The 144,179-nt window shown below is 41.4% G+C and overlaps 1 protein-coding gene across 1 annotated transcript; it reads left to right on the top strand.

Annotated features, from left to right (window-relative positions):
• Nucleotides 1-11,628: 11,628 nt before the first annotated feature.
• DHX15 (DEAH-box helicase 15) lies at nucleotides 11,629-94,595 on the top strand. The gene is made up of 14 exons (XM_067562567.1): nucleotides 11,629-11,806; nucleotides 17,197-17,545; nucleotides 31,838-32,031; nucleotides 34,221-34,380; nucleotides 34,839-35,057; nucleotides 64,100-64,267; nucleotides 71,208-71,294; nucleotides 73,674-73,823; nucleotides 74,109-74,217; nucleotides 75,667-75,858; nucleotides 79,380-79,502; nucleotides 89,054-89,244; nucleotides 92,377-92,546; nucleotides 94,027-94,595. The coding sequence occupies exons 1-14, from the start codon at nucleotides 11,736-11,738 to the stop codon at nucleotides 94,142-94,144; spliced, it is 2,301 nt and encodes a 766-aa protein (XP_067418668.1). The 5' UTR covers nucleotides 11,629-11,735; the 3' UTR covers nucleotides 94,145-94,595.
• Nucleotides 94,596-144,179: the final 49,584 nt, after the last annotated feature.

The following is a 144,179-nucleotide window of genomic DNA, read 5'->3' on the forward strand; positions in this document are numbered from 1 at the left end:
GAGAGCCCAGGCTGAGGCCCACAGGAAGTAGAGTATGCTTCAACCTCTATCTGGTGAGCGAATCTGTAGCCACTGTGGTAAGATTTGCCACTCATGCATCAGGCTCTTTTCCAATACCATTGCTAAGCACCACTGACGGACTGACTTTGTTGCGTCTCATTTCATCTGTCAAGATGTTGGATGACCAATATTATACTCATACTTCTACACAAAAATTTACGTTTAAAAGAACATTGGTAAAGCTGCAGAGTCAATCAGTCAAAAGTTACAAAATGCTCATGCAACCTTCATTTAGTCCCCTTCAACAGACGCATTATGATATGGTCTTTAATTACATGCTCATAAGCAACAAAAAGGTACTTTTATTGTGAGATTCATAATGTGAGATTCACAAGGGTGATTTAGGTGCCTGACTGCCACTGTAGGTGACTAAGTCAAAAGTAAATCCTCAGAACCCCCAACTCAGTTGCCACCAAATCCTGTGGGGAGTTTGAGCACCTAAGTTTCCTCTGGTAAAGTCCCCAATTTTTGGTGATTGGCATGTACACAGCCACCTCTGTCCTCACACCACCAAGCAGCAAGGAGTCTAACTTATGCCTAAACTCCAGAAGCATTCATAAACTAAGCATTCTGCTGTCCTTGCCTGCACAGCCCAATCTAGTAGACATGCTTCAAGGCAGCCTCTGAGCATATCTACCAGATCAGGCCCTGTACAAAGCACAGTCCAGGGAGAAGCTGCTGCCTCCCCTTTATGCTCAATAGACCAATGGTTAGAGCACTGACCCAGAATGTGGGAGACAGTGGAGTAGGGACATGGGTCTCCCACATCCCAGTTGAGCGCCCTAACCACTAAGCTAGATTCTTTCTCTCTCTCTCTGTTTCAATTCTATTTAATTACTTATACAAGTGGAACAATTTCAACAGCAGAGAAAGACAGAGACCCACCCCAGAATAGCCCATAGCAGGGCACTCTCTTGGGAGACCTGCGATCAAGTCCTTGCTCCACATCAGGTAGGGTTAAGATTTAAAGCCAGCTCTCCCATATCTTGGGTGAGTGCTCTAACTACTGGGCTATTGGGTAACAGAGGCCCACTACCATGTTTCTTGAAAAAGGGCTAACCTGGCTTAGACACCTAATTCCAGGAGAGGATTCATGGCTGTGAATTGCGAGTGGAGGGAGGTGCCTCCCTCTCACCCAGAGTTAGGCACCTAACTCTTTTAGAAGGGCAAGGCATAGGCTACACTCCACTGATGCATCCCTAGAATACAGGACACCATCCACTCAATTGTCTCTGCCCCCACCTGTGTGACCCTGACCTTGCCGGTGTGACCTCACATGCACTGTTGCACAGAGCACACCATTTTGCAGACTGCACCGTCCTGCCTGGCGACCACGGACTCACTGTGTGCACGAGGTCACGCTAGCAGGAGCAGACGGCACACTCTGTAAAATGGCATCCTCCATGCATGTCCAGCTTTATAAAGCACCAGACAGGACAAACAATGCAAAAACAGAATTGTCCATCTTAAAACCGGATGAATGGCCTGCCTATACACCCCTTTTATCAGCATTGCCTACTGCCTACTCAGCTATTTGGCTCCTCCAAATCTATTTACCAGCTAACTCTTCCTATTCATTGCATAGGGAGCCTGCACGCCTAACTTGGGGTTGTGAATTCTACCTGGTGGCAGGCAGCCTAAAAGTTAGGCACAGCAATGCTCAACTTCAGCCCCCCTGTGAATCCCAGTCCTATGCAGGATCCTAAAGTATGTGAAACCATACACACAGCATTATGTGTTAGTCTAGATATTAATGGTTTGATTTTTTGTTTAAATGTGCTGTGCACTTGGCATTCCCATTTTCTTCAGTGGGAGCTTGAGTTGCTCAGCTCCTCTACAAATTAGGTCTTGTGACTTGAATTAGATCCTGTACTTTTGGAAGGGAATTGGCTTATGCAACGCACTGCTTTCACCTCAGGATACAGTCCCTCCAAAGTGAGGAAAAAGATGTCAGTACGTGATGATCTGTAACGTAATCAAATAGTGAAGAAAACATCGCTTAGCCTGAGTCTTCTCCTAAATCCATTATGGCTCTTACAGCAGTGTTCAGATTAAACTAAAAATAATATTCCCAGCTGTCAAAAGAAAAAAAAAAACGTGCTGGGGTTTTATGCAAATCACACATCAAGAGAAGGAGGTGCCAATCCATTTTGGCACAGCTGTGGAAATTTAAGACCCCTTGTCAAGCACTTTCATTGACTGCTAAAGGGGCTTTTAATACAGTTGCAGAATATCTTCCATAATCAACCTGGAAGTGGGAAGAGAACATGGAAGCTCTTTTGTTATAATAAACCGGGTTCAGGAGCAGCAGTTAGCCAAGGTCTGGAAGTTATTGTGTGCACACTATTCCAGCCTGCTTCTAGCACTGACTGAGTTTCTCTGCATGGTACTGCTGCAATCAGCTTATTATTCACTCTGCTTTCCTAACAAATAAAAAAGGACCAGCCTCCATCACTTTTGGTTTTATTAACCCAGCAGGTGTATTTAATTAGGTCACCTATTTCACACCATGGTAACTAGCTTTTGTTTGGCAGCTCTTAGCAACTCACACACCCATGATAGAATTTGAACAACTAAGGTCCCAGTCTGTGAACATGTGTGCACTTCAAGTATATGAGAAGACCCACTGACTTTATTAGTTGTTTAAAGTTAAGCACCTGTTGTTTACAGAACTGTGTTGAAAGAAAGGACTTTTAATAAAGTATTGAAGAACTTATGAACAATACTGAATAAAAAGGTTTGCACTAAATATGAAAGAAAGGAAAAATACATACCAGTAAAATGCAAAACACATTTTCTCCTGTACTAATTTAACGCACTTGCTAAGAAAGAGCAAAAAAGAATTAGACCCCTGGAAAAAAAGTCTTAACTGCAGAAACTGTATTTGGTTTAACCCCAATTCTTTGAGATCTGTGATGTCGTGCTCAGGACATCCAGCATTGTGAGCCCCTGTGTTACCCCTCTCGGCCTCAGCACGTGAGAGTTTTGCTATTGCTAAGCTGTATATCGCTCCCTGTCACACCAGACTGTTTGTCTTTCTAGAAAACTCTTAAGGACTCTTCTAGTCCAAACCTTGCATTGCAGGTAACAGTCAGTGCACTCCAATTTCTGAGCTCCCCAGAAACGTATCTCTACAGCATCCAGTCCTCTCACGGTGACGTTCACTGAAATGATCAAGTTCATTGTCTCCGAAGAGACAGAACACACACTAGGCTGTTGGTTTAGCTGAGGACTCATGCTCCGCTTTAATACACAGCACTGAAATGCTTTTGTAATAAATCAAGAATCAATCTATTAAAAAGAGTAGGGATTTAAGTGATATTAAGCAAGAACAAAAGAGATGGGTACAGTTACAAGCAAAACCAACCCAAGCACACTTTTAGTGATTAAAACTTAGTTTCATCAAGTTATAATCTTCGTCTAAGCAGGTTTTTCACTTACATCAAGTTTCTTGTAGCTCTTGGTTTTCAGGCCAAGAAGATGCAGCTTTCATTGGCTCAAAGGGTGCTGGACTCTATCATCCCTTCAGTGATAGATAACTGTCTTTTTGCCCTCCTTACTTTATCAAAGTCTGTTGTCTCTTTTCCAGAGGCAGAAAACTTCCTGGGGTGCAAATTCTGTTAAACAGTTTTCTCCCATGCTTGTTTATCCTGATGTTGTTTACCTTCTATAAATATGTACTTCCATTGTTCTCTGCCTGTAACCAAGCAAGCCAGACAGGTAAATACAACTAGGGCCAACTGGGTTCATGCTTTGCCTCCCAAACACATCTTAAGAACATATTTCCAACACACATCAATAACTTTTTGCATACAGCCCTACATGTGGCACACAATGATTTTTGGGACCAGCATGTCACCAGTTTACATGACGCCTTTGAAATATACATTATGACAACAATGCCGGCAATGAGTGTGGCAGGCCTGTTGTGAGATATGGGGGCCTCTGTCAGTTGGCAGTGAGGAAGTCATAAGATCCACAGCACAAGACTTCCGATCCAGGTGTTCCCCTGGATTCAGCAGTTCCCCATGGAATATTTACCATTCTCATGTATAGGATGCCACTTGGAAGATTCCAGACTTGGCCTAGAAATCAGCAAGGAGGTAAGGAACTTAAAGGATAGGCTACCTTCGTATAGAACTTTTGGTCTCAGAAGTCCCCACACTCCCAAGATGTAGCAAGCATTCAGCTAGCCTCACTCTACCTTAGACTCCTACAAAAATTACCAATAACATAATGTAAAAGTTCAGTTTCACTGCAATAATACAATGAATTTGTATGCTGTCTCCCCACCAAGCAGTTCAAAGCACTTTACAAATACTTATCTTCACAAGATCTCTGTCAGGTAGGTTTTCAGATATAGATAGTTTTTAAGACATTGGGTAAGTAATTGATAAGGAATACTGCTCAACACCCAATTTGTTTGTTCCATTATAGCTATATGGAAAATAGCTGGGTTTTTTAAAATCTCATCTCTAATTTTACCTTTCTAAAACTTTTCTGCTTTTGGGTCACTTCTTTGTTAAAATTAATTCAGACTATGACAAGGTATAGGGTTAGACCAGAGCTTACTCTGAAGTCTTCTGCTTCTTTCTGTAAGACTCACCTCATGCAGTGTCCCTAGAATTCCCAAGAGTCTGGCTACTTAGAGGAGTATCTGATGTTTAAAACTTAACCCAGCTCAGATAGAGGTGATGTTGGTTGGCTGGTGAGTGGCATCTGTCCCCCATATTGAGGGGTGTGTGCCTATACTTTGTCAGTGAAGTACGCTATTTAGGAGTCCTCCTTGTCCTGTATTTGCTTATATAGTTCCCGGTGGATTTGATAGCTAAAAGTTCATTTTCCTATCAGTAATTGATATGACTGCAATATTTTTCTCAGATTCAAATGTTACCAAAATCATTCCGGCCTTTCTGACCTCCAGCCTGGATTATAGTGATGTGATGTGCTCTACATGGGGCTATGTTTGAAGACCACTCACAAGTTCCAGTTGGTGCCTGAATGGCTGGTAAAGTTGACTGTATGGAGCAAATTACATCACTACTTTAAAAACCACACTGGCTTCCTATTTGCTTCCTGGTGCAATTCAAAGTGTTGATTTTGATTGGTAAAGCCTTACATGATTTAGTTCGTATAATTACATGACAGAAGGTGCCTTTCTTCCTCTCCCTCACTGCAGCAGTTGAGATCAACTGACGCTGTCTTGCTAACATTTCTAGATTTGATCAACCTTGTCATTGGTTCTTGTCTCTGAAATTTGCTTCATCTGTTGAGCTGACAGTACTTGAGTTTACCTTCTCAGATGTGGTGTGTCCACATATTCTCTGAGACAGATTAGCTATGATAGAAGTTGTGTTTAGGACTGCTCATGTAAACATCTAAAGATGTGACCCGGGTGCCTATGGTTTTATCCTGGCAAATGATAGTGATAAACACAAGGAATGTTCTTTTTGCAGCCAATTTTAGATGGCCCGACATTTAAAAAAAACAAACCAGGGGCTTTATTAATGCAAATGTACACTTAAGCTTTTTATTGTTTTTAAAAAGCAAATTGTAAATAAAAATACATTTGTATCCACATGTATATGGATACATGGATGTAGCAGAACAGGGATGGCTAAAGCAATGGGGTTCTACAGTGGAGACTGGAGCTCTCTTCTATCTTAATTCAGCCAGCCATAATATATCTTTGTACTGCAGTTGTTGTAGTTTCTGCAGGCTGCACCTCTGAATTAAAGTAACAGATAGTTTAGGCCCAATGTCTAGGGATTTTTAGAGGAGTGTGTCTCACAGGCAGTTATAAACCTAATACAATTATAAACATTTAGTAAATTTAAAGAAAAATAATTTAAATTAAATCAATTTTTGGTTTGCATTTAAACACTCCTTTGCAATGTTTGCAACCCAAACAACACAGCATTAGGTTAATATAAAAAGAGAAAAAAGTAAAAATGAAATTGGGTAAAAATTGACTAAAGGGAATATGAAATTGACTAGTAAATCTTTGTTAGCTACCATGAGAAGTGGAGAGTATGAAGAATAAATAGCGAAACAAATTATAAATATTCCTTCAATTTCATTAACCTCAAGTTTTTATTCATACAGATACAAATGGAAGAAATTGGAAAAAAAAAAAAACTTCCTCAACCAACAATTTATTTCTGAAAGATGAGTATGACTACTCTGTGCTCTATTTTGTGCATATGTGTTGCATCCCTCAGGCTTGTGACAAGATGCTTATCACGTTGATCAGTTTTGTCTCATTGTTACCTTGCGCTCCCCCACCTGCTTCCTCTAGCTATCCGTTGTCTCTCACCTTATATTTAGGCATTGGTCCTGGAAACTCTATGCATGTGCTCAGCTTTTCCGCTCTGAGTAGTCCATATGAAGTCAAAGGGATTACTCACAGATGCATAAGTGTTTACAGAATCAAGGAGTTAGATGGTAAACTCTTTGGGCTGGGACTGTGTCTTTATCTGTTTATATAGGGCATAGCACAGTGGGGACAGAGTCTCAAAGTGCTACCCCAATATAAATAAATAAATAATGCCAAAATGGCCTTTAGCAGGTCAAAATTTGGAATAGAGCCATACCCATACAAGGCTACACTGCCATCACCCCTGAAATAGATACTCCAGAGTTGTCTATACATTTGAAGTAATGCCTGGATGGTAACTCCTGACTGGCCACTGCAAAGCTCAAAATCCAGTCTCTACATTAAAGCCTAACAGACAGTTGGTAGCTCCAAATCAGCATGACCGAGAAGCTTTTTTCAAGTAACAAAAGCCATCTATACAACAACAAATGCAAGCATCTAGCTTTATTTACAATCATACTCCTGGCATTCCTTGTCATAAGAGAAATACTACTTCCTTCCTTCTTGGTCAAATACTTCTGATTCAGCTTAGGGTCCTTCTGCCTTGCCTGCCTGCCGCTGCTAATGTTGCTGTCTTCAGCTGTTTCAGTCGCCCACACCCAACCGTGTCCGCTCTCTGCCATATATGTAATTTCTGAACCTGTCTGGTTGCTTGCTTGCTTAATATCAGTCATTAGCATCATCCTGCCGACATAACTACTGCCCCTCGTTTAGCCCATGTCTACACTGCCGAGGGAAGTCGACTTACTTTAAGTTGACTTTCAGCAGCCGATTTGTAGAAGACGCAGCAGCATGTATACACTACACTGTTTATGCAGGTCTCCTGCGTTTACACTGAGCACTCTTAATTCTAATTGCAAAGCAGTGCAGTGTGGGTAGCTATCCCACAGTGCAACTAGCCACGGTGACTGTTGGGACGAGTGTCATCATCCCAGGATGCAACACTGCTTCCCTCTCCTTTCTTCCCACCTCCCCCCTGCAAATAAACAGGAAAAGTATTTTAGCGCTGTGTTTTTACTCCCTGTGATTGCCATTGCTGCAGAGACATAGAGCCAGCTCAACTCTGCACTATAATTGTGAGCGTGACAAATACATCGCAGCTTATCATCAAGTATTTTTGAAGTAGAACAAGAAGCCGAAGCACACACAACAGCAATGCCACCGAGGCTGCCCTGCTACAAGCCATCGAGTAGCACAATTCCCTGTAACGAGTCATCTGCAGTCTGTGGAGTGCTGGTTCTGGTGCAGGGAAACAAGCACAGACTGGTGGGACTGCATTGTTATGCAGCTGTGGAATGATGCTCAGTGGCTGCAAAACTTCTGTATGCGAAAGGCAACTTTCTTGGAACTGTGCTTGGAGCTGGCCCTGTCCCTGAAGCATGTGAATACTTGCTTGAGACAAGCTATGACGGTGGAGAAGAGAGTCACTATCGCTCTGTGAAAGCTGGCAACCCCTGACTGTTACCACTCAGCTGGGAATCAATTAGAAGTCAGTAAATCTACAGTGGGCACTGCTGTGAATCAAGCATGCAGTGCCATCAATAGACTTCTGCTATGAAGGATAGTGACTTTGGGAAATGTGCAGGATATAGTGGAGGGGCTTGCCACCATGGGGTTCCCAAACTGCGAGGGGTCCATTGATGAGATGCACATCCCTATCTTAGCACCTGCCCACTTAGCAACCGAGTACATAAACCATAAGGAGTATTTTTCCATGGTCCTGCAGGGGCTTGTGGATCACAGGGGTTGTTTCACCGACATCTATGTGGGGTGGTCTGGGAACGTGCATGAAGTGTGTATTTCATAATTCAGGGCTGTTCTCTAAGATGCAGGCGGGTACTTTTTTCCCTGACCAAAAAACTCACATTGGGGGTGTGGAAATGCCAATAGTGATCCTGGGGGATCCTGCTTACCCCTTGCTCCCTTGGCTAATGAAGCTGTACACTGGTCACCTTGACAGTGACAAGGAGTGTTTTAATAAGAGGTTAAGCAGTTACAGAATGGTTGTAGAATGTGCCTTTGGGCATTTAAAGGGTAGATGGAGGTGTCTCCTCACTAGGCTGGACATGAGTGAGAAGTACCTCCCTTCTGTGATATTTGTGTGCTATGTTCTTCATAATGTGTGTGAAGTGAAGGGTGAGAGGTTCCCCCAGGGTTGGGCTGTGGAGGCAGAAAGACTGGTCGCCAGTTATGAGCAGCCTGATGCCAGCACTACGCTGAGAGCTAACTGTGGAGCGCTTTGCATTAGGGAAGCTTTGAAAACCAGGTTCTGCAATGAGATGCAGGACTGATTTCTGTTCCTGTATGTTGTTTGCCTTTGCTAAACATCCCCCCCCCAATTGATATCTTTACCCTCCAAATCCCTCCAGGACAACATGTGATATAATAAAGAAACTTGGTGAAATGATGCAAACTTTTATTTATGAACATTCAAGTCATGGGTGAGGGGGGAAAGTGTTCATTCACAGTCTCAAGAGGTAGTGTGGTTGCTTGCAGGCCAGCTGTCAGTGGGGCTGCCGCAGTTTTGGAGGCAAGCACGTACTGCAGCCTGGCCATTCTCCTCCGAGACCTCTTGGGGGCAGGGGAGGGGCAGGGCAGCGCAGCCATAGGTGGAGGAGCATTATGGAGGGGTTGCAGTGGGACTCTGTCCTGCCTCTGCTCCTCCTGAAGCTCCACAAGACACTGGAGCATGTCTGCCTGGCCGCTCATGATTTGCAGCATCTCCTGAGTGGTACTGCGATCATGCTCCTGCATTTCTCTGCGACTCTGCCTGTCCATGTCCATATTCTGGGACAAGGTCAGCCACCATGCTCTGAGCTCTGTCTCTGCAGCCGCAGAGGGGTTCATGAGCTCACCAAACAAGTCATCTCTTGGTTTTTTTTTTTTCCTCTTTCTAATCTGCGATAGTCTTTCCGCAGCATTTCTTGAGAGTGGGGCTAAGGCCAACTTCTACAGAATGGGAAAAAAAACCAAGGTAGCCATTATTAGCATAGTGAAGAAAATGATACGACTGCAACAATGTAGACAATAATCCCCATGCAGTTCACAGGGCAAACACAGAGCCTCATTCCATTCCTGATGCCCTTGCAGAGAGGATCTGAGGAGGATGCCCTTGCAGAGAAGATCAGCGTGGTGGTGGTGGGCGGAGACTCTGTTGGTATTTTAAACCTTTACAGAGAGGAACTGCGGAGAGCATGGGGTGGGGGAGGGGGGGGGGTCTCTGCAGGTACTTTAAACATGTGCGGTGTGCCCTTACGGAGAGGCACTGTGGACAGTTGGTGGGGGGAGTCTCTGCTGGTATTTTAAACCCTTACGGAGAGGAGCTGCGGAGAGTGGGGGGTTTGAGGGAGGTCTCTGCTTAAAATAAAGATTTGCTGGATGCAGCGGGGTACCAGCAGTGTTCCGCCATGGTGCAGGCTCCCTTGATTGCAGTGAAGTATCCTACCGTGGAGGGAGGAACAAGGCAGCCCTCCCCTGAAAACTTTTGTGAAGGATAACAGATTACATACATGAAAGTTTCCGTGAGATATCAACTGATGATGAACGTAGCATTTCCCATCACATAAATAAACTGTTCCCTGGTAACCCCCCAGTACAGTCACCGAAACGCCTGAAATCCCCTTCGTGCTCCCCCCACCCAATGTAAAAGGACAGAAATGCTAAGAAGAAAAAAAACTCACCGGATGTGCCTTTCACAGGATCATTAGTGCTGTCCTCTGTGCTGCTGGACTGCTCAGGAGTCAGGAATATGTCCTGACTTTCAGAGAGAACGGACAGCATGCTCAGCCTCCTCCTCGTCCCCGGAGCCCTCATCATTGAGCATGGACTGTGATCTTGCAGAGGTATCAATGCTGCGGGGCGGCACCGTGGTGGGATCGCCACGGAGAATTGCATGCACCTCATCATAGAAGCGGCATGTTTTGGGCGAGGAGCCAGAACGGCTGTTTGCTTCCTTGGATTTCTGATATGACTGATGCAGCTCCTTGATCTTCACGCAGCACTGCTGAGCATCCCTCTTGTATCCCTTCTCCATCATGCCCTGGGATATCTTCCCATAAATGTCCAGATTCCTTTTGCTGTCTCTGAGCTGAGCCAGAACGGACTCCTCACCCCACAGACCAACTCCATGCTGGAGTGCGTTGGGGCTTTGCAGTACCCATGCAGAGAACAGTGACAAAGCTCTCTCCCCGCTGGCAGCACAGGAAATGAAAATTCAGATCTTCCCGGGGCTTGAGGGGAGGGGACATTTCCTGGTAGCGTGACCACAGAGCAGCACAGTGTGACTGTCCAGAGCAGTCAAAACTGGTCATTGGGAGGCCAATAAATTAGATTTAAGTGAAGTTGTGTCTACAGTGACACTAAATCGAATTAACAAATTTGATTTAGGTGCTACGCCACTTGCAGAGGTGGTCTTATTTAGTCAATTTTTGAGGTGACTTAATTTGAATTAACAGTGGTGCCAGTGTAGACGCAGGTGTACGTAGGTTGACGTAAGTGACTTTACGTCAATCTATATCGCCAGTGTGGACCAGGCCTTAGGTGGTTTTATTATGGGATGGGAGAGCTCTCTCTTGATGACACAGCATCTACACAAGCACTCTTAAGCTGCACCGCTGTAAGTTTTAAGTGTAAACGAGCCTGCACTCTGAGTCTGGTCCATCGGCAGGGCACTGTGTCCCTGGGGTCCTGAGGAATTGTTCCTGCTGCAGGAGATGGGGCTGGGCCCAATGTCCTACTGGCCAGGCTGCCCATGCATAGCACCCCTGCCAGCAGTGCCCCAACATGTGTGGGGAAAAGGAGACACTTTAGGGGGCCTTGCCCAGGCTGCAACCCCCATGGGGATGTGTGTGGGAGGGGGGCCGGGTTACAAGTTTATACTGGGTCTGAAAAAATTATGCTTGGGCCCTGCCTGCTAGGAACATGTGGCAGTCGGCACCGGCTCTGTCTGCCCACCAGCGCCATGGTGGAGCGCTCTGTCCCCACCGTCACCGCCTCAGGCCCGCGCCCCGCGGGTGGCAATGGGAAATGGGATTCCCGGGGGGCGATCGTGGGCCGGAACCGGCGCGCTGGGGGCAGGTTCCCAGCCGGACCCGAGTGATTACTCCCCCCCTCCCCCCCTTCCACGCCGTTCGCTCAGTGTCTCGCCCGAGCGCGGGGCTTCCTTCCGGCCGCCATTTTAGTTGCTCGCTGTGCTTGGCCTCGCGGCGCTGCCGCCGCTGCTGCTTCTCTAGGAGCGGAGAGCGCGGACGGAGCCGCCGGACCCATCCCCGGCTGGAGCCCCCCCGTTGCCGCCGACACCATGTCTAAGCGCCACCGCCTAGACCTGGGGGACGACTACACCTCCAGCAAGAAGCGCGTCACCGCCGACGGGTGAGGACGCCGGGGCCCGGGCCCGGGCCTGGTCGCGCGGCCTGCGGGCGGGGGCCGGGTGCTCGCGCTCTTGGAGCGGCTGCCGCCTAATCCGCTTTGTACCCTCGGCGCCAGACTCGCTCCGCGCCAGTTTGGGCCTGGACGGGGAACCCGGCGGGGCTCGGAGCCGCCTGGGCGCGGCACGCACAGGCCGCATGGCGATTCCCTGGGGCGGGCACGTCTCCTCGTCCCGCTTGGGGGGGGGCGGCCCAAGAGCTCGGCGGCTTCCCAGTACCCAGGGAGGCTTCTCTGTCTTCTGTAAGAGGCGGGAGCCCCGGTGCAAGGCAGGGGACACGGCGGAGGGTGCGGGGCGCCGGGCGAGCTGGGTGGGAGCGGCGGGGAACCGGCCCCTCCGCCTTCCGCTGCAGGGAGCCGAAATTCTGGCCAAGGTGGGCTCCGATTTACAGCAGAGAGGTGCGTGTATCGGTGCAAACGGTGACCCCATCCGTCCTCCGGTTACCCGCTCTTCGGCTCCTCGTCGCTAGGCCAGATAGTCCCGTGAACCTGGGTCCCAGGGTAGCGCTGAGCAGAAGGATCAGTATTTCTAAACTCGGGTCCTTAAGGCTCCAACATGACCTGAACCAGAGCATAGTGATGGGCCCTAGGCCGGTTATCTTCCCTGGGTAATTTTAGAGTGATCTCGGCAACTTCTGTCTGCAGCTTTGCAAACTGCTGTTTACAAGTAACAGCTATGATTAGTGAAACTGAAGTGGGGGGGAGTGGACGACAAAATATTGTTTTGTTTGTGTTCTTTGCATTTTTCAGTATTTTGTGCCCCGTCAGTTTCACTTTTCTCTGTGTAATCAATCCCTTTTTCTTGTTTGTGGGAGGTTTTGTGAACAACAAAGGGGAAAGCATTAAAAAATAACTGTAAATTCACTTGAAGAGATGATGGGAGACTGAAGGGTGAATTTCATTACATAGAATTTATTTGTAACTTAGACTGGAAATTGGTGGGATGGATGTTTTAAAAAAAATCCCAAAATTTATCTTTTGGTTGAAGCATTTGAATTCTGAAATTTAAAATAACATTCTGCAGATTTTCTTAGTTGTATGTGGACAACAGTGTAGAAGTCCATTTAATCCAGTATCTCTTCTGTGAAAGTGGTTAGTGCTGGAAGCTTCAGAGAAAGATGCAAGAAATGCCAAAGAAGACACTTATGCAATAGTTCTCCCATTAGGGTGAATTTCTTCCTAATCCATGTCAGTTGGCGATTGGTGTATGCTCTGAAGCATGAGGGTTCGTAGTCCTTAATTTTTTAAAAAAGTGATTACCCTATCAAATGCGACTGTGGGTGGTCTCATTCATAAAAGTCTGATCCTAGTGGTAGGCTTATATTTTCAAAGAAAAGGTGTGAAAGCTGCTCACTGTCATATGACCTCCTTCTGCTTCTAGACTTTTCCTCCAAGTAAGTGTCTTTTTTTTGCCAGGTGTAGTTTGCATAGAAAATAAATGTCAATTTAGAAAAATGCAATTTCTCAACTTCTCTGTCCCTTTGTATTGGTTCTGACCTCACTACTAATAGAAACATTTTCAGAGTTTAGTATATGCACATCTCATTAAACATGCTGTTCTAGATAGATCATTACCTGTTTTTAAAACTCCAAAACTACTTCTGCAGCATTCCAATAGACTTGTCCCTCACAACTGAATAAATACATTGCTGGGAAGCCTGAAAACAAAGCTTTTTCCAGTTATAACTAAGGATACTTTTCCTGGCTAGTGTGGGGGCGTAAGAAGACATCAGTTTCAGCAAAATGTAAGCTTTCATTTAAAAATTAAGTTTTAAGCTCTTATTATAATTATATTTATTAGTGGTATTACATTAATGCAGAAGGGCTTCAGTCACATCAGAGCCTCATTGTGATGATGGTGTTTAGATAACATGAGAAAGGTGATGGTTTACAATCCAAGGCCCTGATGCATCTTCTCAAAGCACATTTCAGAATTAGTGCCTGAATTAAGATAAAATGGAACAAGTTTTTGAAACAAGCAACCAGAGGCACTGCAGAGAGAGAATGAGGGTAATAGTGACACAAAATATGCTATATTGACATATTATAGATTTGAGGTCTCTCTCTAAAAGATAAACAACATTTTAATGGTGTCAGTAATTCTTATTGGTCACCTCTAAAGCCAGACAATGAAGGATTTAGAGATCGTAAATTGGAGCTCTTATGGGCCCTTTCTCATAAGAACATGGAGTATTGGCCTTTCCTCATTCATTCAGCCACTTCTTTTAACAATCTTGGGCTTAGAGTTTGTAAAATAGCACACATTTATTTTGTATCTTTAGTTGGTTGCAACTTCGGTTTTTTGTAGGTAGAAAAGTTCCCTTGCCTATTCATCTACTTCATGTGTTAAAAGGAGGCATGGCCAGCAGCAGCCTGAGATGCATATGAGATATTGTGAGGGAAAGTAATTGGCCATCAACTCTCTTCAGGAACTCTGCCTATTCTGAGGCCTGGCCTATACTTACCGGGAAATTTGGTGGCAGTCAACAGGAGTTACCCAAGCTATGTGGAGTAGCTCATATAACTCCCGTTGACTTGGTAACGTCTGTTTAGCGTGCCATCTCCACTATGCTGCACCGACAAAACATGTGTACTCGTCAACACAGCACTGTGGATTTTTGAAGGTGGTTTTACTAGATCAACTTCTGGATCAATTGAGTGGGTCTTCACTTCTGCTCAATCGATCCGACAGCGGTGAATTTGCCTCCATCAGTGTAGCTATACCCTGAATAATATGGGGCAGCCTGGTGGCCAGTAGAGGAGTTTGTTTCCCCCAAAATAGAAAGGGAAAATAAGAAGTGTTCTAAAGAGCTTAGTTGGCCATTTACTTTTAGTTGATATTATTAGGATTATTTTTGTTGTGCCATTTGAAGTTTGTGGATTGAAAGTCAAAGGATATGGAGTTGGGGGAATCCTCAGCTTGCAAGTCAAAAGGTCACCAATCATTCTTTGGTTTTTACATATGTAAGTATAACAGTTGTTTATCTGTAGTTGCAGTATCTGACCATTGAACCGTTTTGAGGCAGTTTGATTTGTATCAACAGCATGCTGTAGAAATTCTGTAGAAAAAGTTGGGCTACTTGTAAATATTTTTTAAAAGATTTGTAAAGGACACAGTTCCTATTTAAAATGTATTAATTTTATAAATATCTTATTTACAACTCTTACGACGATGTGGATAAGATAAATTATCTCTTTTGCAGCAAGAGAGAATGCTGTTATTTTGAGGTACTAAACTTTGTTTAGTTTACTGGTAAATCTTTTCCAGGAACAAAAGTATCCACATATAATACATCCAACTACAGCTGACTTGTTTCAGAGGGCTGGATTTTCAAAGGTATCCTCTGGTTTTCTAGGTGCGTGGCTTTAGACAACTAGATTTTAAGAAGCGTTGAACACTTACAACTTCAACTTAAATTAATCGAATCAGTGCCCTCTGTAACTTTGAGGTCATGTCTACACTACAGAACCGATGTCAGCATAGCTTTGTCAGCACAGCCACGTAGTGTAGATACAGTGTATGCAGGCATATGGAATTGTTTTGCTGGCATAGTATAATACAGTCTCACCAAACAGAGGTTAGCTAAACCAGCAGAAGGACTGCTGTTGACAGAGATGCATCTAAATTGTGGGTTTTGTTGTCAAAGCTATGTTGGCAAGGGGGGGGGGGTCTGATTTGTCTTCCCCCGTTCCTAACTACCACAGCTGTGCCAACATAACCTTGTAGAGTAGTCCAGGCCTGGGAATCAGGCCTCAAGTCTTCTAAAAGATCAGTACCCAGATCTAGTGGTTGCTATTGAAAATGTGGGTCAGAAACTTTTAAAGGGAAGGGGCACTTAGGTGGAAAATCACTAAATTTCTTAACTTGTATTGCTAATGACTTATTGGTATTTCAGAATTATTTTTTTCCAGAATGATTAGATTGTAAATTGACTATTTTCCTCCCACAAAAATTATTTCTGGTGTTTTGGGGAGGGGAAATAGAGGAAATATTTTTATTGGTCTGCGGTCCTTGTTCTTATGAAACCTAAAGCTGAGGCCAAATTAAATTTGATAGCCACTTGAGGCGATTTATAAAACTAAAATGCAAATTGAGTTTACTCCAGATACCTGAGCTGAATATTCCCTCCAGTCTGATTGGGATTAATCTATTTCATTTTAACTTGGCAGTTCTCTCTTAATTTAAAGGGAATTTATCATATAGTTTAGGCCCCAAATTTGAAATGCCATAGTTTGTTTTGTATCCCAGTTTCTCTGCTTTTTTTTTTTTTTTTTTTTTTTAAATCTTTTACCCTGGTTTCTCTATCATTATTATTAGGAACCTTAAGTATATCTATTTATAAAATTTGTTTTGTGTGTGTGTCAATAGTTATCTGTATATGTGCATTCTCTCTCTCTCTCTATCTCTATCCATCTATCCATCCATCCATCTATCTATCCCTCCCAACAGCTACTAGTCCCATGTTCCGTAACTGAGAACACAAAACGATGTATTATACATTTCAGGTTCCTTTGGAGAGTTATATTCTTAAAACTCATGGGATTTGTGTTTGAGTCTCAGTGACTTACATATCAAATTTGCTCAGTTTATATGTGTAAAGGTAACTTTTCTAACTGTTAGAGTTACAAACTCTTCATGGAATGTGAGAATCAAGTATTTTCTTTCTGGGTCATGCATCATCTTTGATAACAGATTTGACACTTGGTCCAGTTCTGCTACTGCATGAGCAAGAATAGAATGCAGCTTCCTCCCATAACTATAAGTGGCTCTGTGGTGGTAACAAGTAAAGGATCAAGAAAGCTGTCAGGAAAGTAAGGAGATATATAAAAAAGCCCTGGCTCTCGATATTTATTATATATATAGGGTTAAGAAGATGCTATTTTTGTATACTCACTTTTCTAATCTCATCTGTACTTAAAGGCACATGACAGCACTCATGAACAGTGAATATTATTGTAATTTTTGCATAACTAATACAGCATATGCATCAAACATAAAATTTGGTCTTTGTAACGACACAAGCAAGTAAACTGATATTTTTCCTTCTCTGAAGTACACTGAAGTGAAGCTGTTTGCAAAACTGTTGAAAATATTTACTGTGCATTCATTTTGCATGATATGCATAATATATTTCACAGTGAAACATTAGCTCAATACTTTGGTTCTTTTGTTTTAGATTGGCTCTTATTTCTAAAACTGCCGAATGTAAGGAAAAGAACCTAAACTCTTCATTTTTATCTAGATGTCTTGACATTTCCTGCATTCATAGGCAATATCTTGTCTTTAAGTATTTACTTCAACATTCTGTATTTTTGCTGTATTCTGTAAATTTTAGGAAGGATCGAGATCGTGACCGTGATCGTGATGATCGTTCTAAAGACCGTGACAGGGATCGTGACAGAGAAAGAGATCGTGACAGAGAAAGAGACAAGGAAAAAGATTTGCGTCCTTCATCTAATTCTATGTTGCTTGTTGGTGGTGGATTACCACCTTTAAAACCAGCAGTACTTCCACAGAGTATTAATCCATTTACAAACCTACCGCATACACCTCGATATTATGAAATCCTAAAGAAGCGGCTTCAGCTCCCTGTCTGGGAGTATAAAGAAAGATTTACAGATATCCTGATTAGGAACCAGTCTTTTGTACTGGTTGGTGAGACGGGGTCTGGTAAAACGACACAGGTGAGTTCTTGTTCATTCGATGCTTCATGCTTAAAGTTTAAGATTTTGTTATAGGCCGGAGTGTTTAAATCCTTGTTTTTTTGGGATTACTATGATAAATTGTTTAGTATTGTGTTAACAATTTTATTTCAGTGTCTTAGTGACACATCACAAATCTTACCTTCTTGAGCAAGACTTATTTAATTAACTTTTCAGTTGCTTAATGACTACAAAATGATGTAATGAAATTTCTCTTTCCACTCCCAACTCCTGTTAGTCTGCCTCTTAAGGGCAGGTTGTCTTTTCATGAAAGATTCAGTGAAATTTAAACTACTGAAGGCAAGTGTACTAATCTACTAAGTGTACTAATCTACAGACTTCACAGATGGTCTGTATTAGAGCCAGAATTAGAACTCATTTCCCGCCTGCTGTCCCTGGGCTATGCTCATCAAAGAAACTGAAGCTCAAATCTTCCATACTCAGGCTCCAAAGCTGATCCCAGCAATTACAGACCAGTCAGCTTAGCTTCAATACCAGGCAAATTGGTTGAAACTATAATAAAGAACAGAATTATCAGACACATAGATGACTATGATTTGTTGGGGAAGAGTCAACATGGCTTTTTAAAGGGAAATCATGCCTCACCAATCTACCAGAATTCTTTGAGGGAGTCAACAAGCATGTGGACAAGTGTAATCCAGTGGATATAGTGTACTTAGATTTTCAGAAAGTCTTTGACAAGGTCCCTCACCAAAGGCTCTTAAGCAAAGTAAACTGTCATAGGATAGGAGGGAAGGTCCTCTCCTGGATCAGTAACTGGTTAAAAGATAGCAGGCAAAGGGTAGGAATAAAAGGTCCGTTTTCAGAATGGAAAGAGGTAAATAGTGGTGTTCCCCAGGGGTCTGTACTGGGACCAGTACTGTTCTACATACTCATAAATGATCTTGAAACGGGTGAACAGCGAGCTGGCAAAATTTGCAGATACAAAACTACTCAAGAGAGTTAAATCCAAAGCAGACTGTGAAGAGTTACAAAGGGATCTCAAAACAGAATGACTGGGCAAGAAAATGGCAAATGAAATTCAATGTTGATAAATGCAAAATAATGCACATTGGAAAACATCGTCTCAACTATACATATAAAATGATGGGATCTAAATTAGCTGTTACCGCTCAGGAAAGAGATCGTGGAGTCATTGTGGCTAGTTCTCTGAAAACATCCACTCAGTGTGCAGCGGCAGTAAAAAAAGCTAACAATGCCCACATCTTGAATACTGCATGCAGATCTTGTCAACCCATCTCAAAAAAGATGTATTGGAATTGGAAAAGGTACAGAAAAGGGCAACAAAAATTATTGGTGTATGGAACAGCTTCCCTATGGGGAGAGTTTAATAAGGTTGGGGCTTCTCAGCTTGGAAAAGAGATGACTAAGGGGAGTATGATAGAGGTCTATAAAATCATGACTGGTGTGGAGAAAGTAAATAAGGAAGTGCAGTTTACCCCTTCTCATAACACAAGAACTAGGGGTCACCAAATGAAGTTAATAAGCAGCAGGTTTAAAATGAACAAAAAGAAGCATTTCTTCACACAATGCACATTCAATCTGTGGAACTCTTTGCCTTAGGATGTTGTGAAGGGCAAGACTGTATCAGGATTCAAAAAAGAACTAGGTAAGTTAATGGAGGATAGGTCCCTCAATGGATGATCCTCTGGTATTTGCTGAACCACAATAGGAACTGAATCAGCAGGAAACATTTTTTGGAGGATAGATTGCTTTTGTACGTAAGAACCAATTCAAGGTTGGCAGTGGTGTTTACAGAGCAGCTGCAGATGGTGGTGTGCTGTGTCTAGGCCTGAGAAATGAGCACTGACTGATGGGATTGCATAGTAATACAGGCTTGGGATAACAAGCAGTGGCTGTAGAACTCTATGATGTGCAAGGCCACATTCCTGGATCTGTAATTTGAGTAAGCCGCAGCTCTCCAGTGCCAAGACACCAGAGTGAGAGTGGTATTGACAGTGGAGAAGACTGGGCAGTCGCACTGTGGAAACTTGCAACGTTGGGTTGTTATTGGTCAGTGGGAGATCATTCTGGAGTTGGAAAATGCACTGGGGGGGGCCTTTGTCATGCAAGTGAGTAGGGCTGTTAATTGTCTCCTGCTATGTTGGATTGTGATTCCTGGCAATGTGCAGGACACGGGTGGATTTGCAGCATTGGGGTTTCCTGAACTGTGGTGGAGCAACAGATGGTATGCATATCCCTATTTTGGCACCAGACCACTGTGCCACAGAATACATTAACAAAAGGTCTATGGTTATGCAAGTACTGATGGATCACTGTGGCTGCATCTTTGTTGGTTGGTCCAAGAAAGTGCATGAGGCTCAGAGCTTTAAAAATACAGAAGGCTACAAACAGGGACTTTCTTTCTTGACTGGTGGACTATGATCAGAAATGTTGAAATCCCAATAAGGATCCTGGGAGACCTAACCTACTCCTGGCTCTCTGGCTCATGAAGCTGTAACCAGCCACTGCAACAGCACCTAGGAAAGATTCAGCTACCAGTTCAGCAGGTGCAGAATGACAATTGAATGTGCTTTTGGTAGATTGAAGGGATGCTGGCATTCTTTATCACAAGACTGGATCTCAGTGAAACAACATCTCAGTGGTTATAGCTGGCTGCTCTTTCCTCCATAGTATCTATGAAGCAAACGGAGAAAATTTGCTGCCACGGTGGAGGTTGAGCAGCTGTCTGCTGAATTTGAACAGCCAGACACAAGGGCTATTAGAAGAGTTCAATGTGGAGTTGTCCAGAGGGGACTTTGAAAGAGTTCTTCAACAGTGAGCTGCAATAATGTGTTGTGTACTGTGCTTTACCTGGCCCGGTTGTTTTGGGGCCTGTTAGAAATTTTGTGGTGCTTGGTGTACACCTATGAATACAACACTGTCAATGCACCTATTAATTTTGCAGTGCTTGCTGTACATTTGATTAGTGTTTTACACTAATCCTGTGAGTTGTGTCACTGTACAGTAACAAGTTGGCACTTTCAGAACTACTAAGCATGCTGCAGCATGTTTTGTGAAATAATAAAGATGAATTATTTTTCAAATAATAGTTTTATTCAGTAGCAAAAGAAAAATCTGTGCAATTTAAAAGCAACTACATTTAACTTTAATGGGACAGAACTTAACAAGGGGAAAGAACATTTATGTCCATTTTACTTATCCATGGACTGCAAAGGGAGGCAAGACCATGATATTTGAACCTGTAGGTCCACAAGAGTCTATAGCATGGGTGGGCAAAATACGGCCCATCTAACATTTCAGTTCGGTCCACCATGCACGAGCGTAGCTACGGGTGGGCCTCGGTGGGCCATGGCCCACCCACTTTGAAAGCAGTCCCATCCAATCTGTTGCTTCTGCTGCCGATGCTCTGCTTAAGCTACCCTGGACCGTCAGGCAGCTTTTGGCTGGTTGCTACCCGAACTTCCAGCTTTCGGTCACGTGCCGGTAAGCCGGACATGGCCCAGGCCTGCAGTGACTTACCAAAATTCGTGAAGTGGCCCCTCTGCGAAGTTATCGCTGATGCATGGGAAAGTGTTTTACCACTCAGAAAGAAATAAGGCTGCCACCCTAGAAAGCTATGGGAGAGTATTACAGAGTACCTCTATCAAATTTTCATCAAGCTCTCTCTGGAGAATTCAAGGGACCTTGTGTATATAACTGCTCTGCTTCGTCCCCCTTACCTAACTAGCGAGAAATGACAAGCAGATTACAACGAAAAGAGGGAGAATTGTTCTGAAATCTTTTCCAGTACAAGTAAATTAGTGAAACATTTCTAGCTGTGTCCTGTCGGGTGGTGCCCCCAGTTTTACATCAATTGGAAATACAGTTACACACTTACCCAACGTTCCTTCCCTGTGCTTGACCACCAAGACACTGGTCTGCGGTGGAGCTTCAAACAGGTCCAGTCTTGCGGCATAGCTGACCTCCTGGTCGCATCCTCTTCCTTCTCCACCTCTTCATCCATGCTGTTCATGATAGGGGCCTGTGTCTTGGGCTCCTCTGTAGTATCCACAGTGTGCGTGGCATGGTGGTGAGTCTCCGTCAAGTATGGCAATGCAGCTCTTTGTAAAAGCGGCAGGTCTGCGGCTCAGCGCCGGCTTGACTGTTGGTCTTCCTGCAGTCAAAATCGGCCTAATGCAGTTCCTTTGCTTTTACTCAGCACTGCTGCTTATCCCTGTCGTATCCCTTCTTCTTTCCCCTGTGCAATGTGCTTATAGATGTCCATGTTTCTGTGGCTTGTCCGTAGCTGTGCCTGCACAGCCTCTTATCTCCAGAGGCCCAGGAGATCAATATCTCCTATCTACTCCAAAGCCAGTGTGTGTAACTAGCATGGTCAGTTGGGCATAGATGTTCTTGCTAAGTTGGACAATCAGGAAAAGGCATTTAAAAAATTTGTGGGACTTAAAAAGGGGAGGAGGCCTTCTGATCTCCATGATCCCTGGGCAGTGGATTTCACAATTATGACCAGAGCAGTCAGTGCCAGGCATTGTGGGACAGCTGCTGGAGGACTGTTAGGGTCAACATAAGTAATGCAATGTCTATGCTCGTGCTGCGTTGACCTCAGTGCATTGACCATGACTCAATGACACTGGGGAAGGTGGTGTTATTGTATTGATGTAACAGGATGCTTATGTTGGTGGGAGAGAAATTTAAGTATAAAAACACGCACAACTAGGTTGATGCAAGGCAACTTGCCTTTGTAATGTAGACAGTCCTTATTTTCAAAAGTGGGGATTTAGGCTCCTACATCATTTGAAAATGAGACAGGTTCATAAGTCACTTCAGGCAAATGGAAAATATTCCAAATCAAGTCCTGTAATACTTAATGATTGTTCTTCAGTTTACATGTATGAGGAGCCCTGTTTGCTTCAGAGTGACTGCTTATATGCATAAGTATTCATGGGACTGGGGATCAAAGTATAAATTCTGATTTTTAAAATGAAACTCTCCCATCAATTGCTATTTAATACATATTGGATACTTTGAAAAAAAATGAAGCAGTGTCACCCATAGTTTAAGCAATAAAAGTTGGGTCTCTCTGTCGCCAGATGAAAATACCCACATTAGCTTTAGCCGAAAGTTAAGTAAATACTTCATAAAGATGCACCTGGCAGCGTCTTGTTTTTCTGAAAGGTTGGACTATGGCAGGATGTACTGGAAAAAAGTTCTTCAGCCTGCGGGAAGTGAGTCTTTCCCCAGACGTATCTGTCTTACTCTGTTGGTTTTATAAAGTCCTTTAGAAAATCAGCTCGTGTGAGCCGTTTGATTCTGCTGACCTGAAAATAGATATTTAAATTCACTTGCTATAGAAAATTAGACACAATAGAACCTTTCTAGTTGAGATGAAACACTAAGGTTTACCTACTGCAAATTTGTAAGTGAATAAGCAATAAAAAGTGTACTGTATTTTTTGCTAATTTTAGTTGTTTTAATTTATCATCCTAATGAAATACGTCTTGAAAAGGTTTGGAGTTTTCATAATACCTAACTAATCCTTGCCTCCAGAATCCCTTCTGACTTCCTACTAACACTTCACTGAGTCTGGTCATGAGTCAGCTCAAGGTACATCGAAACTAAGACTACGTGGAGTCTTAGGCTATGTCTACACTGCCAAGGGAAGTCGACTTACTTTAAGTGGACTTTCACAGCCGATTTTTAGAAATCGCAGCAGCGTGTATACCCTACGCTGTTTGCGCAGGTCTCCTGCGTTTACACTGACCAGCCTTAATTCTAATTGCAAAGCAGTGCAGTGTGGGTAGCTATCCCACAGTGCAACTAGCCACAGTGGCTGTTGGGACAAGTGTCATCGTCCAATGATGCAACGCTGCTTCCCCCACCCTTCTTCCCCCTCAAACAAACAAGAAAAGTATTTTTGCACCGTTTTTTTACTCCCCACGATTGCCATTGCTGCAGAGACATGGAGCCAGCTCAACTCTGCATTATTACTGTGAGTGCGACAAATACATCGCGGCTTATCATAGATTATTTTCAAAATAGAGCAAAACTTGAAGCACAGACAACAGCGATGACACCGAGGCTGCGCTGCTACAAGCCATCGAGTAGCACAATTCCCGATTGCTGCAGGCTGTAATGAGTCATCGGCAGTCCGTGGAGCGCCAGTTTTAGTGCAGGGAAACAAGCACAGACTGGTGGGACCACATTGTTATGCAGCTGTGGGATGATGATCAGTGGCTGCAAAATTTTTCTTTGTGAAAGGCAACTTCCCTGGACCTATGCTCAGAGCTGGCCCTGTCCCTGAAGCGCATGAATACTTATTTGAGACAAGCTATGACGGTGGAGAAGAGAGTCGCCATCGCTTTGTGGAAGCTGGCAACCCCCGACTGTTACTGCTCGGTTGGGAATCAGTTCGGAGTCGGTAAATCTACAGTGGGCACTGCTGTGAATCAAGCATGCAGTGCCATCAATAGACTTCTGCTATGAAGGATAGTGACTTTGGGAAATGTGCAGGATATAGTGAAGGTGTTTGCCATGATGGGGTTCCCAAACTGTGGGAGGGCCATTGATGGGATGACATCCCTATCTTAGCACCTGCCCACTTAGCAACTGAGTACATAAACCACAAGGGGTACTTTTCCATGGTCCTATAGGGGCTTGTGGATCACAGGGTTTGTTTCACCGACATCTATGTTGGGTGGTCTGGGAAGGTGCAAGATGCATGCGTAATTCGGGGCTGTTCTCTAAGATGCAGGCGGGTACTTTTTTCCCAGACCAAAAAACTCACATTGTGGGTGTGGAAATGCCCATAGTGATCCTGGAGGATCCTACTTACCCCTTGCTCCCTTGGCTAATGAAGCCGTACACCGGTCACCTTGACAGTGACAAGGAGTATTTTAATAAGAGGTTAAGCAGTTGCAGAATGGTTGTAGAATGTGCCTTTGGGTAGATGGAGGAGTCTCCTCACTAGGCTGGACATGAGTGAGAAGTACCTCCCTTCTGTGATATCTCTGTGCTATGTTCATAATGTGTGTGAAGCGAAGGGTGAGAGGTTCCCCCAGGGTTGGGCTGTGGAGGCAGAAAGACTGGCTGCCAGTTTTGAGCAGCCAGATGCCAGCAGTACGCTGAGAGCTAACTGTGGAGCGCTTTGCATTAGGGAAGCTTTGAAAACTAGGTTCTGCAATGAGATGCAGGACTGATTTCTGTTCCTGTATGTTGTTTGCCTTTGGTGAACATCCCCTCCCTCCCCCCCTCCCATTGATATCTGTGACCACCAAATCCCTCCTGAACAAGATATGATTTAATAAAGAAACACGTTGAAATGATGTAAAACTTTATTTCTTAACATTCAAGTCATGGGGGAAAAGGGGGAGTGTTCATTCACTGTCTCAAGGGGTAGGGTGGTAGCTTGCTGGCCAGCTGTTAGCGTGGCCGCCGCTGCTTTCTGCTCGCTTCCACCGGGGAGGAGGCGAGCACGTATTGCAGTCTGGACAATCTCCGCGACCTCTTGAGGGCAGGGGAGGGGCAGGGCAGTAAAGCCCTCGGTTGAGGAGCATTATGGAGGGGCTGCAGTGGGACTCTGTCCTGCCTCCGCTCCTCCTGAAGCTCCGCCGGAGCATCTTTGCCTGGTCCCGCATGATTGGCTGCATATCCTGCGTGGTACTGTGATCATGCTCCATCATTTCTCGGCGTCTATCCATGTCCATATTCTGGGACAAGGTCAGCCTCCACTCTCTTTGCTCTGTCTCTGCAGCAGCTGAGGCGTTCATGAGCTCACCAAACATGTCATCTCTTGTTTTTTTCCCTCTTTCTAATCTAAGCTAGTCTCTCTGCAGCATTTCTTAAGGGTTGGTCCAGTGCCGAGGTATCTACAGAATAAAAGAAAAATAACAAGGTAGCCATAGTTATCATAGTGAAGACAACGATCCCCATGATACAATGTAGACAACGATCCCCATGCAGTGCACAGGGCAAACACAGAGCCTCATTCCATTCCTGATGTCCCAGAAGGGTCTGCTCGCTGTGCCATTACAGAGAGGAACTGCAGAGAGCATGGGCGCGGGGAAGTCTATGCTTAAAACACAGCTGGATGCAGCGGGGTACCAGCAGTGTTCCGCCATGGTGCAGGCTCCCTTGATTGCAGTGAAGTATCCTACCGTGGAGGGAGGAACAAGGCAGCCCTCCCCTGAAAAGTTTTGTGAAGGATAACAGATTACATACATGAAAGTTTCCGTGAGATATCAACTGATGATGAACGTAGCATTTCCCATCACATAAATAAACTGTTCCCTGGTAACCCCCCAGTACAGTCACCGAAACGCCTGAAATCCACTTCGTGCTCCCCCCCCCCCCCCCCCCCCAAAATCCAATGTAAAAGGACAGAAATGCTAAGAAGAAAAAAAACTCACCAGATGTGCCTTCCCCAGGATCATTAGTGCTGTCCTCTGTGCTGCTAGACTGCTCGGGCGGGGGGGGCAGGAATATGTCCGGACTTTCAGAGAGAACGGATACCCAGCTTTCCTGCAGCCTGCTCTCCTCGTCCCCAGAGTCCTCATCATTGATCATAGACTGTGATCTTGCAGAGGTATCGATGCTGCGGGGCAGCACTGTGGTGGGATTGCCACCAAGAATTGCATGCACCGCATCATAGAAGCGGCATGTTTTGGGCAAGGAGCCAGAACGACTGTTTGCTTCCTTGGCTTTCTGGTACGACTGACGCAGCTCCTTGATCTTCACGCGGCACTGCTGAGCGTCCCTCTTGTATTCCTTCTCCGTCATGCCCTGGGATATCTTCTCATAAATGTCCAGATTCCTTTTGCTGTCTCTGAGCTGAGCCAGAACAGACTTCTTGCCCCACAGTTCGATGAGATATAAGACCTCTGGCTGACTCCATGCTGGAGCGCGTTGGGGCTTTGCAGTAGCCATGCAGAGAACAGTGACAAAGCTCTCTCCACGCTGGCAGCACAGAAAATGAAAATTCAAATCTTCCCAGGGCTTGAGGGGAGGGGACTTTTCCTGGTAGTGTGACCACTGAGCAGCACAGTGCAACTGTCCAGAGCGGTCAAAACATGGCATTGTGGGATACATTCCAGAGGTCAGTAAATTCAATTTTAGTGACGTTGTGTCTACACTGGCACTAAATTGATTTAACAAATTCGATTTAGGCACTACGTGACTTGCAGAGGTGGTCTTAAGTCAATTTTCCAGGCACCTTAATTTGAATTAACAGTGGTGCCAGTGTAAATGCAGGTGTAAGTAGGTTGACGTTAGTGACTTTACATCGCCAGTGTAGACCAGGGCTTAATTACCTGCAGTGCAGGCAGTTTTAGTAGCACATCAGCTAACATGGAAAAAAGATCTTCACTACTCCATTATCCTAGGGACCACTTGTATGACTCCTCCACCAATCAGTGTGGCCAATCTGTTTGCGTTCATTTCTTGCTGTGTACATGGTGATTCAGCTGTGTGTGTGCTACACACCTACTAAATTTCCAAACAAAACCTAAAAATATGATTAAAGTTGAGAGTGCATATCTGTAATTTAGGATAAAATACGTTGTAGAAATGTTTGTTTTCCCAAAAGCAAGCATGTTAAAGTCAAGAAATTCAGAGTTTAGTTTACACTCAGGTTTTTTTAAAGTGTGATAGAACGTATTTATGGAAATGTAGTTAAGGCACTTAAACAACCTTAACCATACTCTGTAGTCACATCATGTAGTAACCAAATGATTGATGACTGCATTTTAGTGTTTGAGGTCATAGATTAAATTGATTTTTAAATACACACATTTTTTTTCTTCCTCAGTATGTTATCATAGGGAAGAGTTAGTGTTTTTTGTGTGTCCTAAACATAACATGTTTGGGTTTCTTTAAATTTAATCTTAAATTCTGAATTTCCTGAGTTTATAATGCTTGGTTTTTTAGAATTAAAACCACCTTACATATTTAACCCTAAATTACTGGTATGTTATGATGGAGTTAAAGTTGAAAATAAATATTTTTGTCTGGGAATTTCCTGGTTTTATTTTTTTCAATTTAAAATTTCATACATGAGCGGTAACCAAAAAAGCTGAAGAGAATGCTGACATGATATTTAGAATGATTTCAGGATATGGAATATGAACCATAAATCACTTTTATGGCCATATTCACTAGTATGCTCTGTCTGTTTTATGCCACTCTGTAGCAGCAGTAAGCTTCTAGCGTGTACTGAATAGTTAACTGCATTTACAGCTGTCTTGCTTCACCAAAATGACTGGAATGTACACCCTGCTTTCTCCCTGTCTTTTGGACTTACTTGTATTGCCCTGCATGCACTCACATGCAGTTTCCTCCTCTCTTTTGTAATCCCTATAATTCCCCTGTTCATATGCATGCATGCCCGTTTCTCTTCTCTCTTGTACCCCACATTCCTTTGCATGCAAACACACCAGTTTCCTCTGAGTAGATCTTGTGCAATGGTAATATTTTAAAAAGAAATATTTAGATTTAATGGTTTTACTAAGTGTATCAGCAGAGAGATCCACAAAGAGTTGTCCTTTTCAAAAAGGACAATTTCCCATTCGTAATGGGAATGAGGCCATAGATACCCTCTTTCAAAATCGTTGTCACTATAGACAAGGAAGTTAGCAGTGTCTTTGAGAGCAGCTTGTGGCCTCAGTCTTATTGAGAATAGGACAGATGCCTTTCTCAAAATGGCCCCCAAGGGTAAGTTGTCTTTGGTGGCATTGAGAACATGGGAGATGAAAGCCATTTTCTAAGACAGTTCTATGTGGAATTGCAGAAGAACATTTCAGCCCCTGTGGAAGAAATTGATATGAAGAATAATGGAGGGTAGGGAAATGACTATTAATCCAAAATAAAGGCTTCATATGTCTGCACAAGATTTCAGTGAGTTTCAACTGTAAGGGAAGCTTGAAAAATTTGTGTTACTTAGGTCATTTGGGAGAGAGAAACTGGGTGCTAATTTTTGTAAGGACCCATTTAAATATCTAGTTAACTGTTTTACTGGTAAATTCTCAGAAAATATACTCTTTGCTCAGTGTCTGCTGTAATTCTGGGGAGATGACATACTTTTCGTACATAACGAAGTGATTGACCCCTTTCTGAAAGTGCAAAACTCAAGTCCACCTTTATTGTGGAACTGTAAGTGTAACTGTCTTAAATTTTCATATTGTAGATTAACCCATAGAGATAATAGCTGCTCTCATTGAGTCTCACCATTCGGAAGAGAGTACTGTTCAACATACCCCTAATGATGTCACTGTCCTGCACATGGTTCATGAGTTGAGGCCGAACGAATGGGGTTTCTGAGCATGTATGTCAACAGTCCACAAGAAAAGAATTGCGGATGAAAGCCTGGCTCCATTGACTTTAATGGGAGTTTTACCACTGACTTCAGGAGTGCAAGGATTTCACCCTGTAAACTTTTAAGCAATGTAGTTTTTAATAGTTCAAAAGTCTCATTTGCCTATGCCCTATCTCTTCAAGCAAAAAAAACCAACCCCCCCCCCCCCAAAAAACAAACAAACAAAAAAAACTCTGCTTGATTGCATTATTCATTTGACTTAATCTATTTTTTTAAGAACTCTACTGAATGTTCATTTTGTTATTTAATTTGGCCTGTCACAAATGTATCCAAGGTAGACTATTATCTCTGCAGACCGTTACTAGGTTCATGTGGTGGTTTTTGTGTTTGAAAATCTCTGCCCTCCATTAGAAAGCCCCTCTGTGTCAAGGGACTGACCAAGCTAGAGAAAGCTCTTCCTGATCCATTTGATATCTGTGTGAAATAGCTTTCTTACCAGGAAAGTCCATTTTCCTGGTGGCAGTAATTTTGGCTCCCACAGTGGCTTCAGGCTTTTACTGATCCACATGATGCTAAGTTTTATAAGGACTGTGTGATGCTATAGATTTACTCTAAATTCCTACCAGTGATGATGACTAAGTTTTGCTTTACTGTGAAACAGTCATCTTTCTTTGTGCTTGCATGCCAATCCTGATGAGGCCTTTGTAAATGTGATGTGAAAAGATCTTTTAGTTTTTATCTGAATCAGATTAAAGCCCTTAAAGTCCACCCAGCTTTTTTCATTTGACACCGTCATAGTGGATTCTGCTGCTACCAAGAAAACCACTTCTAAATGGCTGTCTAATTATATTTTTCACTGCTGTAGCCTGGCAGGCCTGCTGCTTTAAGGTCATGTTGAGACTTATTCTATTTGTAGAGGTGATGCTTCAGCAACTAGCCGCAGACTTGCATTTTTACTGGTGTCTTGCAAAGCAGCCTCATTTCTCCTCACACATGTGTGAAGCACCTGTGTGCATGTTTCTACCCATGAATCCAAGTGCAGATTATCAGTGTTACAGAACCCATTTTTCATAATTATGTCCAAACCTTTCTGCTCCTTAGGGTTCTTTGCTGTTCAGGTGTCTGTTACCCCTCTTCTGACAAATTTTATTAGGTACTCTAGACCGCTTGTGTTTTTCATATTTATAAGATGGGTACCTTAATCCTAAAAGCAATGTTGCCGTTTGTGTTTGCCTCTTGTTGCAGCTAGTGAATTTTTCTGTTGCATTTGGGATCTCCTTTGGCTTTTCAGTTTCTAAGAATAGCAATCTGTAGAATATCTTAATAAAAGAAATTATTTTTCTTCAAAAATGCTAAACTTATATGGATTGTCATTCATCCTCCATGTTCAGTGGAATTCTGTAGTTTTGTTTGTATCTTTGTCTTCGCACTTTGTTTTAGCTCTTAGTCTGGGAATATTTTGAAAGGCAATTACAGGGGGCATGGTTACAAGGACATTAATGCTATGGGAGTTCTGGTTGATCTCTAGACCCATGATTGTGGTTATCCCTGAAGATATCTTCAGAGAATGTGATTTACAGAACTTCTCATCACATTAAGAGTGTAATCCAGGTATATTCCATTCACTATCTTCTGCCTGGCACGTTGTTAGAGGTTCAGATTTTTCTTTATGTATTGAGAATTAAGTTTCTTAACACAGACTAAATGATTAAAAAAATCCCAAAACTAACTCTTACATCATTGGATCAGTAAATTGCTTGTTAGGCAAACTAACATGTTCTGATTCCTTCGGTAATATCAGAAATTCATACTGTTTGGTAAAAGTTAGGTTCTTTAAGAACTCTAACCAAATGAGATTCCAGCCTTTTTGTCCTTTTTACTTGTCACTATGATATTTTAAGGTATTTTCTGGTTCAACCAAATTTTTAATGTTTGGGTATTTTTTCAAGAAACTGCATCTGTAATACTGTTTAATTTAAAAATACGTTTTATAACGTATTTTAACAGTTTTGTAGCAATTTTCAAGGGTATGTCTACAGTGTGGTATTAGAACATGCTCCTCCTACATGTGTGTTTGCCCAAACCATTTTCCCATTCACATACACAGCACTTAGCAGGTGCTTATTTGTAGTTTGAATCCATGCTTGCTTGCAATTCCGGGGGTTTGCTTTAGGGCCTGAGCTGTGCTTTTATCTCTTGCTGAACCCACCCTCTTTTCAGTGAGGAGACAGGCAAGAGTCAGTCCACCAGTCTGACAAGTTCGTTCATAATTGACTGGGGAAGAATCTTAGTGTCTCAGCACACAGAACCATGCATGGGTTATGCCCCCAAACACACATGGGTGAGTTTGGGTAGAAATAGCGAGGACATAGTAATGTTAGTAGAGCTTTACTCTGGGAGCTCTAATTCTCTGGCCAGGGTAGGCTAATACGAATGCTCAGATCCAGCTAACAGCAGTATAGACGTACTATAAAATGGATACATTAAGGTTTCATGAAACTTCGAGTTTACTTTTCTCAGATGCGATTGGAGCATCCGCACTTCTACTAAACTGAAGTCATCTGACAGTTGATTTAATGTACTGCCAACCAATATATTTTCTTACTAATTTGAAAAATGGCAGGTCTTGTGAAAATTAGTACTGCTTAATTGTGAAATATTTTTCCTGCATTTTGAATTAACAAAAGCGTACTTCTCATTCATTTGACAGCCTTACATCTGTGTTTGATCCAAGTTATTGGTAAATGGATTCAGGAAATAAAAACTGCACTTACCCTTCTCATCATTTGCATTTTTTATACCAGTAAGCCAGCTGGCTTCTTGCTTTCTTACAAAAGCAAAAAATCTTGCCTTCAGTTTCTAATTGAAGTTATAGTACTGTAAAATAGGACTTTAGCTATCACCTGCTGCAACAACTACTGAATAAATTGTGTTATATCTGAGTGGCCATTTAAAGTGCATTTAAATTGCAAATTTGTTTTTGACAGATCCCTCAGTGGTGTGTTGACTACATGCGGTCATTACCTGGACCTAAGAGAGGTGTAGCTTGTACCCAGCCTAGAAGAGTAGCTGCAATGAGTGTGGCACAACGAGTTGCTGATGAAATGGATGTGATGTTGGGCCAAGAAGTAGGTTACTCTATTCGATTTGAAGACTGCAGTAGTGCAAAGACAATTCTGAAGTAAGTATTGTAACACTCAACTAAAAGTGGTATAGCAGGCTTGTACAGGGGCAAAGGTTCTGGCGGGGAATCTGGAGGTAGGTTGTGAGAAAGGAGAATGAGAAAATCTGTGCGGACAAAGGGCTGTGCCCACAAAGAGTAGGGGGAAAGTGGGGCTTAGGCTCAGGGGGACCTGCAGATCTGGTGGGGGGTGAAGTGAAATGTGGAAGTATTTTGTCTTACTATCGTATACTGGAGATGAACTGTATACTGATGAATTGTTTGTGGTTCATTAGAACAGCTGCTGTCTGGAGCTACTCTCCCACTCCAGGCCCTCCTAGCACAAGCACTGTGTTTTCTTCTCTTTGTGGGTCACAGGGACAGTCCAAGTCCCTCCTTAGGTTCCCAGTCAAGACACTGCATTCATAAAACCCTCTTCTACATTCCCACTAACTCCTCTCTTCTCTCCTTGGTTTCTGTATGCACAGCTTGTAGAGAACCTTTGGAGTTGAGGAAATGAGTGATCATATAAAGGGGAGCAGGGTGATAAAGTGGGGTGCCAGTACTGAGACATTAGTGCATCCAGTGTTTCTGCTACACTGCTACATCGCCTCCTTGGTGCACTGAGGTTGCAGTAGTGGGGCCCTGGAAGTGCCAGTGTCCTTACACAGACACACACTGGGTTTTCCCTCATGTAGGCCTCCTGTGCAGATTTGGAGTCTCTCCCCTTGAACATATGAATATGCTTGCTAACCTGCCATCTCTTCCAAGCCCCTCTTCAGTTATGTTCCCTGGCTCACTGCAGGCATGTGCAGAGAACGGTTGATCAGTCAAGGAAGTAGGCTGGAGTTGTAAGGAAATAAAAGCTGACCATCTGAGCGGTTGTTCGTTAATTGCAGTGAGACTCTGGTTACTTGAATAAGTGGAAACAAATCTATATATTTCAAAATTCACCTGTAACTATGACATGATGAGAAAATATATGAAATCCAGAAGTATTGGGGGCTGTAGTTGTTAGCTTGAGCAGGGGTATAAAGCATTGGATGAGGCCCACATATTATATTTATGTAAATTGCATGGCATGTTCAGGTTGTTCATTACTAAAACAGCCCAGAATATTTCCAGGTATGAATAGTATGATTCCAGTGTATACCAAAGCAAATGTCAACATTTTTCCACAAGAGCCCTTTTCCACCCAAAAATTGCCAATACCCCAGAGAGTGTGGGAGACCAGGCAGAGAGGGCTTGAACCTGGGTCTCCCACATTCCAGGTGTGTGCTTTAATCATCAGGCTATAGACCCAAGCATGCCCATGCCCATGCCCATGCCCATGCCCTCTCTCCCTCTTCTTTCCCCCTCCCCTCTCCTCCCTGTTGGACCTGTTCCATTTTGTATAAAAGCTCATTGAGCCAGATAGACTATACTAGCGTGGTGGTTAGTGCCCTCATTTAAGCTGAGACGCACAGGTTCAAGTCGTTGTTACAAACTTCATTAAAAGCTATAGTGTGGAGAGAGCCTAAAGGTAACTTCTGTGTTGAATTTGAAGAAGAAAATGTTTTTTTAGTTGAATTTCAAGTACTTCTGTTAAAGTCTAAATATATTTACACTACAGGTGCTGCATATGCTAAAACCTGTGATAGTAAAATGAAGCACGAATTTGTTTTTAGACTCTGTTAGTTATGCTGCTGTTAACATTTATACTTGAGTAACATTTAAAGTTCTAAATATTATAAGAGTTCTCGTGAACCTTTTGCTTTAGGAAGATAGTCTTTGCCCCAAATAATTTATAATCTAAGATTACATACTAGTGAGTTGCAAACAGTAGGAGGGAATGGGGTGTGGAAAATGAGGGTAAAAGTAATAAAATCAAGTAGGTACCTAGGATAAGTGTGCATAATGTGATTCAGGAAGTATCACTTAATCCTTTTCTAAAAATTGTTCTTTTAAAAATATAGAAATCCTTATCAAACTACAATGCCTTGATTTTTAGCTTTTGCTCTACTCAATTCTCTTTATTAAAAATGTGAGACTGGACCTCACTGTCTTTTTTAAAATCACACCTTTCTTTAAGCACTTACCCATCCATCCCCCAAACACCAACCTCCAGGCTAAGAGAGAGACAGTAGTGAGTGAGAAGGACTTATAGAAGTTTCTACACAGATGATACTTCAGTATTAATTTGGAAAATTTAAAATTTTGCTTGTGTGCAGGTATATGACTGATGGTATGTTACTTCGTGAAGCTATGAATGACCCTTTGCTGGAACGTTATGGTGTTATCATTCTTGACGAGGCCCATGAAAGAACATTGGCTACTGATATTTTGATGGGAGTTCTGAAAGAGGTTGTAAGGCAAAGATCTGACTTGAAGGTCAGTAACGATTATGCTTTATAAGAAGTCAGTATGTGCTCAGAATTTCCTTTATGCTTCTGTGTTTCCTAAATATGGATTACACTATGCTTACTAGCCATGGATTTCAGTATGCTAACTAGATAGCAGTAAGGGTCATATTTGCTTTCTAATACATATATTCTATTCTTTTCAGTGGAATCCATGTAAATCTAAAAGCTGTTTTGTTATAAAACTGTTTCCTGATATTTATTTCAACATATTAAACAAGAGGACCTTTCCCACAAATACTTGAGTTGACTAGACCACTAAAGCAAGGAAATTTAGAATGAAATCTTAAATTTGATCTTTCAATCATATATTTTAACTTTTTAGTTTCTCACTATCTTATGTATTATGTATAAAATTCTGTATGTTCTTGATGTTAACTTTGGAGTAATTTTTGGAGTAATTTTCCCTGTTTTCCCCCTAATTTACAGGTTATAGTTATGAGTGCTACTCTAGATGCTGGCAAGTTCCAGATTTATTTTGATAATTGTCCTCTACTAACTATCCCTGGTCGTACCCATCCTGTGGAGATTTTCTACACTCCAGAGCCAGAGAGGGATTACCTTGAGGCAGCCATTCGTACAGTAATCCAGATTCACATGTGTGAAGAAGAAGAAGGAGATCTTCTACTTTTTCTTACTGGACAAGAGGTATCTTTCATATTCTTCATTGTAGGAGCTAGATTCAGAAGCTTATACATGTTAAGGGTTTTAGCTGTGCATTCAAGTTTATTCCTTGACTTTCAAATTTGGTTTGATTAAGGAAACAGATTTTGGAGTGTGAGGCAGGAGATAAATGTTGGGCTGACCCTGTATGATATTAAAGATTTTTGTTAAAAGGTAATGGCTATGATTATTTCAGGGCCAAGCCTTTCCATATAGAAACATTAAATTAGCTTCCTAGGCTCATATTTAGAACCTAAGTAACATGAAATTGACAAGTGCTGAGCGCACAGTAACTCTCATTGACTTGAATGGGAGCCTCTGGGTACTCTGCACTTGTGAAAATAAGGTTGACTATTTATATTCCTAGATCCATTTTTAGGAACTTGAATTTTATAGTCATATTTAAAAAATTTGGCTCTGATATTTACAGCAATACGTGTGTGTGAGTGCATGTGTGCATGCTGTCCCACCTTGTAGTTAAGAAATTGGAAAAAAAAAATTCAAAGCTATGTTCTGAAAGTGGCTGTCCAGATGAATATACTCAAAAATCTTATGTTCTGTAGGGGGGAAATAGTTCAACCAGCATGAATGTTGCGTCTTTCTGATTTTGGGGTTTCTTTTGTACATATTGTGACATTACCCAGGGCACAATCTGGACTGTTGAATAGCTGTGTCCCCTCAATTCTCCATTGTGGGATGCCTTTTACTTTGCTTCTCTGTGAAAGTAGCCATTCCTGGTGTGCTCACACACAGCTCCAGCATGTAAATTATTATACAGTATGAGTGTTACAACCAGCCACTCTTGAATTACATCAGAAAGCAACCCCAGCAAATTCCCAGTCCTAGACTTCCTCCAGAAATGTGCATGTTGTATTGTCCAGCACCCTCCCAGAGAATACAAGCTCATATAAAGTCCATCATTTCATTAATTGAAAATGATATGCCCAAATCCTGTTCTCTCAAATTAAGTTTCCCCAAGACTTAATCCAAACACACAGTGGTTTAGATAGAACAATAAAACAAGTTGATTAACTATAGAAAGATAGATTTTAAGTGACTACAAGTAATGAGGCATAAAAGTCAGAAATGGTTACAAAAATAAAAGGTAAAATGCAGCTAAGTGATTTCAAAAGGTTTCTCTGACCACGTTTCAGCTGGCTGGCTAGATTCCTTTCAGCCAGGACCCCTCCCCTAGGTCAGGGTTACTTTCCTTCTCGTACAGGTGTTGTTAATGCCATGGGCAGAGAGAAAAGGAAGAGTATTTTGGGGAGTGTCTATTCTCCTTTTTTATAGTTGTCTTTTTCTTCAAAAATCATCTCCAGCTGAGGTTCGGGAGACAGAATGTCTGTGGAGATGGGAACCCTCAGCTGTCTCTTTGCCAATATGTAAATTTATCACTTGCAACTTTTTTCTGCCAGAGAATTGCTGCTTGACCAGGTGATGGTCCATTTGATCTTGTTGACACCTGAATGAGGTGTTGGTTTGCCTTTTGTTTCCGAGGAACTTGTTTGTGGCTGTTTTTGCAGACTTGGAATATGTCTCAGTAATATCATACAGTGGAATCTTATAACTGTACATACAGTGTTACCCCACACATTTTACCAGGACAATAATGATCAGCAAATTGAGTTTTCAAATGATACCTCACAAGGCATACTTGGTACAAAATTTATCATAGTCTTGTAAAAGGGGTGAATATAAGGGTACACATATCATCTTTGCAAACTTCTTCAGCCTTTTCCGATGAGCTTAGTTTAGTGTCAGGGACATATTAGTGAAGCTAACAGCTGGCGTTCACACAGGTGGCCCCTTACCTTGCTTAGCATCCTTTTACCTACACCTGATTTTCCGTGGCCCTCTTCCTTCCCCAAACCCTACTGCTTGTCTGTTTTTGTCCTGCAGGTATGCCCTTTGAAGTAAGTGCTTTTAAGGGACACAAAGCAATTCAGTTTCTTGAAGTAGCCTAATGTGTTGCTCACAATATGAAAAAACTAAAAAACCTGATGGAAATCATTTGCTTGGATGCTCAACATTTGCAGGCTTCTCCTCGGATAATCTTGCAAGTCATACAGATTTAGTGGCACTTCTTTAGAAGATTCAAAAGACTTACATGATGTAATGGTTTCTAGCAGCTGGTACTTCTCTTAAGGGACCAAGATAGTGACTGCCAGCGCAGAAGCAGATTCTCTAATGGCCCTTCCCTGCCTAGATTCTCCCTCTGAGAGCCTGCTTCTGGATTGGTGGAAGTGAATAGTGCAGTTCAAGGCATAATCTGTCAGCATTTGACTCAGATAAACGTGCTTTTCCTCAATCACACAAAGATGTGGATGATGTAGAGTGTGAACTGGAGATGGGGAGATTTATTCTGAGGGATGATTGTCATATCTTGATTTAAATGAGTGGCTTGAACTGTTTACCTGACAAACCTTTTCAGGGAAAGTCCATACTATCATTCAGTATATTAGAAGCAGAGTAGACTGCAGTGCTAAAAAAAAGCCTCTCACTTCCTCAAGGCTCTTTAATTGTAAATTTAGTGAGTTCAGATCCTTGTCCCCACTCAAATTCCAGTATCTGAGTTAGCCAGGAAAACAGGCCTTCTCCTGCTCATTGACTTTTGACCCATAAGTACTTGATGAAATGAAAGACAGAAGCTGTTCCAAAAGGGTGACCTCAAAAAAAACCAAACCAAAAAAACTTTTGAAGTAGAAATTTAGATTCTGATGGATCTGGAAGACTCTGGTGGAGAACTAGTGAAATGGTGACATCATAAGAGTGAAGACCGTGAAAGTCAATTGAGAGGGAAAGGAATTCTTAGTCAGATTAATTTATTCAACATCTTTGATAAAGAAGCCTTTGTTATAGGTTGAGTGCATTTGCCCCATTAATGTGTTAGTACCCTTGAAACCATCCAGAGTCCTTCAGCAATATCAGGGAAGAGTAAACTTTATGTTCCTGATATCAGGTAAAACCAAGCAGAAAAAAGTAAAGATACAAAAATTGAAGGTTGCTTTATATATAATAAAGAAACCAAAAAAGGGCTAAAGCTCAGTTTTAGAATTGAATTGTAGGTTGCCACTAAGGGGGCGTTCTGAATGTTCCAGGGCCTCTGTTTAGACAGCTGTCAAATCAGTCTATGTGGCCGAGGCCTGGTGAGATGGTTGTGGAAGCTGAAGTCTGAGGATGCTGTAGATCAGTGGTTCTCAACCTGTGGTCCACAGACGTGGTCCAAGGGTTCTACAAAAGACTTGGACTGAAAATTTACTGAACAGAATTCAACTATATATACAGACAGTAGATTTCCAAAGGGGTCTGCACCTCCATTTGAAATTTCCGAAGGGGTCTGCAAATGAAGAAAGGTTGAAAACCACTGTTGTAGATCACTTGATAAACATGGGAGTTATAGCAAACTTTATAGCAAATATGGGAGTTATACCTGTCATCAGACAGGATTTGGGTGTAATCTGGAATAATTTGAAGTGTCCAAGGTTGTTTTGGTTTTTTGTTTTTAATTTCATGCTAATCTCTGCCTTGGGTATTGACTCCCTTCTCTGGGTGCCACCTTCTAAAGAGGCTCTGGGTCTCATGATTTGGACAGTATGGTTGTGGTTGAGGTTATCTGTATTACTGACCTACAGGATATTAACCTTCTTACATTCATTCACGGGGTCCACGATAACTCCCTTTGGTGGTTGAGCCACCACCATATCTGTTATCAGTGTGGTTCTTGTTGTGGTGTTCTCGGATTGGGAACTCGTAGTGACAGCTGTTGTATCAGTTGTAGAAATCTGCTTCTAGCTGATGACCGTGGGAACCTGAAGTGTTTTCCTCAAGGCTTAAAGCTAACAAAGTCTATGTAATTGACTGAAGTTCTGTTGGATTTCTTAAAAAAGAAGAGTAATTTTTTGCTGTGAGGGGGAGATGTGATGCGCCCGTCAGACTTTAGTTATTTTTCCTGATCTGTAACTTCCTTGTTCACATGTATTATTTTCCCTTCTCATGTCTCTCCTCCCTTCCTAGAAACAGTATTTTCTTTTTATAGGATGATTAATCAGTGAAAATTGTACTTCAGCTCTCATTTTATTGAGTGGGTTCTGGTACCTTACCACAAAAACATTTAAATGAGTTTCTTGTGATACATCTGACTGCATACTTCCATAACTGGAAGTTTCCTGTCCCTGGACTGCATGTGTCTGGTACTACTTCACTTGCTTACTCAAGGTAGTGAGATATTTTAGGCATATAAAACATTAGAGGGACTGGTCAGCAGGGTGCAGAAATATTCATTGCATAAAGTGACACACACGGAGGGGGAAGCTGATATAGAGCTGAGCAGAAGAATCTCCATCTTCCTTGGACAGCCAGCACTTGGGAAATTGATATGCCCACAGAAAGCAGGTGCCTAAAAGAGCCTGAGACTGATTACTTAGCAAATCCCCCTTAGGTGCAGTGGCTATTGTCTAGTTGGTCTGGCAGCCCTGCTTTTCTCACAGACTCTATTCTCAAATTAATGAAAGAAAGTAATCTCTTCATGCCAATTTAGGCTCGCCATCCCAGCAGTCAGTTCGCTTTGCTTTGCAGCATAGGTGGAAAACTAGACCTGCCAATCATGGAATAAATAGTATCCAGTTCAGAAGTGACTTTGCCCACTTGGAAAAGTCCCACTTCCATTTAGTCCTTTGGCAATTTCACAGGCATTCAGACCTCGTCTTATTTTTACCTTTTGGTACATATTCCAGTTATTCTCAGTTGCTCTTAGTCTTCCCATTATTGGTTAGTTTGTTAGAAGAGCTGATTTCCCAAAATCAGGGAAAAATGAGGAAAATTGAGTGGGAGGAAGAATTTAGACAGAAAAATGTAATGAGAGCTGAGAGTTCTTTTAGATGTCCAAAATGCTAAGATTCCCCAATCAAGAAAGAGGACAACTTTAGGTAACAGCCGGTCTTTGTTCAGATGGAAAAAAAGGGATGTAGTTAGCAAGCAATATAAACTAGAAGCTGTAAAATGTAGAAAATTGATAAGGGCAGCTAAAGACATCAAGGAAAAATCCATGGCTAGCAGGATTAAGGACAATGAGTTTAAGAACAAACAAAACCCCCTTAGAAGTGGTATAGGTCCATACCTAAATAGAGATGGTAAAACTGTTAATACAGATGCAAAAAAAAGGATGCATCATCCATTAGGGATCAGCCTAAATCAACATGCCCACATTACTTACGTCCAAGAGTCCTAAAAGACTTGGCTAAGGAAATCTCTAGTCTGCTGCTGTTCATTTTTAGTAAATCATGCAATACCAGAGAAATTCCGGAAGGCTAGAAGAATCTTAATATTGTGCCAATATTAAAAAAGGGCAAATAAGATTACTTGGTTAAGTATAGGGTGGTTGGCCTGATGTCAGTCCTGCACAAAATAATGGAAAAAATTATAATGGAATTCCATTAATGAAGAACTAAAGGATAGAATTATATATAATGCCAGTCAGCATGATTTTATGGCAAATGGGTCTTGTATCTTATCAAAGAATAAAATCATTTTTGACAAGTTTGGTACGGTTAACTGTATAGATGTAACATACTTAGACTTTTGCAAGGCATTTGACTTAGTACTGCATGACATTCTGATTTAAAAAATTAGCGCTATGGCACATTTTAAATGGATTATGAACGAGCTAATGGATAGATCTCAAAAGTTGTCATTGAGGGAGAATCATTGAATGGGAATACTTTTAGTTTCACAGGAATCATTCCTAAGCCAAGTCCTATTCATTGTTTTCATTAATAATCTGGAGGTAAATATAAAATCACTGTTGATAAAATGTGTGGCTGACCCAGAGAGGGGCAGAATGGTAAATAATAATGAGGACAGGACAGTCATACAGAGCAATCTGGATCACTTGGTAACCTGGACCCCATGAAATAAATGTGTATAACTTTGAATTTGGCTCTATTAAAATGTCTCGAACAAGTAATGCAGGCCATGCCTACAGAATAAGGCACTGTATCCTAAAAAGCAGTGACTCTGAGAAGGATTTACGGGTCATAGTGGACAAGCGACTGAACATGAGCTTCCAGTGCAATGCTGGGTTAATAGAGTCCTTCCTTGTATAAATGGAAGTAGTGACTAGGGGAGGGAGATGATTTTTACCTCTGTATATGGTATTGGTGAGACAGATACTGGAATACTACATACAGTTCTGGTGTCAATATTTTTAAAAGGATGGTGAAAAGAGTCTCAAAAATGCTTCAAAGATTAGATAAAATGGCTTCCATTGAGGGACTAAGAGAACATATTATTTTTATTTTATCAACAGATTGAGAGGAGACTTGATTAGTGAATAGGAACCTTCATGGGGAAAAATTCTGGATGCTGATGGGCTCTTTAATTTAGCAGAGAAAGGCATAATAAGAACCAGTGACTGAAAACTGAAGCCAGACAAAATCAGATTGGAAATCACTCTGTTATTTAAGAGTGAAGGTGATTAACTTAGAACAAACTACCAAGGGAAGTAGTGGATTCTCCATCTCTTGGTATGTTCAAGATTGGATATCTTTCTGGAAGGTATGTTTAGTCAGATGCAAGTTATTGGGCTCAATATAGGGAGGGATAACTGGGTAAAATAATCCGGTATAGAAGAGATCAGACTAGATAATTTGATTGTCCTTTATGATCTTAAAATCTATGTATCTATTATAGTTGTCTCAGTATGAGCGGATTGTTAGGAAGGAATTGAATAAGGTTAAGGAAGTCTGGCACACTAACTCAGCTAGGGTATTCCCTGTCTGAGCTTGGTGAAAGATAGTAGGGAGAAAAAGGCGTAAGTTGAGGTGGAGATAGCATTAGTCAGTGTGTTCAAGTGTGAAAGGGGAATCTTGTCAGGGCAAGAGTCTTCTCTATTGATGCATTGAGTGTTCCAACATCGACATCCAATCATTGGCGTTTAGGTCAAGGAAAAATTCCTGAATGCCTAAACATATTGGGGTAAGTTATTCCTGATTCATGACACAGCAACCCTTCATTGCATTCAAGTGCTGAGTCTTGCTCCCATGGTTGCCATGATAGTCTTACCCTCCCACATGCATCTTTCCACAGTGGAGAGTTTTTTTTTCCTGAACCAGTATTCAAGAAACTTCTTTTCTCTCTTGCATTAATAGATCTTAGAGGCTCGATATACTATTACTTGTTTCCACTTGGCCACTAAGAATGGTATTGCTTGGCTCCGCAAATATGTCAAACATAATAAATTAATTTGATTCCTTCATCCCACCTTGCCTTTTTATTGGGGCAAAACAAAAGAGATTGTTTCTATCATTCTGCAAGAGACACGTGCATGCACGCGTGCACAATTTTGAGGACAGAAGGAGTTGCAGTGCGGAAGTACTTGTGGCCTAGTGACGTGAATTCTCTATCAGTGGATAGCTGTGCCTTTCACCCTTATAGTTAGAGGGTTGTTTTTGATGCTAACACAAATCCCCTTCTACCCCCCCCCATTCAGAGAGGCCAAGTCTACACTTCATGCCTGTATTGGTATAACCACATTGCTTAGGGATGTGAAAAATCCACACCCCTGAACGATGTATTTATACTGACTTAACATCCCCTCTCTCCTCCCGCTAGTACTCCCATCGGTGTAGGAGCATCTTCACTAAAGTGCTACACGCCACTGTAGCACTGTACATGAAGATAAGCCCTGACTGTTACACTTCAGTGTATAAACACCAGTCCCTTCCAACCCTCTTTAATATGGAGTACCTCTTAGTCAGTCAGCTCTGATGTATTTCTCTTCTCTCCCCCCAGGATATAGATCCTTCCTTGTGTCTTGGGCTGACCAGTTGGCTATTGGTTCCCTTCAGTATTTAACAATAGTGTTTGCTTTATTATATTGGATAAATACTACTCTTCTGTTACAAAGAGGAGAAAAGCTAATTATTCTTGTCTAGGCAAAGACCATACCATCATGCTTCAATATGATAGATATCTTGGTTACAAAGGACAAAAATTAGTTGGAGTGTTACTTACCAGTCCATGTCTATTCCTTCTTTTTTGCTTTTAGCGCTCTCTCTCTCTCTCTCTCTCTCTCTCTGCTTCATGACATGTTGCCAAGGAGACGCTCTCTGTAACTTCTGTCTCTCTCCTCCATCTCTAGCCCCCTCCTTCTAGAAGAGAACTCTTTTACATAAAAAGTAATAGTCCATTCTGTGGAGAAGAACTGAGTAACATTTTTAAGGTTCATGTTAAGGTAAACCCATATTCTAGCAGTGTAATAGATCTGCTCTGTAATTGAGCGTCCCTGTTTAAAAGATAACTATCCTAAGTGTTCTAAAATACATACATTTACTCAGATATTCTTGAAATTTGCTGTGCTTCACGGGGATGTGGGATAGGATTAGAGCTCCAGATATGGGGTCATTTGAGCCAGGGATTCCTGATATAGTCCCCCTAAAAATGAACTGTTTCCTTCAGTGTTGTTTTGCATACATTGGGGCTCAGGCTATGGCTGTAATACTGCCCAAACTAATCTCACCTGTTCAGAATTTCTCATCTAGTCCATGGCACTCACTGCCCTTTTACACAGAATACTTTTGAAAATAGTACTACCCTAAAGTTAAGAACTCAAGGTTAGGTTGAGGCTCACTGATGAGCCAGAATGAAATGTGCCTATGCAGCAAAACTAGGTAGCAGTTTGAGCCAGAGCATTTGCCATCAGTCTGCTATCAAGTAGCTAGGTGACTCCAGATGCTGAATGGTGGCCATTGAACCTGAGTACCACTTATGTACTGTGGGTTCAAGTCTACCTATGGCAACTTTCAGAAAATGTGTACTGGACAGTAGCTGTTCACTGTTTCTTCAGGAAGTTTTGCCCTAATTTGAGTTGATATTTTAAAGTGCTCTAAAATCACACAAGGCTGATTTTACTTGTCAAGGAAATTAACATTAGAGAGAGAAGACGAAAGATTCTAATAAGAAGTTAGGTGAATGTAATCATGACTCATGATCCTCAGCTGTTTCCTGAACAATGGGACTGAGTATGATCGAAAGAAAGCAAATTGCTGGGTCATTTGGTAGAGGGATAACAGTGCCCTTAACATGAACTGATCATATTTTCAGATTCTTAATTTTTTTTGGTGCTGTTAAAGGATATTGGGTTTGGATTAGTGAGGAGGAAGGGGGTGGGGAGAGTGTATTGGAGCAGGGCAGGAGTTGTGAGGGTTGGGAGGATGCAGAGTAGAGAGTCTCCACCTTTGTCCCTTAGTATAAGGGATCATACAAACACTGTTTTTGAAAACCTAGTTTAGCGACCTAGTGCTTTGATGAAGAACTGGGTTTCCAAAAAATAATTTTTCTTCCTCGAGTGCTTGCTCATGTCAATTCCAAGTAAGAGTATGCGCGCTGCAGTTTGCCGGAAAGTTTTCTCTCAGAAGTACCTGCAGCTCTGGCGCCCTCTGGAGTTGTGCTGCTATGGTGCTGTATATAGGGGCCTTCGGCCCTCCGCCTTTTCAGTTCCTTCTTACTGCCCGTGATGGTCGCTGGAACTGCTGCTCTTGCTTAGCAAGTGCTTCCCTCATATCTCTGTTCTTTCCAAATACCTGTAAATAGTTCTATAGTTCATTTAGTTAGCTGTAGGTAATTAGTGTAGTAGAGTAAGTGCCCACTTATCGGGTTGTTACCCCATGCCCGGAGGGAAGGGGAGGTTATGCCTGGCTTTAAGCCCTGTGGGCCCTGCTTGAAACCTGTGCCAAGGGACAACCTGCACTCAGCCTGTCTCAGCTGCCTTGGGGAGTCTCATTTAAAAGATAAGTGTAAGATCAACTTAGGACCGAAAAGGAGCCCAGTCAACGCTTGAAGTTCCTGCTTATGGAGGCCACTCTTTGACCTGCAGACCAGACAGCTGGCTCATTGTCATCGGTGAGGAGTGCTCTGGCCTCGACGAAGGAGCTGTCTCTGAGAAAGGAGATGGCACCGAAGGAACCCTGGCACCGGCAGACATCTCCGGCACAGAAAGAGCCTTGGCACCGGTCCCCTACACCAAGAGGCTTGGCACGGGATGAAAAGTGGCACCCCTCCCATTCCCTGGTGCCGTGAAGGAGGAGCGGAGACAAAGGGCGCACTCAAACGCCCAAGTCCAAGCCTGGAGAGGCTAAGGTGCGTCCCGCGCTGGGACACCTGAGCCCTCAGTCTTCGACCTTGCTGCCATTAACTCTGGGCCAGAAGAGGACCTTGTCGAGTCTGGCGGCGGTGGTATCGTCGTGGGGGAGAGGGAGGAGGAGGATATTCAACTTTCCTCCACCCCAGAGACATTTGAGGTGGCCAGAGACCTTATCAAAGAGACGGCTCCACCGCCTGCACCTACCCGCACTCAAGATTGTAATCTGGTATTGAGGAGATGGACGGTACCGTCCTGGGGCAAGCTGGCCATGGTGGCGCGCTCGAGGTCCCCACAGCACCGGTCACCGTCACCATGTGGTACTGACCCCCCATGGTCACTTAGGAGTGAACATCTCTCATCTGACTCCGAGGCAGAGTCATATGCCTCACACAGAGGATCTGGCACCAATGCAATGTGCGCATACTCCAGCGCCACGAGAGACGCAGCCGTTTGCGGTTCTGTGGCCCCCATGGTGGCAGATGCCATCTCAGTGGCTGTTTTGGACTCCTTGGGCATACCACCAGGCCCAAGGGGCCCTCTTGGCGAGGTCCCACTCATTGGCTTTGGGCACAGAGATTGGCCCTCCCTCTCAGCAGTAAGTGCCTTGCGTGGTGCTGTAGAGAGCCCAAACCCTGACACCGGGGCTGACACTGCACACGATCCCGGTACTGAGGACGAAGAGCCAGCCCAGGACTCATCAGGTGTACAAGACCCAGGGATCAGAGCATCATCATCCTCATCACCGGATGAGGTGGTCGCAGAGGCCTAGCCTGCGCCAGTTCCAGACAACATCAGGGTGCACGAGGAGCTGTTCTGCAGGGTTGCTAGAAACATAGGCCTTCAGGCAGAGGAGATTGCTGAGAGAGGTGACCCCATGGTGGATATTCTAACATCTGAAGGTCCTTCTGCGGTGACTCTCCTTCTCATAAAAGCCATCAAGTATAACATTGTGGCTCTGTGGCAGACTCCGTCTTCTCTGGTCCCAACAGCCAAACGGATGGAGAGGAAACATTTCCTCCTCTCAAAAGGGCATGAGCATTTTTATAAACACCCACTTCCTGCATCGCTTGTAGTGGCAGTGGCTATGAAAGGGAGCGTCAGGGGCAGCAGGGTCCCACCTGTAAAGCAAAAGAAGCCAAGAAGCTGGTTCTCTTTGGGAGGAAAGTTTGGGGCTCCCAGCTTAGGATAGCGAACCAACAGGCTATCCTTAGTAGATATGCTTTCAGTTCTTGGCTCTCTGTGGAGAAGTTTGGAGATGCACTGCCTTCCGATGCCAAGATGGAGTTTGATGGGCATATTAAGGAGGGAAAGGCAGTCTGAAAGACTTTACTCCAGGCAGCGTTGGACAATGCGGACATGGCTGCCAGAACAGTGTCGTCAGGGGTGACAATGAGACGGAGCTGTTGGCTCCAGGCTTCAGAACTGCCTCAGGAGGTGCAAACCATCATCCAAGACCTCCCATTTGAGGATCCTGCCCTTTTTCCTTCTCAGATAGATGATAAAATGCATAGTCTGAAGGACTTGCGAGCCACCCTGAAGTCCTTAGGGCTCCATACACCAGCACCGCAAAGGACACCTTTTAGGCCACAACCCTTGGCCCTCTTCTACCAGGGCTTGTCCAGGCAGGACACAAACCGCCAAGGGGGCAGAAACAATAACAGACATAAGCCCCAAAATCCCCCCTCCGACAGGAGCTCTGGCCACACGAGACAGTCCTTGAGGAAACAAGAACTTTTGAGGGCATACCCGAGGATGGCGTAGCATTCAGTTCCACGGATCCAACCCTTTTTATTTTTGCGCTGTCTATCCCATTTTCACATGCATGGTCCTGAATGACCTCTGATCAGTGGGTCCTTCGCACTGTGAAACTGGGATATTTTCCTCCAGTTTATCTCATGCCTGCCTGCCCTCCCCTTCCCTGAACCTCTTCAGGGACCCCTCTCATGAGCAACTCCTGCAAAAGGAGGTGCAGGCTCTCCTAAAAGTCAGAGCGGTGGAAGAGGTCCCTTGGGATCCCAATTCCTAATCCCAAAGACCAGAGGAGGGCTCTGCCTTATCCTCGACCTCCAGAACCTCAACAACATGAAGTTGAGATCCCTGGCCTTGATTATCCCTTCTCTGGATCCGGGCAATTCGTACACCGCTCTCGACTTGAAGGACTTGTATTTCCACATTGCCATCTTTCCAGGCCACAGGAAATTCCTTCGTTTTATTGTGGGTCAAATGCATTACCAATTCACTGTCCTACCGTTCGGACTCTCAGCAGCTCCCCTCATTTTCACCAAGTGTATGGCAGTGGTAGTGGCATTCCTGAGGAAGAGGTGTACGGGTGTTTCCCTATCTTCACGACTGGTTAATAAAAGGATGAACCAGGGCTCAGGTAGAGGCGGATGTACAGTTCATCAGGACCAGGGTTCGACAGATTGGGTCTTATTCTCAAGTCGACTTTGATTCCGATCAGGAGAACAGAGTTTATAGGAGCGGTGCTGGATGCTTCCGCAATCTCGCTTCTGTGCACTGCAGGCCCTCATGGAGAATCTGAGGCAGTACCTTCATACGGCAGCCCGGAACTGCCTGAGGCTGTTAGGTCATATGGCAGCATGAACATATGTGGTACTGCACATAAGGCTGCACCTCAGACCTTTATAGAGCTGGTTAGCCATGGTGTACCAGCTGGTTTGCCACAGCATAGACAGTGTGATCTGACCCTCTCCCTCAGTGTTGGAATCCTTGACCTGATGATGCAACCCAAGCAGTGTATGCGCGGGAGTCCCCTTTTCAGCACCGCAGCCATCAGTTTGCCTAGTGATGGACGCTTCAGCGATGGACTGGGGAGCCCACATGGGACAGCTAAGAACACAAGGCCTTTGGTCCCAGTCAGAGCTCCTTCTTCACATCAACATGAGAGAGTTGAGGGCAGTACATCTAGCATGTCAGGCATTCCAAGATCATCTGGAGGGCAAAGTGGTATTGGTCCTTACAGACAACATGACAGCCATGTTTTATATAAACAAACAGGGTGGAGCTCGCTCCTCTCCCCCATGTCAGGAAACCCTCAGACTCTGGGACTTCTGCATCACACGGTCGATACACCTGGAGGCCTCATACCTGCCAGGAGTTCAGAACACCTCAGCAAGTGCTTTCTTGAGTACAAATGATCCATTTGTCTGGACGTGTTGAACACCATCTTCCAGAGATGGGGACCTCCCCAAATAGGCTTGTTTGCCACAAAGTCCAAAAGGAAGTGCCTCCAATTTTGCTCCTTTCAGAAGCACAGTCTGGGATCAATAGCAGATATCTTCCTCATCCCGTGGACCGGCCAGCTGCTCTACGCTTTTCCACCTATCCCACTCATTCTGAGGGTCCTGCGAAAGATCAAGCAGGACAGGGCATCCTGATAGCCCCAGCCTGGCCTTGGTAGCACTGGTACACCTTGCTGCTCGACCTTTCTGCAGACAGTCCTGTCACCTTTCCACTGTTACCGGATCTTGTCACACAGGATCACGGGTCGCTTCTCCACCCCAACCTCGGATCCCTTCACCTCATGGCCTGGAGGCTTCATGGTTAAATTCCCTGGAACTTGAATGCTCAGAGCCCCAGTAAGGTGGTATGTGCTCTTAAGCAGTAGGAAGCCCTCCACAAGGGCTACATATCTGGCTAAATGGAAAAAGTTCTCAGCATGGGTCACCCAGATGAGTATTCCACCCCAATCAGCCTCAGTCCCCGTGATCCTGGACTATTCGTTGCACCTGAGACAGCTGGACCTAGCCCAGTCATCAATTAAGATGCGCCTGGTGGCGATCTAAGCCTTCCATCCAGAGGTGGCAGGCCGCTTGTTTTTTGCTAATGCAATGGTATCGTAGTTCCTGAAGGGCCTAGACAGCCTGTATCCCCCTACTCATCAAACGATCCCTTGATGGGATCTCAACCTTGTTTTATCACGTTTGACAGGACCCCCATTTGAGCCTCTGGCATTGTGCTCCCTTTTATATTTGTCCTGGAAAGTAGTGTTTTTAGTAGCCATAACTTCGGCCAGAAGAGTCTCCGAGCTCAGGGCACTTATGTCGGAGCCACCGTACACCGTGTTTTTTAAGGATAAAGTTCAACTCTGTTCCCACCCTGTGTTTCTGCCGAAGGTGGTATCCTGGTTTCACGTAAACCAAGATATCTTCCTCCCAATCTTCTACCCTAAGCTGCATGCTAACAGTCGGGAGCGTAGACAGCGGTCCCTGGCTGTCAGAAGGGCATTAGCCTCTTCCGGTCTCTTCTCAGAGAATTTCTTCATGGACACCTTGTGTATCAGGACATGCTATAACTTGGCGAACATGCCGACTCCCAAGCTTACGGCTCATTCGATGAGAGCCCAGGCCTCAACAGGAGCCTATTTTGCCTTAGTGCCAATTCAGGACATTTGCAGGGCAGCCATGTGGTCCATTATCTACACTTTTGCTACTCATTACGCGATCACTTGAGAAGCCAGAGACAACATTTGGCAGAACTGTGCTCCAATCTGTGGTTCCCTGAGCTCCGAACCCTCCTCCTTGGTCTAGCTGGGGAATCACCTACTTGGAATTGACAAGAGCAAGCACTCGAAGAAGAAAAGATGGTTACTTGCACGTAACTGGTGTTCTTTGAGATGTGTTGCTCATGTCTATTCCAAGACCCACCCGCCTACCCCTCTGTTGGAGGCAACCAGCAAAAAAGAACTGAGGATGCGGAGGGTGGCAGGCCCCTATATACAGCACCATAGCGGCGCGACTCCAGGGGGCACCAGAGCTGACCCTGTGGATACTTCTGAGGGAAAACTTTCCGGCAAACTGTGCACGCAGTGCGCACACACCTACTTGGAATGGACATGAACAGCGCATCTTGCCTGTAACTGGTGTTTTTCAAGTAACCGTCTTTTGTATGATCCCTCAGTGAATAAGGAATTGTCCTTTTAAAGGATCTTTGCTCTTTGAGAGCTCAGAAATACTGACATAGCAGAATCAAAAGGGGGAAAGTGAAGCCCTCTGTGCCTGGTGTGACAAATAGCCCGCTTTGCTATGGTGGGTCCCATGCTTGCTCTCGTATGGTGGGTCGGCACCACCTGTTGCCCCTGTCTCTGAACGTCTGTGCCTCTGTAGTGCACAGTGAGGGGGAGGGAGAGGGGACTCGGGCCCGCCCTCTACTCCGGGCCTCAGCCCAGGGGCCCTATGAATAGCAGCTATGTGCTGCTGACACTGCTCGCAGCTGAACTTCTTTCCCCTTGGCTATTTCCCCCTTTGTTCTCTTGTACCTTTTTTGTGGCTCTTGGTCTGGTTCCTCTGGTTGATCGCAACACTCCTCCCACACTACTGCCAGTTCTCCTTCCTTCCTCCCCTATCTGGCTCAAGCAGGGGTTTTTATCAGGACTCTAGCTGGACCTTAATTGGCCTCAGGTGCTCCTAATTAACTTGCTCACTCTGCAGGGAACAAGGCCCAGAACATTCTGGGGCTTACATATCTCCCTTCTATGACCCTCCTGCTGCTGTCTGGCCCTGCTGTCTCACACAGGGGAAAGAACCCAGAACTCACTCCTTTTTGCATGCTGCCTTGAGCAGTGGCAAAGGAATGCCAGCCTCATCCTTTCCTGTGTTGCTGCTGCTGCTTCTAGCAGAAAAGATGAGGTCAGAGCAATGCAAGGATGTGATGAGGAAAGGATGGATTAGAGCTGTGCAATGGGGAATGTGTGTGGGGGGAAGGAGGGCCTCAGTTGTGCCTCCCAAACTCTCCATTTCTCTTTCCTCTTAAGAACACATTCCTACTGACTCCCTGTCAGCCCCTGAACTCGTCCTGAATTCTCTGCTCTGCTCCTCCATTGTTGGGGCCCTTGCTGATGCCTGCCCCTCTGTGGGGAGTTGTGCTGGGAAGTGCTGGACAGGCAGAGAGATGAGATGATACAGGGCCTTTAAATGAACTAACATGAAGCCAGTGCCCTTTGTAGTTGGTTCGATCATTGGTAAGGAGCCAGAGACAGTGGAATGGGAAAGTTGGACTGTGGAATACGAGTACTAAGAAGTGGTTTAAAAAAAAAAAAATTAATGATGCCCAGTGGTGCCTCATTGCCTTTCCAGGACTTCAAATTCCTCTACTCTCCAAAAACTAGGAAATGAACAGTAAAAGTACATGCAATCTTAACTCTGCCGTTTCAGCGATGCCCCAACATCCCAATGAAACCACTCTACCCTTGCAGCTTCTGTGGAACACTCTGAGAATGGAGCACCTGAGCACATAGGACAAAGTAAAACACCCTCTGTGTGCTAAGGCAGAACTTGGGTTTAGGTCATGTGTAGCAATCAGGAGCTGCCTACCTCACACACACAGGCCCAGACTTGGGAATATTATTACCCTTCACCCTTGCCCTGAAAATTTTTTCAGAGCTATTGCTTTCACTTATCCCTCATTAAGCTGTGGAGAGTCCTCTCATTTAAGCCACCACAGTGCTGATAATCCTATGGCAAGAAGACACCCTTGTGTGCCTCTGAGATAACCTACAGAACTTAGTGTTGAAATGAAGCATATTTCATCCATCATGGTACATGGGCACCTCTCCTTATATCATAGTGACAACTCTGTAGTGTGCTCAAATTAATCCTTTCACCATTCATCACAGCTACTATGCCCAACACTAGACTCAGCAGGAATATATATATGCTGGAATGTGAATTTGTGAAACAACACAAGCAGGGGTGCCTTCTCATAGTCCTTCATGTCTGCTTATCCTGGCATTCCCTTACTAAGCCATTCCCAATGGCTTTTGTCAAAGCCAGAAAGCAGAGTCAGTTGCATTATGGGTGTGGTGGGTGCCCTAACTTTTCATTTCCTGCTTTTCAGAGGTTCGAGCATAGCTGAACTAGACAATCTGGAAAGGCATGAGGCACCACTGGGCTACCTTAACTCTGTTTTTGGGCAGCTAAACTACAGTCTTTGTTCAATGATTATGTATTCCTTTGTGCTTGGAAAGTGTCCATTGCTTGTGTGTGTGTGTTCCACTGTCTAATACTACCTTCAATCCATGCAGATCTTCCAGTAAAAGTGAGTGGTTTGTACAAAGATCTAAAGTAGACAATGGCCTTTATACAGGCTTAGTACACACCGGAAAATTCGATAGTGGTCAACGGGAGTTACGCAAGCTACTCTATGTAGCTTGCATAACTCACGTCGATTTACTAAATCCTTTTCTGTGCGCTGTCTCCACTATGCTGCGCTGACGGGAAATGCGTTCCCGTCGATGCACTGCTACGCCTTTTGAGGAGGTGGTTTAATTGAATCGACTTCCGGATCGATTGAGCGGGTCTTCACTGCTGCTCAGTCGATTCAGATAGATTGATCTGACGGCAGCGAATTTGCCGCTGTCAGTGTGTACATGTCCACAGTAACTAAACTCTTAGATAAAGTTACTGTAGCATTCATCATCACTCATTGGGGAGGAATAATGATGCAGTGCTGCTGCCATTTTTGCCTCGTCTACTTGCACGTGCAGTTGTGCCAATTAGGTTTACATGAAGATTCCTACATGTGTTTCTATGAAGCATAACTCTTTATAGTTAGCCTCACAGTATGAATCCATGCCACAAATCAGTTCTTGGGTTAACTTAAAACTTAACCTTTTACCTCCCAGATATCTTCCTTTTATCTTAGATTCTGTAGTAAGCTCTGTGATCAGGTTTTCATGATATTGGCATAGAGAGTAGCTATAGAGAAGGCAATTGTCTTCATCTTTATGAGGGGAAGATTACATACTCACATATTGTATTACCAGCACAGTTGAGTATATAGCTTTGCATTCTTCAGTTATGCTTTTTCGGAGTATTGTCAATGCTTACTCTTGAGAAGCACCTCCATACTGCATAAGCCCAGGGCCCTGAGGAAGGCTTACATTATCAGTAGATATGCAGACTTCATTTTGAGCTATGGAATGCTCTAGGTATTTCTGGAAAATAAAATGTGGGCTTTGGAAGATCTCACAAAACTACCATAAATTACCGAGATTCCAGGAAAATTGATCTTTTAGGCTGGAATTCTTGATCATCACCTGCTTTATAAACTATCAAGCTGTGGTAGTTCAATATGACTTGAGTCTAGGTCAATATTGCTTCCTTGTTAGGGCATGTTCCTGAAGCGCTTAAGAGGTAAAGGATGCAATGGCCAAATTATTTTCTTAAAGTCCCTTTATACGACAGCCCTGATATCCCATAATTGTTAGCATATCCATAGAATATCTAACTTTTTTAGTTCTATATTGTTTACTGCTTGTGAAGGTTTGTACTGAGTACCCAGATTTCTTTGAAAGGAAATAACACCTGCTAATAAGTATATTAAGGCGATGGTTCAAGGGTACACAGAGGTCTTCTAGGGGATACGTCAGCTCAAGCCTGAGTCCCACTGCCCGGGGCTGAAATATATAACTTAGCTTTGCAGAACCCCCTGTGGCGTGTGGCTCCAGGCAACTGCCTTCCTTACCACCCCTTAGTGCAACTCTGTACTTAGAACCCCTCTAAACCTGTCCTGTGACTCCTCCCGGTGTTCGCAACCCCCAGGTTGGGAAACATTGGCACAGAGAACACTTGATCATTGTCCTCTTTATGTGTATTTGAAGAATGTTATCAGACATCCCCCCCTCGGTTCTCTTTCCTCAAGACTAAGCATACCTGGTTTTTTAACCTTTTCTCATAGATCATGTTTTCTAAACTTTTTGTTGCTTTCTGGACTGTCTCCAATTTGTCGTCAACTTTCTTAAAATGTGGTACACTGAATGGACACATTGTTTCAGCTGAGGCCTCTCTAGTGCCAAGGTAGAGTGGAACAAATACCTCCTGTGTCTTAATACGACAATCCTGTTAAATATACCCCAGTATGTTAGCTTCTTTCACTGCTGCATTACATTGTTAGACCGTATTAAGTTTGTATTCCCTTTAACTCCCAGGTCTTCGAATGCTGGTCCCCATGTGGATTCCAAACATGGGGTGTGCATGCATGCCATGTGCCGGAGCTGGAACTGTTTATAGCAGTGTTTGTCGACCTGCCTGTGTGTTGTGCATCAGCCATGTTGTGTGTCAGAGGTGTTATGAGGCTATGCGGATTGATCCCCTCCAGCTCCCTCTTACCGCTGCATGGTCAGAGTCAGAACCCTCTTCCTATCTCCATATTAGTATCCTTCTTATCATTATTGTGTATAGTTTTTTTTTTCTTTACACAGTTAAGCATGGTTTTAAGTGCTTAGCAATTAGGAATTTAGTAGTAGTTGTCTATTAGTCCAGTAGTAGTGTCCCACCCACTTATGAGGATTATGCCACAGCAAGTCGGCTTTAAAGGCTGTGTGTCGTGTCTGCGCTCCTTCTCTTTGAGCAATGAACACCAGCATTGTCTTTATTGCTTGATGAAGCCCATGTTATCTGTGCTGCTTCCCACCATAAGGCTCGGAAGCTCTGACTCCACAAACATCTCCTGCAGGAAGGAATGCGCACGCGTGTGCACTCAGATGGCACGCTGGCCGATCCACTGGAGCGGTCGGCCTCACCGCAGGTGAGTGCTTCGCTGGCTCTGGCACCACCAGTAGTACCGGTTGCACTGTTGAAACAGCACCATGCTCATAAGAAGCACGTGCATAGGCACAAGGGTGGCTTCCCGAGAGGGACCGCCTCAAAGTACAGTGTTGCCTCCCTGAGACGCCTGGTTAGGTGAGAAGTTGTTGGAGGACTCGGCTTCCCCTCCACTCAAAAAGTCTCGGAAGGAGCACAAGTCTAAACACCGTAGAGATTAACTAGTGTCATCCTCGACTTCTATTGCAGAACCACTGCCCCCACCCCCAGTTCCATCCATGCTGCCAGAACCTCCCATGCCAGGTACCATGCATACCTGGCCGCTTATCTCCACTTATACCTATGGCCAAGCTTCCTCTTCTGTATGCCGGTTTCACACCGCATCCCGGATCTCCAGGAACCATATGTTCTCTATCACTGGCAGATGAACCAGTCCTGTTAAGCCACTGCTCTGAGCTGCTTGTCTTTGCACCGTCAGAGCAGCAAGTGAGCGAATCTTTGCAGAGCTGCTCCGAGCTGGCTCCAGCTGTCCCAACGGCACCACCATTTCTGGACCAACCTTCAGATTCAGATTGGTCTTTGGAACAGGAGCCCACCTTTTCCACTGGCTTGATCCTACAATCCAGAACAGCGACGCTTGCCCTACGCACCCACGTATGGATCTCCTACAAATGCATGGTTCCAGTACCATCTTGCTCCACTGGCCTTGGCGGATCCATATGCTTGGACTGTTGCTGCCTCACCACCGCCCTTCCCCAGTTTTTATACAGCTCCTCCCTCGATTTATGAGGAACCCCGAGATGCCACACCGTTGGCACCGCCAGAACTGATGGAACCACCAATCCCCACAGGAGCGTATTCCTCTCCGGACGAGGCACTTATCCAGCCATTTCTTTTTTCCCTGGTCAATGCCAAGACCTGCTCCAGTTCATGGCAAGGGACCTTAACCTACTGGCAGAGGACGTAAAGGATTCCCAGGATGAGTTCCTGGGCATCCTACAGCTGATGGGACTCTTGCGCACCGCTCTTCCAATATACAGTACATTTCTCCAACCAGCTTGGGCAGTCTGGCATGCCCTGCATCATATGTGCCTACACCTAAAAGGGCAGAATGCAGATACTTTGTCCCTGGAAAAGATACAGATTTTCTGTTTACACACCCAGCACCGGATTCGTTAGTAGTCTATGCCACGGTAGATGCAGCTGACACAGCATCCTGTTCGTTGGCCTCCGGGATGATACTATGCAGGGACTCTTGGGTACAGATGTTGGGATTTCCAAAGGACGCCCAGGCCATGCTTGAGGACTTCCCTTTTGATAACCAAAAACTCTTTACTGATAAAACTGATGAAAGCCTACACTCGCTTAAGGACTTTTGTGCCACTCTGCAGTCCATGGGCCTTTACACACTATCCCCAACTTGCCGCCAGTATGGGTCTTCTTTCTGCCCCATGTACCCTTCTTACCAATCTTACCCTCAATGCCAGCGGGACCAACCACGTTAACTTCAACACTCTCAATGGCCGTGATACCATGCTGCCACTACCTCGTCCACTTCTTCTTTCCTGCAGTGCCTGTCCAAACATCCATTTTGCTTCCTTCCCTCGAGGCCTGCAAACCACCCTCCCCTTCTCATGTGGTCCATCCAGTTATCTTCAGGGGCTATTTAGCTCAGTTCGCCCTCAACTCGAGCAAGATTACCACCGATCACTGGGTGTTGGACATCATACACTGGGGTGCCTCAGAGTTTGTTTCCTTTCCCCCTCGCCACCTCCACATGGGGCAGCGGGACACCCATCACAACAAAATCTCCTCCAAGAGGAAGCAAACACCTTCCTCCGGAAGGGCGCAATAGAATGTGTTCCACATCAGTATCATGGCCATGGTTTTTAGTCCCTCCTATTTCCTCATATTGAAGAAAGGGGGCAGCCTTCACCTCATTTTAGACCTCCGGACCCTAAACTGTTTCATTCGCAAGTTCCGATTCTGCATGGTCACCCTTCCCCAGATTGTCCTCTGCCTCGCCCCCTGTAACCTGGTTTGCGGTTCTCCGTATGAAAGATGCCTATTTTCATGTAGATATACATCCCGCCCATCGCAAATTCTTTCGCTTCATGGTAGGCTACTCACACTATCAGTTCCGAGTTCTGCCATTCAGAATAGCCACTGCTCTACAGGTCTTTGTAGCAGTGATGACCTAGATGTGATGTCTTGGCCACTTGTTCCCGTATCTGGATGACTAGCTACTAATTGCATCATGCTGGGAATGTCTCCTGACCACCATTCATGCCCTATGAACCCTCCTTGCGAGCTTGGGGATCTGCATCAACGAGGACAAGTTGACCCTTGTACCTACCCGCAAGCTCACTTTCATAGGAGCTTGGCTAAACACCCTTGCAGCACGAGCCTTTCTGCTGTAGGACCACTGTGTAGCCCTCACTTCCCTCATTGCACATCTCTGACCGTGCTTCTCCCTCCTGGGCCATATGACTGCCTGCACCTTGGTCACCCCTCATGCACACCTAAACATGCGATGTCTCCAACTGTCGATCACCTCCACAAAAGGGTACTTCTCCCTCCCTCAGTCTTGACTTCTCTCTTGTGGTGCGACCTCACCAAGGTCATGGCGGGCACCCCCTTCAACCTTCCCACATCCAGTACTACCCTCACAATGGATGCTTCGCTTGTAGGCTGGGACACGCATCTGGAGGGCCATACTGCCCAAGGACCCCAGAGAGGCCAGGATGCACATCAACATCCTGGAATTATGAGCAGTCCACCTCGCTTGTCAGGCGTTCCAGCCCTTTCTCCGATCCAGTCATTTGTTCCTCTTGGACAACATGATGGCTGACATCCATATAAACAAACAGGACTTGTCCTTTTTTGCATGGATGCCATTCATCTGTAGACCTGGTGCCTCAGGCATGACTAATGCTTCATGTGGTCCATCTTCCGGGCACCAATAATACCCTTGCAGATGCTCTGTCATTCCTTCCACAACAACCACAAGTGGGAGCTATGCGACTACACTCTCTGGTCTACCTTCTGCAAGTGGGGCATGCAAAGCTGGGATCTCATTGTGACTCCTACCAACCGTAAGCTCCCTCTTTTCTGCTCCAGGGACACTCTTGGATGAGGCTGTGAGGGGGACACGCTTCCCTTCCCTTGATCCGTCCGTCTGGTACGCCTTCCCACTCATAACACTGCTTCCACAGATACTCTGCAAAATACAATGAGACCGTGCTGTCCTCATCCTCATCACTCCCTTCTGGCCTCGTCAGTACTGTTTCACCAATCTTTTCTCTCTTGGTTTACCTGCTGATTCACCTTCCTCCACTCCCAGATCTCCTCACACAGCAACATGGTCAGCTCTGACACCCCCAAACTAGAACTGCTTCACCTCCCAGCCTGGTATTTGTATGCAGTTCACGAGTAGACAACGTGTTCAACACCAGTATGTGACCTCCTTTCACTTAGTAGGTATCTATCAACTAGGAATATAAGTGGCTAAACATTTAAACAGTGAGCAGCAGTCTTACCACTTAATTAGTTTAAACATTGCTTTTGGGAGACCCTCCTGGCTGAGTGAGAGCTGCCCAGTTGCAGCTCTGCAAGCACGTGCCTGGGGGGAGCTGCGCTGGACTCAGTGCCTCCTTGCCGAGTGAGAGCTGCCCAGTTGTGGCCCTGCAACCGCGCAGGTGTGGCCTTCATGGACAGGCTGCCTCCGTCTCCTCCCTCCGCCAGCAACCTCAGGCAGAGCGAGACTGTAGACTCTGAGGGGTCTGTGCGGCTGCTTCCCCAAGCTCTGCCTGCACTCAGCTGGCAGAGCCAGTAACTGCGGCAGTTCAGCAGGGCCGAGCCAGCCAGAGGAGAAGCTTGTCACTGTCTGATGGGCCCCCCTCCCCCCACCTACTTCTGCAACTGTAGGGTAAGTTAATGTTTAACCATTTAAATGTTCAATTTTTAGAAGTTTAAACAGACAGTTAATTAAATGAATTTTTCCATCCCTATCATCCACTAAAACATGTTATCAAGCAGAGTGGAAACACTTCATGGTGTGGGTGGCCCGTCACTGTCACTCCTTCAACCCAGTCTCTGTCCCCACTATCCTTGACTCCCTTCTCTATCTTTGACAGTCGGGTCATGCCACTCCTCCATCTGGGTCCACCTAGAGGTGCTTAGTGCCTTCCTCCCGACAGTGGATGGGTACTCTGACTTTAGCCACCCTACCTCAATCCATTTCCTCTGTTGTCTTCTCAACACCTTCCCGTTGGTTTGAAACCCCTGTTTCCCCCTGGAATCTGAACCTTGTCCTCTCAACACTCAGCAAGCCGCCCTTCGAACCACAGGCTAGTTGCTCCCTTACCCATCTCTCCATGAAGGTAATTTCTTGGTAGCAATCTGCCCCATGGGTTAGCGAGTTGGCGGCTATGATGACCTGCCCGTCACGGTCTTCCATAAGGACAAAATGTCCTTACACTCCATCCCAAATTCCTACTTAAGGTAATCTCTCCGTTTCATCTAACCACTCCATTCACCTCCCATCCTGCAATCCAAAACTGCACGCCTCACAGAGAGAGCGCACTCTGCCTGTCATGTGTTGGCTTTCTACCTCCAATGCATGCACAATTTTCATTTCTCACCCAAGTCACCATCGCAGAACGTTGTAGGGGCTGCACCCTTTCCTCTCACTGTCTCTACAAGTGGATCTCTCATTGTATCAAGCAGTGTTTACTCCCTTTCTCAAGTCTCTCCGCTGCCTGGCATCACTACTCATTCCACATGGGTGCAAGCGACCACGTCTGCCCTCTTTGTGGATGTTCCGTGGCCAGACATTTGTAAAGTAGCCACATGGTCCTCTGTCCACACCTTCACCACTAATTACACCATAGCCCTCCCGGTAGCAGCAGACGGGGCAGTTGGCCACACGCAGTCCTGCAGACCCTCACTTCTGGCAAGCCCTCACTCCCACTTCCATGCTGAGTACTGCTCACTGTGCTACCTACATTTGGGATCCACATAGGGACCAGCACTCGAAGAAGAAATGGAGGTTACTTACAGTAACTGGTGGTTCTTGGAGATGTGTGGTCCCTATCTGGATTCCAATCCCATCCTCCTTCCCCTCTGGTATGGGCTCTGTGCCTGTTAGTAAGAGGGACTGGTGAGGCATCAATCTGTGCAGCCTCATAAGACCTCAGATGAATCATGTGGCTGACGCATGATGCACACACTGGTCATTGAACACTGCTACAAACAGTTCCGGCGCATGCGCACCCCACATTTGGAATCCAGATAGGGGCAGGGCAGTATTATCCATTAGGCACAGTGCCTAGGGCCTACGAAACTTTCAGGGCCTACGAAAAAATTTTCTATATATAATTTTTATTTTTATTTAAAAAACTATTTTATTAATAGCTTAAAATCAAACTAGTTATTTTGGTCGGGAGGCCTACGAAGGCAAGTGTGCTTTGGGCCTACAGAGGTCTTAAAACGGCCCTGGATAGGGGCCATACATCTTGAAGAACCTCCAGTTATAGGGAGTAACCTTCATATCTTTTCAGCCATTACTACTGACTTGCCAGTTATTCCCCACTTCGTATTTGAATGTTTGGGTTTTTTTTGTTCCTAAGTGTAGTGCTTTTCATTTGTTTTTACTGAATTTTTTCATGTTGATTTCAGACCAATTCTCCAATTTGTCAAGATCTTTTTGAACTCTAATCCTGTCCTCCAAAGTGCATACAACCCCTTCCAGCTTGGTGTCATCTGCATATTTTTATAAGTATACTCTCCGTTCCATTATCCAAATCATTATTGAAAACATTGAATAGCACATGGTCCAGGACAGACCTTCATGGGACCTCACTAGATATATATCCTTCCAATTCGACAGCAAATCATTGATAACTACTCTTTGAGTAAGGTTTTTCAACCAGTTGTGTACCCACTTTATAGTAATTTCATCTAGACCATATTTTCCTAGTTTGATTAAATGTTCTTTCCGTAAAATATTACAGTAGTTCACCTTCATTGTAACTCTTGCTCTTTCTTGACTGTTTTGATGAAAATTGGTTTTGATTTTGCCAAGCTACAAGTCTAAAAGTTGCTCTCCACTCATGTACAGTACACTCAGCTGCACCAGGGATAATTCTACTGAAACTAGTATTGAGTGTAATTGGCGTGCACTGTGTATTTATAGATGGTGACTTAGCTATAAACGTACATAGTGTTTACTGGAAACCTGTATTGAATGAACATGTTGTATGATGTGTAATGATAGGGGACCCAGCCTCCTTCAAAGCTTAGTTTAATGTGCACCTTTAGGAGATGTTTCTTCATGTGAATACATTATGGTGGTGTTTCATTGATCGCATGCTATTTCTCCAATCATACATCATACCCTGTGATTTTTTTATCTACAGTGTTGAAAGGATCCCTTGCCAAATTTTCTCTGAATAATGAATAGTGAATGAAGCAAGGGCTCCAGAGAAGCGTAGCTTCATCTAATGTGTCTTGTGTTTATGTAATCATTTTGTAGATTTTGTCTAGCAAATGTAGAGTAGTACAAGATGCTGCAGTGGTGTCTGACGTTATAAGAAAAAATTGTTTTTGGTACTTGAATTACACAACCACATTATATTTCAAGACATTCTAATGTGTCCATGGAGAAGGCTAACATTGCGCATGCAGCCTTAATTCTGGCATTTCTTGATTCTTGAATGCTTAGCTGTGAATCCTTAATGCCCTCATAGCACATTTTTGTTAGTTTACATTTTGAAATCACCATACCACAGGACAACTTTTCAGAAAGGAGCTTTTATCTGAAAAGTCTCAGTTCTGCTCAGAGTTGGAAGTGAATGTTTTAAATGCTTTTATATGCTGCAGACCCCTAGTATTTGAGACGTAATGATTTGCAGGAAAGCGAGCTGGTTATAGATAAGGCAAAAGTAGTACTTGTTGGCTGGTTGGAATCATTTAGAGAAATATGCTATCTACTGAGGGTGGAGATATGCTATATCTTTCCATCAAAATGGTTTATAGCCACAGGATCCTTCTGAGTTTATTGTTGCTCTAAGACTAGCAGAAGTAGTCATTGTTGCCCATCACTATGTGCAGCTGGGAAGGAGATTGTAAGTTCCACAAGGAGACAACAGCAATGGTCATCTTTGCATTTGTCATTTCTATGTTGGACTATTTTAATGAGTTCTGATGAGAGTTACTCTTGAAATTATATTTGGAAGCTCCAGCTGGTACAGAATATGGCTTCCCCTCTTTTGAAGGGAGATGGGTGGCTTTGTACACACCTGGCTTTTTTCTTTGCTGCTCATCAACAGACTGCTTGCTTGTCCTAAGCCCAGTTTAACTTGAAGCATAATGTTGGCTATGACAACAGCAGAGCTTTATCATTTGAGGAGCCCAGTCTTTGGCATTTGTTAGTGGCATTCCATCAGAACTAGTCTTCTGGCTTTTAGGGCGTGATGGAAGGTACATTAATTTTGTTTAGCATTTGACTGTTATTTTTGCCAACGACATCTAATTTGTGTTAATATTTGTACTGGAAGTGCCAAGATAACATAAGTACCATAGAAATTGGCAAGTGTGCATTCCAACTTCAGGGAGTGAAGTGTGCCTAACAACTTCACACTTGTATGAAGCTAGCTACTCCTTTCTGAATATTCATCTATTTCCTAAGCTACAATATAGGTGCCTTGAATCTATTGAAGCAGTTTGACTTAAGACTTGAAGTTCCTCCTTTATTGTTTTAACAAACCAGTAGGGGGCATTTGAGCACAGATTCTTGAAGATATTTTATGAAAAACATAGAATTTGTTTGCAAGGCTTACCTATGTCTAGAAGAGGATTATCTTAAGTACCTAGTGTATTTAAATTTACAAGAAGTAAGGGTCTGAAACTCAGGGTCTGTGTAACCAAGTATCACTTCAACTAATGTCAGAGAAAAGTAGGCAAACTACATGTTGTTTCTGCTTTGTTGGACCTACATAGGGTGTATGTACATCTGTCAACATTGTAAAATGATGAGTGTAGTGTTGTAAATTTTAAACTTTGAATTGATATTTGAATAATATGCAGAAACCTGAAAACAAGTAATGTTTTTCTTTATTTCCTATGCTTTTATAGGTTCCATCTAATAGATGTTTCAGCAATATGTTGCTGCTTTCTCTAATCTGAGAAATAACTTTGACTTTCTTAAATTTGTTCAGAGGAAGAATTCCAGAGACTTAATTCACTTTAAAAAAAATTCTTCTTAGCTAAACAGACAACTTAACAGCATAACCCTCAAAGGGAGCCTAGTTATATAATGTGAGGGATATCTGGCCTTATTGTTTAGATAAACATTGTAGTAATTTTTGACTTTTGTTAAATGTATTTCTCTTTTGAACAAAACTTTTCATTTCCCCCTTTAGTAGGAAGGCTGTTTGCAGATCTCTCATTAGTTATTACCTATATCTTTCAATTATTCCAGCAGGGGTTGCTGTAGTTTCTTATTCTGAGACTATTTTATTCCATCACTGACCTAAAATTCTGCTGTTATATTTTCCTTTTTTAATTAAACCTTCCTATAATTAGGTGTCATTTGACATATTTTAAATGCAATTTATCTTAAAATAAAATTAAGTTGTAAATGAATGGGCAGAGTTAAATGTTTTCTGTAGTTCAGAAACTAGATACTGTGGTACTATAGAAATGCACAAAATATATCCTTCCAGCATTAATTCAGATTGATTGAGAATAGTTCAATGTTTAGTCTAGGTGGAATTTTAACAAATTTTAAAATAAGCTCTAAAATGTTGGACTAAGTTCTGTCTGGTTCTTGAACATCCTTGTTTATACTGTAAAGGTGTTTGTTCTCATTAGGTACAATGAAGCAAATCTTCCATATAATTGCATTAGTGATACGTGACATTAAAGCTTAATTGGCTTATTTAAAATATCTTGCACATCAATTTCTTTTAGATTGTGAAAATTGAAAAGGTCATGAGTGCAGTTTAATATTCCTGGGTGAGAGATTTCAATTTTAGTACAATTTGTAGAGAATTAATTAGGAAACATGACTAAAAGAAAAAGGGTGTTGAATGCAAATAAGGTTGTTACATGTTCATTAAAGTATAGAAGCTGAGGTATCATGGACTGTTGTGGAAATCCCTTTGGAAATTCTGAAAGCACCCAGATTGGTTTTAAAAGTAAAAATAACTGCTGTTTTGTAGCTGGAAATAGTTTAGTTGCTATGCCGAGTTTTAAAATAAAATGAGTGTTTTCATGAGGTGTGGTTTTTTTGTGTGTGTGTGCCAACTTTCGTTTTGTAGGAGATTGATGAAGCCTGTAAGAGGATAAAGCGTGAAATTGATGATTTGGGTCCTGAAGTTGGTGACATCAAAATCATTCCACTATATTCAACGCTTCCCCCACAGCAACAACAGAGGATTTTTGAACCTCCCCCTCCTAAAAAGCCAACCGGAGCAATAGGAAGAAAGGTAATAGTATCAGAAAATGTTTGTACCTTAGTATATTTACTATCAAACTGCTTATAGTAGTTGGGGGAGGGGGGAATTAAATGTAGTGAGTTTCAGCTGTTAATCTTAAATGTATTTGGACAGCAACAAATATAAATATTGGTCTCAAACTCTTATTTTGAAGCAGTCTTGAGCAATGTAACCAAATATTGCTTAGGGTAAGGACTTACAGGGATGCTGTCAAATTAAATGTTACATCTGCTTTAATATGCACTGGCTTCCAGTTTATTTCCGGGTTCAGTTCAAGGCACAGATTTCCTCCTATAAAGCCCTGAATTGTTGAATGTTAAAGCTCTAAATCAAATGGGACCTGGCTTTCAGAAAATTCTCTGCTCCTGTAATACCATGATAGTTCAAATCAGCTGAAACTGGATTTGACAAAATCCCTTATTTTAAATGCTGTGGGCCATCTGAATTTGATCTCATCAGAATCCTATCTGTTGATCTTCAAAGGATGCTTTAAGGCAAGGTCTCTTTTGAGAATTGGATGGGTTAAGATAAGCAACCAAATAATAATCATAATGGAAGTCAGAAACCCTTTTTTCCTTCTCTGGGAAATACCCTGTATTTAGGTCCCCTTTCCTTCAATGTATCAACCCCTTTGGCCTATTGGGGTTACCATAAAACTCAGAAATTATGTATTATGGCTTGAGATTGGTAGTTTTGCTGCATATGGGTATAAAGAACAATAGAAGTTACTTAGTTTTTTTAATCTATATGAAACTTGAGGTCACCTAAAATTGAGTCTGAATATTGGACCCTACACTGGCTAAACTGTAACATTCATGAAGTTGAACAGAAGATTTTGAAGTTCAAAGCTGAAACGTATGTGCTTTAGGCAGGGTTTGTTCCTTGATTATTGCCTTTTCAGTTCAGTACAGTGCATGCAAAATACTAGTGACAACTTCTTGTGCTCTGGATGAATAAGTCACTTATTAAATCTAGTGAAATGATCCTTTTTTCCTATTGAAGTTGATTGCAGAAAGCATACAGTCTGAAATCATGAAACTAATGCTGCAATAAGATTTCATTAGTAAATGACTTAAATGAATGAAATTGCTTCTCAGTGATGAACAAGTGATAGCATTGTATTTCATTACATTTTCATTTATGTTTAAAATGTAACATGCTTCAAAATAGGCAATGTCTGGCTTTCTTGATAAGTGGTTTGCAGATGCACAGCTTTCAGCATGCCTTCCTGACAAAACCTGTGCTGGTGTTGAACAAGAAGGCACTCTAACCTTAGCAAGTATTGTGTTACAAGGATTGATAGACTGGAAAAGTATAAATTATGGGCAAAAGTAGGTATATAATGGCTTCTGACCTAAAGTGTTTATGTAAAAATGGTGCCTTGCTCAACAGATCTGTTCTCTGTGTATTCTGAATTGTTTGGTTGCTTTAGTGACAGAAATGTTTACTATTTTTCTTCTCCAAAGTCACTGTAGTAATGAAAGAGGAAGCTGTAGTCTCTTCTGGCTTACACATTATTAATAGACTTGTTAAATAAATTGTGATTTCAGGATCTTTATTTGTCGCCAAGATACTCAACCCAGAATGCAGCTTGACTTTCAGATCTCAGGTTGTTGACAATTAGAAAATCGTCTTTCATATGGACATTTTGGGTTTTAGCTGTGTGGATGGAACAAGGGCTAGATCTTGTATTATAGCATTGCATCTTGTGCGAAAGCTGTTGTTACAGCCAGTATTGGTGTTTCCTGATGCATTATTGAAGCTCCAGGCCTTCTTTGTTCTCCAAATCTTTTGGACAAGACCAGCAACCTTATGCAAGGTAGCTTCAGACTTGGGAGGAAGGTGGCGTCTTATTTAGATACAGGTGATCTCGAGGTCACCATCCCCCATGTAAAGGAATATCAGCAGGGCTATCATGCAACAAAGAAGGATTTATCTTTTCCCTAATTCTGACATAAGATGTCTGAGACAGCTGAGTTTTTTGACTTGGTCTGGGAATCTATAAAGGCGCAGTTGCTGTACTTGGGCCAGAAACACTCATCTAATAGGCTTGTATCTTTGCACCTGGTAAAAGTCACGATCCCATACACAACTACTCTAGCTTCTAAAGTGATTGAGAACGTTACCCTTTTCTCAGGCCGTACCTTTTTAAGTTGGTAATATTCTACATAACAGTAACATTACTGGTGCGGGAAAAAAAGAACATGGCACATTTAGGAACACCACTGTTTCCTCCCCTTTTGCTTATTTGACCATTCACCTATGATGTCCAGGTATCCTGTTTTCCTATACGGTTATAATTGTGCAAACTTAGGCACAGATTTATGCAGCCATATGTGAAAACGTTCAACAGTGTCTACCAATTAGATGAATCAGGTTATCTTTCATCTCCTGCAGGCTGTGTGCAAGACTTTTTAATCTAACTTTCCAACAGTTTACAATTGGTTCACATTTTGAAGATTTTCTTTCCAGCTGTAAGGGCTATAAACTTCTTTAAAGGAAAACCTAGATTTGCTGCATCTGAATCTATTATGGATGGTGTTTGCTTAATCAGGCTTTTAAATCACTTGTAGACTTGTCCTCCAGCATCCGTACCCTGTGTTCTTATAGCTTTTTTAAAAATTCTTCATACTTTTTTAACAATATTTTTTAAAAAACAAACCATCTATGCCAAGTTTTCTACTGTTTAACTCACGATTAGAGAAACAATTTATCTGAAAATGATCCCACTTACAGAAGCTATGCTGCTTTGACGCCATCATGTTATACTTTTCCAAGTGTTGTACTGATGTATAATTACTCTGTTTAAAATCCTTTAAATTAGAATCAAGTTTTTAAGATGGGGTACAATTTTTTAAAAGGCCAAGTGATTTAGGAGCCCCATCACTTTTCAAACTGAATGTGGGTTCCTAAGTCACTTGTGTGCTTAAAATTTTTTTTTTTAAATCTCTACTGGTCGCAAAGCAAATAAAACACAATTTAATTGTTATAACTGTTTCCTTTAAAATTATTAGATTTTTGCAGACACATTTTTAAAAATGTTGTATTAATATTTAAGAATTTCAGTATAGAAAGAGGGAATCTCACTATATTACACAAGCATAATATGTTAAATTCAGATATGTTTAATATATTTTAAATTCAGATCTGAAAGTTGTGGGGCTTACTCCTGTGTCAACGAGCCTAACATTTAGCAAAGTTATAGTCAAACTGGAGAGAGCTAAACTGTTGTTTGTATTCCCTGGTGTAACCCCAGGGAAAATCAGTAAATACCTGTGTTGTACCCTGGGTGCTGGCATAAACACAGAGTTACAATCCCTTTACTTGTTTTTATATTTTTAATAAAGGGCAATTAGATCTATTCCCTTGCAATTACCGACTTTACCCTTACCTGGAGTATGGGCAAGGATGAGCATGTTTTCCTTCAGGTCAGTATGACAGTGATCTGCTGCCATATTTGGTATTCATACTTTATCACAGAAGGATACTTTGCTAACTTTCCTATTACTTTCCTATTAGTTGATTGATTTTTCACTGATTAAGTTATTCATCTCTCAAATATATATTAAAAACTGAATGTTTGTTTAACATATTTGGCACAAATGAGAAGAGAACTCCAGTCATATATTGTGAAATTCTACTCTTATCAATTAACCTGTATAAATAGAGCACAGCAGAATTGAAATCCCAGGTTGTTCTATTGTCATGAACAGTTTCAAATTCATTGGAGGCACTGGGTAAAGCCATTGTATATAGACATACAATTTTTAATCTAATAGTCAAATAATTTGTTTAATTTAGTCTCTAAAAGAAAATGCAGTGAAGCAAGTTGTTAAATAGGTATTTAAATATCAAGTTAATAGAAGCACTTTATAATTACAAATCAGCTAAGCTTGTAGTCATAACTTACATTTTGTGTAATTTAAAACTGATTTATTCTTTTAATTTCAAAACAGTTTTTCATGCTTTAACTTCCATTTTGGTTTTCTGGGTGGGATTTTTTTTCAAAGGCTTTTACATACGTAAAACAGCACTAAGCACCTATGCTTATCATTTAGTTACATGTGACATTTACAGTGGAAAAGTTATGATGGGTTTGGGCTATGGAAGGTTTGGGCAGTGCATATTTTTTTCACCTGATGTGCTGAGTGGCATCTTTGGAGATTGTGAAGTGCATAAACTATTACTGGATCTATATGGATTGAGCACACAGCAGCAAGGTGAACTCATAGAATTTTCAGCAGCACAAGTGCCTTAATTGTCAACGGGCTCTTCAGGGCAATATTTAAGTGTTATGGCTGGGGCCAAGGGCTTCCATTCCCATTTGGGAATTTCAGAATGTGGGCATGGAAGCCCAGCACATCTGCAGAGCCAAATGTTAGGCATGTTAGGCTCATATAAAAATATATTTGTAATAAATAAGTATCTCATAGCAAGCTGAATCAGTGTACATTTCATGGAGGTGGGTTAACTTAACCCTTTAAAATAGACACTACTTTAATTTACGTTATAAATGATTTATAGAATTAATGTGAAAATGCATCTAGCTATTCTGTCAGCATTTATTTTAATTGTCTTTAAAGTGTTTATGGCTTTTATCTATGTAGCTAGTTTGTACCGATTACCTCTGGATGAATGTGTTCATTTTTGTTTGATGTGTTCTACATCAGTGTTTCTCAACCTTTTAAGTAGCAAGTACCCCCTAACTTCTGAAAACTTAAAGTACCCCAACACTCCCACTCTGAGAAATACAATCTTTTCCCCCTTTACTGCTGAACGATGGTATTTCCCATAAAGCAGGAGAGTTCTGAGGGCTGCAGTGCTGTGTGGCTGTGGCAGATCACAAAACCCCCTGCTGTTCCTCCCCTCCTTCCTCCTTGTTTTCCTCCATATAGGAGCAAAGGTCAACGCCAGCCAATCATTATGGCCTGATGGCTGGGTCAGGTGGTGTTCTCCTCACACAGGCGGGAACTTGTGAGGTATGAGCAGGCACAAGTGGCGCATCAGAGCGGATAGCAGCACTCCCCATGGCCGTCCCTAGGGGGGTGCGGGCCTGGGGCAAATTACACTGTGTGGGCCCCTCTTAAGATTTTTATACTGGTAAAATCTGGGGCTGTCCATTTCACTGCTCAGCTAGAGCAGTGAAATTGACAAGTAAACCTTTGGTTAGAACCTGGCTCCAGGACTGGGAAAGCCACTGGGCTCTCCACCTGGCTTTCTGGGCACCAGGCTTTGAGCTGGGGAGGGGAGCTGCCACCTGGGCAAGTTGCAGATGGCTGCTGTCTGGCTGTCAGCTGCCCCCCAGTCTGAGCTGGGGTAGAGGAGGCTTCCATGCAGGCTGGGACCCCGGGATGTGGGCAGGCGGCAGACAGCTGCTGCTCATCTTCAAGCCAGGTCACAGGAGGCTGGAGGTTCCTGCTGGGCTCCCACTTTGTTCGCCCCCAAGCCAGTGACTGTTGCCTAGCATCCCAAGAAGCCAGCAGCTGATGCCCAACTTCCCCGGCTGGGCGGGAAGCTGGCAGCTGCCTCCCTTCACTGGGTTTTTTGCCGCGTACCCCCTGCCTGTGTCTCACGTACCACAGGTTGAGAAACTGTTCTACATATAACATTGTTTCTTGCTTGAGTGTGGTACAACTCCAGTTCACTACAGAATTAGTTTTCAACCTCTATATCATTTTGACTATATAGTGACATTTAAATTGTAGACTTGCATAGAAATCTTCTTGTGGGGGAGAGATAGCTGGGGTAATGAGTAGCAAAGTGGTTAGGAGAAGTAAGCTGGGATCAGACCCGGGCTATACTGAGCTCTGTCCCTGATTTTGTCCTTATCTTGGACAAATCATTGTTTGCCTCAAATTCTTAATCCATAAAATGGAGATATTTACTATTATAAAATGCTTTGCAGTTCACAGGTGAAAGGCCTATTTAAATTTAAATTCCCTTGGTGTTATGCTAGAGAAGTTCTAGATCTGTTACTTTTGTAGTTAAGCAAGTAAAAAAAAAAACTCTCAAAAAACTAACTTTTAACTTGGTTTATTTAAAGTCACTGTAGTTGGATGACAACTTAATGTTTGGAGTGTGTTCCACTTAAATTATGTGTGTGTACAAGAATTAACTGAATATTGGAATCTTAGAATGAAAATAAGTTTGACTTTTAACACACATTCAACTTTAAATGTCCGTTTTTGCAGTAATTTAAAAAATGTGACCAACAAAGGTGATATTTAGACACTTGTTAATTCAGTTATTTTAAAATAGAGTAATTAACCATGGACCTTTTTGGATTTTATGTACCAAGATCTTAATTCACGGTTCTGTGATTGCTAATAGATTACTTCATTAGCACTTATAGGAAGGAAAGAAATGCAGGAAATATTCAGAACCCTGAATTCATGTCTTGTCTGAACCATCTTTGTAGTGTGTGTGTAACATATGATTGCAATTCTAGTTAACTGGCTTTTACTGACTTTATACATTTTTTTAATTCTTTAGGTAAAATTAATAGTAATAGATTTGTACCTGCATTGTATGAAACGTGTAAAACCATGATTAACATCAGTGCAAAGTACTGGCTCTTGGAACTTTATTTGTAAACTAGCATGATTTGTAATGATACTGAGTTTTTAATGGAGAAAACAAGGGAGAGAGGAGAGTGCTTAGTGGACAAAAGCAGGGCTTTCTCTTCAGTAGAATAACAGTTTATAGGTTTCCAGTGAGATTTATTCTGATTTGTGACTTGTCCTAGGTTACAGCTCTAAAGGTGGTGGTAATGTAGTGTAACTGAGAATTTGCTCACAAGACTTCAAAAAGTTAGTGTTGATACTGAATTACTGCTCTCCTAGCTGTGTGCATTATTGCATGTTTAAGTTCTTTAAATTTACTATAGTATCTGTTATCTTGATGTGTACATTTTTGTTTTGTTTTTCAACAGGTTGTTGTATCCACAAATATTGCTGAAACGTCATTAACAATAGATGGCGTTGTGTTTGTGATTGATCCTGGATTTGCTAAGCAAAAGGTAAATATGTGATCTCTTAACTTAAATTGCTTCTTGCTTAAATAGGGCAGAAAATGCTTTGGACTCTGCTTGCAAGTAACTCTTCTACTATTCCTACAAATATTGTTTAGTGTCTTTTGTAAAAGAGAAATCTCGACTTTTGAGGGGAAGACTAGGCTTTCGGTGTTCTGGCTATAAACTTCACTTTTGCCTGACCAACTGAAAACAGGAACAAACTTCCATGTTTTCTCTTCCCTCACCACCGTTCCCTGTTCTGTAATGTCAGTAGGAGCAATGCAGGATTTTGCTTCTGCTACTCTTATATAGAATATTTTTCTTTACTATATGGCTCAGCAGGAGCCGAGTGAAACTGATCAAGGCCTGGTCTACACTACAGAGTTAGGTCAATGTAAGGCAGCTTTGTCACCCTGATTGTCAGTGTACACCCAAAGCCTTGCTTCCGCTGATGTAAGTACCCTACTACACTGACATCATAAATCCATCTCCACGAGAGGTGTATGGCTTATGTCAGTGTAGTTGGGGCAACAGTGTCTGTGTAGATACTGCATGTTACGTGCATCAGCTGTTGACTATCACTTTTGTCAATTTCATGGCTGAATTCAATATTGCTCCTCTTAAGTTAGTGGAAGTGCTCCTGGTGAGGACACACAACCACTGATAGAGGGAGGGCAGTGTGAACAAGTTTGTAATGTAGACATGCTCTTACTTTGTTTCCCTGTGCTTCTATTTTGGGGGTTTTTTTTGGGTGGGGCAGCAAGGTGTTGGTTAGATTTGTGGGGGGTTTTTTGGTTTTTTTTGGTTTTTTGCACTGGTGCCCAGGACAGGTATGGGCTGAAGGAACAGCAGCACAGATTCAGTCTCTGTAGAGAGATGGGGCTGATCAACTGGAAAAATCACAGTGCATCAGAGTTCAGGACCCATGTTTGTAGGGGCTGAGTGTGCTGCTGTGATAGCACATTCACCTACCAAAGAAAGGCTTTGCCTTGTTGCTTTCTGAAGGAAACTCAGGCCATTTAAAGGAGCAATCATTAAACTGTGGAAATTAGTGTCCCGTCCTCCTCAGTCGAAAGGAGAATTACTGTTGTGTGCTGACTTCAGTGATGAGGGATAATAATAGAGGTCTAACTTGCATTACAGACCTGCTCCAATCCTCTCCTTTTTAGTTATTTATAATTTTCTGAAATTCTTGGGCTAGAATGGTCATCTTGGTCTCAAGTCCAGAAATGATTTTTTGGTGTTCCATAGACTATTAAGGTTGGAAAGGACCTCAGGAGGTCATCTAGTCCAACCTACTGTTCAAAGCAGGGCCAACCCCAACTAAATCTTCCCATCCAGGGCTTTGTCAAGTTGGGCCATAAACTTCTAAGGATGGAGATTTCACCACCTCCCTAGGTAACCCATTCCACTGCTTCACCACTCTGAGCAAAGTCAGTTCATCCATTACTGAGATTTGCACGTTTTAAGATAAATCATGAAAATCCTATATGTGCAGTCAAGTATTGTACATGCATAACTCAGAAATGGATAGACTGATTATTTAACTTCTGTCTGTTTTGCATACTTTGAGATTTAAGCAAAAAGCTGTGTTTGAAAAAATTGGACAGGTTTTAAGTTGCATGTTCAAAGATTTTCACTTTCATATAATAGGACTGTGCCTGTGGTTGATTAATCTTAAGTTAGAGCAATTCAAAACTTTGGAATGTGGTGAAATGCTTCATTTTTTTTTTAAATCGATCTAATTCATGGGGGTGTCTGTAAATCTAGCCCTCAGTTTGAGTCTGCTCAGCTTTTTTTTGAGAGAGTGTAGCTTTGGCCATGTCTGACCGTCTGCAGAAGACATCAGCCCATACAGAACTAGATAATAATATTTAAGCTCCATTGGCATGTTTTCTAATTTAAAAAATAATTCCACGCAAAAACAAGTCTTGTTTTGATGCAACATTAATGATTAATTCCTCTTCCTTAAAGTCAGCAAATTCAGCATTAAAGTGGAAAAGTAAAATTCTACTACTAATAAAAAATACCTAGTGCTTCATCAGTAGATCTCAAAGCACTTTACAAAGGTCTATCTTACAAATGGATAACGAGGTAAAGTTAAAAGAGGGCAGGAAGCTTGTCAGGAAAAGATGTTAACAAATTAGTTGAAAAGTAAACATTTCTTAGTTTAGAGGGGCAATTGTATTAGAAGCTTTCCATTACCAGTCCAGTTGTTCTCTGTAGCCAGAAAGTCACTCAGACATTAACACACAATCCTCCAGTTAGAAGAAGTGTTTGAAAATTAAAATTAAAACCTTTTTATTTCCTGCATGGCATTTTTACCTACTCATGAGTGTTACTCGGTCTCTTTTTTTCTCTGCTTCGGACTCCACTATCAAATAGGTATACAATCCTCGTATTAGAGTGGAATCTCTCTTGGTGACTGCGATCAGTAAAGCATCTGCTCAGCAGAGAGCTGGTCGTGCTGGTCGTACAAGACCAGGCAAGTGCTTCAGGCTTTATACAGAGAAGGCATACAAAACTGAAATGCAGGTAAGATTATTTAGTTGAATGTAGAATCTCAAAAATTGCTTTACCAGGCAGGAAACCCAAAACAACTGTCAAAAGAAATCTAACTCCATCCAACAGAAAAACAAAAAGTGGAACCAACTATATCTCCATAACCCACAGAATTTAAAAAGAAGGTGCTCTCACCCTTCTTGTCTTCCTTTTACCAAACATAGTCAAATATCGCAAGGGTGTTTTCCTAATTTAAGGTTGATGGGGAGGAGGGAGAATTAAAAGCAAAGTGGAAAACATACTGTATTTTTTTGCCAGGACAACACCTACCCTGAAATTCTGAGGTCCAACTTGGGGTCTGTGGTATTACAGCTGAAGAAACTTGGTATAGATGATTTGGTGCACTTTGATTTTATGGACCCACCAGGTATGAACTTTTTATCAAGTTTTGTTTAAAATTATATTTTGTGGATGTACTTTTGTAAGTAGTTTAGTTTCTGTGACCTCAAAAAATTTTAATTTCAGTGGATATTGTGTAAGTAGTGACTAAGAATGCTATTTCATCTTATATCTGCTAGTTGTATTTTAACTAATTTGTGATCATCTATTAGGAGCTTTCTCAGGTTTATCCTGATTTTTAGTGCACACCCTTTTGTCGTCCGTCCCCACCCCCCCACCCCCCCCAAAAAAAAACCAAACAAAAAACCAGTAACAAAGCACAACTTATCTTTCTGTCATTGCTTGCATGAGTGCTTTTTATTGAAGCAAGGAGTTCCACAACATGCCCCCTGCTTGGAGGGGATAAGGCAAAATGAAATCATTTGTGTTAGAAAATCTATTAGTTTAGTTAATGAGTTTTTTTTACTTAACACCTCTTTACACAATCTAATTGCACATCAATTAACAATCCCATGTAAATAAAAGTGGCCGGCACTTTTTAAAGTTTAATTCATGCTTTGGCATACTGAAGCATAAAATGAAAGTGCCAGCCCAATTGTAAATTTAATTTTCATAAACCTTTAAAAATTTAAAAGAAACCAGTTCATTTTGCTACTTAAAAAAAATATCAGTCTGGGCTCTGCTTTTTAATGTATGTATATGATACTATTTTTAAGTCCTTGTTAAGCACTGGAATACAGTCGTACAAATAAACTAGAATCCTTGTCCCGATGCAAAAGATACACATAATGGTAAAATATAAAGTCATGGGGCTTCCATACTATTTATCCATACGTCTGGAGAAACAGAGGAGACAGCACTTTTGCAGAACCAGAGGTTGTTTGTGGAGACTGCAGGCCTCTAAAGCACATGTTTTATTTTAAAAGTCTGGCCTAAAATAGTTTGGTATTCACTTTGGACTTATTTTGTACAAAACTAAAGGAAGGGGAAGATATGTCAATGCACTTTGTATAATAAGATACTTCACTAAATATTTGATACTCTCCATACCACTTGTGTTTGGTAAACAAAAACTCATTATTTTCAAATGCACCAAACAGAGAATAGTAAGAATTAAGTAGTAAGTTTAATTAAGTAAGAATTAAGTAAGTAAGAATTAAGTTTACTTTCAAGTAGTAAAATTTTTGAAATTCATTGCAGCTGAAACCCAGATGTCATGATAAACTTGTAGCCATCTTTATTGGGTAAATTAGCTCATTTAAAGAAGGCTTTGAATCTTGTGTAGAACTATCCTATATCAGACTGAGTTTTATGTGATTCATTGGTTGCTAGATCTCTATAATTGAATTTGATGACAGCTTGTGTTCTGAATTTGGTCCACTACAGAATGAAAAACGATATTGCGTATAATAATTTGTACTTTGTCACATTGTTGCTTACTAAAGGCAGCTTGACTAATAGAGTGTTTTTCTTTCAGCCCCTGAAACTTTGATGAGAGCCCTAGAGCTTTTGAATTATCTAGCTGCTTTAAATGATGACGGAGACCTGACTGAATTGGGATCCATGATGGCTGAATTTCCACTGGATCCACAGCTGGCTAAAATGGTTATTGCAAGTTGTGACTACAACTGTTCTAATGAGATCCTATCTATTACTGCCATGTTGTCAGGTAATAGCAGGGGCAGGGAAAGAGATGCCAAACAAAGCCCAGATCTCCAGTTTGGGAAAATATTTCTTATTCCACCAGCAGTATATATAAATGATTACAAATGCACCTTTAATAAAGCTAGAATTATGCCTTTCAAAGCTTACTGTTTAGAATTATTCATAGTGGGTTAAAGTTTATAAATGAAAGTAACACTTGCTAAAGCATGCAATATGCATGAAATGGTGAAACAAGAATTTGACTTCCTGGATTGCAGTTAAAATATCTTGATTTTTTTTTTTTTTAATATGGAAGAATTCCAGGCCATTGGAACAGAAATGTCTGTTGCTTGCTTACTATGGAAGAATTCCAGGCCATTGGAACAGAAATGTCTATGAGGATTGTTGTCCATTTCTGTTGAGGACTAGGAGTATCAGTTCCACCACTTTATCCCCAATCTAATTTTTGGTATTCCTTTACATAATTTGTAAACTTGGCTCTTCCCAAAGAGATCTGACTTTTAGCAATTAATTTTTTAAACTTAAACTCAGTTAAATGAAATACTACATACATTTCCCGAGTTTTCAAAGTAAAAGGGAAAGCTAAAAAGAGTAGTGACGTATTACTCCAAAAATGCAAAAGGAAATTTCATTCTATAACAAATATAAAGAATATGTCTCCGCAGCTATATTGTGCTGCTGCAATAGATGAATGTTAGTATACCATGGCAGAGCTGCTTGTCAAAAAGAGACGTGTCTTCTGAGGAAAAACCAAGAAGTCAAGCAGGTTCCATGTTTAAATCCCCAATTATATAGAATGATTGACTTTATGCTGAGTCTTAAGAAGATGGCAGCAAGTTTTAGTCCACTGTGATGATGAGGATATTAATATTGGTTCTTACCATTTGCAGACTTGTTTACAGTACAATTATACTTCTGATCCTTCCTGGAATGGTTCAAGCTTAATGTAGATGATTAGAAAAATGTTTTGGCTAAGTATAAAATCTTGCTTCAGTTTAGTCTTGCAGCATATTAATGATGTGAAAGTTTTGTAAGAACAAGCTAAAATGTTTGCAGAGTTTTTGACTGTTCAGACTCAGAGCAGATGGGCAGGGCAGAATCTAATAATTTTTAACTAAATTGTAGTCTTATTTGCGGAGGTGGTGGTAGGTTGGTGCCTGCCTTTTCTGTCACTTAATCCTTTCCCCTTCCTACCCACTCCAAAAGCTATATTAAAGAGAAAGAGTAAGGCAAATAAATCTTGCCTTTTGTTTTCAGCTGAGTATGTGTTAGGGTTTATCTAGATGAACAGTGCATGGCAACCTGGATTGTACCTCTACATGGTACTAGGATGTTGCACACTTACCTGTGTGGTCCCTGCTACCATTCAGTCGAAGTTCCCTAGGGCACACTGACCTGCTGCTCTTTCAAAGCTGAGTGCACCCATTAGGAAGCTTCTAGTGGGAGGTAGTAGGGTCAACACAGACAGTTAGTGCGTGGCATGTAGCATGCAGTAGATTTACACCCCAGCTTGCTATGCACTGTTTGTCTAGACAAGACAATACTCTTTTTTTCTATTTAGCTTTTTCTCTTCCAAGCCTACATTTAAAAAAATCACCACCATCTATTAGGATAAATAATAATATATAAAAAACTGGCTGCTTAGGATGGTACTTTCTTGGATGTAGTTAAACTACTGTTAGTTAAAATAAAAAATCCAATAAATGTTTTACACAGCAAACAGCTGTGCTGGTGACATAATGTGTTGCAGAAAGCACTGGTATGAGCTGTCCAGAATCAAGTAAGAGATTAGCTCTTTGGATTAAATGGAAGACCTAAATACCAAAAAGGAGGCAGGGATAGCATTGACCACAACAGCACATAAGTTAAACTTTTATACAATAAGTTCTTTTACAAAAAGCTGTTTTGAGGAGCATGAAGGCTCTTATTTAAATTAAGTAAAGCCATATTATTCATTTCTTAACTCACTGTTTTGAATACTTGGTAGCACTTGCTGTATGTAAAAGTTGCAGGCTTATGGAGATCTCTGCCACATCTAGGAAAAGCAGTGAGTCAATGGAGTGACGGCATAATTAAAATTTTGTTTTTATTAGCTCAAGTTAGACTTTTAAATATTTTTATTTCCTTTGTTTTCAAATATAAGACTTTAAAGATGGGGCTTGTGGAAGAAACATCTTCATTTACATTGTATTTGATCCATTGGTCTTTCAGATTTGTTACCATGTGAATTGAAGAGTACTGTTCTTCCACTAACATTGCTGTTACAATGTCCACCTTTTATTGGAATTTCATGCAATATTCAACTTGTGTAGTACAGCTGGTCTTTAAATGTAGTGTTTACTAGCTTTTGTGAGAGATAAAAATCAAAAGGTCCTTGTCTGTTACAGACAAATGATACATAGATTAGTGCTTTTAATTAGGTTTGTGGGCTTTCATTGTGGAAAAAGTGCAAAAAGTCCCAAGTGACTGGAAAAATAAAGGACGTAGACCTTTAGGGCTCTCCTTTCAGCATGTTTCATAGTGTTAAATTAACTTAAACACACACACAACCTTATGATGCTGTCTACTTAGAGAAAAACCAAACTGAGGTTTTTTTTTAATGAGGTAAAGACTTTGTATAACAACTTTCAACCTCATGAATTAAGAACGGTGTTGTAAACCTATCAGAATGGGGTCACTGCTTATAAAATGTTGATAGACTAAGTGAATTAAGTGATGTTGCAGTAAATATTTGTGCACTTAAATTGTCCAGACTTCTGTTAGATTTTTGGGACTTAATTTCTGGTTTTGAATGAAAACTCAGAGTATGCTATAAAATCACATGTATAATAGAAATTGAGGAAAGGCAGGATTCATCAACCTCAGATTGGGGATTTTAGTTCAAATAGTGCCAAAGGGCGGTTTAACCTTCCACCACTACCGCTACCATCATGACCTTGGACTTCTTGATACTTTCTCATTCACATAAGTTTCTGTGCACCAGTGCTGATAGCAATACCTTCTGGAAGTGACAGAACACATGTAAGGTTGAAGTTATCTAGCAGCAGACTAGTAGTAAAGTTTCACCAGCTGCACTAGTGCAGTATAGTTTGAAAGCTCTCTTCTGCACTTCTGTCCACAGAGAGCCTCTCTGAAAAAGACTTCCTCTTAATTAGACGTTCGTTGTCACTATGATAATGGTATGTGGTACAGCTATCAGCACTGGGTCTTGAACAAAGATCTGTTGAGCCTTCTAGTATATTTAGGCAATCTTGATGGCCTTCAGAATAGAGATTTTGATGCCTACGTATAGTTCTAGTCAAAATAATCAGGTACTCTGTAGCTTTGAAACCCTCTTGTCTTACAGATGTGGTTAGGTGTTGATGTACCAAATCAAGGTAGTAAACTGTCCAAGATGCAGTTGGAGGCCATCCTGCCCTGCCCTATGCTCTGTGAACTGACCTAGCTAGGCCTTGTTCCTCTATCTCTGAATTCGTGACTCATCGATATGGGCGTTTGTGTTGGGCCCATACCAACCTTGTTTAGTCCCACAGTGTTTTGTTCGCCCCACGGAAGCCAAGAAAGCAGCAGATGAAGCCAAGATGAGGTTTGCCCACATAGATGGAGATCATTTGACGTTGCTGAATGTCTACCATGCTTTCAAACAAAGTAAGTATAAATTTAGAAATTAATACGATATGCAATAGCACTTAGTGTTAGCCTAAATGTCTGGTGTTAATTTGGTGTTAAATGCAAATTAAGAGATCCTATTTCAAAGTAGCAGTTTATTTTTAAAATAAATAAATGTTACCACATGAGGAAAGATTGGCATCTTTTTAACAATACTATCTCCCTTACCTCTGCACCAGGAAGTAATCTCTTTTATCTGGAAGACTGACTTATTAAGACCTGAACTTCAGGTCTGCTGCCCAGCTGTATTTTCTGATTACCAGTTCCCTGGCTGCTTCTGTTAGATCTGATCTCTGGGCTGCCTCTCTGTGCCATAGTTTTTCTTCAAGTGCTTGCTCATGTCCATTCCATGTCAGGTGTGCGTGCACCACATGCACTGGTGCCAAAGACTTTTCCGTCAGTGGTATCCGTAAGGGTGTTGCCGCACCCCCGTGTCCTCCCACGGTCCTTCTCACTGCAGTGACAGTGCTGGAATGTCCTTGCCTTGGTAAGCCTTCTGTCATTGGTTTCATCTGTAGATTTAGTGTACATCGATTTTTAGATAAGTTAATTAGTTAGTTAGTAACTAGATAATCCCTCAGGGACATAGCCCCAGGGACAGGGCATATCCCAGTCCCTAGGCTTCAAACCATGTGCTTCATGTAAGAAGCCCATGCCCATAAAAGCCCATCAATGATCCTCACCAGAGCTGCTTAAAGTGCCTGGGGGAGATTCACGTTTGAGATAAATGCAGGATCTGCAGAAACTATAGACCCTGCACTAAAAAGGACAGGAATATCAAGTTAAGAACACTCCTGATGGAATCTGTTCTCAAGCCAGACTCTGAACCTGGTGGCTCAGACTCCACACCCAGCACGTCAGTATCTAGTCGAAGCGCTCCGCCAGCACCAAGTTCATCCCGGCACCAGTCACTATCCCTGGCACCAAAGAAGTGACACAAGAAGCTGCATGCTAGAAGAAGGCACTGATTGGCCCCTAAGAAGGACAAATAGAGCAGGGGACGAGCCAAGACCCACGCCAGGCCACTTGTATTCCCCGGAGCTCGGGTCAGCTATGGCCTCACCCATCAGAGCTCCTAGTCCTCCCTGGGACCTGCCTCTGACTCCTTGCCGTGATAGAGGTACCTGGCACCTCGCAGTGCCGTCCATGCCTGAGGTTTTTCAAGCAGCCAAGGACTTGGTCTTGCTTCCGGTGCTTCCCACTCCTCGATAGGCAATACCTCCACGCTGAGATCCTGTGCTGGGTCAGCCAGCCAAGAATGGGTCCAGGGGCAAGCCCACGATGGGGACCCACACAGATCCTCAACACCGATCTTTGACCCCTCATCAGTCATTGACGCCCTGGCAGTGGTCACCAGGACTTAGTCCCCAGAGCACTGCTACTGACAGCCAGACTCTGGTACCGATCCCCGGAGCTGTGGCACTGGTCTCCGGAGTGCAACTACAGGTCACCGTAGTACCATCATTGATCCCCAGATGCTCAACACCGATCAAAGTCCCGGCACCGCTCCCTGATACCAAGACACTGTACCTACCAGTGCACTAAAGAGGTGGAAATAAGATTGGCACCGCCTGGTCCCCAGAAGAGGACCCCTCGGATTCAGTGTGGGAGGAGATCACTTTACCTAGAGACCAAGTAAACCAAGCCACGGATGCAGGTTTCCTCCTGGGCTTACCATTGGGCTTCTGTGGACCATGGCAGTTCTGGAACCCGTGAGGATTCCCTCTTGCCCCAGGGTTACAGGTGCAACAGTTTATCTCAGGAACATCTGAGAGATGCTTGGCGACAGTGTCGTGCCTGCCCCCAAACTTGAATGATGAACCAGACCGAGCTCCGGGGGCTGTCCCAGCTGCAGAAGAACAGATGCCTACTCCACCTTTACCTGCCTCCTCCTCATCCTCACCTGATGAAGTGGTAGCGAGTCCTTCTTCCATGGTCCTGGAGGATGACTTTAGAGCTACTTAAGAGGGTAGCTGCAAATTTGGGCTTGGAGGTGGAAGAGTTGAAGGAGCCCATGTGCTCTTTGACATTTTGGCAGAGCAGCCTCTTCTAGAGTGGCCCTTCCTGTCCAAGAAAGATTTGTTTAACTTGTCAATGTCTTATGGCAACCCCCTACATTTAAAAGGGCTGAGAAAATATATTATGTGCCTGCCAAGGGGTTTGAATATCTGTACTATCACCCGTCGCTGGAGTCATTGGTGGTGTCAGCTGCCAACAAAAGCGACAGGTAGGGGCAGTCAGGCTCAACCCCCAAGAACAAAGGCGCGAAGAACTGTTACTATTTTGGTAGAAAGATTTATTCGACTGCTAGCCTCCAGCTCCGCATATCGAACCAGCAGGCCCTGCTGGAGAGATATGACTATAATATATGCCATTCCATGGCCAAACTTGCCGAGTCCTTGCTCCAGGTGTCTATGCAGGAGTTTATGGCTAATTTGGAGGAGGGCGAATCAGTTGCCTGAGCTTCCCTCCAGGCAACTTCTGACATGGGCAGCTCAGCAGCCAGAATAATGGTGTCAGTTGTTTCCCTCTGTGTGGAGGACCTCATGGCTACAGACATCTGGTCTATCCGCGGAGGTCCAACAGTTCATCCAGGTTCTCCCCTTCAATGGTGCAGTGCTGTTCTCTGACCAAACGGACACCAGGCTGCATGGCCTAAAGGATTCCAGGGCCACACTCCGTTCCTTTGGCCTGTACATTCTATCTACTTCTAGGAAGCAATTCAGGCCCAGCAACTGCAGTGGTTCACAGGCCAGACAAGGAGTGAGCCCTACAAGGTGGTGATCGGGACCATAAGCGCCATCAAGGTCAACCCCTTACTGACACTTCCCAGTCGGGCTCAAGCTGCCACCCACCAGGCAGCAGACAGGCCTTTTGAGGATGGCCTAGCAGACTTAACCCAGCATCCAAACCTCCTCTTCTTCTCAGACTGTCTTTCATCCTACCTCCCTGCGTGGGTAGCTATAATGTTGGACCTAAGCACCTTTGCAGTGGGATAGGCCCTTCAGTTTATTTTAATTCCTCCTTCCCACCCCTATCTGCATCCCCCTTCAGGGACTCTTCTCACAAGCAACTTCTCATTTGGATGTACAAGCTCTTCTGTGGGTAGCAGCTGTAGAGGAAGTTCTACAACAACTGAGAGGGTAAGGGTTCTACTCCCATTAGTTTCTGATTCCAAAGACCGACATTGGACTTATGTTGCCTCAACAAATATCTCATGAAGCTGAGGTTCCATATGGTCTCCCTGGCTTCCATCATCCCCTCCCTGATACGTCACCCTTGACCTAAATGATGTATATGTCCATATTTCCGTTTTCCATGGCCACAGATGGTTCTTATGGTTCGAGGTGGGAGACAACCACTCCCAAGTCATGGCTCTCCAATTTGGCCTATCAACAGCGCCAACAGTGTTCACAAAATATATGGCGGTAGTCATGGCCTACCTCAGACGTCAGGAAATACAAATTTATCCTTACTTCAATGACTGGCTCATCATGGGTTGCTCAGAAGCTCAGATGCAGCACGGTATCAGGGTACTATGAGCCACCTGCCAAGAACTGGGCCTGTTGATAAACAAACAGAAATCTACATTAGTACCAATGCAAAGGATAGAATTCATTGAGGCATTCCTCTACTCTGCCGCAGGCCGGACTTCAAACCATGTCAAAAGCTGATCAGCCAGGTCACAGCTCACCCTTTCACCACAGCGAGAGTTTGTCTCAGAATGCTGGGTCACATGGCAACATGTACCTACATGGCACAATATGCAAGACTGCACCTCAGACCCCTTCAAATGTGGCTAGCGTCAGTTTAATTCCCAGCAAGACATAGCCTGGACATGATCCTTACGATCCTGCCTCGAGTACTTGCCTCATTGGCATGGTGGACAAACCCTGCCCACGTAGCAAGAGGGGTTCCCTTTGCATCCCTGCCCAATGCTCTGCTTGGTATTGCGTACTTCAGACCTCTGCTGAGGAACCCACCTCAGTTCCCTCAGGACCCAAGGCCTCTGGCCCGCAGAGGATCTGACATTACACATAAAAACGTCGCAGAGCTCAGCGCAATCAGTCTAGCCTGTGAAGTTTGTTCCTTCCCCAGATGTCGGGAAAGATAGTATGTGTTTTGATGCCCTATTGTCTGTCAATGTATTATGTCAACAAGCAAGGCCAGGAGTGAGATCCTCAGCCCTCTGCCAAGAGGCACTCTGTGGGATTTCTGCATGGAGCATGCGCTCTAACTTGAAGCCTCACACCTCCTGGCGGGTCAAGAACACATTGGCAGATCACCTCAGCAGGTCCTTCTCTTATTGTCATGAGTGGTCCCTGCACCCAGAGATAGGGATCTCCCCAGGTGGATGTATTCACAACCAAACAGAACAGGAAATTTCAACATTTATGTTCCCTGTAACGACCCGAAAGCGGCTCACTTCCCAACGCATTCCTCCTGCAGTAGTCAGGAGGCCTTGATGTACGCCTTTCCACCAATTCCACAAAGTTCACATAAAGATCAAGAGGGACAAAGCGCAAGTCATAACAGTTGCTCTGGCATGGCCCTGTCAACACTAGTTCGGCATGGTGCTGAACCTGGCAGAGGCAGCCCCTTCAACACTCCCGGACCTTCTGGACTTGATTTCAAAGGATCACAATCAGCTGTTACATATGAACCTCGCCTCCTTACATCTGATGGCATGGGTGCAGCATGGTTAAGCCTCGAGGAGCAGGCTTGCTCCACTCAAGTTTAGAAAGAACTGCTGGAAAGCTGAAAACCCTCTATTAAAGCTACTTATCTGGCGAAGTGGAATGAAACCTCTTCACGACCAGGTACTGGTGCACTCCATTCTGGGGTAGTCACTCCACTTGATCAAGGCCTGGTGGTATCGTCAATCAGGGTACATCTAGAAGTCATCTCGGCCTTTCACCCGCGTATCCAGGGCAGATCAGTTTTCTCTCATGAGATGACCGCCAGATTCCTGAAAGGCTCTTTCCACAGGTCAGAGACCTGGTTCCCCATGGGACCTCAACCTAGTTTTGTCCAGACTCACTGGGCCTCCCTTTGAGCCCATGGCGTCCTGTTCACTTCTTCACTTGTGCTGGAAAGTTGCCTTTGTGGTGGCAATTACATCGGCAAGGCAAGTCTCCAAAATCAAAGCTCTAACATTGGAACCTTCCTATACTGTGTTTTACAAAGATCAAGTTTAGCTGCATCCTCACCCCGCATTTCTATCAAAGGTGGTATCGCAGTCTCATGTCAACCAGGATATCTTTCTGCCAGTCTTTTTTCCAAAGCTTCACGGCTCTAGTGAAGAGAGACGTCTTGCATACCTTTGACGTCAGGCAAGCACTGGCTTTCTACATCGAAAGAACTAAGCCCTTCTGAAAATCCATGCAGTTCTTCATCATGATCGTCAAGCAAATGAAGGGTTTGCCAGCCTCCTCACAGAGGATTTTCTCCTGGATCACCACCTACATCCGAACTTGTTACGAGCAGGCAAATGTTGCGCCTCCTGCCACTCTGAGAGCTCATTCAACAAGAGCACAGGCTTTGTCAGTGGCTTTCTTAGCTCAGGTTCCAATACAGGACATTTGCAGGGCCATGGCTTGGTCTTCTGTTCATATCTTCGCGTCCACTATGCCGTTACGCAACAGGCCAGGGATGACGCAGGCTTTGGCAGAGCAGTATTGCAATCGGCACCTATGTGAACTCCTTGCCCACCCTCAGAAGTACTGCTTGTGAGTTACCTGACCTGGGAATGGACATGAGCAAGCGCTCGAAGAAGAAAAAACAGTTGCTAATTTTCTGTAACTGTTGCTCTTCAAGATATGTTGCTCATGTCCATTCCATAACTCACCCTCTTTCCCCTCTGTCAGAGTTCTGGCAAGAGGGAACTGGGGTCGGAGGAGGAGGGGCAGCAGCGCTCCTTATACCAGTGCATATGCACACCACTGCAGAGGGCGCTAGAGCTGGTCCTATGGATACCACTGAGGGAAAAATCTGAGGAATGTGCATGTGGCGCGTGCACACCTGATATGGAATGGACATGAGCAACACATTTCAAAGAACAGTTATGGAAGGTTAGTAACTTTTTTATCATAAGTCCACCTATTGAGCTGAGAGGAAGAGAGAATAAAACATATAAACGCAAAATCCATCTAAGAATGACTTGAAATAGCACATCAGTATCCCTCAAAAAATCAGTTTTAAAATTAGGCATCTTGGTCTGGCCTAGATCTTGAAGTGACTGGTAGCGTTGGACAGCAGAGACTCTACCTTTCCCAAGCGTATAAAATACTAGGTTTCAAATTTGTAATGTTGGGTGTTGAAAACCTATTCAGGACTGAATTTTGCTTGTCTTAGGCAAAGGGCAGTGTCAAGGGAGAGTTTTGAGGAGAGGATATTTCAAATTTGGGGGTGGAGAGGAGCATTTCTGGGACCAGGTTGATTTGGGGAAAAAGGCAAACATTAAAGCTAGTTAGAGGGCTGGAATGTTGGAATAAGTCTCAAGATAAAAGGTTGGAAGAGCATAGGTGGTACAGCAACAGTGATATGTTAAATTACACAGCCGTGTGATAAACTTATCACATGGATATCACTTGTACAGGTATGGCTTGTATGTGTGTATACAAACAGTATACTGTCCTCTAAAAATATCACTCTTTATTCAAGTGTATTTTGGCAATTTGAGCAAGATCAAAATGACAGAGAGGTGAAGATAAGCAGTTCTATCTGTCTTCTTGAAAAATTACTATAAAAATGGCATCCTGGTTTCAGTATTTTCCATCAATGATTTCCATGTCAAATTTGCTCTGTTTATAAGTCAAAAGATTACACTAACTGCCAAGAAAGCTTAATCTGGAGTTTAACAATCCAGCTGTATTTTTATATAATCAGTGTTTAAATAAATAAATAAACTTTAGAAATCAAGACTTGGCTGACAGCTTTGATGTATGATGCAAAACTGAATCTAGTTTATTCTTCCATAGCCTTATTACAGCACTGACAGGAGTAAAAAATAATGAATTTTTAAAGTTAAACTTGTCCATAGAAGGTGATATTACCTAGTTGCTTTTTGACTATAACCACATGTGGCGCTCCGATGGCAAGAGAGATTGTGCATGTTTTTTGATAAAGAGCCTACAGATGTCTTCAGATCTTCACTTTAAACGATAGTTAAGAGGCTATTGTGAAAATTCACTTTTAGTTTTGGTGTAGCTTGCAGTGCTGCCATCTTTATGCCGTCCACTCTTTAGATTGAGGATTTGAGGCTCCAGGGTTCTCCATGTACCTTTTAAGGGCACTTAATTTGAACTTTTTTGGAACCTTGCAAATGAAGGGAGTGCTTGATTTAGAGGGAGAAAACACTGCTGCTTATGAAGATTAGATTTAGAAGACAAAAGAGGTAGTTCTGACCTATTTGGCATGCGCTGGAGCACGGTGTACAGTTTTGGTCAATACACTTCAAAAAAGATGGACAAATTGGAGAGATTCCAGAGGAGAGCAACAAAAATGATATGTTCATAGAATATGACCAATGAGGAAAGGTTAAAAAAACTGGGCATGTTTAGTCTTGAGAAAAGAAGACAGGTGGGGACCTGATAAATCTTCCGATATGTTAAGCGCTTTATAAAGACTGCATTCCCGTCCACTGAAGGTAGGATAAGAAGTAATCTGCTTAATGTGCAGCAAGTGAGAGTTGGTTAGGTGTTAGGGAAAACTTTTTAACTGTAAGGATAGTTTCAGAACTGAAACAGGCTTCCGAGGGAGGTTGTTATACCTGGTCCTGACTCAGCACAGGGGGCTGGACTTAGATGACCTTTTGAGCTCCTTTCAGCCCTGAATATCTATCAAAAATGGGAAATATCTCCATAGGAAAGAGTACTGCAGAAAGGGATCTAGGGATCATAGTTGATTACATGAGTCAACAGTGTAACACGGTTGCAAATAAAGCAAACATCATTTTGGGATGTATTAGCAGGAGTGTTGTAAGCAAGACATGAGAAGTAATTCTTCCGCTCTACTCCACTCTGATAAGGCCTCAGCTGGAGTGTTGTGTCTGGTTCTGGGCGCCACATTTCAGGAAAGATGTGGACAAATTGGAGGAAGTGCAGAAAAGAGCAACAAAAATGATTAAAGATCTAGAAAACATGACTTCTGAGGGAAGATTGAAAAGTTGGGTTTGTTTAGTCTGAAGAAGAGAGGACTGAGTGGGGACATAACAGTTTTGAAGTACATAAAAGGTTATTACAGGAGAAAGGAGAAAAATTGTTCTCCTTAACCTCTGAGGATAGGAGAAAAAGCAATGGGCTTAAATTGCAGCAAGGGCAGTTTAGGTTGGACTTTAGAAAAAACTTCCTAACTGTCAGAGTAGTTTAGCACAGGAACAAATTGCTTAAGGAGGTTGGGGAATCTCCATCATTGGAGATTTTTAAGAGCAGGTTGGACAAACACCTGTCAGGGATGGTCTAGATAATGCTTGATCCTGCCTTGATTTCTGGGGACTGGATCAGCGTTCCCTTCCAGTTCTATGATCCTACGTTTAAGTAATGGTGCTTTTGTCAGATTAGTAAAGCCACAAAGGTGAGTTCAAGTGCAAGAGAAATTGGCACTGCAGAGATGCATAAGAATGAAACACATTTCTTAGGTAGTCCTGGTATTGTCTAAATGTTTCTGATTTTTGTTATTGAGGGGAACTGATGCTGTGTTAACATTGTCAGCCTTCTTTAAACTCAATGAAATGAGCTAATATTACAATGTTTCGATAGAACCACCATTTCCAAACAATAAAAAGGAATAAAGTGTAAGTGTACACATGGTAGGCAACTAGTCTGGATTATCTAAAGCACTAGAAGAATGGAATTCTGGAGATGTTATTGTGACAGGCCGTGTGACCAGCTGCTTGTGTCTGCTTTCGTTTTCCCATCATAAAAGGCAGAACACACTTAGCTGCCTTAGAGGTGTGGTGCATTAAAGCATGCTTCTACTGCTCTTTAAAGATATAAAGCTCTGTAAAAGGGCTTAATATTTAAGCAGGTTTTATTATTTTTATTCATTTGATTTAGTTGATATATCAATGCATTATAGTTGTAGTGGGCTCTGTCATGCATTCATTACCCATATAACAGTAAAGATTCCCACATGGTACTTGCAACCTGTTCGTTTTTCCTAGTCCGAGTGAACCAAAGTTATTTGCGTTTGAGTGGCATAGTGCCTCTCTTCTTAGAAAGAAAAGAAATTCATTGGCACAGCATTTCAGGAAGACAGTAATGTTTAGTGTGTATATGTATTACTGCACAAAAAGTGCTAGATATATTCATTGGTCCTGGCCAGACATTTCCTGAGTAGAAGACAATTTAGCCAAGTTTTTAATGTACAAAATCCATTGAAGAGTCTAAGAACTGTTAGCACTTATAAAATATGGATTTTGTTTCTGGTTCATCTAATTGACCATTCAGTTGGTCACTGTTTTATTTACTTGTTTTAATTGGACAAAATGTTCCGTTTTGGATGATTCATGATTTTTTTTAATGTTGCAGATCATGAGTCGGTTCAGTGGTGTTATGACAACTTCATTAACTACAGGTCCCTGATGTCTGCAGACAATGTACGCCAACAGCTGTCACGAATCATGGATAGATTTAATTTGCCTCGTAGAAGCACAGACTTTACAAGCAGAGACTATTATATCAATATAAGAAAGGCTTTGGTTACTGGGTACTTTATGCAGGTATGTGTGTATCTATATGAAATGTATAGACTCTTCAGTTTTTGCTGTATAGATTTTAATTTTACTTTAATTAAACTTTCCCCAATTATGAAAGTTCTATGAATATTACTTATAACAATGTTTAACCATAATTTATTCAAACCTATTGAGTAGGAGTTTGCATTAGCCTATGGTATTCATATCAGAATACCTAAAAATGGAAGGGGAAAATAGAAAAATGAATGGCTTTTGATATATAGGAGGTCGGACTAGATGATCTAATGGTCTTGTCTGGCTTTAAACACTATGTATCTATGAAATAACAGTTTTGTGCTTTTCTGTTGCCCTTTTCATTTTTATTCTGTTCAGTCTGATAAAAACCAGATCACAAAAAACTAAATCTTCATGATTAAAACAACTCTTTTTATTAAAAATGTAAAACCTGAAATTGCATTGTTTTTATAAGTATTAGGGATAGTGCTCAAATAACTTTATGGGAAGAACTAAACGGTGTTAAAAGGCGGGATAGTTAGCTCCTAATAAGAAAGTTTAAAAAAAAATTGGGAAAATAACTGAATCGGAAAAGTGTAAGCAAAGGAAGCAGTTGCACTGTCCCAAAACTTGGAGGATATCCGTGATGCCTAATGAGGCAAAGGCAAATCAAACTGAGTCTTCTACGGAAATCTAAGCATTTTATCAAAAATAATTTTAAAAGATGAGTAGCATTAATGGAGTATCTAAATAATATTGACCAGATAGATTTTTATTGCAAATAGAAAGCTTTTGAATATTGCTACAAAAAGGAAGGGAAGAAAAAAAAGAGAAAAAAAAAAAAAACTGTGGAGCTGCAAAGATTTTTGTCCTGGTAAATGTATATGCCTTTACAATGCTTAACACGTTGGTGCCCTGATCCCAGATTAGGGCCTCTAGATGCTGCTTCATTACAAATAAGAAATATGTCATTTATTTTCAGATTTAGGAAAAATTGATTTATTTACAGATATAGATCTAGTGCTTGACGCTCAAGATCCAGTTAATGGCTATAACTCAAAACCTTTTGTTAAAAAGTAGTATGTGCCAGTGTCCTCTTTTCCCACTCCATTTCCACTGTCACGTCAGTGGAACCACTGGCAATCAATGTTGTGGAATAAAAATAGGTAACATCTCGTATAAAATACACAATAAAACATGTTTTTAAGCATATGATTTATTGTATATTTCAAAACCTTCAAAATCACTACAGAACTACTCAAAATAATGAAATATTATTGTTTGTGGCTGTAAGATAAATGATAGGAAAATGGAAACTATGATGCCAAGCATGAGGAAACCAGAGGTTGAGATTTTTGCATAACTTAAAATAGAGCCAAGAGTGATTCAGATACTAGATGTCCATGATATTAAGATTAAGAAAATTTACAGCAAATTATTATGTAAAATAAAATACTTAAATAAATGAGTTGTTCTTCCTTTATCTTTTCTACAAAGAATAGAAAAAGTTAAAATAATTGTTCTCTCAGGAATATTTTTGTACCAAAATATTCCATTCCCAATCTAGGAAATAAAATAGATTAAAATATTTGATTAAAGTAGTGGGAATTATGCAAGAGTAAAATATAAATCATTCTTGAGTGATCATCTATATCTGAAATAAATAACAGTATAATATGTGAATTTCCTTTATTTTGAAAATTAGAAGTTAGGTAAAATTTACTAATTCTTTAAAGGAATATTTTAAGAGATATTTCAAAACACACCATTGTAAATAATATCACAGACATTGTAGATATGCTTCTTAATCTTTTGTGATGTTAAGCACCAATGCTTAAAAAATATATAAGAATTCCTCTTAATGTGGTATAAGGAAATTGTCCTGATTTGCTAGAAGTAAGCACAGGTAGTTATTTCTTTAAATATATGTATTGGCTTAAGTCACAAGTATTTTAATCACTGTGGTAGCAAAATTGAAAAACAAATGCAGGACTGTGGTTAGTAAGGTAAGAACAAAATAATTAAGACACATGAAATAATGTACTAGATTCACAATTCAGGAAGATGGCCCAAGATGAATTAATTAAAAAAGATAATTGATATAACCAGCTGTAACTCCATAATCTGGACTGCTTCAACTCTGCTATATTTCCTTTCATTATTTTTCTAGCATCCTTTTAATATTTATGTGAGAAAACAAACAGAATTGTTGACTGTACAAAATATCTTTTAAAAAAAAGTTAACTAGAGGGATGATGAATTAGCTTTAGATTAACTCTATAAATAAAGCTACTGATAAAAGAACTCTGATTACTTTACCAAATCCTAATAAATTAAGTATTGCAACACCTCTGTGATGAAGATATTATCTCTTCACAGAAAGGGAAACTTGGACATGGAGAGGTTAATTGATTTTTACCAAGGTCATAGCAAAAGTGTGTTGCTAAACCCACATCTCTCACTTAGTTTTATGCCATAACCACAAGGCCATTCTTCCTCCTGTCATACTGGATGTCCAGCTCTTTTATTCAGTTTATGCATTCTTCAGATCCAAAGTGTTAGTAGAACCTATATTGTTATAGGTCCATTATTATATTTGAAAGTACTATTGAAGTTGGTGTCGAATGAGAATTGAAGACCCAATATAAGGTTCCTTTTTCAGTCCAAGAGGAAGTAGAATGACTACAGTGTTTGAGTCGGATGTCCTTATTGGAATGATATTGACTTTGTAAGATATTGCTGTTATAAACTTGTTCCAAAAGTTTTAATTGTAAAGAATTATATTTGGTATGCTTTTGTTCTAGTGGTCCTCTTCCTGAGATTAGAACTATTAACCAGTTTTGTCTCACTTTGTCTCTTGCTTGAACTGCTTATGAATATTTAAGTATACATTAGCAATTACCAAAACCATCAGAAATCTTGACAGGCAATATAAATAGTTACTTGTCTTGCAAGCAGTATGCAAAGTCCATATGAGGTTTAGAAAGCTAGCCTTACATATTTTGGAAAAAAACTATTTCCAAGGTAAGATGTCTGTGGAGTTGTGCACATGAGTAGTTTTAAACAATTTCAAACGAAGTTCACAAAGTAGAAGAGATCTATTTTCTTACATGTAATGAATAGTTGGTAGTGGTCTTTGATTTTTTTTTTTTTAAATTTTAGGTGGCACATTTGGAACGAACAGGGCATTACTTAACAGTGAAGGACAACCAGGTGGTGCAGTTGCATCCTTCCACAGTTCTTGACCACAAACCTGAATGGGTGCTTTATAATGAATTTGTCCTTACAACAAAGAACTACATCCGAACATGTACAGATATCAAGCCAGAATGGTGAGCATTTTTTCCTGTTCTAAGAATCTTTTTTTAAATCTGAAAGTGTTTTCTCAAAATTCCTTAAAGTTAGTACTTTTTTCACAACTGCCTACTATAAAATATTTTGTGGGTTTTTTTCTATAAAATATTTTATGGGGTAGATGGATTTGTGCACTTAAAAATGATTTGAGCTCCCTTGATCTGTACATTTACATTAATGGGAGCTATATGTGTGAACAATGGGTTTTGGCTTCTGTTTTATATGTTTACATTTGTTAGTAATGAGGAGTTCTGGGATTATTTTGAGGACTGAGGAGAAGGATTTAACATCATGCAGATTTGGGGTGAAATTCCGGCCTCTTTCAAGTCAATGGCAAGACTCCAGGTTTTGTAATTGGGACTAGGATTTTTCCTTGGTGCGAGAACTATAGCTTCCAGCTAACTTTTTGGTGGTAGATGCATGATTGCACAGGGAGGCAGGCAGTGCCTACATACTTCTTGCTCAAGGGTCCTGTTGTAGGTTGTCACTTGTTTCTGTGTTTGTTGTCTATATGACTTCATCGTTCTTGGAATCCAAGTTGTAGAATGTAATACTTTTTGGAATTATCTGGTTATGAAGCAGTAAATAAAAAATGTTGCAATGTATCATAAAATGTTTAGAACTTCAGTGTTATGATTCAATTCTATTTAAAAAAAAAAAAAAAAAAAAAAGAATTTTTTTGGGGATCATTTGAATATTATTGTTAGGCATTGTGGGTCATTCAAAACTTGATTTTTTCCAACTTAAAGTCTCTAGGCCCTGGTCCACACGCACCTGGCTATTTGGCGGCAGTCGACAGGAGTTATGCAAACTATGCAGAGTAACTTGTGTAACTCTCATCGACTGCTGTGCTTCCCTTCTGCACGCTGTCTACACTGCACTGTGCTGCGCTACTTGACGGGATGGTTTTACTCAGTCGACTTCCTGATCGATTGAGCAGGTCTACACTGACCGCTCAATCGATCCGGAAAGATCGATCTGGTTATGGCGAATTTGCCGCCGTCAGTATAGACATGGCCTAGAGCTTGTCTCTCACCAACAGAAGCTGGTCCAATAAAAGATAGTTCCTCACTCACCTTGTCTCACTAAAAATTAGGTATCTTATTCCTGCTTAATAATGATTACTGTACATTATAGGAAATCTTTTTGATCTTTGAAATGGGCTAGTCTGAACATGTTTAATTTTTTGTACTACTTAAATAAGCATTTAAACTCTGGATATTTTTGTATGTAAAGCTGCTCTTCTTTTTGAAAATACAGAACTGTGTTTGCAATGCCAGACTTAGGAGTCCATAAGATGGATCTACATATTTCTAAACAGTACTAAAAAGATGGACAATGTTTGTTTGGTTTTTTTTTTGTTTTTTTTAACATAGCTGCTAATTGGGCAAAATTGCTACAGGTTGTATAATGTTCAAACTTGTGTATTAGTGACAGTTTTTTTTCTTTTTTTGGCAGGTTGGTGAAAATTGCCCCTCAATATTATGACATGAGCAATTTCCCACAGTGTGAAGCAAAGAGACAGTTGGACCGCATCATTGCCAAACTTCAGTCCAAGGAATACTCTCAGTACTGAATTTATGCTTTGAACTGAAGTTATTCAGAGGACAGCTTTAAAAGATGAATGAACTCAGAGTTCAAGTTGTGCTCTTCACTTCGGTTCAATAATGGCCTTTATTTGAAAGCTTTTAAATTTTTTTCTTTACAGTAAATATTCCATTCTGATTTCATAAATTAAACATTTATGCCTCCCTTTTGTGTTGACACTGTAGCTCATACTGGAAAAGCTGATCAATGTTTTGCAGTTTATTGAAAGTAGTTCTATATATAACAATGTTATAAGCATTTCTTTAGAAATGGTTGAAAATGCTTCTAAAATGTGATTATCGACCATGGTATGCATGATCGTTGTAATTGTTGACATTCCTTTTAGAAGTTGTGAAATGTTGCAACTTGTGCTTATGTAGACACAATCTTCAGTTTCAGTACAGAGGTGTACTGACTTCAATAAAGTCTATTTATACTAATTTTGTGCCACAGCACTTCAGTATTTTTATTTTTTTTGTTTAAAAAAAAAAAAAAAAAAAAGTGAAGAACCATTCAGTCTCCAATCTTCAGTTAAACTGCTTACTTTCTGACATCACTTTAGTCTACTGTTTTCAGTGTTGCAGTTATCTGTGTATCACACTTAGTATAGATAGCGATAAATGAGAGATTAATACATACTGTGAAACATGAATTCCCATGCCTAATTCTTTAAATGGTTTAGTGATTTGTTTTAAATGGAAGTTCCATGTTATCTTGTTGCAGTTTTGACAGAGCTTTTCCTCTGAACACATTCATAGATACTTTCTTGGTCAGAATTGTGTAATGAGAATGCATCTTGTAGAGTTTTTATGGTCAGCTGGAAGTTACCCTATTAGGTATTGGACAGATAAGGATGATAGTACATTGTTAAAAGGCAATCATTGGATTCAGTACCAGTAGTATGAGTGAGCTGTATGACTGACAAACCACTCCAAACATTGTAGCCTTACAGTGATATTAGTGAAATAAGACTTTTCAACAAAGGAAAGTTGGAAGTTGTTGATCCCATGCGGAATTGAAGTATTTGGCATGATTTAATATTTTCCCTACCCTGAAATACACATTGGATTAACAGTCCTTCTGGAGCAACTCTCACCAGTCTCAATTCTGTAGTTGAATTGCTTATTATAGTCATTAATATTAAGCTAGGTACTTTTCATTTTTTTCCCCATACCCTAGGGCTTAGAACTAAGCTAGTGTTTCTTGCTGGTGGTACTAATCAGACTGTCTGACCCAAGGACAATTGGGTCTTGAGTACGAACATTTAGGATGCTTTGTTTAAGTTATATTTATACCTATATAACTAATTTTTATGGCTATAAAAATAAATTAATAAAGTTTATCAGGTTTCCCTCCCTCTTTTCAATTCCAAACCTCATATCCTCTTCTAAAATGTTATTTAAAATGGGGAGGGGATGTGAGGTGGTGGGAAATTATGTCTTAACTGTTGCTTAATGAAGACGCTTAGCATTGTGATGGATAAAGATGATGCAACATTGTCTAATAGTTAAATAATTCTTGTGTGTGTGGATTCAGCACAAGTAGAATAATAAAGTACTGGGTATTCTGTAAAATCTTCTCATTCCCTTCAGGGGACTTTACTGCCCCCTGTCAGAATTTCTGGTAAGAGCATAGAAAATTCTGATTGTTTGGGGGTGGGGATAGGCAGACTGTTTAAAAAATGAACTTAAGATTAATTGAAATGCATTAGAACAAAGTTTAGATTGAAAATTGGAAGTATGAATATGTACTTAAAATGTAGACATTATAAAACAAAATGCTTAATTTATTTCTTCCACTTACTCACTAAATGGAGTTCTACCTTCTGCTTTAAAATAACTTTCAAAATCTACTATGTGGTTCCATTTTTGTCTTGCTAATTTCCATATTACACTTGCTCGGTACTCAGTTTGCCAGGAAAAAGGTATCAGGGTCACATTCACTACCACTGTTCCAGGTACCTTGTGCTATTCAGTGTAAAGTAGCTGGAGTCTGGCTCTAACTGGCCAGCTGAGAATTTCCCTGGCATGTGTGGGGAAGCACTCGGAAAGCTGCAATAAAGGCAGCTCCTGTACCAGCTTTCCGCCAATATGGCAGTCTCTCTCTTTATTCTGCCAATTCTCAGCATATGGTCTCATAGTGAGCTGGCATAAGCTTTGGAAGGTGCTGCTCTAACTTTAGGGCTTAGAGCAGCTTGAAATTAGAGAGCATCTGGTCATGGCTCCAAGAAGCTCTTGACATGAGAGAATGTGGCTTGTTTTTGCTAACTGACAGCCCCATGAACTCAACTTGGGCCATGACAGTCAAGCTGGAATCTTTCAGTCACATGCATTGTCACTGTTAGGAATGAAAATACTACAGGCCAAATTATGTATTCAGTGACAGCTGTGCAACTCCGTAGTTTTCCAGTTAAGTCAATGACACCTGGGCAAATGACCTCAAGAAAAGTGATACCTTTGCGACCCTATCTTCTTGAGGTGGATTACATTGCTGTCACTGACTTACCTGGAAGACTACTGGCTTTGCCCAGCTGTCACTGAGTACATAATTTGTCGTCTTGTATCTCCACTACTAGTAGTGATGATGCACAAGATGGAAAGACACTTTGGGGCTTGCAGTTTGTAAAAAAACAAAAAAAAAAAAAAAAAAACCCAAACCCACACTTTTTAACTTGACAATTTAGCAGACTTGATATGGAACTCAGTGCTACACATGATGCATAATGCCACTTGCATGATTTTTTGGGTTAGAACTGAACTTCAGAGCATTTTTTTAATACTCAAATGGAATTTTTTTAATTCAAAGTTAACTTTTTATCAAAGATTTTACACACATGTACATTGTCAACAGAAGCATTCAATAATGCTGAATTTTATGTTCAGCTAATTTATTTTCTACATTAAAAAAATTCGCAGATACAAACTATGCTAATAAAACTTTTTAGTACTGTTATAGGGCGCTAGGTGTTGTTTTTGTAACTGCACAATGTTTATTCTTAGCAGCAATAAGTAAGAGTAGCACTGATGCTACCTTTTTTACATAAACTCCTTCAACATTCTGCCATGAAACTGTTAAAGCCACTGTGCATAATTCTTGAATTATTGCGTAATTCATAAATAATTATTCAAAATACAGAAGCGTATTTGTTTAGAGCCTACAATAAAAGGGAGAGCAAGTTAACTGACACATGCTGTTCATGCTCATGTTGATATAGGAAGTAAACTAGCCCTCTCCTCCATGAGACAAAATTGGAAAGGAGTGAAAGAGGCATACTTACTGGATGTAATTGTTAGGAAAAGACAAATTTCAACTTCTGACAGGCCACTGCAACACCAGTAATGAAAAAACATTTTTTTAATGAAGTGTGTATCTTAAGGACACAACAAAGATAAATGCATAATGATGCTTTAATGCTTTTAGCACATAATTTCAAAATGCTTCACAGAGATAAGCATCATAATTCCCATTTTACTAGTAGAAAAACTGAGAGGTAATAAGGATGAGACTTGCCCAGGTCACACAGCTAGTCAGTGACAGAGCTAGGAAATCATGTTTTTTGATAGTATTTATATTTTAACTATGAGCATGCAAGGCTCGTTGTCTGCCACTTAGAGAACATAATTAAAATAGCATCACTGTAACGGCTCATCACTATAACTTTGGTTTTAGCTATTTATAACAGAGAAGGCAGCAAACTGAAAGAAACTATTAAATCAGGTATTAATATATGGCCAAACAATGGAAAATGTGTAACTATTCTTAAAGTTGAACGAAATACTTTATGCATTTTGTGATGCCAGAGACCATAACTGACTAAAATAATTTGAAGTTGTTTATGCCATGTAACATTCTATATGCATTAAATAATAGCACTGTTCCTCTTAGGAGGCTAGACAAGTCTCCTTTTTTCATGGTCAGTCAATTCTGATCCTTGATCAGCTGAAAGTGTCAGTGCTGAGAAAAGTGATGTTACTGAGCATTAATTTGCACCTGCCCAGACTCAGCTGCTTGCTGTCCTTTTGTTGTCCTTCTGCTGTGTTCTGAGCCTTCATAATTTCTTGTACATTGGTTATGTTCTAAACAGCAGCTAGTGTGTATTCAGGACATTCAGAATGCCGAAGAGTTGTACAAGTTAGATTAGTTGATTTAGCTTTTGAAAAATTACAGTAGCTGAGTTCTTAATTCAAGACCTAACCAGTTCTCTTGGAACAACTGAAGGGAAAGAAGTGCTCTATTTACTTGTAGAGTGGGTTGGCTGTGAAAGTGGAGTTCAGTTGGTTTGTTTGAAAATATCAAATTGGTGTAAAATTAACTTGACATTTGGATGATAAGATTTTTGTTTTATAGCATGGATTAGATAAGGAAATAGTGGCACTAGAGAGTAAATCAAAGGATTGCATTTTTGGATAAGACTGAGAGCCTCCCACTTTATAATAGTCCTACTTAATTTCTCAAAACAGCTATGGCTAATGTTCATCTGCAATAAGTGTATTTAACTTTGTGTGGATGACGAAACTAACTTGTGATTGGATGCATAAAACTGCATTTAGAGGTATACCTGCTAATGTTGGTGATTTGTCATACAGAGGTGACTAGTCATACTTGCTTTTTGGATTTCTCTGTACCTTTATAGAATGTGTTAATTTTTCAGTGTAATAGAATAAATTAAAGCCAGTTCACAACTGTCAACTTTAATGTAAAAGTCTGAGTTTTTACTTATTAAATTTGTCTGCACATATAAAGAATGATGATTTGCAGAAATTATTCACCTGAACATTGTTTCTAGTAGCAAGATGGGGAATAATTTTCTTTCTTTAGGCATCAGGCAATTGTTTGCTGTAGATATGATCTATTTATTATTGATCATTTTCACATCTTCATATCTAATTAGAAAAGTATCAACTTCTGTGCACCTTTCACCACTCTTTGGATCAAGTCTAATGTGAAACTGACAGTATAAGTTTGAAACTTGGACTTAAGTTTGTATATGCACTGCTGAATATTTTTCTTATGTACAGTATAAAGTTTACTATAATACAGAGTTTGGCTTCTATCAAAGTGTAAGATTTCAAAAAGGGACTTTAAAAAAGTCACAGGAAAAATCTAGATGGCAGTTACTACTAAAGATAATGTTTCTTTTCTGTAGGATACAAATTAATGACTAACTTATAATCAGATTGCTATGATTTCTTTTTTTAGTAATTAAACTAGAAAAGTGGTCATAATCATGTCGTCATGGAATTACCAGATGATGAGCCCACATAAATGCAATTGGCCATTTAAAAATCTTCTTTGTGTGAGGAGTAAATAATTTAATTTTTTATTCTACTGTTTCAGCAGTGAAAGAACATGTTTTTAAAACTTTTTAGTCTTAATCTTATACCACAGCTTTGTAAACCTACTTTAAATCTACTTTATTACAAGGAGTACAGTATGTGTCATAAAATTATAGAAATTAGAGATAGAAAAGATTTATGTAATCATCTGTAGTTCGTCTCTACTAATGCTAGTTCATTTCAGTATTCTTTTTTGGGTTTGTCCAATCTAATTTTAAAATGTCTCAAGTAATATAAAATTTAGGTATTTTTGACTTGAAATTGGTAGCTTTAAATAATATATAACTTTAAAGCAGTATATAAGGGTTTTCTTTTCTTATTCTTCTTCCATTTAAAGTATTGCAAAAGGCAGACTAGGTGTTCTCTTGATTATGCACACTGCATTTGAGATAAGTAGTTATCATTGAGGAAATCCTGACTTCCAGTATCAAGAGGTTAAAAGAAAAATGCTGACAGCCAGTGAAATAATGTTGTCATGACTGCAGTAGTCTGTAAATAGTTTTGTTCTGACAATTTTAAGGTGGTTTAATTTTGTAGTCTCAATTAAGATACTATAGAACCTCTCAGGTATACTGAATGTTGGAGGGGCACTACAATTTTCACATGTATACATATGGTTTTTAGTGATTCTGTAAACTTATCCCACTCTGCCAATTCAGTAACTATAATTGTATAGAATAAACATCCTCACAAATTAATGCTGATAATAAATATTGTGGCTGCAATGGTTTCTTATTTTTGGTTGGATTTTATTCTTGTATGTAAAATGTGCCCTTGTCTTCTATTTGAAGTCAGTGTCTGTTTTGTAGGCTTATTGCATTAATGCTCCTAGCCTCATTGCCTCCAGCAGCATAAACATTTAAACCATCAAGCACTTACCAGGCTTCATGCAGTGGAGGGTTGCAGGTAGACCTATTTCCTGAATACTTTGCGAATTCAAATTTTCAACCATGTAGTAAAACCACTTCTGTTTATATTAATGATAGGTTTTATCTTTTAAAATATCAAGTGTTTTGGCTGTACAATGGTGCTAGTTTTCTCCATCAAAATTCATGTGCCACTTTAGAGCACTTCCAACTAAAGTGTAGAGACTTGACTCTTTAGGCCTTAGAATGATGTCGTAGAGGTTATTTCATCTTGCATGTTGAATAACATGTAATTTATACGCTTTTTATTGTGGAAGGGAACAGTATAAGTTTAATTTACTAAAAACCTTTCCTAAAAGGCTTATGGTTTACACACAGGCAGAAGGTTAAAAGCAAGTGGAATTCACAAAAAATGTGGATGATAGCTGTCAAAGAGGATGTCAAAAACATTGTTTTAATGAGTTACTGGATTAGACAATAATATGGAAATAATCTTAAATTACTGATACTTTTAGCGAGCCTTTAAAAAGTTATTTAGGAACAGAAACTCAAGATCAAAGATTAGCAAGAATTTAACATTCAGGGCCTTAATGCTCAAAATAATGAGCATTTATGTTGACAGCTGAGACTGGTTTGCTTTTCAGGAAATGTGTGGACAATAAAAAGCTTCATCCCAAGTCAAACAAGCATTAAAGAAAAATCTATAAAGGGAATAGAAACAAGAATATTAAAATACTTCATTTTAGATGTTAGATCATAGGTCTGCCTTCCCCATCTTGGCTCTAAACCTCCATTGTTGGACTTGCTGCTACATAAAACCTAGTAGTCTCTTACTTCAAATGCCTACTCTCTACAGATGCAACACAGTCAAATAATGGGTCAACTTGTATGTGATAGCAGACTTGCAATTTTCTCCAACCTGAAAAAGCATGATTTTTTGGGAGAAGAAGGGGGAAATATGTAGCTTAATGAAATGGAACTGTAAATATCTACTTTGTGATTCACTTCATAAGTATATTTATTCCTCAGATATGAATTATTTAAAAATGAAAATTACCTTATGTAAATAAAACACAAGAGCATGAGAACCCTAATCTATTAGCTAGTTAGATCAATAACTTTTGTATCTGCCCTAAGTTATGATGAGATTTTACTAAGGTATTTGTTTTTTCAGCAACTAGCCTGTTTTGAAGATTTGATCAAACTTATTTGAATGTGCCAAAAACAAGCTTGATTGATACTGAGCAGGCTGCACAGGAGCACAGGCCTTTTAAAAACTGGCAAATTTTTAATTCAGCCCTCATGTTTTCCTTGATTTTTATTATCAACTTTGTACCATTTTGATATAACTGTGACAGTTTTCTTTGCAAAGGAATTCAGGATTGCCCTGCATTAGCCATATTACAGTATGTTCCAAGCTCAAGCTGTGACTTTTATATTTTGCTTCATTTTTGTTGGCTGTGTAATGGAAATGATAGATGCTCAGATTCCACAGTGAGGTGTAAGAATCTAAACAGAGCAGATTAGTTTCCACAGTGCTCCTGAACAGTTCTTAAATTTTGTCCTTGTGCAGTTCAGATTCTTGTTAATTAGATCAAGCCAGATTTCAGCTGTGACAGTGTCCAATGCCTACAGTCTGTCAAGTCCCTCTGAAACATTCTTCAATTACTTTTTTAGGTTTGGTACTTCTCTGTTAGAGTCCCTTGTGTAAAATGTAAGCTACATTTGATCAAAAGTGCATATTGCAAATTTCAAGGTACTTATGGTAGGTAAGTGTAAATATAGAAACAATCATCCTGATTTCCACTGAGTGTCATTGCAAACCCTTTTTTCTATCAATGGTCGCAGAAGAATTTTTTAACTTTCACAATACGCTTTAGGAAGTTAGGTATTATAAGATTTAAATAATGTGCCGAACACCCATTCAGACCTTTAGGGTGATTGTACTTCAAAAATTCTCATCTTATTCATTTTCTGAACAAATTTCAAACTTCCTTGTCGCACCTTTCAGTGCATTCTTGGATGGCATATTCAGCAGCTTAGACACAATGGGCTTGATCCTGTTGTACTGAAGTACAACAGCGTGCTCAGGATAAGGCAGAATATTGTGTGGTTTCTTTTCAGACATGTAGAATTGATAGCATTAAATGGGATTCCATTTATTCCATGTGTGGATGCTTGTCACAGTTATCAGATCATGTCTCCTGTTTGACCAGGAGACCTCCTTGCCTTATGTCAATTTTGATTCTTTTAATTTGTCTTCTCTACTTTATCTTACAGTAACTAGTAGTGGAATTATGAGTTTAAAACTTCCTCTGTGGAGGATTAAATTCTGGAAGAAGTGCTTTAATCACTTCTTTATATTGCTAGTTGATGAAGATTGCAACGATCTCATCAAGTTCAAGGTTTTGTCTGAGTTTTAATAGCATGTATTCATGGACTGATCTCTGCCAATTTTGGGGGAGTGTTGAACACTAATAGAGACTGCCCCGGGATTACAGTGATATTAAAGAGTTGTTGGAAGGCTTGAACTGGGAAATAAATTATTGTGGCATCATTTCAATGACAACAATGGCATTGAAAATGTCTTGCATGTGGGATCATGAAACTCATCAGTATTCTGTTTTTCCACTTAAGTAGACACAGTTTCATTCAATGGCACACATGATCTTAGAGAATCCAAAGAAAAAGATTTCCTGGACTTCTTGAGATGAGACACATCCATTTTATCTTGCTATTTAATTCTTGCGTTTTCATTTTACTTTTGAAAATTCAGATTTTACTTCAGTCCGTTAAGTTGCTTACACAGTGGAATCCTGGTTTGTGACTACGGTCCCATGACACTACAATAATACAAATAATATCTCCTATCATGTCTATTACCAGCAAGATACCCTGATGAGATCAGCTGGCTGAAGCTGAACCCGAGCAAGACAGGAAAAGTGGTGGGCAGAGGAAATAAAGCATTTTGAAGAGTAGAACCATGATGAAGTCTCCTTTGGTTGAAGGTACAGATCCACAATTGGTCATTTAAAACTATAGCTTTGGAATGCTCCTGGATTCCTCACTGATGGTAAACTCTCCTAGCAGCAACCAATAGTAATGTGTTCTACCACTTCCAGTAGGCTAGAAGACTCCCTCCCATCCTGTTGAATAATGACCTGACTTTAGTCATATGTGCATTTGTTACCTTTGGCTTGACTAAAGCATTGTAATATACCTTGATATGAAGCCTTCAGCATTTTGGAAGCTCCACTGGTACCGAACCGTACAGCACATCTCTTCGACACTGGCTGCTTGAGCACATCAGACCTGTCTTCTGAATCCTGCACTGGTTTCCCATAGAATATTGAATCAAGTTCAAAGACTTGGTCCTCCAAGGAAGTTGGTGGCCTGAGACTAATCGATCTTAATCAGTGGTTCTCAACCTATTTACCACTGTGGGTCGCATATGCAGCACTCTGTTTTTTACGTATAGTGCGTGTATGGCCTTGAGGATGTAACATGGGCCACAGATGTGTGCTAATTGCGCTGCAAGCAGCTTGTGGGCCGCAGGTTGAGAATCTGAGCTAACCTAAAGCTCTGGGATAAAGATTGTGATTGACAGCTTTGCTCCTCTCGTGCAATGGAATGCTCAACAGTAAGGGTGAAGCTTGTCTGTGCAGAAGACAATTCTCAGTGGGGGCCAGTCAAAGACTGGAATGAAGTCCCAGAAGAACTAAGTCTTCATGGTATCTGAGTGCCTTGCAGATTTAAAGTGTCTTACATATAATATAGCTATATTTCTGTCTTTTCTGCAGGATCTGTATTTTGTGTGGTTTTGTTTATTTTGTGGAAGATAGGAGTGTTACTCAGATAAGGATAGGCTGAAGAAGTAAGTTTTGTTCCGAAGGTGCTGCAGATCATTCTGAGTCAATAGAGTTCTGTCTCCTGTAAGCACAAGTTTCATGTTTGAGGTTGGCTGTTCCAGTGTGACATACCTGTTGTGGGAGCTCATGATCACTTGACTGAGATGATACCTTGGATAACTTGGAACAATCCTCTGGAAGGCTTTGAAAACGAGAATACTAATCTTGGATTTGGTCTGGACTATGACAGGAAGCCAGTGAAAAGAGCAGAGATTAGGATGATGTGCCTGGGCTGCTATGATCTGATCCAGTTGGAGCCAATTTATGGTTGGTGGGTTCATTCTTGGATACACAATCTTTGCATTGCATTGTAGACATCAGCTTTGTTGCAAGTTAAATAGAAATATACACAGCTGGATTATTCTGCTACTGAATGAAATGAAAACAGTGACAATTACCTCACTGTACAATTTTCCACTTTTTTATAAATAGATTCTTTGGCACTCTGTGTAGTCTGAGATTTTATATTTTCTTTTATCAACGCTGTTTTACTAAGTTACACTCACTGTTCTCTTTCACTTTCTTTTATATCAAGGGGACTAGAGTTTGGTTTGCTCTGGTTTAATTTCCTCACGTGTTACAAGGGCACAATGCTTAGCCAGAAAGTGTTCCTAAAGCACAATGAGATCTTCTGATGGATCTCTGAGATCTTCTGAAGGTACTATGGAATCTTTAAAGTATTTCATGAATAAAAATGTATCAGAGGACTTTTAAAGTCTTTCCTCTTCCATTTTTATGGATACTCTTAAGTACATTTAAAAGGCTTGTTATGCACTCGCGCACTGGCTAAGTAGAGGTATCTTTTTTTCCAGAACATGGGACACATGGACCACAAAATGCTCACTTTGTTTTAAAATGTGTGAGATTATAGTTAGGGCCCTACCAAATTCAGGGCCCATTTTGGTCAATTTCATAGCTGGAGGGTTTTTTTAATTGGTCAATTTCATGATTTCAGCTGTTCACATCTGAAATTTAAGTGTTGTAACTTGGGGGGGGTCCCAACTCAAGAGGCGGCTATTGGGGCATTGCAGAGCTATTGTAGGGGGGGGGTCACAGGATTGCCACCCTTAATTTTTGTGGTGCCTTCAGAGCCCAGCAGCTGAGGAGCTTCCTGCAACCAGAGGAGACTGGTGGAGGTGGGTCCGATCTCCCCAGTGTTGGAGTGCCCCACCTGGGGGCTCCTAGCTGCTAGTCCTAGCCAGTAGCAGATTAACACATGGGCCCCAGCCAATCTGCGGGGCCTGACCTGGAAAAATGGGTGCCCTGAGCCTCGGCAGGAGCCGCAGGGGCAAAATCCTGGAGCCAAGGGCACCTCGAGCCCAGGCAGGAGCTGGCAGCAGCAGAGAGGAGATGGATTTCACAGGAAGGGGCTAATTTCACAGTCCATGACACTTTTCACTGCCACGAAATTGGTAGGGCCCTAATTACAAACAGTGGTCCAAGCAAAAGCAGATTTTTGACTGCTGAGGCCTAGTAATGTTGGGAATAAAAATATGCACATCTCTGCTAATACTGGAAGCCTTAAAATGCAAAAATTGCAAATCTGGCCTATTTGACTTGGAATAAGTGGATTTGACAAAATTGGTTTCTTAGAAATGTGATGTATGACCAAAATCATTATAAGATGTTAATTCCTGGTTACAAGAGTTACACAAAGAGAGGGGAGCTGCTTTTATACAGGACCCTGGGTACTCTGTTTAATTACTCCGGTGATAGGGGATAGGGCATATAAGTACTTAGATAAAAATCTACAGCTATAGAATATGCCTCAGAATTGTACTCCAGAATCTAAGATTCAGATGGTGACTCTGGGATTTAGTTTATTAAAGGGGAACCCTGATCTTCATTGGATTGTTCTAACTGATACGAATGTCTGCTTGAAGGGCAGACTTGGGCTAAAAATACTCATGTGGTTTATTCAGTCTTAAGGCTCTACATATACATAAGACCCATAAGAGAGGCTTTATTTACCTTTCAAGGAATTCTGTCAAATGAGCATCTGGAAAAAGCTATATGGCCCATGGCAGCAGCTCTCAACCATCAAGGGTGAACCAAGAACCTCAGGCTTATTTGAGTAAAGCGTCGCGTTTCTCTTGGGCAGACAGAAATCACATTGTTTGAAGGGCTGCCTGTTTAAATGGGAAAAGTTAACCCAACCACTTGGGCTGAGCAGAAACATGGGAACAGGCTTCCCCCATGGCAATATTTTATCTTTAGTGCTGCACAAGTGCTGTCTTGTGATCATGGATCTCAGACTTTTCCAGAGAATTTCCAACTTTTTCAATACCCCATCATTATCTCATGAAGGTGTTGCCTTCATTCCGTGGTCCTGGGACCTTTTGTTACTATCTTCCATTATTTCCCGTTGTTAGTGATTTAAAAAGAAATAAGTTAAAGGCAAACACTGTCATCAGAGCTCTTGAATGGCCAACAAGAGCCCTAGTTCATTGATCTCATTCTCCATAGAAAGATGGGTTTTATTGCCCCAGCTTCGCAGCATTTTGTCTTGGTGGGGCTACTACTTTATCTGGATGTTTAGGCCCTGGGCTGGAATGTTAATCTCTCCTATGCCAAATTGAGGGTACTTTGGATAGTCAATGACACCAGGCTAAAATATTGGTGCTCAGAAGTTTTTACCTGCTTATCTCTGTTCAAGAGTGACGTGAAAAACCATCTTTCTTGATACCTACCTATCTATTGGAGAAATAAGAGTAAGAGAAGTTTGTGGGTTGCAAATGCTGCAAGGGAATGTTTATATTAACATTTCAAACATTGCACTGGAATAAAAAAATAGAAATACATATGTTGATTTTGTAAAATCGTTTTAGCTAAACCTAAATTTTGGACCTCAAGACATCTGTGACCTTCATTCCAGAATGGAGTTGATCATTGGGGTGGAATCTTACCTGGTTTCAAAATCCTGCTCTCAGAAATAACTGAGGGGGCAATAGTGTCCTCTCCTTCCCTCTTCCATCCCCAAAATTAGAATAATAATTAATTTAGCACATAAAAAAGTTAGAAATGGCTAAGTCTTAAAAATGGTTTATTTTAAGTACTTTCATGACTGATTGATTGAATGACAAACCAGCATATGGTCTGGAGAAGCAGTATATAATACTGTAAATAACGTATTTTCAAATCTTGTTTTGGTGCTGACAGAATTGTTGAAATAGACTCCAATCTATGAATCAGACTCTTAAGTAATATGCAAATTAATACAGAAGGAGAGTGTAGGAGCTCTATTAAGTAAGAGTGTGCTGCACAATTAAGTTTGACCTCATGCTAAACAGGGACTCCCCTAGGACTAACTTGGTGATGAACTTTAAACTAACAGATTTTTAAATGGAGGAAATAGCTAACAGCAGGCAGAGGACAAAGTTTAAAAAAAAAAATTCAGAACATAGAATCTGCCTAGAGGCTAGTTAAGAACACACTGTATTAGAGGCACAGATGGTATGAGCAAAATACCTATGAGCAAAAAAAAAAAAAGGGGGAGTAAAACCTGCATGGTGAAGCCCAGAAGTACACAAGTTCATTAGGAACTAGAAAAAAATCCAAGCTCCATCATCTTAAGTGCAAATGTTGCTTGAACAATATAGGTAGATTAGAACACACATTATGCACGGGTACAAATTCAAAACAGAGCGCACAAAGAACAGGATATGAAGTTAAAATACCCAGCAATATCACACTGCGTGTTTTTAAGGAATGTTAGGAACAAGAAGGTTGGAAAATTGACCCTGTGGCCCCCCAAAGAGAGGAAGGGAAAACAATTTTAAAAGGATGATGAAGCAGCAAGGAAATTAAATGAATTAAAAGCATTAGTCTTTGCTGTCTCAAATGATGGAAAAATTTCTACATCAAATGCTGTTTTCATGGGCAGCTGACATTAAAATTGAAGTCTCTAAAGAAAATGATGGGGCAATGTGATAAATTATTAGGGTAACAACAATTTGGTGGGGAAGGCTTTGTCTACACTTAAACTGCTACGGTGGCAGGGCTGCAGCTGTGCCACTGTAGCACTTAAAGGTAGATGCTCACTAGAGCGATAAGATGGTTTCTCCTGTTGCTGTAGTTAATCCATCTCCCTGAGAGACAGTAGCTAGGTTAACAGAATTCCTCTGACATAGCACTGTTTACACTAGGACTTAGGTTGGTTTAATTATGTCGCTCAGTGGTGTGGATTTTTCACACCCCTGAGTGATGTAGCTGGGTCGATCTAACTTTTTAGTGTAGATTTGGCCTAAATCTCTCCCATATTCAGTTCCTGGAGTGCTTTCCCTGCTGAATTTTCACCTGAGTTGGCGGAGACAGAGGAACTCTTTGATCCAGGAAGCCTTTACATCAACCTGACTGACAAAGTTTGGTTGGCATAGATATGTGGTTCAGGAGTATGAAAAAACCATAATCCCTATCTGCCATAGCTATGCTGGCAAAATCCTCATGACAGAGCTAATGTCATTTGGGTCAGTGGCATACTATGCCAAAAGAGAAACTCTTCCTGTTGGGATAAGCTGTGTCTATGTTGTGTCTATAGGGGGCTCTGCTGATACAGCCATAATTTTGGCTATACTGGAAAAAAGATTGTGTAGACAGGGCCTGAGGCTCCATTCCTAGGAGGAGGGTGGCCATAAGGATTCCAAGAGACTGCTTTCTTGCAATCTGGAGAATCAGTAGTCATAGGGAACTTGAGGGGTGTCAAACAGAGAGCCCTTAACTAGACTGAAATGACCCCTTGGCCTTGTTCACTTTTTATATTAACTGTACAGTAGTCAAAGACACTGTTTTAGAGAATCCTGCAAGCTCTTCAATACATTTAAATGTCTTATTCCATTAATGTCCTCTTCTGTATAATTCATGATTTGGGGAGCAAAAGTTCTTCAGAAGATTTGGAATGGTTCAAATACCCATTTTAAAATACAAGCTGGCTTTTCATGGAAAACATTTAAAAGCAAATGTACTTTTCTGTGTGTTTCTTCCCTTGTTTGTTGTTGCTTAAAGCTTTTTTCATGAAAGGGAGAATGCATCTACCTCTGCTACCTCTCTGAATTCATCACTGCCTGTTTGTGATTTTAAATTTGGGTGATGTGGAAAATGTTCATATTGTTGATGTTCATTATGCTCTCAGGTATAGAATATACAAATGAATGGTGCAGGTGAACTGTGGAGGGATCATCTTAGAAATCACAGTTGCCTAATATCTTTATTATTGTTACAAATATCTAGACTGTAAGCGCAAAAATTTTTTTGTTCAGTTTTACTTTGTTCATTTGACAAGAGTTTGGTGTATCGTCAGTTCTACTCTTTCCTTTTGTTCATTTTGTGGGGCTTTCACATATGCTAGAGAGAGAAGTGTTTTTAAAAAATGGGAAGAGGACAGAAGGGAGTCACATGAGAAGTGTTTACTTCTGCACCTTTACTACTTCAACTCTTTTTTTAAAAAAAGCGTTTAATTTCAAGTTGATGGCAGCCTTTGAGAAACAAATTTTTATACACCTCTCTTTAAGAGAGTGCAGGGTGGGAGAAGGAAAAAACCCGATATAATACACACACCTCTTTTAAACTCTTTTTCTCAGTTTCCTATAACCCTAATAACAGGCTGCAGGGGGCTTTATGCATAGGGCTACCACTCAGAGAGAAGAAAAACCACGTTGGCATTAAAAAGATACTTAAACTATCATCCCCTTTACGGTGGAGCCTCATGATGTTGGAAAGATAAGCCGGAGCCTGATTTATTTATGTAGTTGGAGTGAGGAAGAGGAGAAATGGCGTGTGTCTATATATTTTCTGAAGAATTTAGATCTGAGTCTGGAAACTACCGCTGAATGTTTTGTATTGACTTGCATAATCCTGCAAGCGCCTGTTTCATGCTGCAAACCGACTCAATCAGTTGCACTCAAAGGGCAGGTTTAAAAACAGGTGGGGAGAAGACGACGCCTCTGATGTGGGGCCATGGGGCGGGGGGGAAGGAAGCCGGAGCCTCATCCCCCCCTTGTCCCTTCTTATTTGCTTTGGTGCAGCAGCAGCGTCTGCAAGCGGCCCCCTTCTCTCCTTGCGCAGCCCGCTGTGGCGGGGAGGAAACGGGGGTGGGTGGGGATGGAAAGGTCACCTGGCGCTGGTGATTTAGTAGCAGGGGCTGTAGCCACAGCCTGTCCCCAGCAGCGGCGGCGGAGTGAGCGCGTACACGTGACTCCGGCTTTGGCTCCTCAGTGCCTGTACAAACAGACGCGGGCGCACACAGACATCCCCTCTCTCCTCCATCCAGCCTCTCCCCCCCACCCCACGCAAGCCGGTACAAGCCGCCGCCAGGGCAAAGCTCTAGGCACGCGCCGGGAGCAGCCGCGATCAACCCAGAGGCAAGAGTTTGCAAAGGCTGCTGCGCCTTGCCGAAGAGGCTTTGCACGCGGAGCATGGCTGGCTGCGGGCTGTCAGAAGATGCCTTCTTCTCCTCCTTCTTCTACAACTACACCTCCTCCTGGGAAAGCTCCTACAACCAGGTAAGAGGGGGCTGTGCTGCCAAGCACTCGCCCCTGACCCCCCCCCACTCGCCCAGGTCCCCGGGGGACGCCAAGCTGGGGAGGGGGAGAAGTGGGCTTTGCCCTGTGTGGGGCTTTGTATTTAAGGCGGGGGGGAGGATGGTGCACAGATGCCAAGAGCGAAGGAGCTGTTCAGACGTGGGATGTGCCTGATCTCTTCTCTCCCCCCTCCCCCCCCCCCCCCCGAGTCACCCTCCCCGGGAGCACCGAGGAGGGTTAGGCGCTGTGTGGCGCGGGCAGCTGTGCGTTACCCAGAAACAACTCACAACAAGGCAACTCAAGCGAGACCTTCCCAAGTCACCCCTGGGCTGCGCTCTTCCTGTCGCGTTTGCACTGAGGGGTGGGGGGGGGGAGAGAATGTGAGTATTTTGTTGGGGGGGCTAATAGGGCTAGTTGCTATGGTGCTGGGAAGCCCCCCCAAAATGGCTGAAGCCTAGGCATCGCACGCACTAATGACTGCCCCTGGCTGGATGGGAATAGTTCCGATTCTCCCTGTCTCCTTCCGAGCTCCCCCCTCTTCCTCCCACCCACCCACTTAACTTTGATGACTGTGCAATGCAGCCCCAGTACCCCCCCCCCTCCCTTCCCTCGCCAAGCAAGTGCCGTGCCGGGGCGGGGCGGGGCGGGCTGGGCGAGGAGGAAGGGTCTTAAAAACCAAACAAACCCTGGCTGAGGCTGTCAAGAGCTAGTCTTGAAATAGCGACCGGGGGGAGGGGACGCCGCTGCCCCCGCTGCCGGGCTGCTGCAAGTCCCCACTGGGGCACCTGGCGCTCCCGCCCCCGGCTGGGGGAGGGTCTCTCTCGCCGTAGCGGCGGCGATGGGAAAAGTTGAGCCGCGGCTGGCCAGGCTTCCCCCAGCAGGTGACTCGCAGCCGGGAGCTGGCGCGAGGCAGCAGCAGCAGCGCCCCGGGGAGGGAGGCGAAGAGCGCCCAGCCCAGCCCAGCCCGGCCGGGCCCGCCCCGCCTCTCTCCTGGCGCGTGTCAGGTGGCCGAGGGGCTCGGGGGAGGCTCGCCTGCGCTCCCCCCGCCCGGCCGGGGGCAGAGCTGTGCTGAGCTCATGGAAAAACGTGCGGGCCCACGGGGCTGGCTTCCAGGAAACTGAGCTCCCCGGGCCAGCCGCGGCCGGGCTAAGGTTACCCCGCGGAGCCAGGGCTCCAGACGCCGGGCGCGCCTCCCTGCCAGCCTCGGCGAGTTCACAGCCCGGAGAGCCGGGGCGGGAGACCGGGGGGCCGGGCTCCTCCTCCTCCAGCCGCCGCGGAGAGCCGAGCGGGCGCTGGAGGCTTCAGCCGCCGAGTGGCCATTGAACCTTCCCCGCCCCCCCCCCCCGCAAATGTGTCCTGGGGTGCAAATGTATCTCAGCCCCAACTTGGAAGGCACCTGGCGGGGGGTAGCTGGAGGCGAGGACTTGGCCAGCCTGCTCCGGGCACGGGGATGGGGCTGCCTTGGAGCGATCAGGGACGGGGGAGCCCTGCCTGTGTTGACACATGGGGGGGGGGTTAACACCCATCTGGCTTGAAGAGTCCCCCGTGCTTTGTGAAAGGCAAAGCCTGGCGGTGTTTCGTGTGTGTGTTTGCGGGGGGGGGGGGAATCTGGGCCTCCCCCCCCCAGGAAATCGGGGGCCTGAGTCAGACTGAGCGATCCCCGTTTTCCAGGCCAGCCCCTGGTTGGGAGCATTGAAGCAAGGACTGTCAGATTGCAAAAGCGCGGTTCCCCGGCAGCCTGGCATGGCCAACTCGTCAAGGGCAGAGAGAGTGATAAGTTTGCGGTGTAATTCCCACGGACTGCGCCCTGCAGTAGCCCTAAAAGGCAGGACCGCCGCTGCGATTGTGTTTACATAACGCACAGTGGATTGTATTGTTTTATCCCGTTAACTACGAAGCCACACAATTAGTGTAATTTAACAAGGACTTATGCCTGATTTAAAGCAAGCAGTCAGGGGAAGGCTCCTTGGAAACCAAAGGGGAGAGGGGGGTTATGGTTAAGAAGGACGCAGACAATAAAATCGCGTCTAAACCAGTTCTTTGAGATAAAGTTAGTTTCACCCTATAGTGACATATATATTTCCATAAAACGGACGGCAGTGTTAAATGCTAGATTCTTTTATGCATTTTTAAAAAAAATATGGCCAAACTGCAATGAAAACTAGGAAGAATTACTGACAAATCTATAGTTGCTTTTTTATAGAGATCAGTGTTGAATTGTATCTAAGGGCAAAACCAAAGATAATTTGAGATGCTGATGATCTATTTTTAGTAGGACTGTATACACTCTAAGATATAGTACACAAATTTGAATTAAATATGTATGGTTAGAGAGGGAGTTTACAGGTAGAAGGTATAATCACTATACAGCACTGCGATAAGATTAGATGACCACACCAGATTTTCCAAGGGCTAAAGCAAGAAGAATTTAAGATACATTGTTTTTTGTGTTTATGACTCCATTCTGTTGTCATCTTATGAGTCTCATGTTGGCATTTACAGCAGTCGGATTCACCCAAATGAGAATTAGCAATGGGATGCTCACTGCTAATACATAGTCAGAAAATTAATACAGTATTGCTGAGAATCAGTTTTTATATGGTTTTTAACACTTTTAAAGGTAGACTTGGCCTAAATTTGAGAGCCAGACATACTCATGTTTTTTTTATCTGAACTGCAGCCAAGAAAGCTTACAAACCATTTCTTCTCACTAAATATAGCACCATTGCTCAAATCTAATTTGTTTTGTTTACTCCACTTCAATTTTTTAAAAAACAAGCCCTCAAACTTTAAAGCACTACAAAGTGCTTATGAAGGGAAGGGTTGACTCTACTGAAAAAATAGCTTTTTATTCCTAAATCAATACGATGCACTCTCAGCATCTAGTACCATGTAAAAGGATCCTTTGTACAATATCAATAGCAGATCAACCATATCTCACTAAGGAGATTTCTTCCTGGCATCACAAGCCATGTTTTTAATAAAACTAAACATTACCAAAATAACACTTCTCAGTATAAGCGACCAAGTGAAGGAGAATAAAATGAATTATTCTGTAAACACCATATCACTACTAACAGTTTTGAAATCAGAAATAGGACAATTACTCTATGACTTAAACCTAAGGTTAGGAGTTTTAATTTTTGCATTTTTTGACATACCATTGCAGTTCATCTTTCAGCATCGACTGTGGAGAAGTGATTTGTTGGTAATGTTCTTAGAAATAACTTTTTGTATTGCATATAAAACTGAAAAATATCACAGGGAAGCTGTACCTGGAAAATTGAAGTTTGGAGAATGTACAGTACTAAGAAATCTATTTTGAATCCGGTTCCAAGGTGCTCTGCATGAAGAGGAAGGTCTGTTGTAGTTATGCATGCCATATTTTTGCATTATTAAAGAGAACTCTAAAAATAACACCTATGGTACTAAAAAAATTTTCTTTTAACTTTTTTAAAGAGAATTTAGTGGTTATTCAAAGCTTGGATTGCCAAAGCTGGAGACAGAAATTCTCTACTTACCAAATGGTACAAGCTTTCCCATGCTGTCCTGCCAATGTGGTTAAACCATGAAGTGAAGGAACCAGTAGTCTTTTGATTCTTTGACCTCTTCTCTGAGACCTCAACAAGGTTGGCAGTTCTGATGGTGGTTTTTATGGACATTTGTCCATTAGAACCCAAGTGAGGCTAACTGAAATTTTCTTTACATCTATTTCTTGTTTAGTAGTCATGAAAAATGAGCCATTACTTCTACTTACTCCACCCGAAAAAGGCTCCCCAAAAAGCTATGGGTTTTCTCAGAGCACAGGTCTGACAGAGTGGTGCTGTCCATAATTTCTCATTCCCCTTACTGTTGGTTAATGTTCTGTGCTCTAGTTAGCTGCTTCTCTCCACTCCACAAGAGGCTACATTGCAGTGATGTTGAATCTGTATAGTGATCTGAGGTGCTTTAGGATCCTTTGAAAGGAAAAGTACTATACAAATGTAAAACTATAATTGCGGGCTTAAACCTGGACTTTCATGTTCAAGAAAGTCCTTGTAGTAGAAATAAAAAATTGTGATGTTTTGAAGGAGTATTCTTCTTATATGCTATCTCCGCATTACAGGTATTTCAGGGATTCCTGTTGGAACTCAAAGCTGTAAGCTCATTAGCTAGGCCCGTTCCTTTTTGTACTATTTTTAAATATGGTAATATTTTATATAAACACTTCCACTGAAAGCAGTCAGTGGATGTGGGTAAATAGTTGAAAGCTGGATCTATTTTTTGTGCTATTTTTTGTGGCTTGGCTCTGTGTTCCAGAATATGGAATAGCCAAGGGAAAAACAATCCAGTGAGAGCATTTTGTCAATACTACCTGGGTGTTGGGCTGAATTTAATATATTGCTTTATGCATTTTCTTCTTCCTATGTTAAGAATAACTCCAATAGCTCAGCTTGTGTTTTGGCCCATAGTCAAGTTAAACCTTTGATTCAGCTATTCTTTCAGTATTTCTGGCCTTTTTGGTCTGATTCTCAGACTTTCGACTTTCTGCAGTTTTAAAAAATGTACTGTGTTTGTGTGTAAGTATTTGTACATACTTACAATATGTACTATATGGGTATATGAGGTAACCAAGTGGTGTTCAGTGAGGTGCTGTACGCATTTCCTCAGATAGCCCTGTCAATGTATCTTCGCTTTTTGTAGACTGGGACTTCTTTTATTATAAAAAAAGACTGGGAATTGTGATACATTCTGTGTTTTTTCAGAAGTTTGTACAGCCTTGGATTGAAACTATCATTTATTTTCAGTTGTAATCTAAGCAAAATTTGTACCACGGTTTCTGGAGATTAGATAGAGTCTTTTTAATAGGTTAGATTCAAAGTTTAGGTTATATGCAACTTTTTTACTAAGCAAAAAACCTCATCTGTTACTAACTGAGATGGGTTTTGCGATGTTTAAAAAAGTTAAAAAGTGTTAATCTTGGAATTTAGAGATTTTTTCTGTGTCTTTTGCAATTCAAATGGCACTGTATAGTACATAAGAACCAAAAAGTGAAACAAAGTAAAAATGAAAGTGAAACTGACAAGACACTTTTCCTTTGAATAAACAAAATGATACAAAAAGTAAACAAATAGCATAATTGATTAACTGTAACTTGGATTTTAAAATCTTTCAATTTGAATAATTTAAGGTGTCCTTAGTACCACAATTGAGGGAGTCATTTGTTTATATTTGTTTAGAACCTGAAGTGACCATTTCAAAAAAATAGTATTTTTACTGTACCACATACAAATATTTTTAAAAGTTTGTGATCAGTAGTAACTGTTGATTTAAAATTTATTTGCAAGGGTTGTCAAATAAAACAATTGGCCAACTTTCAAAATCAAAATAATGTTGTTGTTGTTTAATAAACCCATCCGCAGCCTGAATGTAAAAAGGAAATGGGTTCCTGATACCAGTTCCATCTGGCAAATAAGTGCGATTTAAACTGGGTGCCATACTATTTCCTCATGGCCTTGAGCAAAACAGCAAAATAATGGTACAGTAGAGCAAAATAAAAGTCAGTTTAAAACACATGCACAAAAAGGGCAAGATGTTATTTCAGAATATTCGGTTAGAACAGAAGATTTAGCTACAATCTGCAAGTTACAGTTATGGTTCATGATAAATGAATGCATTTTAGAGGTTTACACATTAGATTGTGGTCTTCAAAAATACTGTTGCATAAAGAAGGCGGAAAAATGCCTCTAGTTACAGCAGCAGTGCATTTTGTAGGAAGAAGGAAGAGAGTTCTTAGCTGGTCACACATTCACATGGTCTACGCTGAAATATAAAAGTGCAGGGTTTGCATTGGAATGAGAATGGGGTCATCCACCCTTTGTACTCATCATCAGGGAAGCAGAACCTTCTTCCAGAGAGACCATAGGAAATCAATGAGTACACTTTGCTAGTGTAGAGATAAATGTGTACTGCAGAAGGGTATTAAATATAAAAGGGCAACAGTAAAATGATTTACTACATGATGCAGTGTGACTTTTTTTTGGTCATCTGAGAGGATTTTCATTTTTTGAGACAATAATTATATCCTAATTTTTTTATACTGCTATCCAAAAAAGGAGCTGATAGATTAAGCCCTTCTGCAGGGGTTAGAACTGTATACTTTAAGCTTTGAGCTCCTCATTTATAGATGGAGGCTTGCTGAGAAGCGTGTACATGTTTTTGAAAATATTATTTCATCTTTATCATTTAGATTATAATCATCTGACCTGACTTATCAAAAGCTAATGGGTTTTGTAATATTTTTTCCTGAGGCGGTGTTGATGCCTGAGATTGGGTTAGTCTCGCCATGACCAGAAGGTATCACTGAGGGATACCAGCACAGCGGACGCACAGAGCAGAGAACCTGACATAAATTTAGATGTAGAGGCTAAATGAAATGTGGAAAAGCAGGTGCACAGTTCTAATGTCTTTTTTTTGTTCCATCTTATGCTTCTCTTTGCTTGGTGAGCAAATCTTTTCATAGATTTGAAACTTAGTGCTGCAAAGTTGCTGAAAAGGAAGAAACAATAATTCTTCTATCATGCTCTGCACCTAAGGATCCCAGTGCTATTTACAAACGTTAATTAAGCCCCAGGGACATATTGTTGGATAAGTAAGTATTATTATCTCCATTTTATAGATGAAACTGAAGTATAGGCAGATCAAGGGCAATATTTTCAAAAGTGGTCACTGGTTTTGGGTGCCTAATTTGAGACACCATGGGTCTTATATTTGGAGGAGATGCTGAGTGTTTGTGGCTCCCTTTGAAGTCACTGGGAGCTTCAGGTGGTCAGCATGTCTGAGAATTACACTCCACATGTTTCAAGATGGGCACCTGGGTACACTTGCAAACAGGCTCAATGTCTTGTGCAAGTGCATATATGGGAAATTTGTTGGAGAACCAAGAATAGAAACAGTCTCCTGACTCGCAGTCCTGTGTTTTAATCATAATACCATAATTCCCTCTCAAAGCAATCTGGTTCATGTCAGCATGAAGAGAACAGGTTCATTTCATCACCTGTCTTATAACATGTGAATATAGTTGAGACTGTTACTTTTACACACGCGCACACACCTCTCAAAAATCCTCCACAATTTTAATTAATTTTATTATTTGCAAGAATAATTTAATCCCTAATGTTAACAATGAGTGATTAAGGTTCTGTACTTCCGTTTACAGCATCAATTAGCATTTTGTTTTTCATTACAGTTTTTGAATGAATTATAATATATAATTTGCAGCAAATAGATGTTATCAGCTTTTTGGATGAGAACAACCACATAAACTTGTGCAAACGATAAAAATGGAATCAATTACCTCTCAAATAAGAAGTAATTTATGAATCTCCACACACAAAGTGGCAGTAGTAGCTGGCTATTGTAATAAATAATTGGTTTTTAAAAAACATTTATTGAATCCCATTGACAACTTAGTAATTATTCACAGGAGGCTGTGATCCCCCCTTACAAAACCACACCTATACATAATGTCTGCATTTTGTAAACTGCAGTTTGCCTTGCTGTTACAAGCTGATTGCATAGTTATTTACCCATATAACCCTTTCAAAATAGGGAAATACCGAACTGCACTTTGCACAGATGCTAATTATCAGAAAGCTTCATGATGCATTAGAGTCGGTAGAAAAGGATTCAGACTTTCAGGAGGAGAAATGAAGCATGTGTATTATGAGCCTGATCAAAGCCCATTGAAGCTGATATGAGATTCTTCATTGGCTTCAGATCAGGCCCTATAAGCAATGGGGATGGGGGAAAGGAGCGGAGAAGATCAACACAACAGAGTGCACCATTGGATGCTATTATAGCAATATTTACAAATGCTTCCTAGTAACACATAGTAACAGTTCTTACTCACTATATTGTGTTTATATTGGTTTTGGGTCTCATGATGAAGTGCCATTTCCTTTGTTAATTGCTATATCCTGTTCTTTTTGGTTTATACAGTTGAGTGGTTAATCGTTGGCAAAAGATCAATTCATTGGCCAAAATAAACTTATTTTTCCTCAGAAACCCTCTCAACTCCCACCCATTCTCTGTCACTGGTGACAAAACCACCCCTTCCATAAGGATCATAGCTGGGTGGAAGGGACCATGAGAATCCAGATCGTGTGCTGAGGCAGGACCAAGTATACCATCCCAGAAGATGTTTGTCTAACCTGTTCTTAAAAACTAACAGCGATGGGGATTCCACAGCCTCACTTGGAAGTTTTTTCTAGTATCTAACCTAAATTTCCCTTACTGCAGTTTAAAGCCAATTATTTCTTGTCCTACCTTTAGTGGGTGTGGAGAGCAATTGATTACTATTCTCCTTATAAGAACTCTTAACATAGTAGAAGACAACAACAGGTTCCGCCCCCCACAGTCGTCTTTTCTCAAGACTAAACATAACCAGTATTTTAAACATTTCCTTATAGGTCAGGTTTTCTATAAGTTTTATCATTTTTGTTGCTCTCCTCTGAGCTCTTTCCAATTTGTCCACATCTTTCTTAAAGCGTGGTGCCCAAAACGGGACACATTACTCCAGCTGTGGCCTAACCAATGTTGAGTAAAGCGGGACAATTACCTCCCTGTGTTTTACATGCAGTGTTTCTGTTAATATACCCCAGAATGGTATTAGCCTTTTTCACAACTGCATCATGTTGTTGGCTTATATTACATTTGTGATCCACTATAACCCCCAGATCCTTTTCTGCAGTACTACTGCATTGCCAGTTATTTCCCATTTTGTATTTGTTCATTTGGTTTTTCCTTCCTAAGTGTAGTACTTTGCACTTGTCTTTATTGAATTTCATCATGGTGATTTCATAAATATTCTCTAATTTATCAAGGTCATATTGAATTCTAATCCTGTCTTCCAAATTGCTTGCCATCCTTCCCAACTTGGTGTCGTCTGCAGAATTTATAACCATACTTTCCACTCCATTATCCAAGTGAACAATGAAAATGTTGAATAGTACCAGACCCAGGAGAGACCCTTAGGGACCCCACCAGATAATGTCCTTCCAGTTTGACAACAAGCCATTAATAACTAATCTTTAAGTACAGTCTTTCAACCAGTTCTGCATTCACCATATCATCTAGACCACATTTCCCTAGTTTGATATATCATATCTATAGCTTCCCCCCGCCCTCCCCATCCACTAAGCCAGTAACCCTGTCAAAGAAGGAAATTAGGTTGGTTTGGCATGATTTGTTCTTAGCCAATGTGAATTTGTCATTACTTATCATCCTATTATTGTCTAGGTGCTTACAAACTGATTGTTTAATAATTTGTTCCAGTATCTTTCTAGGTATCAAAGTTAGGCTGATGGTCTACAATTCTCCAGATCCTCTTTGTTGCCCCTTTTAAAGATGGATATTATGTTTGCTCTCCTCCAGTCCTCTAGGATCTCATCCATCCTCCATTAGTTCTTGAAGATAATTGCTAATATTTCCAAGATTGATTCAGCTAGTTCCTTTAATATCCTAGGGTGAAATTAGTCGGGCCTTACCGACTTGAATATATATAACTTTCTTTCCCTATTCTGGCTTGTATTCCTTGTTAATATTAATTAAACCTTTTAGTTAGTGAAGGCTGAAGCAAAACAGGCATTAAACACCTCAACCTTCGTGATGTGGAATCTCCATCAATGGAGATTTTTAAGAGCAGGTTAGACAAACACCTGTCAGGAATGGTCTAGATAATACTTATTCCTGTCATAAATGCAGGGGACTGGACTAGATGACTTCTCGAGGTCCCTTCCAGTCCTATGATTCTATGATGTCATCTGTTGTTAGCTCTCCTTCCCCACTAAATAGAGACCTACACTTTCCTTAATCTGTCTCTTTATCATCCTTCATCTTCAAGTCCTTCCTTGCCAACATACCTCTTGGCACGTCTTTCTCCACAACATTCTAATATCTGAACTTTCTTTCTGACTATCTAAAACTCTTGCCAGGTTCTCCTCATTTCTCATCTTGATTTCTCCATCTACCTCTTCTCCGGTTTCTCTGACATACACCTTCTACCCATCTAGCTGTTATAAATACAGCTGCTAAGATAACGTCCGTCTTACTGATTTGCTTGTTTCCCCTCCCCACACACTTTTTTTAAATCCATCCTCTGACTCCTTCTTCTCTAGTGCAACAAGTTTAAATTTCTTCTCTCTCTCTTTGAGCTCTGGTATAATTTGGCCTCCCTGTTTCTCTGACCTTGACTCTTGTTGTGCCACCTCACCTTCCATTTTTCCAGTGATGCCAGCCTTGGTGCCTGTTACCAGATTTGCCCATCATCTTGGGGTGTGCTCATTTATTAGGGTTACCTTCCTGGAAGGGGGTGTGATTTTAGAGGTTTTTAAGATGCAGCTTGACAAAACCCTAGCTGGGATTATTTAGCTGAGGTTAGTCCTGCTCTGAGCAAGGGGTTGGACTAGATGACCTCCTGAGGTCCCTTCCAACTCTATGATTCTAGGGGTGTGATTCTACTAATGTACTGCTTGTGTTACTTGTGTGTTCATATGGCTACAAGCCCCCTCCCGATGGAGCTATCCTGCAGGACATTAGGTTTTCAGGGCTGGGTTCCTCCAGCACCAGATACCCACACGCATTCCAGATTAACCGAGTGCATTTGAGCAGACCAGGCTATTAGCACTCTCAGCTGATCCCTTATGTGTCCTTGAACTCAGCAGGCTAGGTGACACCACACTTTCAGTGGCCACCCTTATATGCCCCTTTGCAATGCACCAGAATAGAGCACACTTCTTGAGCAGGTTGGGTCCAAACAGCAGTTTTTGGCTGCCCCCCCTTATTTGCCCCTGGAGTCAGTCAGGCTGGGTCAAACAGCACCTTGAGCCGCACCTTTCTTTACCCCTGGACTCGTAGGCTAGGCAGAGCAGCACTTCTCAACTGTACCCTTCATATGCCCCTTTACACCACAGTTGTTCCAGCAGTAACCCCCTTGATGAGCAAACCCCATAGGATTTTTGGGCACTCCAGAGATCTTTGGCTTAGGTAAGAGAAGTGTTACTACAGAGCAAGATAGGGACCAAGAACACAAAGGAGTAAATGCAGGTTGGAGAGAGAGAGAGAGAAAGTGGCAACCAGTTTAGTTATTTTATTGCTAGGTATATAAAACTTATGATACTAATAGTAATACCATAGAAGGAGAGAGAAACAATCAAGCACTTACAATACTACACAATTACAGTTGGGGTATTGGAGACAGCTATCCCAGGTTTGATTAAAAAAGTAGAAAGTTATACCTGGACTAAGAGAGAGAGGGGGAGAGAGACCAGTTGTGATGGGGGAAGAAGGGGGTGGGGGTTGATCTCACCACTCCATGAAGTTCAGAGGTTCCCAGGAACAGGCTTGTCATCTTAGGGTCTGGAGTGCTTTGAGTCAGGCAGAGTCCCCAGCACGATCAGTCAGGAAGAGGGGGAGTTCCAATGGAACTGATGCAGCATTTTGGATCCAAGCATCAGAATAGGGGTTTAAACTTTGATAGGGGTTTTTGTAGACACCAGGTTTGTGTATGGATAAACAATGTCTGAACAAAAGGAGCTGATCATTCCTGGGCAGTTTTCCTTGAGAGAGAGCTCACAATGCAACCAGGCATATTCAGTGTTTTGTATGTCAATAACTAGAATGGACTGATAACTGAAGAGCAGGAAGTGTGCAGGTGTGAGTTCATTTACATCAAGAGCAGAGATTTCCCAACATGCAGTGCGGTCCCTGCTTTACCAATCCCAGAGTTCAGTGCATGTTCTATCTTTGATGTAGATGAGGCTTCTGTTCTCCATTCATGTGCTAATTAAGATGCTTCCTTTTTACATCTTTGATGTAGATGAGGCATGGGAAGTTGTATCACCCTTGATAGGAGGGTTTTAGTTGTGTCCATTGCCTTTTCATATTGAGATGCCTTTGGTTTCTGGTTCAAGCAGGGGCTGCGGGGGGGATTCAGGTGAGCCAGAGAGAGAGTAGGGGTTTTGCGCCCTGGTTCCCCAAGAACACAGAGCTGCCAGGTAACATGCCCTTTTTGATTGCTTTTCTCAATGCCATCTGTACTCTCTTTCCGCACTTTATCTTATGCTTAGATACTCTTCCTGAGTCGGTTCACATGGCTACTAACCGCTTTTCAAGACTCTTTGCTGTGTGATGATTAAAAGAAATGAGTCAGTAACATTTTGTTTATTTTTTACATTTAAGAAACCATGGAGCAAACTACACATGTACCAGCTATCACCTTGATTAAAGCTTATGTATGTTGCATCTCTGTATCCCGCTCTTCATCTGTTGTTTGTCCTTTTGGATTGTAAATTCTTCAAGACAGGCACTGCCTTTTTTTATTGTATATGAATGTACAGCTGCTAGCACACTGAGATTGCTACTGTATTACAAATAAACAATAATCTTTTCCTTAAAAAGACTAAAGCTACCTTCCTTTCTCTAACCTCCCTTCCACACATATTCTCTAAATCTGAGCTGCTCCATTTTAAAAAAAATAACATTTTAAAAAAAGTGACAAAATGGGAATAATGCAACATACAATTCAAGGTGTTGTGTTTAGCCTTAAAGCCCTAAATGATTTGGGGCCTGGTTACCCAATAGATGGCTACATGGCATTCTGAGAAAGGCAGATTGTTCAAGACAGAGCCCAGTCACGGTAATGTAAATGAGAAGAAACTGTGGTGGGTGCGAAGTTCTCTCAGCTGAAATTTGCTTTCCTCCTTTATCTGCAAAGTCTGGATCTTAAATCTTCTGGATACAGTGCAAGGCTTATCTTTCTTCCTAGGGTTTGGGGCAAAGGTTTATATTTTTATACTAGTGGGATTGTAACTTTAATTGTTATCAGGAACCCAGAGCTGGATGGACACCCATTGAATTACCCATTGAATTACACTTTCTCTTAATTGAAATAAATAATTGTTGAAGAGATAGTTGGTTAATATTACTTACGCATATACATTGCTTCATAGATACACACAAACTGGGTCCCTGCTTTTAAGAATTTGCAAACTCCGAAAAAGAGACCAGTAAAACTCACCCCAGAGAAAGAAAGAAATACATTTTTAAAAGCTCCAAAAAAAGGGTTATTGAATTAACTGATATCTGCTAAACTTTGACTGTACATTTATATTCCTTCATTATGTCTCACCCCTACCTCTTTTTGGACTTTGTTTATTTAGGCCCTGATCCAGTTAATCACTTAGCCATGTGCTTCAGAGTCAACACTTGAATACTCCCAATGAAGCTGGTGGAACTGCTCACATGTTTAAAATTGAGCATGTGTTTAAGTGATGTGCTGGATTAGAGTTTTAAATGATTAGATCTTCAGGACTGGGATCTTGTCTCCCACCCATCTCTAAGGCCCAGTTCTTCAAAGGAATGAAGACACTTAATTACCATGGCAGTGCTAGGCTGGCAAGTTAAGTGCTTAGCACACCATCAGTTCTATATCAATAATTATGATAATTAGTTTACCAAAGAGAAAATTAAAGGGTGACTTGATTACAGTTTATAAGTACCTACGGGGAACAAATATTTGATAAGAGGTTCTTCAGTCTTGCTCTTCAGTCTCGATCCAATGGCTGAAAGTTCAAGCTAGACGGGTTCAGACTGGAAATAAGACATACATTTTTAACCATGAGAGCAGGGTGGAGTGATTTAAATCAAGGTGATTTAAATCATTGACTTAAATCATGATTTAAATCACCAAGAGAAAAATCATTGATTTACCACTGATAGTTCTTCACATATTTCTTAAACAATGGTGCAAATCTGATCACTAAACCTAGTTGATTTACATCTCGATACAGCATTTTACAATGTCTAGGAGGGTATACTTTGTGTAATTTTTTAGATAACTTGATTTTTATTAATTTAGGAAACAGTACATAATACTCATTACTCATGTCAAGCTGCAGATAGAGCAGCAGTACCGTAGGAATGGTAAGAACTAAATCACACACACAAACACAATAGTACTATATTTTATTAAACTAAATCTTAAATGTTACATAAATGTTTCACATTTGCAATTGCAGCAGTCTCCTGAGTTGCCAGCTGACGGCTGTCCTTAAACTTTTTTTTTTAAATTTCAAATTTTATTAACTCTAACAGACAAGTCATCACAAAACTAAATGTACGCTGTCCTTAACTTCTATAACTAGCTCTCATCTTTCCCAATCCCACTGTAATTTTTATTGATAGACTGAAACAGAAATAAATACGAGTTTTCCTGCTTTTTCAACTCCCACTCGATTTCTTAGCTTTGAGTGAATAATACCAAACAATGAAAATATTCTCTCTGTGCTTGCAGAGGAAGCTACTGCTGTGAAAAGTTGGCTTAGCAACTGAAGGAACTCTGTTTCAAGGTGCCTGGTTAATGATTTCCACCAATTCAGTGCTGTGACTTCATAGGCATGCGCAGCACATTTCATTAGGGTGTGCACCCAGGGAATTTTATTTTTATTTTTTTTTAAAGGCGAACATTTATTGAATACTCAATCATAAAGGACATTATTTGTATTCATCAAACAAACTAAAGAAACGAAAACTTAACTAAAATTAATTTTTTTTAAATTAACAACTAAACTTTACTTAAAAAATACAAACTTAAAAAATGAGACACAAAATACCAAATTTTTGCTGCAGTGATAACCAGGCGTATACAAAGATACAGTCAATTTCCATGATGTTTATCAGGGGTGTCAAACTCAATTCCACTGGCGGGCCACATTTAAATTACCCGCCGATGGAATTCTCGCCGTGTCCTAGCCTCTGCCGTGAAATGCCACGAGGAACTGTATTTCGGCGGCAGATCGCGGCGCATTGCCATCCACCGCAAAATCTCGCAGCTCCTTCTTTTTTGGCAGCAGCTTCCTGTGTCTTGCTGTCCGCGGAGAAATCACGTGCCCTCCACTCTTTTGGTGGCAGCTCTACCCTCCAGCATCAGCTTGAAACACAGTGAGATGGCGCCGTGGGCCACATCAAAAAGGTTCACGGGCTGGATAAAAAAGGTTTGCGGGCTGAATTTGGCTCGCGGGCCGTATGTTTGACACCCCTGCATTAGGGTGTGCCTGGGCACACCCCGTACGCATGCCTATGAGTGACTTTGTTCAAAACATCATCAGTAAACATGTACTGTTTAAGTGATTCTGCTCCAGCCCTGAAATTTGTTATGACTGGCATAATTGAGGAGTGATTTTGAGATGCCCATGCCATAGCAGCAGCATCTTCTTCAGAAGGTAGGCATCTACCTTTATATCTTGTTTTGAGAATGTTTGCAAGAAAATGAGGTGGAGTTAGTGCTTGATCCATTTGCTTCTTTATTGCCCGCAGTTCAACTTTCTGGTGAGGTATTTCTTTCTTCAGTGTCTCTTGAAGTGCCTTCCAAATTTTGACAGCATCAGCAATGCAGCAACAATTTCTCTGAGGTTTGTTTAAGGCTATGGATATAGGCTTCAGTATACCGAGCATGTCTTCTACATTCCTCTTTAATCCAATGTTAGATACTTTGGATGAGATACTTCCATCTATTTTATCTATTTTATCAAAGTTTTATGAGAATAGGCAAGTTCTTAATATTGTTCAAAACAACCACAGAATTCCATCGAACATCTTGAGGGAGAGTTAGTTTGAATCCTCCTGCTCTCTTCAGAGAAGCTGAAGCAAAATGGTTGTTACGGAAGTATTTTGCGACTTCAGCAACATATCCTTTTATTCCTGGAGAAGACATACTTAAGTCTTTGGCTAAAAGATGCATTAAATAGGCACTGCAGCCATAATTTATTAAGGAGGATCTTTCCATTTCTTCTTCTAAGTATCTTCTCATCTTTGCCACATTTGCAGCATTGTCTGTGACAAAACTGCACAGCCAAAGAAAATGGGGGACACACAGAATTAAGTATTTAAGCCATTTAAACAATGAGTAAATGAACCGCTGACCAAATTAATTAACAAAACAAGAGTAAGATTGCACTTGTGATTTTTTTTTTTTAATTTTAGTCCAAAAGACTGTTAATTGCTAGAGGATTAAAATTATTCAGATGCAAGGATAGAAAGTGATAACAGCATATAGTGTGCAGAAGCATGGAGGCTCCAGCTACACAAGACACTGTGAAAAGAATACTTTTCTCTCTGTATGTGATATCAAAACAAAACAAAACAAAAAGAGGTCATGCCTCTTTGATGTCACTTTTAGAATAAATGCAGTAGAAGAAATGGCATAATCTTTTTCTATTTATCAAAGAGCTTTTTTCTAGAGAGTTAGGGCACCATAGTTAATTGATTCTTTTGACACTCATAATAACACCTGCATTAAAATAATTTACAAAGGAACTTTTTTTCAGAAGCAGAGCCCTACAGAATCTGTTATGAAAAAGTGGGTAGATTAATTGTACATCAGTGTTGTGACAGAATTATAATCTACTTGATAGGTAAAGTACACGTTTGGGTATTTACATTGCCTGTCCCTAACGGTTTCTTTCAAAGATGTACTCCTAGCCATTCTTGAGTGATAATAGCACCATGATATCTCACATCCTTTTTACTATAAATAAAGGCTCTGGCTAACAGCTGTTCAAATTGTGCTGGCATGGTATTTTTCTTTGGGAATCCAGTTTTTGGCTAGGTTGCCTTAACATACTGGAGCCTTAGTTTGGCCATCAATGGTTGAATTATTTCCACAGATGTGTGGGTGTTTTTTGGAAGTAGAGTTATCAAAGAAGGTTTATGAAATAGATCTTTTTCTTTTTTTAAAAAAAATTTGGGGCTGAGAGGATATATTAGAAAAGGAGGATATTTGCATGAGCAAGAAATTGGACAGATTGTGAACAACTGCATCATTATTGGTAAACTTATGGGTGTGCCTGTCCATGACACAAAGAATATGCATCCTTATATGGGAAATCAAAGAAGAGAATCTTAAAACGAAGTGTTTAAATTGGTAATTTACTATTAAAAATGGTGACAAAAACTAGCAAATATGAATGGTTCATTTTTTCAGCATATTTTTCAGCAAAATCACCAATAATGAAGTACTATGGTTGGCAGCCATGCAAAGCATGGAAGCCATGCTAGTGTGGAGGCAAATGACCTGGGTTGGCCATGTCATATGCATGGATAACAATTGACTGCCTAAAAGAGTTCTGTATGGTGAATTTATAATAGGAAGTAGGAAGGTTGGCTGCCCTAAACTCTGTTACATGGAATGCATCTGCCGGACTGAACTTATTGATGGGTACGGCCCATGACAGGCGAGCTTGGCACTCTGCTACGAAGGAAGCAGAATGTGCAACAAAGTATTGTCACGCCATCTTCGCTGATGGTAGGGGGGAACTTAGTCACCAACATGCCCAGGAACATGTCCTGAACCCTATATGCAGAAACTGATTTCCAGTTGTAGTCATACTTGAATATGAGTGACAGTTGTGCGTATGTATTTTAAAATTATTATTTGGCCATGCTGATTGGCAGACAACATTCCCTTTTCAAAAACAAAGTGTACATACACTTTACAACTGTCACGTTTTGCTCTTTTTAATTTTTCATTTGTTACTTGTTTCCTCATTCAAAAGAACCGTGTAAGTCAGTGGTCCCCAAACATTTTACCTCACACTCCCACTTCCCCCTGTCCATGCTCCCTTCCCCCCAGCCACGATTGAGAGCCAGGGCTGGGAGTGAGGCTGTGGTTGGGGCTGGGGGCCAGGGCCGCAGCTGGGGGTGGGTGCAGAGTTGTGGTAGCCCTGGCCGGGTGTGGAGCTGCTGCCCGGACAGGGGCCAAGGTCAGGGCCACAGCTGGGGCCGAGGCCGAAAGTGGAGCCACGGCTGGAAATGGAGCTGGGGCCAGGGCTGTAGTAGGGCTAGTTGGGACTCCCGCAGCCCCGTGGGCACTGGCCTGGGTCCCACTGTGCCTGCCTGAACATTCTCCACCTTCCAGTTTGGGGATCTCTGGTCTAGGTGAAAACTTCTCTGGAAAATATTTGCCAGGTTTCATATCATTTCCTCCTTTCTATTTTTAACATGTGAATTTGTATCTTGGCTGAAATTTATGCCTTTTCTTTATCTATTTTTAAATTTGCTAGCAAGCACAATACAAGTATTCTGGAGAAGAGATGCCTTTTATATAAAAACTGTGTCAGTGGAGTGATTTCATTCTTACTTTTTTTTTTTTTTTTAAATGTCACAGCAAATAAATGGTGAAGGATGCAAATAAAGTTGGCAGCAACTCATTTAATTTTTGTTACTCTTGTTGCAAATAAGTGTGTTATGAAAGGGAAAGCTATTCATCAGAGCATCCTGGAACAAGAGAACAATGTGCATACGCTAAAGCTGCACAATGTGGTACATAGTAAAACCCCAGATGTATGAGTGTCTTTAGAATTATCACTAAACCTTCATGTTGAAACAAAACCGTAGTCTCATCCAGCAGCCACCATCACGTCTGACTAAGAATGCTATAAATGTAAACCAACAATGCCAATACCAGAAAGATTGATCGTATTATTTACAGTACATATTTGGCTTTTAAAATAGTCACATTTTTAATTTGGAAAAAGACCGTTAAGGGAGTGTTGTATAACAAAATTGCTGTGAAGCCAACCAAATCCATGTGTCTGAGAGACCATGGAGGATGCTTTCTCCTCAGTGGTGTGTAAATTGTCCTGCATGCAGCAAAGTTTATTCGGAATCTTGGATTGGCTCCCACTGAGGGAGTTTGGATGAAAAACTTTTTCTGTTTTCAGAAAGTGTACAGCATAACTAGAGTTTTGGAAAGGAGGGGAGATGATACTTTACACTTCAGAAATAAGCAACAAACAAGGCAGTGGTTGTCATGTTTGTCCATAATGGAACAGACTGCTGGTTAGCAGTCTGAAAAGGGCAGAGTGACTACTATAACCTAACACCTGTTTGTGCCACCCATGCTGAGATCCCCATAAATAAGGTAAATAGGTTGCTCTGATAGTGATGTCTACAGTTAAAGTTGCCTAACACTATCCTGTTTTCACTTGCTTATAACTTTGCTGAATGTTAACTGAATGGACTGAAATTTTCCATGTCGGTTGTCTGCCTTGGGTTAAATTTTTGTTTGAAGGTTTCAACAAAAATGGTTTAGCTTTTTCCAAAAATGAAATCATGGAAACATATGTAAGCATTATGGTCTGGGGTGAAATGATGGCCCTATTGACATCAGTGGGAAAACATTTCATTGGGGCCTGGATTTTCCCCCAGGTGTTTTAATTACAAACTGTTTTTTTCCCCACAGGACAGTTTTCAGGACAAAGCCAGACACAATTATAGTAAGGTTTATAGGGTTTTTGTTTTGCTGTGTTGTTTTACGAACATTAGAATGAATCTTACATAGTCTGGAAGATGTATAATGATAACCAAGCTAATGTACAAGCAGTAGGCAAAATCAGCTATATTTGATTAGGAATCAAAAAGTTACTAATAGTGCTGATTACTGTAGCCTTGTCATCTTTCCACTAATGTTACTCTTATATCTGTTTGTGAAACTAACCAACCTCCCCATAATCCCTTCTCTTTGAACAGCCCTTCTCTTTGAACAGCCCAGAAATAAACCCCACTTTATGCCAAACCAAGGAGACCTAGAATTTACTAAAGAGGAAAAAAAATGGACCATATTTACTCTTAAGGTAACTCCACTGAAGTCAATATGTTTGCATCAAGGCTGGATTTAGCCCCATATGTTTAAATGTAGGTATTTGTTGACTTGGAAAAATACTTCTGTAACTTAGTTATGAAAACCACTGAATCAGTACAAAAGTCTGAATAAAATTTCCCTTTTCAAAAGATATTGGGTGAAATTGGCTGCCCCAAAGTCAATGGGAATTTTGCCATTGACTTCACTGGGATCAGGATTTCACCTTTTGTTTATAATTTCTAAGATGAGAAGGGACCTTTGTGATAATCTCGTCTCTGACTTCCTGCATAATGCAGGCCATAGGATTTCCTAGATTTAATTCCTGTTTGAACTAGAGCATTTCTGTTTAAAAAAAAAAAAATGTACTCATAGAAATCTAAAGCTGGTCATCTAGACCAGTCCCTTCTGATGAGGTAGGAGCAAGGAAGCCTAGACCATCCCTTAAAGGTGTTTGTCCAACCTGGTTTTTAAAACCTCCAATGATGGTGTGATGTTCCCCTCTGCAATCTGGACTGGTGAATTGCTGTGTCACCCCAATCCCCCAGTCCTGGAGCCCATCTTACTCTGTTTCGCTGTGTGAACTTCCACTCCTGAGCAGATCATGCACAGCCTCCAGCAAGCAAGTTGCTCCCAACTGAGTGAGCGAGCGCTTCTGGCTAACCATTCTTTAGATCATGCAACAGAATGACCCCAGCCATTATCCCCCAGTCCCAGATGCAACCCTAGGAACTTCTGTCTTACAATGTTCAGTGCTGCCCACTGGACCTTGTAAGCTCATAATCAGTTTGTCAATTTAACAAAGAAATTGATATGCACCAGCTTTTTCACTTCGAATGGAGTCTCTAACATTCCTTAAACCAAATGCACTGTTTTAGATAAAACAAACAAACAAATTTATTAAGTACAGAAAGATTTTAAGTGATTATAAGTCAGATGAAAACAAGTCAGATTTGATCAAGAGAAAACAAAAGGCAAATTGCATTCTAAACTAAGCTTAACACTTTCAGCAACCTTACAAAGTCAGATGATTCTCATCACAGGCTGGATGGATTGCCTCCAGCCAGGCCCTCCTCCTGTGATCAGCACTTCAGTTGCTTGGTGGTGTTTGTAGATGGAGGTGGGAGAGAGAGTGAGATTGCAAAATGTCTCTCCTTTTTAAAATGTTCCTTCTCCCCTCTGGGGCTTTGCCCCCCCTTCAGGGTCAGGTGACAAATAATGTCCGTGTATGGGCTTCATCCATGTCCCGAATCAGTGAGCATCCCCTTATCGTGGTTCCTTTGTTGATGCTCAGACTAGTCCTTTGTTCCTGGAAGAGCTGGGTTTGTTCTATGCATGCCTTAGTGAGGTGTGAATTGCCCTTCAGCTCTGTAGAGTCTTGCCTAGATCTGTCTCACATATTTGGGAATATTACACAATGAAGCCTCATAACCACACACATGACATTGCAACAAACACATTACTATAACAAAAATGTTCAGTATGCCATGAGCATTCCAAAAACATCTTACATGACATACTTTGCATTAAACAATATACAATTACACTATAATACACAGTATTCTTATCAGCAAGTTAAAGAAGTATGGATTGGATGAATGGACTATCAAATGGATAGAGAGCTGGCTAGATCGTCCGGCTCAACAGGTAGTGATCAATGGCTCCATGTCTACCTGGCAGCCCATCACAAGTGGAGTGCCCCAGAGGGTCGGTCCTGGTGCTGGTTTTGTTCAACATCTTCATTAATGATCTGGAAGATGGGGTAGATTGCACCCTCAACAAGTTTGCGGATGACACTCAGCTAGGGGGAGTGGTAGATAGCCTGGAAGGTAGGGATAGGATACAGAGTGACCTAGACAAATTGGAGGATTGGGCCAAAAGAAATCTGATGAGGTTCAACAAGGACAAGTGCAGAGTCCTGCACTTAGGATGGAAGAATCCTATGCACAGGTACAGACTGGGGACCGACGAGGTAGGCAACAGTTCTGCAGAAAAGGACCTGGGGGTTACAGTGGATAAGAAGCTGGATATGAGTCAACAGTGTGCTGTGGTTGCCAAGAAGGCTAATAGCATATTGGGGTGCATTAGCAGGAGCATTGCCAGCAGATCGCGGGAGGTGATTATTCCCCTCTATTTGGCATTGGTGAGGCCGCATTTGGAGTATTGTGTCCAGTTTTGGGCCCCCCACTACAAAAAGGATGTGGAGAAGTTGGAGAGAGACCAATGAAGGGCAACAAAAATGATTAGGGGGCTGAAGCACAAGACTTATGAGGGAACTAGGCTTATTTAGTGTGCAAAAGAGAAGAATGAGGAGGGATTTGATAGTAGCTTTTAACTACCTGAAAGGGGTTTCCAGGGAGGATGGAGCTAGGCTGTTCTCAATGGTAGTAGATGACAGAACAAAGAGCAATGATATCAAGTTGCAGTCAGGGAGGTCTAGTTTGGATATTAGGAAAATGTTTTTCAGTAGGAGGGTGGTGAAGCACTGTAATGGGTTACCTAGGGAGGTGGTGGAATCTCCATCTTTAGAGGCCTTTAAGATGTTGCTTGACAAAGACCTGTCTGGGATGATTTAGCTGAGGGTTAGTCCTGCTTTGAGCAGGGGGTTGGACTAGATGACCTCCTGAGATCCCTTCCAACTCTAATCTTCTATGATTCTATTATTCTATAAGCGTGATCATGGGGGTGCAGTGTGTCACAGACATAGTCTCCCACGGGCATCTGTTCCAGTACTTCACTATCCTTATAGTTAGAAACTTTTTCCTTGTGTTGAACCTAAATTTCCCTTGATGCAGATTAATCTGATTACTTCTTGTTCTACCTTCAGTGTACATGGAAGACAGTTGATCACAGTTCTTAACATATTTGAAGAAAATCAGGTCTTCTCTGGCCTCCCCAACACTCCCCCTCCCCCCCCCGCCCCCGTCTTCTTTTCTCAAGGCTAAATGTGCCCGCTTTTTTAAATTTTTACTCATAGGTCAGGTTTTGTAAACAATTTATTTATTTTTAAGATATCCTCTGGACTCTCTCTGATTTGTCCACATCTTGCCTAAAGTTTGGTCTCCAGAACTGGACACCAGTGCCAAATACAGAGGTAAAATAACCTCTCAGTTCTGACTTGGTATTCCACTGTTTATACAGCTGGAGATCACCCCTTAGCCTTTTTGGCCACAGTGTTGTACTGGGACCTTGTGCTCAGCTCATTATCCACCATGACTACCAGTCCTTTTTCAGAGTCACTGCTTCCCAAGATAGAGTCTCCCATCCTGTACATATGGCCTATATTCTTTGATTCTAGATGCATATGTTTACTTTTGGCCATATTAAAACACACACTGTTTGCTTGCGCCCAGTTTACCAAGTGATTCTGATTGCTTGGTATCAGTGACCTATCCTCTTCATTATTTACTGCTCCCACAAACTTTGCATCATCTGCTGACTTTATCAAAGACGAGTTTTGTTGTCTTCCAGGTCATTGATAAAAATGGTAAAATAGCATAGAGCCAAGAACCAATCCCAACTAGAAACATACCTGCTCGATGATGATTTACAATTACATTTTGAGACCTATCATCCAGTTTTTAATCCATTTAATGTGTAGCATGTTCATTTTATATCATTCTAGTTTTTGTGCTGTGCCATGTCAAATGCTTTCCATAAGTCTAAGGATATTACATCAAGACTATAACCTTTATTAGACAAATTTGTAATCTCATCAAAAAAGATATCAGTCAAGTGAAATTTAGTAAAGACAAGTGCAAAATACTACATTTAAGAAGGAAAATTCAAATGCCCAAATACAAACTGGGGAATAAATAAATGGCTAGGTAGCAGTATTCCTGAAAAGGAACTGCGGGGTGAGGGCAGTTACAGTGGATCACAAATTGAATACAAATCAATAGTGTGATCCTGCGGCAAAAAAGGCAAATGTTGTTTTGGGATGTATTTACAGGAGCGTTGTATGTAAGATGGGGTAGGTAGGCCATACTGGTGAGATCTCAGCTGGACTACTGCATCCAGTTTTGGCACTCACTTTAAGAAAGATGTAAGTAAATTGGAGACAGTCTAGAGGAGAGTAATGAAAATGATCACAAGTCTAGAAAATGTGACCTCTGAGCAAAGGTTGAAAGAACTGGGCGTGTTTAGTCTACAGAGGAAGGTGAGGAGGGGGCACAACAGTCTTCAAATATGTTGAAATTATAAAGAGGATGGTGATCAATTGTTCTCCATGTTCATCAAGGGTAGGACAAGATATAATTTGCTCAATTTGCAGCCAGGGAAATTCAGGTTAGATATTACAAAAATATTTGTCACTATGATGATAGCTAAGCTCTGGAACAAGTCACCTAAGGAGCCTATGGAATCCTTGTCAGTGGAGATTTTTAAGAACAGGACAGAAGGACACCTGTCAGAGATAGTCTCGGTGTATTTAATCCTGCCTTATTGTGGGAGGATGGACAAGATGACCTCCTGAAGTCCCTTTCACATTTCTATGATTCTTTTAAGTTAGTTTGATAGGATCTGTCTTCCAAAAACCCATGTTAATTGGCATTAACTATGAGACACTGGTAAATTAATCCAGTTCTTTCTAGGTATTTAAGGTTGAGGTTTTCAAGTGACTATTGATTCTTAGGGCCTCCATTTTGGGGGGGCTCAGTTTGAAACACCTTAAAGGGGGCTTCCTGTCATAGGGTGGATAATGCTCAGTGCTTTCTGCAAATCAATTCCCTGAAGATGCCTCAGTTTTAGCAATCAAAAAATAAGGCAGAATCACTGGAGGCAGACTTCGTCAGTACTATTATCCAGAGAATTGGCTGTGGTCATGGAGAAGCTGATTGCTGTAACCCAAGGTGTACTCTTAATACAGTATTTTCACGACTTTCAGTAATCAAGGATGAAACTTAGAAGACCGTATTTATAATGTGTCTCAGTTGGACCTGTACCTGTATTAGTAGTGGTATTTATGATTTTATTGCAGTAGTGTCTAGGACTGCCAATCTTGGGTGAGGACCCTTGTGTGCTATGCTCTATACATCATGTGCTTCATGCCCATGTTTTTTCTAGAAGAGACATTTTGGTTGTGGTCATGGTTATTTTGTTGTCAGAGATACAGTGACCATGTGGAAAATCTCTCTTCTGGTTTACACAGATAATTTTATCTTGGGTGCCAAAACTGTATGATGTTTTTCTGGCCAAGACAAGTAGTTGCAATTACAACCCTTTCAAACATAGGTTGAATAATAGGAGAGGAAAGGGGCAGCTTGACAAATGCTCCAATCTGCTTAAAAAAATGGCCTTAAAATAGTTCACAATAAACAGTAAGTGGACCAGCCAGGATTTTGGTTTGATTGTAATTGGGATTAGAGCTGGAGTGAGCTGGTTACTACAGACTTAAGCACTTTTGAAAATTTTATCCTCAGTTCCATTTTCAGAAGTGATTTAGGCAGTTAGAACCCTAAGGGCTTGTCTACACTACAAATGCTTTGCCAATAAGTTCCCAGCATAGATCAGCTAAATCTTCTCCATAAACCATGCTGGCAGAATGACTCTTTTGGTGGTAATACTACATCTATGCTAGGACTTTTGCCATCATAGGCAGTTTGGTTAGGTGTGATTTTTAGCCCCCACTTTTAGCCAACATAGCTATGCCAGGCCTGGCCTAAGTCTCACTGAAAATTTTACCCTTAAAATAAACCAAAAAAACCTCTGCCAAGTCCATCCAAACGATGCTCAGAAACTGATATTTAATTATTTTGAGGTCAGGTTGAAAGGTTCAGAACTAATACTGCTTGAAGAGAGTGAATGTCAGTGGCAGTTGAGTTTTTCACCTCACCAAATAAAAATATAAGTACCATTAAAGCACCTGTTTGAATGTTAATATAGATTTATTAGAATATGTTGAAGACCACTTAGTGGTTTCTCACTGGGCAATAAAAATACTGTCTGCATAACATTTGTTAAAAAGCAGTGTTGTATGTAATTCTTTAAAGATAACAGGAGTGGTGATTCTTTAGAAATACAACACAGTTAATATAAAACAAAAAAAGCTGAATGTAGTGATTTCACACAACTAAGGATTGACTTAAAATATGGCAGTAGTAATTTAAAAATGCAGGCAAATTTAAAAAAAACCCTCCACTAATTATGTAGCAGGGGGCAGATGTTTCAGTTTTTATTTTTCAGATAAAACCATACTAAAACCCTTTAAAATAGTGGTTTAAATCTGAGCAAAAAGTTTCCCCCACTCACACCCTTTCATTAAATAATATAATTCAGATCTACTTCAAGTGGCAGCAGTTTTAAGAAATCCGTGAGTAGTGTTGTAGAATTGACAGCAAACTAAAGAAAATCATATCATAATGCTTTGCACTTTAAACCCCTATTGCCTTTTGTTTGAGGATCTCAAAGCATTTTACAGACATTTAGTAGCTAAATGTTAGGGTGATTACTTTCAAGATGAAACTGTGCTGAGTTGTTTTGGATAGATGCTGCATGATTAAGGTAATACAGTAAATGCTGCTTAATTGGTACACACTTGATCAGAAGACATTTCAGGTAACCGATTTAAGCCCAACAATACTTAATTGCAATGACTGCTGCTTAATGGGGATGGTAATTGCATGCAATGGGGACACCTTCAAATGATTTATTGGTACTCCGGTCTTGTGTCTCCCTCATGCGTGGCTCTGTTTGCTCTTCTACAAACAGCTTTCAGACCTTCAATAAATAACCACAATCCATTCAGAAAGTGTATCAACTGTTGCCTGTTGCTGGCTGTTAGTCTGTGCCTGTTCCGTTCATGTTAGCGACACTGCCAGCCCTAAATGTTTAAAAATCATGGGTCAAGTCGCCCCCCGTCCCCCAAAATCCGAAGGTTTATAATAGTGGATTTTGGGTTCTTTTGATTTGTCTTCTAGTTTTTGACCTTTTAAGGTGTTCTTAGGTCACATTTTTCAAGCCTTTCTCTGCAACCATAAGGGCTAGAAATGCAAACGAAAGCTGAGATTCTCTTGGAATCACTTGGGTGGGGATTTACATAAAACATCAAATAGGAGACTCATCAGAAAATCACAAGGTTTGACAATACTATATTAGCTACACATGCAGAGCAATCATGTTGTGTGCTCAAAGGCAAGACCTGGCCTTGGATCTGTCTTGATACCTTTACTGGGATGGCCTCTTTCCTACTGTATGGGCTTGACAATATCATGAGTTCTTCAGCTCCCTTGAATCTGAAGCCTCTCCATAGCTAAAGTTACAACCCGCTTCCACTTACAGTCCTATTTTATTCCCCTCCCTTTCCCCCTCTTCCCTATAACTCAGGCCTGGAAAAACTTGTTTGCTCCTTCACAGATTTGCCTGGCTCTTTCTGTCTGCTCTGTTAACTTATCACATCATAGTTTATCTCCTTTGTTTCATCAATGATGCCACTTTCGATTGCCTTCTGTACCTTCCACCAAAATTGCATTCTCTCTTTTTCCATGCTGTCTGTTTTATGTGGGTGCCCTCCTCGAAAACTTCTGTAAAGCCACTACCCCACTTTCCTTCAAAGCCTTCCTTAAGATTCACCTCTTCTGGCAGAACACTGCCAGCTGATAGCGAAAAGGAAAAAAAACCATGCCATTGTTACTGTCCATGCCCTTCCCATTGCATCTTCCCCATTTGTCACAATGGGGATATCTCCTGGTCATGACTTCTTGGAATTATTGTAATACTATAATATGAACAATAGTAGTAAAAATGGCTTGTTACATCACCTTCAGACTTCCATATCTTTTAAATCTCATTTTAAATGTTCACCAGCATTAGTTAGGTAGTTTTGGGGTTCAGTTTTGAGGTCAATGGAAGCACTTTTTCTTGCATTAAAAGAGGATTGGACTGTGTATGAGTGGTAGGAAGTTGCCTTCTGTTTGCTGGTTGTAACTGTGAAATAATGTGATAGTCCTTTAATAACTTCCTTCAACCAGAAGTCTTCCGTTAGCTCAGCTGGTAGAGATCTGTGTTTTGGAGCTGAAAGTCCAGTGCATTAGGTATACGTGTTTTATTACAGAGAGATGGTAGTCTCTTCATAGTTATTGTTGCAGCCACAGTCTCCTCATAAAGCTGATTGTGATTCACTCCCACTTACAACTCAAAACATCTCATGCTTTCACATTTTTAGGGTTGAAGTCTCACTGACAACTAAAACATGTTCTGACAACTTTGATTAAATTGACTAAGTGCTTTTTGAGATTGACTTACAATGGCTCGTTTTAGAATGTTTATAGTGTGTCTAATGTTTGTGCGCTCACTTATGTTACACTACAAAACTTGAAACATGGGTAGATTTTGGCATTGACTCCTTCAAGGACCAATTTTCAGTGATAGCAACAATAAAATGTTTAAGATATTGCCATTATTTGAAAACTAGACAAGAGCCTATGTCAACAAAAACCATGGCGATTTAAAAAAAGAACAGCCATGACAATGGAGAATACTTTTGTCATCAAGTTCAGAACCACTTTAGGCTGCCCCTTTTTTTGAGGTGAAAGAACACTGCAGGATCCACCAGCCATATCAATTCTCATACAAGTTGCTTCAAATCAGGCTAAGAATTCTTATTCCCTTTTGCTTTGAGATCCGCAGATGGGAAAAGTCCCATTAGTGCAAAGCATTATTATTAGCCATATTCTCCAGATAACATAACTAAAGAAAATATAGAGACTTTCAATGACTTGGCTAGGCTGCCCAGTGGCCTAGTAAATTGGCCAGTGCCTCTTTGTACCTTAATATTGATATTGTGGTGGTCTTTCCAGCCTATGTATTTAAAAATTGTGGCCAAGCTTTTCAAAATGGCAGCTGATTTTTGGTACCTTGATTATTTTGGTACCTAAATGGAGATGTATTGAAAAGGCACTATCACTTTCTGAAAATGAGGCCCCTTTAAGGTGTCTCAAGTTTGGCCTCCACGATCTGCATCTCTGCTTACCTACACAAATGAAAATTTGAAAATTATTTAAAAAACAAAATCATCCCACCATCTGGAACATTCCAGAAACAAAAAAACTTTGTTTCAAAGTCCAGCTAAGTGAAAACAGTGCATCATCCTTTACAAAATTCAAGCACTTACATTAAGAAAAGCAAGCAATTGAATAATTAAGGAAATAATAAATCTAACACTACTCTCATAAGCAAATATTTCAGTCTTCTCAAGGACAAAGAAATGCATATTTTATCTCAACGCAACTTCCAATTTAATACAAAATAAATGCTGTCTTTTCATCAGGAATCTCCAAATATAAACACAAATTGCTCAGTAAAAGAATAATAAAAATTATATATGTACACATCAATTATATAGCTATCGCTCAATCTCTAATGTAAGTCAATATGAATACATAATTTTTAATAAATAGGTAGTTATGGACTTTTCCTATTAAACTACCTAAGAAATATTAGTCTCAAGAAACAGTAATAAGTAATTTGTTAAAACATACTATCAATAAATATATTAACTGATATTTCCAATGTAACAAAATCCTTTACAAAAATATTTTGCTATCATAATCACAATATTTTTAAAAAGCCAGCAAAGTGATTCAAAGTTGAGGTGTCTGTGGTATGATGAATATACTTATAATATACTTATAATAATAATAAATTGGACCAGATCTTAGCTGGTGTAAATTAAGGTAGCTGATATACTCCAGCTGAAATTTTGGCCCAGTATGTGTGTGCTATGTAGTCTGGGTAAAGAGAGATGAAATCCTAACTCTTCATTCACTTGTTTGTGAGTGCTTAGGTTGTGTAAATGATGTGATAAATTAGTTCATCGTTATTGCTTAGTAACCTTAACTGTCATTTAATAAAAATTCCCAAACCTAAATATTTCGTTTGTGTCTTCTTTTCATTGGGGATTCCTTATCACAGAGATGGAAGGCCATCTGGGTGGGCCTACTGACTATGGGGTTCTTGTGTAAAGACCGAGGAGAGAAAGAGGAAATTACAATAACTTGGCATGTGTAAAGCTATTTAACAAAACTTATTCAGGTGTGAGACACTTTGCATGTGACTACTTTGAGAATGATCACTTTCCCCTCACCCAAGAGATGGCACTTCCGTCTGCAGCTCCTTCTCTCCCTCCACCACATGGTGGCAAAATTTGGCAATAGAAAGCAGTGATGTGAGAGAATTCTGGCAGCTCAGGCAATAGGCTTATTGAGGCAGGGTGCGAGGGTCCACTTTTGATCAGCTGACCGGTCACTTGCGGAAGAGGCTGCTGAATGCTTGTACAATTGTTCTAGCGTCTATTACGGATAGCACCAATAGCCTGTTGTTTGTTGTTCTGCAGCACCCAGAAGCTTGCTAGGCTCCTCTCAGTACAGATACAAAAAATACATGTCCTGAGAAGCTTGCAAATTAACTCCTATGTGACACACTGAATGCAGGCAACAGAACAAAAGAGAGGGAAGAAAATGAGTTACAGCAACAAGTGCTGTCCAAGCACCTAACTCCACAGAGTTGTCTGTGCATCATGGTGGGTTGGGGTTTTTCCTACACTTAAGAGACTAAATTACTTTAGCACACTTTTTGTGGGAATTGCAATAGAAGTGGGAAAGGGATTTAAATGAGAAGGCAAGTGGCCCTAAGGACTAGCATGGGGAGGAGTGTAGGAAAAGAGATGGGGAGAGGCTTGTGGGAAAAACGGACACATGGGCCATTTGTCATGTCAGAGATGCTACTAGATGGTGGTAGTGTCTAATGTCATAAACTGATAATATTATTAGTGTTCTAACTATTGCTAGTGCCTGCCATGAGAAGTGATTTCTCCACTGGGACAGTGAGTCATGCTGTCCCTGTGGAGAGAAATGTATTAAAAACATGGAATCTAGTCAATTATGCTGTTTTTTAAAGAAAACGCTGAAATTTATCTTATTCAAAGTCTGCATTGTTGCATTCTAAGCAGGTTCTTTTCTGTAACCTAAAGAAATAAGAGAGGAGAGCACACAGCAGTAGTTTTCGTTAGACGTAGTGGCAATGTGTAAAAGGACATCTTCAGGAGAAAGGTGAAAGACACAGACAATAAAGGATTTGAGAAGGAAATAGGTAAGTGAAAAATTAGGCCTGTCTCTCCAGCAGTGATGTCATCCCTGAAGCAAGGGAATGCAAAGAGTGCCTTCTCCTCCAAATGTATGATAATATTAGGAATGGAAGGACAACTGAGTGGCCTGGCGGCAGGTGTTGCACACAGCAAAACAATAAATTTAAAGTTCGTATACACAATGCACCGGCTAGACCCACTGATAGAGTAGCAGCAGCTTGGATTCTGAGTCTCCAGAATATTATTATTGATCATTTAGAATCCAGTAGTGCCTAGAAACCACAACCAGGCCAGGGCCACATCGTGCTAGGTGCTGTACAAACATCTAGTCGCTGATGGTCCCTGCTCTCTAAAGATCTTACAGCCCAGAAATTGAGACATAACACGTAGATGAGACAAACAAGTGGGTGGATTGGAGGGAGGATGAAGTAACAAAAGAATGGGATGTTTTAGCACACACTAGCTGTGTGTGCAGTTTGTAGCCAATCAGTAGCTGCAATCACTGTAATCACAACTCGCCACCTGCCTCGCTGTTTTCAGATGGCAGCTTTCTGTATGCATGACATTCAGAAAAAATCTCTTTCAACTATTTCATCTGAGGCTGAGTATTTGAAAGAGGAAATATTCTGGGCTTTGAAAAATTAGGAGGAGCAGCAGAGGGAGAGCTGGGGGAGGAAGGGAGGGCAGGAGGAGAAAGGGTAAAACAAAGGGAAAGTGTCCTGATGAGGTTTCAGAGGTAAGTGGCATGATGATAAGGAAACTTCCCTCAGAAAACTCTCTATCCTAGAACAGAAGGTAGTTCGAGTAAAAATGAGAGGTGGGACTGAAAGTGCAAGTGTGGCAGTGCTGCTACTGCTGCCTGACTGGGAAAACAGTCCATGATTGTTTTAAAGAATAATAAGAATATAAACATCTGCAAGAGTCACTTCAAGCCTAGAACCCATCTAAACACAACTGCACTTGGTCAAGATTTCCAAGCAATATATTGTTGTTGTTGTGGTAGTGCCTAGAAGCTCCAATCATTAATCAGGACCCTTTGTGCTAGGTACTGTATAAACACAGAACAAAAAAGACAGTCTCTGTCCCCAGTGAGCTTACAATCTAAATACAGCAGGTGGTGATAGACAGATGGGGGAAAACACAGGGAAACAATGAGACAATATTGTGGAGTCCCTACAGCCCTTATCATGCAAAGAGAACAGTGAGGGTAGATCCCACCCAACCCCCGCCCCCGGTGGAGCCGTATTTACTACAATGCTTCGCTAATAGAGACAAAGGGAAGGTCTTCAGTGGGGCTTCTTGTGGATACAGAGACTTGCCTGTGCAGTTCCCTTATGACTGGAATTGTGTGGGGGGGGGGGGGGGGATTTGAGAGATGGTATCACCAACCCGGAGTCTGCTTGCACCAGTTTAACAGCCACAACAGCTAAGCCAAGCAAAGTGGGAGAGAGGTCATGGCACAGAAAGTAAAATAACTGCCAGTAGGCCAGATTGATACTTCAAGGACTGAAATAATGACTGGGGCTTGTGGTTACTTACCATGCTCTTTGCTGCAGAACAGGGAGCTCCATCATTTCATTGCTTGTGTGGTTTTAGTTTAATATATGCCTTTGTGGCTTGGAGAATTGCTTCCACGCCCTTTTAAAACATCATATCAAACTTTACAAAAGAAGCTTTATGTATAAGAACAAATGTGTACGGAGACAAGCTCTGCTGGCCATGAAGAGACTGATCACTATTCAACAGAAGACCAAAATATCCCTTTAGGTCACCAGGCAACATGTTGCATGACTGGCTCTTGAAAATATGTATATATACAAACAGGCATGAAAGTGAAGAAGTCAAATGTATTTGAGTCAGCTTCAGACTTTTTAAACAAACTCCAGCCCCAGCCTGAAGGGTTATAAAGGGAAGCTTTTACAACAGGCAGCTCTCTTTTTCTGTTTAAATGAAGATTTTGTTCTCATTGATGCTTGTATCAGGTAAACTCAAGGCACTATGAACCCTACAACATTGTCACCTACCAGTTTAAAAAATATTGTTACACAAAGTGTCCAGTTTATTTTGGCACATCCTGATATTAATACAAGAATAAAATGCTGGCTTGTGTTTGGCTGAATAGAGTCACATGACAAGTCAGTAAATTTCTGTAGTTTATCATTTCTGAGGTCAATGCTGATGGTTAATCAATCAGATCACATATGCAAATGAGTGGATCCTGAATGGCTGCAATTAAATTAGATGAGGAATACTGATTAGACCCTTATTTTTCCTCCGCTTCTTTAGAATATTTCCTTTTAAATTAACAATCTGTGGGGAGTCAATGCAGCCAGATGGAATTCCGGCCTACCTGTTGGGATGTCACATCAATGGATATATGTAAAAAATTAGGGATGAACAAAACAAGTGGAGTGGGAGGTGTGAATTTTAAAATGTTTTATAGACTCATCAAACATATTTTTCAAAACTGTGAACATTCTTATAAATGAAACCCATGTTTTCAAGGGATAGTCAATTGGGAAAAATGGTTCTTCAAGTAGATGTGAAGCTGTGTATTCACTGAGGGGTGTTTGTGTGCTCAGCTCACTGGAGCCAGAGAATTTCGCCTACCAATACCCATAGGGGGCAGTGCTCATGACTCGTG

Source organism: Emydura macquarii, unplaced genomic scaffold (assembly GCF_026122565.2).
Source record: "Emydura macquarii macquarii isolate MOO-44397 ecotype Brisbane River unplaced genomic scaffold, CSIRO-AGI_Emac_v2 contig_2448, whole genome shotgun sequence".
Taxonomy (NCBI): Eukaryota; Metazoa; Chordata; order Testudines; family Chelidae; genus Emydura; species Emydura macquarii.

Coding starts and splice junctions, on each gene's coding strand:
- DHX15 (XM_067562567.1), top strand. CDS start 11,736: ATGTCTAAGCGCCACCGCCTAGACCTGGGGGACGACTACACCTCCAGC. Junction 64,268..71,207: donor CCGGAGCAATAGGAAGAAAG/GTAATAGTATCA, acceptor GTTTTTCAACAG/GTTGTTGTATCCACAAATAT. Junction 71,295..73,673: donor CTGGATTTGCTAAGCAAAAG/GTAAATATGTGA, acceptor ACTATCAAATAG/GTATACAATCCTCGTATTAG.